We start from the raw sequence: 144,179 nt of genomic DNA on the forward strand, positions 1-144,179 counted from the left end.
CAATTTGTATAGAGATCAGGAATGTAAAAGGGTATGGGAGACCCTCCCATTCAGTCACGAGGTTTAGAGAAGACCCCCTTGCTTTCTAAACTCCTGTCGGAGTCTAAGTGTGGCTGGATCAACTCTTAGTCCCAGATTTGGCCAACGGTTTATGGCTAAAGAGATTATGACTATAATAGTATCTTGAGATTCATTCACAGTCAAATAAAGTTCACGACAGTGACTTATGTATAGATTTAAAAAGCAAAAACTTGTATTATACTTGCTATAGAACATTCAGGTTAGTACACACACAGATGCACAAAGACACTAAGAGATATAAATATAAGCAAGTCAAAGAGGTATACCTGTTAAAAATTCTCCTTGAGTTCAGTGAAAATATTCACGTCAAATGCTTCGGCATCTTTCTCAACGGGCAAAGGGTTGAGCCTCAAGGAGTGAAGAGTATCAGCCCAAGTCTTGTCAGCTTGCAACGTCCAATCTTCGCAAACAGAAAAGTTTGCGAGCTCTGAGAGGCGTCCCACTCAGAGGGAGATGCTGGTTGCAGCCCGCTGCAGTCCAGGAGAGCTCAAAGGGTCTCACTTAGTACCGCTGTTTATAGGTTTGGGAGATGATTGGCTTTAGTCATCAGCAAGTTACTGGGATTCCAGTTGCGCTGGTACCATTATGCATGAGTTATGATTCAGATAAGGAAGGCTCCAGGGCTGTCAGAGAATGTGTTAAGATTCAGATATGGGATGCTCCAAGGCAGTTAGGAGAGGACTGAGATATGTCTCAAGGTTGTCAGGAGAGAACTAATTATCTCTACTCCCGTCTCCCACCTCCGCCTCTGTTGACCTACCATGCTGGATAAAGTGAGTTTTGGGGAACAAAGACAGTTGGTTTTGCTTGGTTCCTAGGCTAACATAAAGGGCAGCACATCAGAGTCTGCCATAGAGGAACCAAGATAGAGTCTGAATTCTGTTACAGTTTGAGAGATTGATGCATCTAGGTGAGGATTAAAATCTTTTTTGATTGTGGAATGCACTTTTTTCCCCATGTTTAAGTTTTCACTTCTATTTCTTGCACAAGCATAAATGATAGATGAGTCTTATGAATTTTCAGGAGCACACACACCAACAACCAAAACATTCTCTATAAAAATGTATTGGGTCTGGCTGAGATGGAGTTAGTACTCCCTATAGCAGCCCTCATAGCACTGTGCTCTGCAGCTCTGTAGCTAGAAAGGTGTTGATAACACACCAGTGTTTTGGCTACTGCTGAGCAGTGCTGGCACAGCATCAAGGCTGTCTCTCCAACATTTTTGCCCTCCCCTCAATGGCAGGCTGGGGCAGGGCAAGATCTTGGGACGGGACATAACCAGGACAGCTGACCTAAACTAACCAAACAGATATTCCATACCATATGACGTCAGCTCAGATATAAAAGCTAAGTGAAGGGAGACAGAGAGGGGGGCATTTTTGTCTTCCGGAGCAAGCACTACGCGTACTGGAGCCCTGCTTCCCAGGAAGTGGCCAGACATCGCCTGCTGATGGGAAGTAGAGAGTAACATCATTTGTTTTTTCTTTGCTTTCGCGCGCAACCTTTGCTATCATTTTATTAAACTGCCCTTATCTTGACCCACGAGCCTTTCGTTATATTTTCTCTCTCCCCCGTCCAGCTGAGGAGGGGGAGTGATAGAGCGGCTTTGGTGGGCACCTGGCATCTAGCCAGGGTCAACCCATCACAAAAAATAACTTTCTAAAATAATATTTATTTGTGTGTGTGTGTGTACTCTGCTGTGGAAACAGTTCAGTAAATATCAGGATTCATTAATAAGTCATATCAAGGTCTGAAATAATGAAACAGCTCTTGTCTGGTATCCAGGCTTTTAAAAAGACAGGGCAAGCCAAGAAAGAAAAAAGAAAAAAAAAAAAAGGAGACTGAGCTTTGTGTTTGTAGTGTGAGACATCTGTATTTCTGTATTTTATCTCATGTACCACATGATGAAATGACTTTGGAAGCCAGGAGGCATACTAGCGTAAGCTTGATTCACCAAGCGAATACACATACCCTTTCAACTGGGATTAGGTGTTTTGCAAGTTACAGTCAGATTCTCATTTTTTTCAGTTCACTGTAAATGCTACACTCAAACCCCTCTTTTGTTGCTCATTTACATGGTTTAGCCTACCACCACATTCTTCTGAAAAGTACAGAAGGAAAAAAATGGGTGTGTAATGAAATCTTTCTGTTGCAAATGCAAAATGGAATATGTGCTTCTTTACATGCAACTAACATATGCTGCTGTAAATTATACATTTAAATAGCAGCTGGTTCTGTTTACTATTACATACCATCCCCAATAATGAGAATAGCATCCCACAAGTAGCCATTGACCAACTGCATCCATCTTTCATATTTTCCTTTTCCTAAACACAGAGTAAAACAAAAATAGTAAAAATGCAGTGTGTTAGAAGCATTCTGGTTGAGAGAAAACAATAATTCAGGCTTTAAAAGGATTATTGTGGTTCTCTGACCTTAATGCAGCTATGCAGATTGTCGCGTCCCAAAGTTGGAGCGACTCAGGTTCGTGGATTTCCTTTGTCAGAATTAAGGTGAAACAACACCAGAGGAGTTCAAACAACAACCAACATTTATTCAACCTAGCTAACTTTGTCCAAGTACACATGAATTTGTTAATATGAACCTTGCAACATGTCACTAAGCCGCTATTTGAGAAGAGGAGGGAAGTACAGGAAAATGAAATGAAATGGAAAAAGGAACATGAAATGTATCAGAAGGAGAGCCCTCCCGTTGAGTCACGAGGTTCAGAGCAGACCCCCTTGCTTTCTGGACTCCTTCTCAAAGAGGAGCTCAGGGGCGGCTAGGTCCACTCTTAGTCTCAGACTTGGTCAACGGTTTATGTTTCAAAGGATGATGTGTAGGGACTGTGGAAAAGAGAGAAGGAAAAGAGGGGGAGAGTGAGAGAAAGAAAGAAAGAAAGAGAGAAGAGAGGGGTTTCACCAGTCCTGGGTCCAGCGTTGGTCCAGCCAGCGTAGAGATCCAGTTCCGGAGGGCGCGCACTGAGGATTCGTTCTCTCCTCTTTTATAGTGTGTTAGTTGATGATCTCAACATGCACAGTTCCCACACCCGGGGTTCACTGGAATCGGTTAGTGAGCTTTGGGGAGGGTTGTTCATTGTGGAGTTGCCTCTCTTTTCCTGCTGGTGTGACCACTTAAGATAGAAGCACAGTCCCAACTTCCATGGGGCCTTCTTCCTCCAGGAAGGCATAAATTGTGTTCCTTCTCCTGGTCACTTAAGATAAGGAATTGGGGCTTTGGAGAAATGCATTCCCACCCTCCGTGGGGCCCTCTCCTCTGTCCACATTGTCCTGTTCACAAAACTCCAGCATTTTTACAGAGGTCGTTTTGTCCACCAAAGCTCTTTTAGCGGATGTTTGAGACATTGAATTTGTCAGACCATCACACAGATATACACATAAAGATCTGAGGATAAGGAAGGAAAAAAAAAAAGAGGAATGGAGTGGGCAGAAGACATGAGAAATCAGTAGCAGGAGAGAATTGTGGACACATATTTAGCTAACTGTCACAAGAACATTCCAGACGCCTTTAGAAGGCCTTGAACAGAATAAACAAGAAGACAAAAAAAGAAAGATGCCAATTAGAACACAGGTGCACATTCCACGATAAAGGGAACTTGGCACAAACAACTTCAATTCAGCAGTTTATCTTGACCAATTAGACTGAGACAAGTTTCGCATGTTTTAGTTAATATAACCAATTATGTCTTATGTTTATGAGCGTGTACAGTGTTGATATAAGCAATCATTAAGTGTAACTAGGTGCATGGACGGTGCGTGAATAATGTGTGTAACCAATAGTAAAATAGCTAAACGCATGTACGGATGTAACCAACGTATTAAAAATGATGTCTGATGCTCTAGTAAAGGGTATTCAACTATGATCATATTGATCTGTCATTGAGTCCATGATTATGCTCCCGCAGAGAATGGGTTATAGTCTCCACCATTTAGAGTGGAGAATTAGAGCATCATAGGAAGAATTAGGAGACCTTTTTAAGCATCATCCATATGTTAAATTTAAGATAAGATAATTAGATAACTAGATTGGGACTTAATGGTTATCTGGGACTGTGATTTATGTCTTTCCTATATTTTCCTTAAATTTATATTTTACATAAGTCTTTGAAATGGAATAGGTCTAGTATTTTATTACATATCTATATTCTTTTCATTATGTTTTATCATGACTATGTATTTGTAATTACCTTGTGGAAGCATGTAACCTTTTTTTTTGTGGTTTTATTCATGACTGTATCAGTTTTGCAAGGTCAGTGCCACGTGCAGAATAAAATCTAACAAACTAAGTAGTATCTCTGCCAGATCACATTCAAATAGCATCCCACTACACAGTATAAAAGTAATGTGAGCAGACATAAAGGCAACCTGGTTAGAAGGGGAAAATTACTGAACAGAAGAAAATGTCTGCTGAAATACTGACAGAGAAAATGCCTGCCAGCCTGGGAACTGTGAGCCTGGGAACTAGGCCTGTGAACCAGAAGCATCCTTAAGAGGCGCAGCTGGTGTAGCTGAGTACCTACAAACCAGATAAATCCTGAGATACCATTGAGAAGCACAAAACCAAGGAACTGTAACAGCAGCTTATTGACTGAAAAGGTGAAAAAGTCTGGAAAAAGGGGAAAACATCCTGAGAAAGTAAAAGTTGGTAACTGCCATTGGCTATTCTAACTGCAAGAACAGGAAAACAGCCTGGAAAAATAAAAATTGGTCTGAGAGAACAGAAAACATAATCATTTATTGACTGTTCCAAGTGAAAAATATAAATTAACAGCATCTATTGGCTGCTCGAAGTGGTGTCCTATCCCCTCTTATGTCTCTATGATATAAAAAGGACTTAATTTTTATCCAAAATGGAGCTTCTCTCTCTGAGAACTTCCTGTGCTGCATGTACTTTTCCCTTCCCTAAAAAGGTCTGCACAAACTTTCTATGAGATCTTGTAGGCTGGGGACACCTGGCTGAATCCAGACTCTGTGATGCAGATCATCTCTGAAGTGCAACTCTGTTATTGTCGTGGTTTAACCCCAGCCAGCAACTAAGCACCATGCAGCCGCTCACTCACTCCCCCCCATCCAGTGGGATGGGGGAGAAAATCGGAAAAAGAAGTAAAACTCCTGGGTTGAGATAAGAACGGTTTAATAGAACAGAAAAGAAGAAACTAATAATGATAATGATAACACTAATAAAATGACAACAGTAGTAATAAAAGGATTGGAATGTACAAATGATGCGCAGGGCAATTGCTCACCACCTGCTGACCAACACCCAGCTAGTCCCCAAGTGGCGATTCCCCACCCCCACTTCCCAGTTCCTATACTAGATGGGATGTCACATGGTATGGAATAAATACCCTGTTGGCCAGTTTGGGTCAGGTGCCCTGGCTGTGTCCTGTGCCAACTTCTTGTGCCCTTCCAGCTTTCTCGCTGGCTGGGCATGAGAATCTGAAAAATCCTTGACTTTAGAGTAAACACTGCTTAGCAACAACTGAAAACATCAGTGTTATCAACATTCTTTGCATACTGAACTCAAAACATAGCACTGCACCAGCTACTAGGAAGACAGTTAACTCTATCCCAGCTGAAACCAGGACAGTTATCTTATTGGTCCTCCTCTGGGCCCACTTCTGGGGTCCATTCAGTTTGTACTCCCACCTTTGGGATGATTTGGCCCCCTCTGGAATCTGTTTAATGCACTTGGTACTATATATATACACATATAAGTAATCCATCATAAGTATATCTGTTGTCATATTATTGATAACTTTGGTTCACTAGTGATAAATCTGCAGTAACCTGCAATATTATATATACACTATTGATTGCTGATAATAATTTGTAATAGATTGAGAAGGATATATATATATTAGCTTTATTAATCATAGGTATGCTTGCTAGTGGTGATTTTTTTGGTATTTGTAGTAATATGTAATAAAGCAGAGAAATTTAAGATAAAGCCTCCATGTCCTTTTATATTACAGAATCCTATGAACCCACAGTCACGATCTCTATACACCCGCAACCAGGTAACCCTTTAGGTCATGACAACAAGCCAGACAAGTCACCTTCAAAAAGGAATATATATGCAGTTACAAACAGCCATAGTACTACATTTCCTTCTGTATTCCTCACTGCAGCAAAGTGCCATGGACTGAGAATAAAATATACTATAAAAATACTCTCATTGTGGAAGATAATCTCTTTAACTAAGAAGCTAAGGGCATTACAAATGTGCACAGGAAGCTACTTTGATAGCAACTGAAAAATATAAGTATTTAAATCACCCTTTTACCCATAGAAAAGCATGAATAAATGAGATTCAAAATGGAGAAAACAACCTAGCTTTTATCAGTCTGAATGCTTATGGCTTGCCACTTGCACTGCCCTGCATAAAGGTCCATTGTCCTTAAAGAGATGGTAGGGAGATCAGGATTGATAGCGCAAAGAGCACAAAAACCTAATAATGCAGTTAGTTACAAGATTAAAAGAATTAAAGGAAGGATCATAAGCTACTTCAAATGCCATAGATTATATTTAAAATAATGTCTCTGTAGATATGGCAAGTTCTCTGCTCATATGTCTCCAGATTTTTGGGGGGCTTTTTGGTTTTTTTTTTAAACCGTACATTTTCCAGAACAAGCAGGGGACATGTGAAGAAAACCATGCTTCTTTGCACCTGGACCTAAGTTTTTAATCCTGAATATTTTTGAGGAATTATTAAATCTTTTTCATGAAACCAGTTAAAAAAATTATGGAAGACAGTTCGAAGTAAAATCACTTAAGTAAAAATAAGGGAAAATTTGGGGACACTATTTTAAACAGAGATAGAATTTCACTCATCTTTTCCTTAATTCTGTTTTGGAATCACAGGTACAGACTTAAAGCACTAGGTTTCAATCTTTCCTCAATCCTTCAGTTTGCTAAGCCCTGGAATATACTGAATGGGCAGAGCACTACAGTAACTTCAGAGCTGCAACAAAGCTTAGATCAAGAAAGAGCACAGTGTGATTCAGTTTCTCATTTTCTAGAAAGGAATGGGGGAGATTGAGCTTGATACATGTCAAAGTTGTTACTTATTCTGACAAAGAAACAAGAATCAATGTGATGTTGAGTGCTGAAGAGGCCCCACTGTATAATAAACTGCCACAAAATGAGAGGCAATATGCCCTGTACACTGACGGGTCCTGTCACATTGTGGGAAAGCATTGGAGGTGGAAGTCTGCTGTATGGAGTCCTATACAACAAGTCACAGAAACTGCGGAAGGACATAGTGACTCGAGCCAGTTTGCAGAGGTGAAAGCCATCCAGCTAGCATTAGATATTGCTGAACAAGTGTCCTGGGTTTGGCTGGGATAGAGTTAATTGTCTTCCTAGTAGCTGGTATAGTGCTATTTTTGGCCTCAGTATGAGAAGAATGTTGATAACACTGATGTTTTCAGTTGTTGCTAAGTAGTGTTTAGTCTAAAGTCAAGGATTTTTCAGCTTCTGATGGCCAGCCAGCAAGAAAGCTGGAGGGGCACAAGAAGTTGGGAGGGCACACAGCCAGGACAGCTGACCCAAACTGGCCAACGGAGTATTCCATACCATGTGACATCACATCTAGTATATAAACTGGGGGGAGTGGGGCTGGGGGGAATTGCTGCTCGGGAACTAACTGGATGTCGGTCAGCGAGTGGTGAGCAATCACACTGTGCATCACTTGTTTTGTACATTCCAATCCTTTTATTATTATTATTGTCATTTTATTATTGTTATTATTATCATTATTGGTTTCTTCCTTTCTGTTCTATTAAACTGTTCTTATCTCAACCTATGAGTTTTTGGGTTTTTTTCCCAATTTTCTCCCCCATCCCACTGGATGGGGGGGAGTGAGTGAGGGGCTGTGTGGTGCTTAGTTGCTGGCTGGAGTTCAACCATGACAGTCCTTTTTGGTGCCCAACGTGGGGCACAAAGGGTTGAGAGAACGACAAACCTGACCAGAGTGTGTTAAAACGAATTTGTTAAAAGCATTCGTTATATTGGTCTAATAGTCACTGGTCACTATGTTGATTTATGTGTTCCTAGAGTTGTTGCTCTCGTTTTTAAAGTTCTGTTATGTATCACCTCACTTGTTGTATGTAGTCCCTGTGCTGCTGCTTATCATCCATGGGAGGCGGATTAAGGTTTTTGCTTTGATGCATTGTGTAATACTGGCTTATGGTATGATAAAATTATCGGTCATGGGACTAATCCGATATTTGCACTCAGCATTGTCGTCACTTCTATCCTTTGGGAGCCATCTGTGGGAAACTATTAATAATTACACCCTTTAACTTTCCTCCTTGGAGAGCCAATCTATGGGCAAGACACCTAGCCTTGTTGAATCTCATACAATTGGTCTCGGTCCATCGATCCAGCCTGTCCAGATCCCTCTGTAGACCCTTCCTACCCTCAAGAAGATCAACACTCCCACCCAACTTGGTGTTGTCTGCAGGTACCAATTGTGGAGCAATTGAGTCTCGAAAGACTAGGAACTAAAGCTACTGAGGAAGGTGACAGTGATCTGAGGCTCTTCCAAGAGCAATGCTGAACCTGAAGTCCAAAGCATCAAAGCATCTGGGCAGTTTTCTCTCAGTAAATTTTGGCTCCTGATGGACATGTCCCCTGAAAGATTTTAGAATAGAACAGAACAGAACAAAACAGAACAGTTCAGTTAGAACAACAGCTCTTAAAAGGTCACAGCTGGGACAGCTGACCCCAACTGACCAAATGGATATTCCATACCATATGATATTGTGTTCAGCAATAAAAGCTGGGGGGAAGAAGGAGGAAGGGAGAACATTTGGAGTGATGGCATTTGTCTTCCCAAGTAACCGTTATGCATGATGAAGCCCTGCTTTCCTGGAAAAGGGTGAACACCTGCCTGACAATGGGAAGTAGTGAATGAATTTCTTATTTTGCTTTGCTCATGTGTTCAGCTTTGCTTTGCCTCTTAAACTGTCTTTATCTCAACACACAATTTTTCTCTTTTGCCCTTCTGATTATCTTCCCCATCCCACTGGTGGGGAGTGAGCAAGCAGCCTTGTGGGGCTTAGCTGCCTACTGGGGTTAACCCACCACAACTGCAAAAAGAGGTTTTATACATTACCCCCAAAACAGAATTGCAGAGGCATTAAATGCTCCAAAATTACTAGATACTCATTGAAACCTGTTGAAATAACAAAAAGGGTTTTCCTGAGACTGTAAGAAATTAAACTTCTGTGACTGTTGTGGTGGGTTGACCCTGGCTGGATGCCAGGTGCCCACCAAAGCCACTCTATCACTCCCCCTCCTCAGCTGGACAGTGGAGAGAAAATATAACAAAGGGCTTGTGGGTCGAGATAAGGACAGGGAGAGATCACTCACCAATTACCATCACAGGCAAAACAGACTCAACTTGGGGAAAATTAACTCAATTTATTACCAATCAACCAGAGTAGGGTAATGAGAAATAAAACCAAATCTCAGAACACCTTCCCTCCACCCCTCCTTTCTTCCCGGGCACAACTTCACTCCTGGATTCTCTACCAACCCCCCAGCAGCACAGGGGGATGGGGAATGGGGTTTACGGTCAGTTCATCACACATTATTTTCTGCCACTTCATCCTCCTCAGGGGCAGGACTCATCACACTCTTCCCCTGCTCCAGCGTGGGGTCCCTCCCATGGGAGACAGTCCTTCACGAACTTCTCCAACGTGGGTCCTTCCCACAGGCTGCAGTTCTTCACAAACTTCTCCAGCATGGGTCCTTTCAACGGCGTGCAGTCCTTCAGGAGCACACTGCTCCAGCGTGGGTCCCCCACGGGGTCACAAGTCCTGCCAGAAAACCTGCTCCATGGGCTCCTCTCCACGGATCCACAGGTCCTGCCAGGAGCCTGCTCCAGCGCGGGGTTCCCACGGGGTCACTGCCTTCTTCGGGAACCCACCTGCTCTGGCATGAGGTCCTCCACGGGCTGCAGGTGGATATCTGCTCCACCGTGGACCTCCCTGGACTGCAGGGGGACAGCCTGCCTCACCATGGTCTTTACCACGGGCTGCAGGGGAATCTTCGCTCTGGCGCCGGGAGCATCTCCTCCCCTCCTTCTTCCCTGACCTTGGTGTCTGCAGGGTTGTTTCTCTTACATGTTCTCACTCTCTCTCCGGCTGCCATTTCTGTCTGTCCCAATTTTTTCCTTCTTAAAAATGTTATCACAGAGGCGTTATCACTATCGCTGATTGGCTCAGCCTTGGCCAGCGGCAGGTCCATCTTAGAACCGGCTGGTATTGGCTCTGTCAGACACAGGGGAAGCTTCCAGCAGCTTCTTACAGAAGCCACCTCTGTAACTGCCCCCCGCTACCAAAACCTTGCCACACAAAGCCAATACAACTGTAAAGTAAATAATGCACAAAATGTGACTAATGTATGGATGAGTCCAGGACTGTTTTCAGCAAAAGGAAACCAATCACTGGATGCTCTTCGAATTTAACACCAGGGGCCCTGTCAGATATATCAGGTGGCTTGCCTTAAGCCATATAACCTGAAAGGAGATCAGAGAGCACTGGGTTCTTGGATGGGTACCTGAGGACACCTCCTGCTTGTAGCACTAAAAGAGTTATCAAGGATAAGCACCTATTACATGTTGCTCACTCTCTTCCAGCCTGTAGGAGAATGTCTGTGGTGATACTAGAAAAATACTAAGCTATAGTAACATCTAGAACTGTAGTGACAATTGAAACCAGTCCTAAATTTTCCACAGAGATGGACATTTAACTACCAGTCTAATTTTGGCAAGGACTTTAAATAAATGTATGTATTATCTTTGGGTGATGTACTGGTTATCTGAAATAGTTAATAATTTTGTAGAAAGAGCATACTTGAATAAGTAGGAAGAATGTACATTATTTAAGCATTAGGTCAGTGACTCAACAGTATAATGAATACTTGTGTTACACTAACAATTTCCATTCTAGGTACTGAAGAACAATTCAGATTAATAGAAGATTATTAAGAATATGAAAGTCTTGAAGACTGTCTATAGTACATAAGCATAATTCACTAGTTTAGGGCAGTGTAATGCTGTGTAAAGATGTAACTGAAAGGAAGTACATTCATGGAGAGCACAACTATTGATTTCTATAAATCGTTTTTAAAAGAGGCAATAATTTTGAAGTGTCCAGTCACAAACTGTCGTGGTTTCAGCCCAGCCGGTAACAAAGGACCACGCAGCTGCTCGCTCACTCCTCTGCCCCCCTCCGGTGGGATGGGGAGGAGACGGAGGAGAGAAAAGAAAAAGAAACTGGAACCTCGAGGGTTGAGATAAAGGCAGTTTACTGGGACAAACACAAAGAAATTACAACAACAACAACGGTACTAATGAAAAAGTATACAAAAAGAGTGATGCACAGTGCAACTGCTCACCACCCGGGACCCGACACTCCACCACTTCCCCCACCGAAAACAGAGAGCACCCCCCGGCCCACTCCTCATTTATATATTGAGCATGATGTCACATGGTATGAAATAGCTCCTTGGCTAGTTCAGGTCAGCTGCCCCGGCTATGCCCCCCCACCTCCCAGGTTCCTGTAAAAATTAACTCTATCCCAGCTGAACCCAGGACATTATCCACCCCTTATTCTATACCATCTATATCATGCCCAGATCTTACATTTTTCTAATCAACCACTACTACTTTCCTTGTCTTATATATAAGTATATGGACTCCACCCCCGACCTCGCACACACACACACATGGTGTTCCTTTAGCCTATGGGCTATCCCTCTAATGTGTCCATCGATTTTGGGGCTCCATCTGTTGTAACAGTTCTTCAGGATAAGAGAGAGATGGTATGAGATGTTGGGTTGTTGTACGCTGCCTCTGGAACTTGTGGCTAGTACCTTTGGTGCAACTCATGCCCTTGGTCTGCAGGTCGAGGATGTTGATCTTGAGGAAATTGGTGGGTGCCAGTTCAAGTTCTATCGCTGTTGTACTTGGCTCAGTTTCAAAAGTCCATCCTGTAGTCATTTGGATAATTCTCACAATAATACCCTTGATATGGCATATAGACACTATAGATACAATGACATGCATTGGCAGGTTATTTAGCAGTTAAATATCATACAGTCCAATTCACCGGCTATCCTCTCCCAAAATCAAATCTCCCTGAGGTACACATCGAACCTCCCCATCCTTCTGCATCACCCACCAGGTGTACCCAGGTCCTTGAGCAAAAACAACCCCTTGAATGGGTTTGCTTCTGCTTGAGGGAGGACTAACCCAGACTGTCTTTCCTAACATACTCCTCATGCGCACTACAGGGACTTTATCCCCTTCTACAGTATGTGGAACTCTTGGTTGGGCGGGGCCAGCCCGATTGGCGGATCCTTTAGTATTAACTAACCAGGTGGCTTTTGTTAAATGTGTATCCTAATGCTTGAAAGTTCCACCCCCCATCGCTCTCAATGTAGTTTTCAGCAGTCCATTGTATCGTTCAATTTTTCCGGAGGCCGGTGCGTGATAAGAGATGTGATACACCCACTCAATGCCATGTTCTTTGGCCCAGGTGTCTACGAGGTTGTTTCGGAAGTGAGTCCCGTTGTCCGACTCGATTCTTTCTGGGGTGCCGTGTTGCCATAAAATTTTCTCTTCAAGGCCCAGGATAGTGTTCTGGGCAGTGGCATGGGACACAGGGTATGTTTCCAGCCACCCAGTGGTTGCTTCCACCATTGTAAGCACATGGCACTTGCCTTGGCGTGTTCGTGGGAGTGTGATATAGTCAATCTGCCAGGCCTCTCACTGTTTATATTTCAGCCATCGCCCTCCATGCGACAGGGGTTTTTGCCGCTTCGCTTGCTTCACATTCATGGATGACCTGTGCGATAGTGTCCATGGTCAAGTCCACCCCTCGATCTCGAGCCCATCTATATGTTACATCTCTTCCCTGATGGCCTGAGGTATCGTGGGCCCACTGAGCCATAAACAGGTCACCCCTACGTTGCCAGTCCAGGTCCACCTTAGACACTTCAATCTTGGTGGATCATGTACAATCACTACTGACCCAAACAGTTAACCCTAAACTTTTCACCTGTCCTTTAATACAGTCAATTCCAGGCCAAGTTTTTTCTTCCATTATGTCGTGGTTTAACCCCAGCCAGCAACTAAGCACCATGCAGCCGCTCACTCACTCCCCCCCATCCAGTGGGATGAGGGAGAAAATTGGGAAAAAAAAGTAAAACTCCTGGGTTGAGATAAGAACGGTTTAATAGAACAGAAAAGAAGAAACTAATAATGATAATGATAACACTAATAAAATGACAACAGTAGTAATAAAAGGATTGGAATGTACAAATGATGCACAGGGCAATTGCTCACCACCCGCCGACCGACACCCAGCTAGTGCCCAAGCGGCGATTCCCTGACCCCCACTTCCCAGTTCCTATAATAGATGGGATGTAACATGGTATGGAATACCCTTTTGGCCACTTTGGGTCAGGTGCCCTGGTTGTGTCCTGTGTCAAGTTCTTGTACCCTGGGTGGGCATGAGAAGCTGGAAAATCCTTGACTATAGTCTAAACACTTCTGAGAAACAACTGAAAACATCAGTGTTATCAACATTCTTTGCATACTGAACTCAAAACATAGCACTGTACCAGCTACTAGGAAGACAGTTAACTCTATGCCAGCTGAAACCAGGACAGTATCCACCCCTTATTCTATACCATTGACGTCATGCTCAGTTCCCATACCCTTAGTTACATCCTGATCAATCATCACCACCTTTCCATCCCTTTGAGACATATGAACGATGATATATATATATATATATGTATATATACACACAGAGAGATATCATTCCTTTAGTTCATGAGTTATGTTCATAAAACATTTGTTGAGTTCGTTTAGTTTCTGACTCTGGGCTCCGTTTGTCATATCAGTCTGTCTGGTCAGGAGGAATGGTGCAAAGTCCTCTCAGTCGGTAGAGCAGAACTGGGCTTCAGTGCAGTGTGACGAGCAGATGGCATTGGACGCAGCAGTAGGATGGTGTGCACCGTTGGATTGTTGCATGCTGGAGTCAAGTCTGGTTCCATCACTATTGCGCTTTGCTCAGTTTTATCACAGTTCTTTCGTGTTCGATCCAAGTGATTCTTACTATAGTACTATGGAAATAGTATATAACAATTATAGTAATGATAACATACAGTGGCTGGGTTATATAGCAACTAATATCATACAGTTTAATTCTGGCTATTTTCACCTAAAATCAAATCCCCTTGAGGCACACATCGGACTTCTCCATCTTTTCGCATCACCCACCAAGTGCACCCAGGCCCTTGAGCAAAAGCAATCCCACGAATGAGTTTACCTTTGCCTGAGGCAGGAGTAACCCAGACTGTTTTCCCTAACATATTTTTCATGTGCACTACAGGGACTTTATCCCCTTCTACAGTATGTAAAAATTCTGATTGGGCAGGCCCACTCCGATTGGCAGATCCTCTGGTGTTGACTAACCAGGTGGCTTTTGCTAAGTGTGTATCCCAATGTTTGAAAGTTCCACCCCTATTGCTTTCAATGTAGTCTTTAACAGTCCATTGTATCGCTCAATTTTCCCAGAGGCTGGTGCATGCTAGGGGATATGATACACCCACTCAATGCCATGCTCTTTGGCCCAGGTGTCTATGAGGTTGTTTTGGAAATGAGTCCCGTTGTCTGACTCAATTCTTTCTGGGGTGCCATGTCGCCACAAGACCTGCTTCTCAGGGTCCAGGATAGTGTTCCGGGAGTGGCATGGGGTACAGAATATGTTTACAGCCATCCGGTGGTTGCTTCCACCATTGTCAGCACATAGCGCTTGCCTTGGACAGTTTGTGGGAGTGTGATATAGTCAATCTGCCAGGCTTCCCCAAATTTATATTTTAGCCATCACCCTCCATACCACAGGGGCTTCAACCGCTTGGCTTGCTTAATTGCAGCACATGTTTCACATTCATGGATAACCTGTGTGATAGTGTCCATGGTCAGGTCCACCCCTCGATCTCGAGCCCATCTATATGTTGCATCTCTTCCCTGATGGCCTGAAGTATCATGGGCTCAACGAGCCATAAATAGCTCACCCTTATGTTGCCAGTCCAGGTCCACCTGAGACACTTCAATCTTGGATGCCTGATTTGCCTGATGGTTGTTTCGATGTTCTTCAGTGGATCGACTCTTGGGTACATGAACATCTACATGTCGACTTTTACCACTAGCTTCTCTATCCGCACAGCAATATCTTGCCAGAGTGCGGCAGCCCAGATGGGTTTACCTCTGCGCTGCCAGTTGCTCTGCTTCCATTGCTGTAGCCACCCCCATAGGGCATTTGCCACCATCCATGAGTCAGTATAGAGATAGAGCACTGGCCACTTTTCTCTTTCAGCAATGTCTAACGCTAGCTGGATGGCTTTCAGCTCTGCAAACTGACTCGATTCACCTTCTCCTTCAGCAGTTTCTGCGACTAGTCATGTAGGACTCCATACAGCAGCCTTCCACCTTCAATGTTTTCCCACAATGCGACAGGACCCATCAGTGAACAGGGCATATTGCCTCTCATTTTCTGGCAGTTTATTATACAGCGAGGCCTCTTCAGCCCGTGTCACCTCCTCCTCTGGCGACATTCCAAAATGTTTGCCTTCTGGCCAGTCCGTGATCACTTCTAACATTCCTGGGCGACTGGGGTTTCCTATGCGAGCTCGCTGTATGATCAGTGCAATCTACTTACTCCACGTGGCGTCAGTCGCGTGATGTGTAGAGGAAAATTTCCCTTTGAACATCCAGCCCAGCACTGGCAGTCGAGGTGCTAAGAAGAGCTGTGTTTCAGTACCAACCACTTCTGAGGCGGCTCGAACTCCTTCATATGCTGCCAAGATCTCTTTTTCAGTTGGAGTATAGCGAGCCTCGGATCCTCGATATCCCCGACTCCAAAACCCCAGAGGTCGGCCTTGTGTCTCCCCAGGTGCTTTCTGCCAAAGGCTCCAGGTAGGGCCATTGTCCCCAGCTGCACTGTAGAGCATATTTTTAATATCTTGTCCTGTCTGGACTGGCCCAAGAGCTACTGCCTGAACAATCTCCTGCTTAATCTGTTCAAAGGCTTGTCATTGCTCAGGCCCCCATTTAAAATCGTTCTTCTTCCGAGTAACTTGGTAGAGAGGGCTTACAATTTGACTGAAATTTGGAATATGCATTCTCCAAAAACCCACACCACCTAAGAAAGCCTGTGTTTCATTTTTATTAGTCGATGAGGACATAGCTGCTATTTTGTTGATCACGTCAGCAGGGATCTGATGACGTCCATCTTGCCATTTTACTCCTAAGAACTGGATCTCCTGCGCAGGTCCCTTGACCTTACTTTCTTTTATGGCAAAACCAGCCTTCAAAAGGATTTGGATTATTTTCTTCCCTTTCTCAAAAACTTCTTCTGACGTGTTGCCCCATACGATGATGTCATCAATATATTGCAGGTGCTCTGGAGCTTCACCTTTTCCAGTGCAGCCTGGATCAGTCCATGGCAAATGGTGGGGCTGTGTTTCCACCCCTGGGGCAGTCGATTCCAGGTGTACTGGACGCCCCTCCAAATGAAAGCAAACTGAGGCCTGCACTGCGTTGCCAAAGGAATGGAGAAAAATGCATTAGCAATGTCAATTGTGGCATACCACTTAGCTGCCTTTGATTCCAGTTCATATTGAAGTTCTAGCATGTCTGGCCAAGCAGCGCTCAGTGGTGGCATGACTTCATTCAGCCCACGATAATCTACTGTTAGTCGCCATTCCCCATTGGATTTCCGCACTGGCCATATGGGACTATTAAAGGGTGAGTGAGTCTTGCTGATCACTCCTTGGCTCTCCAATTGGCAAATCAGCTTATGGATGGGGATCAGGGAGTCTCGGTTGGTGCGATATTGCCGCCGGTGCACTGTCGTGGTAGCAATTGGCACCTGTTGTTCTTCAACCTTCAGCAACCCCACAACCGAAGGGTCTTGGGAGAGACCCGGCAGGGTAGACAGCTGTTCAATCTCCTCCGTCTCCAATGCAGCTATACCAAAGGCCCAATGGTACCCTTTTGGGTCCTTGAAATACCCCCTCCTGAGATAATCTATACCAAGGATGCACGGGGCCTCTGGGCCAGTCGCAATGGGGTGTTTATGCCACTCATTCCCAGTTAGACTCATTTCAGCTTCCAATACAGTTAGCTCTTGGGATCCCCCTGTCACACCAGAGATACAGATGGGTTTTGCCCCTTTATAACTTGATGGCATTAGGGTACATTGTGCACCAGTGTCCACTAGAGCCTTGTACTCCTGTTGGTCTAACATGCCAGGCCATCGAATCCACACTGTCCAGAAGACTCGGTTGTCCCTCTCCTCCACCTGGCTGGAGGCAGGGCCCCTCTAATCCTGGTTAGAATATCCGTTACTCACTTTCTGCACACGTGAATCAGAAGTCCCTTCAAGGGGATCAGAAATGAGATCAGCCCATCTACTGCGTCTGGGGGACTGCTCACGGGAAACTGGAGCAGCAGTTTTCCATGAAGAATTCTCTTTTCTGGTTGCTTTTTCTCGCAACTCCTGTACCCGTGCATCCAAGACTGAAGTGGGTTTTCCATCCCACTTCCTCATGTCCTCTCCATGGTTACGCAGGTAAAACCACAGGTTAGCCCGTCGTGTGTACTTTCTTTCTCCTCTCTCTTGGGTAGAGGAACGCTTACTCCCAATAACTGCGATGTGGGCCTGTACAGGTGAGGAGGAGGACAGATCTACTTTGAATTGCTGGAACTCTCGGGACAACTCCTCTACAGCTGAGACACAGGCCCGTAGGGAGGAAGAGAGACTTCCCTCGTATTGCTGGAGTTGGACAGCCAATTCATCCACCGTTTGTCCATAGCCTTCTCTCCAGGACATCACTGCCAATGAGTTGGTGGTGCACTTCGTAGAAACTTCCACCACATGGGTTGTGTGCATTGGACCTCATCTGGATCTGTGGGTGACTGCGCATTTTCTGGATCATTATAAATCACCTCCAGCTGAGGACTTGTGTTTTTCTCCCAATCGCCTTGTCGATGCCCCCTTCCCTAGACAGAGATCCCAACTGCTTGGCTTCCTTACCCTCTAATTCCACACTACTAGCCCCACTATCCCAGCATCGGAGCAGCCAGGTAACAATGTGCTCACCTGGGTGGCGGCTAAAATCTTTTCGCATGTCACGCAACTCACTCATGGATAGGGATCAGGTAATTATTTCAGGTTCTACCTCTTCCTCCTGTTCTCGCGATGACCCTGGTTCATCTTCATCTCTCGCTAAGCGAACTGATTTATTTGTGTGTTTCTTTTTCTGTACAGGGGCGACTGATACTGGCACAGGTTGGTTCTCTGGTTTAGCTGTAGTGTCTGTCACCGGGGTAGGGGTAGTCATGGTACCTGTTGTCGTGGTAGGGGCAGCCACGGTGCTTGTTGTCGGGGTAGGGGCAGCCAAGGTGTCTGTTGTCAGGGTTTGGGTAGCCATGGTGCATGTTGTCCTGTTTTCCATCTTTTCCCCCTTTTCCCCCTGAGGGTGCTGCCTAGTATCAAGCAGTGTTTGGTAGATAATGGCTAGGGCCCAGCACAGTGCAGCGAGTTGTACGTCTTTGGAATAGCCACAGCATTTGTCTTTCAAATATTCTACCACTTCATGAGGGTTCTGTAGTTGTTCGGGAGTGAACTTCCAAGTCACTGGCGGTGAGAAGTTCTCTAGATACCTGCCCATATCCTCCCACATGCCGTGCCACCCATGAATATCCAGCTTTGGGGCAGATCTCTGGGTGGTCCTCTTAAAGAGCCTTTTTGTAGCCCTAAACAAGACCTGAAACATATTCAGGAGGCATAGCACTAACAGCACACTGGCTTGCGCATCCCAAGGATATTCAAAATTCTCAAAAGCTGTTGTAATTAGTCGGAAGGAGGAAAGGGAAGCGAACGGACGGGGGGAAGTATCCCCCCCTAACTTCCCCATGGATTGGGTGTAATTACCAATAAAATCCGACAGAAGGTGACCAAAGTATGGAAATGATATCACTGCCTCATACAGATACCAGCTTAACCTCATGACCAGTGATGTAATCATTTCACAAGTTGACATTGCCCACTACAGCAAAATGATAATCCCAATCACTCTCCCAGAGACGAGATGCAACTACAGGCAATCCATAGAGCATATAAGAGATTACAAAACGCTACCACGTAAACAAATGAAACAACATTGTGACTAACATCTATTTATCTAAAAAATGCATTTCACAAATTTGTTTCAACACGGTCTGCCCAGATCTGTCGTTACCTCAACCCTTTCTGCCCCACGTTGGGCACCAAAAAGGACTGTCGTGGTTTCAGCCCAGCCAGTAACAAAGGACCACGCAGCCGCTCGCTCACTCCTCCGCCCCCCTCCGGTGGGATGGGGAGTGTTGGAGCGGCGGAGGAATGCACATAAGTTGACCCAATATGAGTGATAGAAGTGATTCAACTTTATTTGCACGGATAGCTCATATTTATATAGTTTGCGATAATTATGCCTACTAGTCCTAATATGATTGGTACATTGCTAATGTTTATTCATTACTAAAACACACCCACTTGTGATTTTCAGCTATGCGTGTTCCGTAACTTTCTCATGGGAACTTCTTCAAAAGTTACTTATGAAGTTATGCCAAGGTCACACCGTCCCTGTCTTTCTCCTGATAACAGCGAGACCAGCTGTTGTTTTTCTCCCAATATCAGTAAAGCCAGCTATTTTCAGCCAAGGCCTAGTCTTGCTGCTCAAACTGACATTCTTTCACACAGAACTCTGCTCGCACAACTTTTCCACAGGCCCATGTCCTTTCTCATCAAGCCAATTCCCAACAATTCCCCCTTTTTCTTTTTGTGTAAGTAGAGCTTGGTGTGTCAGCCTTGAGACTCCTTTTATCATGCACCCATATGCAATCCTAACTATTACACAGATTAATATCAATATACCCAACCACCGTAAGGCTTCCTTAATCAATGACATTAGCCATGGTGTTATCCCGCCGAATATTGACTGTAACACTCCATCAAACCAACTAGTTTCTTGCTGGATCTTTTGTGTATGTTTTTTCAGCCAATTTATCTGTTTGTGTATAGATTGAGGTAAAATTTTAACACCTGCTGTATTGCCCTTTGCAAAGATCTATGAACACAATTAATTAAACACAGTAAAAACAACATTATACCTAATAAAATACATAAGAATAAAAGACTGTTCAGGTAATGCCAATGACACACAAAAAGAGATTTGATTAATAGCTTTAGCTAGTGACACCCAAACATTCTTACTGTCCCATGGCGTTAACCGATGTGGATCAATCACCGGTGTCACTGTCATGCTGCTTACTACAGTCAGTGTGTTCCATATCAATCTCAGCATAAGGTTTCAAATTTATGGGTAAATCAGGAACGTATCTGCCAGACATGGATGATGTGATTTTTTGTCCAATTGCTGTCAAGGCTTGCCGTCCCGGTGCACTTAGTTGTCTTGTAGAAGTTAAGCTATCGCTGCCCCTCAATAAATCCAGCAGCGGCTGTAAGTCTGTATTTGTAATACCACAACAAGGTCGAATCCACTGTAGGTCTCCGTTTAAATCTTTCTCCCTCTTTTTGTTTTTGAGCAATCCAGTCTTGCTTAATCCAATGTCTCTGCCTTTCTTCTGCAGCGGCTATTACAAGCGGCTCCGCAACTATCGCGGGTGCGGTTGGTTTCCCCGTCTCTTTTCCGCATTTCCTGTAACCATTCTAACATTGTCTCTTTTTGTTCTATTATTAGAGTAGCCAAGTCCTTGTTTGCATTATTTGAATCAGGGTGTATGCTAGGTATAATTTGTTCATGTTGAACGGTGGTATCTGGGGGCTGTTTTTTCATAGGCAGATTTTCACTCACTCCCTGATTCTCTAGGGTTTCCTTTAATCGTATGGTTAGGGAGGCTTGGGAACTGTCAGATGGCTGATTAATATCGGCAGTCCCAGGGAGTGGAGCAGAAGTCAAGGGCACAAGAGTAGGCGAACAAGCTCCAAAAAGTCTCTCTCGCTGCATTATGTTTTTCTCCCCGCTTTTCCCTTTCGCTTGCGGTTGGAGAGAGAGAGCAGCAAAAGCAGACGCAGACGCTTTACGATCTGCTTTAATTTCTTACAGAGTTGTCTTAATCAATTTCCATAAAGTTGCAAGACCTTTAACTTCTTTAGACCCGTCACTAATTTCATCCCATAGGGAGGTTCCGATAGCACTCCAGGTACTAAGCTCAAAATCTGTACCCACACTACTTGAAAGGTTTCTGTCCTTGCTTCATTAGTTTTTTAGCTGATTTATCATCGTCAGTTACCATATCCCATAATACGTCTCCTAATCTACGCCATTCACTCTCCTCAAATAATAAATCCGGATTTTTAAAGCATCCCTTAACACGACCTAAAGAAAATAATCCCAAAACTTGCTTAACGCAATTTACCCCCCGCTTTTCTAAAAAGCACTGTAATAATTTTAGGGCTACCTCTTGATCCATTGCCGGCCGGCTTCTCGATACTCCTGGGTGCTACCTTGATTAAGGCACCTCGGTTAAAAAGTCTTTGCAGCCTTTTTCCAGTAGCCCTCACTGACGGTGAACCCCTTTTGGATGGTCCAGGCACGAGAGTTAACACACCAACCAAGACGATCAGCGTTCGGTTAATCTTTTGCCCCCCGGTCACTGTTACTGGTGCTTCTCAGTGTCCGTCACTCCATTTCCCTTTTCTTCGATCCCCGTTCGGGCGCCATTTGTTGGAGCGGCGGAGGAATGCACATAAGTCGACCCAATATGAGTGATAGAAGTGATTCAACTTTATTTGCACGGATAGCTCATATTTATATAGTTTGCGATAATTATGCCTACTAGTCCTAATATGATTGGTACATTGCTAATGTTTATTCATTACTAAAACACACCCATTTGTGATTTGCAGCTATGCGTGTTCCGTAACTTTCTCATGAGAACTTCTTCAAAAGTTACTTATGAAGTTATGCCAAGGTCACACCGTCCCTGTCTTTCTCCTGATAACAGCGAGACCAGCTGTTGTTTTTCTCCCAATATCAGTAAAGCCAGCTATTTTCAGCCAAGGCCTAGTCTTGCTGCTCAAACTGACATTCTTTCACACAGAACTCTGCTCACACAACTTTTCCATAGACCCGTGTCCTTTCTCATCAAGCCAATTCCCAACAGGGGAGGAGACGGAGGAGAGAAAAGAAAAAGAAACTGGAACCTCGAGGGTTGAGATAAAGGCAGTTTACTGGGACAAACAGAAAGAAATTACAACAGCAACAACAACGGTACTAATGAAAGAATATACAAAACGAGTGATGCACAGTGCAACTGCTCACCACCCAGAACCCGATGCTCTGCCACTTCCCCCACCAAAAGCCAAGAGACCCCCCCAGCCCGCTCCCCTTTATATACTGAGCATGATGTCACATGGTATGGAATAGCTCCTTGGCTAGTTCAGGTCAGCTGCCCCGGCTATGCCCCCACCTCCCAGGTTCCTGTAAAAATTAACTCTATCCCAGCTGAACCCAGGACACAAACTGCCAAGACAAACTTTTAATAAATATTATTTAGGCTTACATTCAGATGTAAGATATTTTTAAGAAAAGTACATAACTAAAAGGGCAATTTAAAAGAGAATAACTGATATCATGGCATCCAGCATTTAAATTCCATCTGATTTCAGTTGTAGCAAAACAGTTCCTTACTTCACTGTCCTGGTTTCAGCTGGGATAGAGTTAACTGTCTTCCTAGTAGCTGGTACAGTGCTATGTTTTGAGTTCAGTATGCAAATAATGCTGATAACACTGATGTTTTCAGTTGTTGCTCAGTATTGTTTAGACTATAGTCAAGGATTTTTTCAGCTTCTCATGCCCACCCAGGGCATAAGAAGCTGGCACAGGACACAACCAGGGCACCTGACCCAAAGTGGCCAACGGGGTATTCCATACCATGTGACGTCCCATCTAGTATAGGAACTGGGAAGTGGGGGGGCAGGGAATCGCCGCTCGGGGACTAGCCGGGTTTCGGTCGGCGGGTGGTGAACTGTTGCCCTGCGCATCATTTGCACATTCCAATCCTTTTATTACTACTTTTGTCATTTTATTAGTGTTATCATTATCATTATTAGTTTCTTCTTTTCTGTTCTATTAAACCGTTCTTATCTCAACCCAGGAGTTTTACTTCTTTTCCCCGATTTTCTCCCCCATGCCACTGGGTGGGGGGGAGTGTGTGAGCAGCTGCGTGGTGCTTAGTTGCTGCCTGGGGTTAAACCACGACATTCACCTGTCTTATTAGTGCCTGTGTCTTCCACAACTCTATGATCTTCTCTTTTTTCAGCTCTCCCTACACAGTGCTCTCTCTTCCCCCTTCACTTCCTTTTTTATTTCTCTCCTCTTTTCCCTTTTCACTGGGAAACTTGAAGATTTGTTTATAACTTGCATTGCCAAGCTCTTCTCAATTCTTATTTCCCTTTTCTATGCTTTCCCATTTCCCCTTCCCCTGTACCCCAAACACAGGACCCCTAACTCTACTTAAAAGTAATTCATATTAAAAAAACTGCTACTAGAAATAGTCCTCTATGGCTCTTCATTTAGCTGAAATAGTATTTTGAAGACTGAAAATAGCTAAGTATGACTTGGAAAAATGAATTAACAGAACCCAGAAGTTGGATAAAGTAATTATCAGTTTTAAATGTTCAATCCCTATGCTTTTACACTGCGTTCTTCTTTCTCCCTTCAAGTCTGGTTTCCTAGAGTTATCTTCTCACTGGATTATAAGAATGTCTTCCCTGCTTCTTTTTTGACAGACTAAGGTAATTTAAATGCTGGCTTCTTTCTCATGATATAGGACCATGTACTTTGGTGGACCAAGAGAAAACTATTCTTTTTTATAAGGTTAATTCTTGCAGGTAGTGAGTAGTATTAGCTCACCATAGGGAGCAGGGGTGGGAGACAGAGGAGAGGACTGAATGGCAAAGAGTCTTGACACAGATTGTGTTCAGCTACTACCAAACTATAGCCTCTTATTTGAATAGAATAGAATAGTTCAGTTGGAAGGGACCTACAACAATCATCTAGTCCAACTGACTGACCACTTCAGGGCTGACCAAAACTTAAAGCATGTTATTAAGGGCATTCTCCAAATGCCTCTTAACATCTGACAGGCATGGGACATCGACCTCCTCTCTAGGAAGCCTGTTCCAGTGTTTGACCACCCTTTTGATTAAGAAATGTTTCCTAATGTCTATTCTGAACCTCCCCTGACGCAGCTTTGAACCATTCCCAGCCATCCTGTCACTAGATATTAAGGAAAAGAGATCAGCACCTCCCTCTCCACTTCCCCTCCTCAAGAAGCTGTAGAGAGCAATGAGGTCAGCCCTCACCCTCCTTTTCTCCAAGCTAGACAAACCCAGAGTCCTTAGCCACTCCTCATAGGACATGCCTTCCAGCCCTTTCACCAGCTTTGTTGCCTTCCTCTGGAAGAATTCAAGTACCTTAACATCCTTCTTAAATTGTGGGGCCCAGAACTGCACACAATACTCAAGGTGAGGCTGCACCAACACTAAATACAGCGGGATAATCACCTCTTTTGATCGGCTGGTTATACTGTGTTGAATGCATCCCAGAATGTTGTTTGCCTGCCCTCTTGGCTGCCGAGGCCCACTGCTGACTCTTATTGAGCCTACTGCCAACCAGCACCCCCAGATCCCTTTCTGCAGGGCTGCTCTCCAGCCACTCGTCTCCCAATCTATACTTGTGTCTGGCATTACCCTGTCCCAGGTGCAGAATCTGGAATTTGTTCTTCTTAAATTTCATGCCACTGATGATTGCCCAATGCTCCAATCTATCTAGATCCCTTTGCAAGGCATCTCATCCCTCAAGAGACACAACAGCTCCTCCCAGTTTGGTATCATCAGCAAACTTGCTAAGGGTGCATTCAACTCCTGCATCCAGATCATTGATAAATGTATTGAACAGAACTGGCCCTAGAATTGAGCCCTGAGGAACGCCGCTGGTGACTGGTCGCCAGCCAGATGTAGCCGAATTCATTACAACCCTTTGAGCCCTGCCATTCAGCCACTTCTTCACCCAGCGCACCATGTACCTGGTCATCTCACAGTTGGACAACTTGTCCAGAAGGATGCTGTGAGGGACAGCATCAAAAGCCTTAGTAAAATCCAGAAAAACTACATCCACCGCTGTTTAGGATTTCTTGGCTGGGCGAGGGCATGTGAGCAATCCAGCCTTTAGCTGGGAACGAAGCATAAGTTTACAAAGTGCTGGAGCAGACAAGGACGCTGTGCCCTTGTACGCTGGGAAAAAGGAAGATAAGAACAGCCTGACAAGCAACTCCTGGATGCCGAAGAATGAGATAACTAACTGCTGGACACCTCGTGAAGAAGCTTGCACAGCCAATAGAGGATAAGATAGTGTCACGTGAACCGGGGTATTGTACCAATTAGAGTATTGTATAAGGTGCGTGCGCAAGCACATAAGGTATATAACTGTGCTAAAAGTTGTAGTAAATGGACTTCACTTGATCACATTGGTCTGTGCATGATTTCCCCTGTGGATCCTCCGCAACACATATTCACATTGCAAAAAATTTTTTTGTACTGTTAATAAAAGTGTTTTTTATAATGTACATAATAGGTTAGCACAGTGGTACATGTATATAGTTTATAAATACATATATATACACATACTGGGCTGCATGTTCTAATATTTTTACTGATGGGGTAAGTGATCAAAAAAGTTTGGAGACCACTGCTCTACAAGATACTCATGAATAGCCTCCCTACTCATCCAAGCAAGCTATCTCAAGCAGACAGTGCCCAAACCATAGCACATCATTGAAGTATGTTTTGTGTAAATATTTGTATTTGGTCATCCCCTCATTGCTATTCTCATTGTGAAAGTCCCCAAATCCTTAATTTCACAGGTACTGCATTTTAGTATACTAACATCTCTGGCTGTTTCATGAAATTTAGCCCTGGGGTACCTCTCAATAACTTTCAGACAGATTTGCATGCAGTGCATCTACTAATTTAGTCAGTTTCTACAGGAACATGCTCCTCTGAATAGGATTTTAAACGTTGGTGAAAGCTACAAAGCAAATTCATTGTATGCAGATCCTTCCTGATACACTGTTTTTATTTAACCCTAGTCTCTCTGTTAGGAAGCACCACTTTAAATATATCTCATAAGACAGCTCCAGCACAGTTCCACACACTTCAAGATTTGTAATTTCAGTCCCTCTCACTATTCCCTTTATTTCTCATCCCAGCCTCGAGCTTCTGATCACAAACTTTCTTCCACCCAAATCCTTTCTTTTCCTAGGGAGCCATAATATATACCAAAGCCAAAAATTCTTCTCAAACATTTCTTATAACAATGCTCTTCCCAAGAAAACAGTCTCTTCAGGGAAGAAAGAAAGAAAAAAACAACCCCCCCTACAATAAAAAAAATATGAGCAAATAAATGTTTCCTCTTCACTGGTGTGTTTTAAATAGACCTGTCGTCTGTTGTTTACATACTCAGTTATTCACACTTCCCCATTGTGGCGGTGTGCTCCCCCCCACCCCACAACCTGACCTGTATTTCCCATAACCCTGCTCAAATGATAACCACCAGTGGTGATTGTAATGAATGCGTCTGGCTGCATCCAGCTCAAAGTGGATGCAGGGAAGACAGATAACAACACAATAGCCAAGGGCTAATTTGAACAATGTGCCCACCTAACCACAGTGCTGGTCAACGTCCGACTCAAGCCAAATTTGGAAGAAGCTAACACCTGTAGTCGGTATGCAAATATGACTATGAGTCAATCATCTTACTCCATAAATAGTGGACAGCCCAGGGCCCATTAAGCTATCCTGCTGAAACCAGGACAATGGCAGCTGGCTGCACACCAGGATCTCCCCGTGAGTAGGGATGCCTCTCAAGGTTACTCCTTGAGGTTGAGAGATTCCTTGCCACAACAGATTCTTGGTAAGTGATTAATAGCATGCTAAACTTTGAAATCTTAGCTAAGTGATATAAAGGATTGATTGCGCATATATAATCCTTTAGACATAAACCGTTGACCAAGTCTGGGACTAGGAGTGGATCCAGCTGCACCTAGACTCCTCTCTGAGAAGGAGTTTAGAAAGCAAGGGGGTCCATTCTGAACCTCGTGACTCAATGGAAGGGTCTCCCTGACAGTTTTGCCTGACCCTGTCCTCTATGCAGTAAATATTAAGTGAACCTTGCCATTGAATCTTCTTAAACCACTGTCACATTTATTATAAAACTTTGTTAAATTGCTGTTTTATATCAATAAACATATTTCTATTTTTCTCTTATGAGTGAAATATGTCACTCCATCCATGATACCCATGTATTGGGTTTGTGTGGCAAGATTTTGTGTAGGGATTGGCGCTCGGAAGATCTCGCGATGTACGGAAAGAGAAGGGTTAAGGGAGGCGGGATGACCGACAGACAGTATATAAGGGCGTGACGCAGTTGAATAAACGCCATTTGCAGCATCCTCATATTGGTGTCAGTGCTCTGTGGCCCAGGGTATGGTGGACCCTGTGCCGAGTCCCACGGGGTGATCAGACGAATGTCTACAAGTGGTGACCCTGACGTGATTGGACATCGGCGGATTACGCGGGGCGTAATCGAAGGCCTGGCCAGGCATGGAAGGAGTCCTGAAGGTGTTGGACTCGTGCTCTAGAGAGGTAAAAATCCCTATGGGACAAAAAGAAGCGAAAGCTTGCCTAGAGCGGCTCCTGAAAGAGGAAGCGATAGAGCGCCCGGGGGACATATTGTCTCCTGAGTGCTGGCCGAAATGCACCGCGGCTTTAGCGGAACGGGCTATGGCGACGCAGCATGGTCCGGAGTTAAAGACGTGGGGGCGGATTAGGGCGATTTTCAGGAAAGTGCGGGAGGAGGGCTTAACATGGAAGGAAGCAAAGAGATTGATGCACGCGCAGGCGGAGCGGGGCGTGCAGGCGGATGGGGAGGCGCGGACAGAAGGGCTGACGGAGGTAGCGGAGCAGACGCCTCTGGTGCTCCCAGTGCAGCCGTCGGCACCGGCCGAACCACCGGGATACCCTTGGGAGGAGTTTGAACGGGAGCGTGAACGGGCGAGAGAGGAGGAGCGGGAGAAAGATCGACAGTTAATTCAGGAGGCAGAGGAACCCGTGGCTGAGCAAAGGAGACGGGAGAAGGAGAGGCAGAGACTAGAGGAGGCGGAGAGGGCTGTGATGAAGGGCTCAGAAAAGGAGCAGGTAGAGGAGGGAGCGGTTCCCCTGTATGATCCGGAGGATTGGGTGCCGGGACGTGTTTTGCGAACCGCGCCACAAGCGCACCCTAAGATGGCGCCGACATCCGCCTTCTCCCCGGATGTCTCTCCGGAGGTCGGGAGAGGCGGAGCACGGCCAAAGGAAGGAGGAAGGAAAGTCAGGACACCCCCTCTTACGCGCGTAGCGGAAGAGGAAGAGAGTGGGCCGGACTCAATCGAGGGGTCGGCTCAACAGTTAGAGGAGGCGTGGCAACTGGTGGGCGGAAACCGCTGTCGTCCGCCGCACGCAGCGATAAAACAAAAGGCTATCTCCGGCTGTAAGGCGCAGTCGGCAGCAGCCAGTGAAAAGGCAACGCCTATGCCTTTAATACCTGCGCCCGACCCAGCTACAGATCCGCTGCAGATGTTGCAGCGAGTAGTAGAGGAGATGCAGGAGCAGGTGAAGCAACAGCGGCAGCTGCTACAAGCAGCTGGGGAACAGAAAGGAGTTCCCGATTCACCAAAGATCACGTTGCCAGACTGGAAAATTGTAGCAAAGGAATGTGTTATGGACGGCATACGTTTTGAAGGACCCCCTTTAGTTTGCCCAGTCCGAGCTGGTCCAGGTGGTGTAGGGGTGGAGTGGTCTCCGTTAGATAGCAAGCTTTTGCAACAAGTGAAGAAGACCGTGGATGATTACGGCTTAGGACATCCCATGACAGGCTCTCTTTTAGATGTGGTTTTTTCAGGTTCACTGACTCCCTGGGATTCGCGACAGTTTTGCAGTATGATTTTGACTCACACCTTTTTCTTGATTTAGAAAGAAGCTTGGACAAACAGATTACAAGCAGCACTAGTTGAGGCCCAACAAGAAAGACCCAGAAACAGGAAAGTGGGAAGGAGGGTGGCGCTTGGTGACACAGGGAAGAGGGTATGCTGCAGTACAATCATCAGAGCACCCAGACTCACGTGTGCGCTGGGTGCCGTCACGGTGGTTGAAACCAGACCTCAGTCAATAACGATTTGTTGTGAGTTATTTTGCAGGATGCCGTTCAGAAGATCATCTAAGTACCTGCACTGTGGTCGTTGTGACCCTTGGGTGCTTGTCAAGTATGACCGCTGTGGACAACAACTCTGGAGACGCACCAGCCGAACATCAAAATGGTGTGACCGATGTTTTGAACACCGCAGATCCACTTTACAGCAACCGCTGTGTGTACCCCATAAGCAGGGGACTATGATATGCTTTTAGACAAAGCCAATCAATTACAGGAGGCAGGTGACAGTGGCTTGACAATCTCCTCTCGTCGACCTGGCAATGGCTCCTGTCTTTGATTGACTGAAAAACGTTGACCCTATTTGGAATCCTTTTGGTGGTGGTTATTATGGTTTGTTGTGGGATACCAGCACTGACTGTTTGCGTGCGGAAACTCTTTATACAGAGTGCGGGTACCCACCAGTACACGAATTACCATGAGGTGGTGGGATCACTTATAGCTGTAACGCCAGTTTGTACCGTCGGTCATCCGCCATAGTGAGGGGGGACTTGTAGGGATTGGCGCTCGGAAGATCTCGCGATGTACGGAAAGAGAAGGGTTAAGGGAGGCGGGATGACCGACAGACAGTATATAAGGGCGTGACGCGGTTGAATAAACGCCATTTGCAGCATCCTCATATTGGTGTCAGTGCTCTGTGGCCCAGGGTATGGTGGACCCTGTGCCGAGTCCCACGGGGTGATCAGACGAATGTCTACAATTTTGGTCATGTGGGGGGTTACAGGGGTGGCTTCTGTGAGAAGCTGCTATAAGCTTCCCCTATGTCCGATAGAGCCAATGCCAGTCAGCTCCAAGACGGACCCACCGCTGGCCAAGGCTGAGCCAATCAGCTATTATTCCAGAAACAGTAAAACACCTATGGGCTGTCTTATTAGAGATGTGGACAAACTAAAGGAAAGATTAAGATCACCTCTAGTAAAAACAAAATGAATATCCCTGCACTTTAATGTAAATGCTCAATGCTTCTAGCTCAATACAGAATGACTCTCATGAAATTAGGCAGAACATTTGGTCTATGGAGCATAACCTTTCATTTCCACCTATTTAATTTTCAATATACATTGTGTACTCTACACATTTATGGTAAATATTCTTCCAGTGCAAACAACTCTAATGCAAGTGATGTAAAGGTGCCACGTATTAAAAATACTGGTTGTGATGGGAGACTATTTGTTTACCTGCAAACTCAGCTTAGGTTAGGAAACTCAGAAAAATTAAATATACACTTACTATTTGATATAAAAGGGGTTTTTTAAATTAATTTATTTCACTGAAATAAGCTTTTCAATGAGACTTAAGGGGAATAGGCACAAAACTCAAAGTAAAGGTGCTTAGCCTACACTTGTAAATCCCAAGCAGCAGGCTGTAAACGGTATTGACAAGCCAGAGTTCATAGAATAAACCAGGAGATAATCCAGAATTTCCAGCTCCCAATCTTGTGTTGGTACAATTACATTATATGACTCACAAGATGAAGAAAATAAGTCAAAACTCCCATTTATTTGGTGGGCTACTTTGATTCCAGTTCACTTGTGTGTTTCTTTATACCTCAAGAAGCCAAATCCCTGTGGATCCATAATTGGCATTTCCTACTAACATCTTGGAAAGTTTTAGTATGTTGAAGGTTTCCTCTTTAATAATAGCAGAAGTCAGGCTAACTGTCATGGTAGTATGATGCCTTTGATCAAATGGGTTGACTAGAGTTTCAGGTGAGCTGAAGAAATCAGATTTCAAATTTTAGCTAATGACTTTGAAAGCAAAGATGCAAAGATGCAATAAAAAAATGTTATTTTTATTATGCTAAGTAGAAATGGGTCAAAATGCAAGAAACTAATCCTGTCTAGCTTCCACAGAATTACATATTATTTCATGTGCCAGTTGTTGCCATCTCAACTTGTGAAGGGTTTCGTCATCATTGCCAAAAACATTTGTGACCAATCAATGAACCCCTACAATGGAAGAAGGCTCAGAGAAGATAGGCAAGGATGATGTGTTCATGAAGCTCAGAAAAGAATGTAGGAAGTGATGACAGCTATCATAAAGGAAGCTGAACTTATCTCAAAACCAAGAGGAGGTTGGCCTATATTGTAGATAAACAGCTGTATCAGCTGAATGGGTCAACTGGTTATGTGAATGGCCTTCCCTAATGCGGCGGAGGATCAATAATGGGACATCACACACAGACCAATGTGATCAAGTGAAGCCAATTTATTACAACTTTCAGCACAGTTATATACCCTATGCGCTTATGCACGCGCCTTATACAATGCTCTGATTGGTACAATATCTCGTTTCATGCAGCGCTATCTTATCCTTTATTGGCTGCTCAAGCTTCTTCACGAGGCATCTTGCGGTTGCTTATCTCGTTCTTCGGCATCCAGGAGTTGTTTGTCAGGCTCTTCTTATCTTCCTTTTTCCCAGCATACAAGGACACCTTGTATGCACTTGGTATGCTTATGCTTCGTTCCAGCTAAAGGCTGGATTGCTCACATGTCCTCGCTCAGCCAAGAAATCCTCAACACCCTAAAATAATCAATAGAAAGTATCTTCCTTAGCCAGCCAGACCAACATGGGGGAAGTATAAATGTGGCTCAGCCCAACATAGAGTATAAAAATCAAACAACCAGCAAAATTAACTTTGAGGAAAGTAATGGGCTTGAGCTGGCTTCAACCCATGTATTCCTTCCTGGTGACTGGGGGCACCCAGCATCGTGACAGTGAGCATATAGAGACCGATAATGGGAATCATGTTTGCGTTGTGATTGAACTGTAAATTGCAATTGCTACATTGTGCTTGTGTTGTGATTTCAGTATATTGCTGTATCACTTTTCTAAATCAAAATCCCATTACTTCAAATAAGTACATTTGGTATTAAAATATTAAACCCTCCTCATGTGGAATATCGAAAAGAACCTGGTCAGAGAGTATTGGACTCTGACAACATTCCCATAAATATTTATTTTGGCTCATGCATGGTGATTTTTACTATGTATAGGGGGAAGCTGCAAGATGGTACATGGCCAATTATTTACAAATTTGATTAGGTGAATTGTTACTCTTGTGAGTAACTGAACTGACTTTGACAGTGCTACTTGATTATAAGTAAAGAGTTCACAGCCTCATTCATAGTTTAACATTCACTAAATATGAAGGACAATCCAATAAACCTTACTCTTGTAATTTTATATTCAACATCATGATGCACCTAAAATATGTTTGCAACAATACCTGATATTGTTACTGAAATCCAGAATAAAACTCCTTAACAGCAATGAGAAGTTAAGAAGCAGGCACTTTGTTTATTGCAGCGCTGGGGACACGGGGGGGTCGCTCCTCCAAAGGTGTGTCCAACTTAGTATCAAAATCCATCAGTTTTTATAGACGTTTTTCTGTCAGGTCATTGTTACATAAGCTCTTTACATAAAAATGCATACTATGCTCACTCTTAAATTTAACTTTTATAATGATTAGTCCTTTGATTATATAACCTTATCAATATTCTTATTTAAAAACAATCATTGGTCAATTTCACTTAGCTCTACTGGTTGGAATCTTTGATACTCAGATCGAGATGGGAAGGGTAAGGGGGTTTCCAAGCAGCATAACTGGTGTCCATGACGGTTTCCTTAGTTTCTTGAAACAAAACATAGAGAAACCAGTAACTTCCTGGTGAGGTTTCTATGGTTAGCTATTTCAAACTTTAACAATATTAAGGTTCCTACAGTCACACATAACACAGTTCCTGAAGTTTCTATGGCTACATTTCAAACTTAACAATCCTATACATTATGCTTCACAATTTTACTTCTTAATCAAACCTAACTCTTCTATGTGATTAAATTTTGATTTCTTTATTAGAATATTTGCAACATTTCCCCCCTCTGAAAGTTTTGAAAATAATTTCAATACTTTCATCTTTTCTGTTTGAGGCTATTTATTAATATTTTTTTTTAGTAGTCTCACTTGAACAGAGATTGTGTCACAGTTTAAGAGAGCTAAAAGTGACACAGATTATGACAATGATGATAACTATCAGAATTATATTTTATAAAAGCTCAGTCAACCATCCAGTCAAAAAAAATCCAAAGTTTTGAAAAATTTTGTTTATCTAAAAACTTTCCATGTTTGATCTTAATTCTCTACTGTTTTGAGTTACATGTTTTATTCTTTCTATGTGATGATTTAGATCACCTGTCACATTTGGTATGTGGATATAACATAAATCATTTAAAAGTCTAATGTACCTATATACTCCATGGGTTTTGGGTTTTTTTAAATAGTAATAAGTTTAAAATTAATCGAATTTACAATGCCATTTTATTAATAGCTTGTATTTATACACTGAGTTTATTTAACCCATTTTTAAATAACATTACCTAATGTTTCTACTAGGAATGAAAGATTGTAAAGAGTCATCTTATTTTAAAGAGTTGTTAACTGTGGTAAAAATACAGATTTTGATACCCATCCTATTTTAGTTCTAGTACATGGCAATTGCCAGGTATCATCTTCTTGTTTTACCCAAGTCCACCATCAAGGCCACGAGGGAGAATTCTTCCAGAGAGGTTATAGAGTTATTAAGTCTAAAGTCCATTATTTGCTTTTCTACTTCATGAAAAGGTAAGTGGATCATGCACCATCACTACTCACCCAAACAGTTAACACTAAACTTTTCACCTGTCCTTTAATACAGTCAATTCCAGGCCAAATTTTTTCTTCCATTATGTCGTGGTTTAACCACAGCCAGCAACTAAGCACCACGCAGCCGCTCACTCACTCCCACCCCCGACCCAGTGGCATGGGGGAGAAAATCGGGAAAAAAAAGTAAAACTCCTGGGTTGAGATAAGAATGGTTTAATAGAACAGAAAAGAAGAAACTAATAATGATAATGATAACACTGATAAAATTACAACAGTAGTAATAAAAGGATTGGAATGTACAAATGATGCGCAGGGCAATTGTTCACCACCCGCCGACCGAAACCCGGCTAGTCCCTAAGTGGTGATTCCCTGCCCCCCCACTTCCCAGTTCCTATACTAGATGGGACGTCACATGGTATGGAATACCCTTTTGGCCACTTTGGGTCAGGTGCCCTGGTTGTGTCCTGTGTCAAGTTCTTGTGCCCTGGCTGGGAATGAGAAGCTGGAAAATCCTTGACTATAGTCTAAACAATACTGAGAAACAACTGAAAACATCAGTGTTATCAACATTCTTCACATGCTGAACTCAAAACATAGCACTGTACCAGCTACTAGGAAGACAGTTAACTCTATGCCAGCTGAAACCAGGACAGTATCCACCCCTTATTCTATACCATTGACGTCATGCTCAGTTCCCATACCCTTAGTTACATCCTGATCAATCATCACCACCTTTCCATCCCTTTGAGACATATGAACGATGATATATATATATATATATGTATATATACACACAGAGAGATATCATTCCTTTAGTTCATGAGTTATGTTCATAAAACATTTGTTGAGTTCGTTTAGTTTCTGACTCTGGGCTCCGTTTGTCATATCAGTCTGTCTGGTCAGGAGGGATGGTGCAAAGTCCTCTCAGTCGGTAGAGCAGAATTGGGCTTCAGTGCGGTGTGACGAGCAGATGGCATTGGACGCAGCAGGAGGATGGTGTGCACCGTTGGATTGTTGCATGCTGGAGTCAAGTCTGGTTCCATCACTATTGCGCTTTGCTCAGTTTTATCACAGTTCTTTCGTGTTCGATCCAAGTGATTCTTACTATAGTACTATGGAAATAGTATATAACAATTATAGTAATGATAACATCCAGTAGCTGGGTTATATAGCAACTAATATCATACAGTTTAATTCTGGCTATTTTCACCTAAAATCAAATCCCCTTGAGGCACACATCGGACTTCTCCATCTTTTCACATCACCCACCAAGTGCACCCAGGCCCTTGAGCAAAAGCAATCCCACGAATGGGTTTACCTTTGCCTGAGGAAGGAGTAACCCAGACTGTTTTCCCTAACATATTTTTCATGTGCACTACAGGGACTTTATCCCCTTCTACAGTATGTAAAAATTCTGATTGGGCAGGCCCACTCCGATTGGCAGATCCTCTGGTGTTGACTAACCAGGTGGCTTTTGCTAAATGTGTATCCCAATGTTTGAAAGTTCCACCCCCTATTGCTTTCAATGTAGTCTTTAACAGTCCATTGTACTGTTCGATTTTCCCAGAGGCTGGTGCTTGATAGGGGATATGATACACCCACTCAATGCCATGCTCTTTGGCCCAGGTGTCTATGAGGTTGTTTTGGAAATGAGTCCCGTTGTCTGACTCAGTTCTTACTGGGGTGCCATGTCACCACAAGACCTGCTTCTCAAGGCCCAGGATAGTGTTCCGGGCAGTGGCATGGGGTACAGAATATGTTTCCAGCCATCTGGTGGTTGTTTCCACCATTGTCAGCACATAGCGCTTGCCTTGGCCAGTTTGTGGGAGTGTGATATATTCAATCTGCCAGGATTCCCCAAATTTATATTGCAGCCATCGCCCTCCATACCACAGGGGCTTTAACCGCTTGACTTGCTTAATTGCAGCACATGTTTCACATTCATGGATAACCTGCACAATAGTGTCCATGGTCAGGTCCACCCCTTGATCTCGAGCCCATCTATATGTTGCATCTCTTCCCTGATGACCTGAAGTATCATGGGCCCACCGAGCCATAAACAGCTCACCCTTATGTTGCCAGTCCAGGTCCACCTGAGACACTTCAGTCTTGGCAGCCTGATCCACCTGTTCTTTGTTTCGATGTTCTTCAGTGGCCCGACCCTTGCGTACGTGAGCATCGGACTTCGTCTGGATCTTTGGGTAATTGTGGGTTGTCTGGGTCATGATGAATCGTCTCTAGCACAGCTAATTCCCTCAGATATTGGACACCTTTTTCCATGGTGGTCCACTTGCTTGATTGACATATAACATCTTCCTTAAAGGGGTACCTTTCCTTCACACTTGACAGGAGTCGCCTCCAGAGGCTGATGGCTTGTGTCCCTCTTCCAATTGCCTTGTCAATGCCACCTTCCCTGGCAAGTGATCCTAGCTGCTTGGCTTCCCTAACTTCCAATTCCAATCTATTAGCCCCATTGTCCCAGCATCGGAGGAGCCAGGTGATAATATGCTCACCTATACGGCGGCCAAAATCTTTTCGCATATCCCGCAGCTCACTCAAGGATAGGGACCGGGTTATTAACTCTGGTTCTGCCTCTTCCTCCTGTTCCCGTGATGACCCTGGTTCACCTTCATCCTTTGCTAAGCGAACTCATTTTTTTGTATATTTCATTTTCTGTACGGGGGCAATTGATACTGGTGCAGGTTGGTCCGCTGGTTCTGTTGCAGTATCGCTCGCCGGGTTTTGGATAACTGCAGTGTCTGTTACTGAGGTTTGGGTAGCAGCAGTGCTCATCGGTGGGGCTGGAGGGACCGCAGTGCCCGTTGCTAAGGTTTGGTTAGCTGCTGTGCTCATTGCCGGGGCTGGAGGGGCTGCAGCACCCATTGCCAAGGTTTGGGTGGCCGTGGTGCTCATCGTTTTGTTGATAGGTCTAGAGACTTTCTCTTCCCCTTGAGGGTACTGAGTGGTGTCGAACAGGGCTCGATAGGCATGGGCCAGGCCCCAGCACGTTGCAGTGATTTGTATCTCTCTGGAGCTGCCAGGGTGACAGCATACCTTTTCCAAATATTTTACTAGTTCTTCTGGATCCTGCAGTTGTTCAGGGGTGAATTTCCAAAACATTGGAGGTGCCCACTTTTCTAGGTACTTGCCCATACTACCCCACACACCCTGCCACTCATAATTATCCAGCCTTGGGGCACATCTCTGGGTGATCTTCTTAAATAGCTGTTTAACCTTAAACGAGAGCTGAACCACATTCAGAAGTATGCTAATTCCCAGCAGTAGGGCTAGGACCGTGCTACTCCCAACACTCCAGGGGTATTAAAATTTTCCAAAATTCTCAAACACCATTGTAACTGGACTGAAGGAGAAAGGAGAGGGGAAGAAAGGTACCCCACCCATAGACTGGTTTTCCATGGAGGAAAGGTAAATGGTATAATTATTAATAGTTTCCCACAGATGGCTCCCGCAGTATAAAGGTGGCAATGCTAAGTGCAAATACGGGATTAATCCCACAGACGATGACTTTATCATACCATAAACCAGTGTTATACCATACATCAAAGCGAAAACCTTAATCCACCTCCCATGGATGATAAGCAGTGGAAGAGGAACTACATACAGCAAGCAAGGTGATACATAACAGCGCTTTAAAAACCAGAGCAACATCTCTAAGAACACAAAAATCAACATAATGAACGCTTAGAACAAATCTGTTTTAACAAGCTCTGGTCAGGTTTGTTGTTATCTCAACCCTTCGAGCCCCACGTTGTGCGCCAAAATGGACTGTCGTGGTTTAACACCAGCCAGCAACTAAGCACCACGCAGCCACTCACTCACTCTCCCCCATCCAGTGGGATGGGGGAGAAAATCGGAAAAAGAAGTAAAACTCCTGGGTTGAGATAAGAACGGTTTAATAGAACAGAAAAGAAGAAACTAATAATGATAATGAGAACACTAATAAAATGACAACAGTAGTAATAAAAGGATTGGAATGTACAAATGATGCGCAGGGCAATTGCTCACCACCCGCTGACCGACACCCAGCTAGTCCCCAAGCGGCGATTCCCCGCCCCCCCACTTCCCAGTTCCTATACTAGATGGGATGTCACATGGTATGGAATACCCCGTTGGCCAGTTTGGGTCAGGTGCCCTGGTTGTGTCCTGTGCCAACTTCTTGTGCCCCTCTAGCTTTCTCGCTGGCTTGGCATGAGAAGCTGAAAAATCCTTGACTATAGTCTAAACAATACTGAGCAACAACTGAAAACATCGGTGTTATTAACATTCTTCACATGCTGAACTCAAAACATAGCACTGTACCGGCTACTCGGAAGACGTTGGAGCGGCGGAGGAATGCACAATTGACCCAATATGAGTGATAGAAGTGATTCAACTTTATTTGCACGGATAGCTCATATTTATACAGTTTGCGATAATTATGCCTACTAGTCCTAATATGATTGGTACATTGCTAATGTTTATTCATTACTAAAACACACCCACTTGTGGTTGGCAGCTACGCGTGTTCCATGACTTTCTCATGGGAACTTCTTCAATAGTTACTTATGAAGTTATGCCAAGGTCACACCGTCCCTGTCTTTCTCCTGATAACAGCGAGACCAGCTGTTGTTTTTCTCCCAATATCAGTAAAGCCAGCTATTTTCAGCCAAGGCCTAGTCTTGTTGCTCAAACTGACATTCTTTCACACAGAACTCTGCTCGCACAACTTTTCCACAGGCCCATGTCCTTTCTCATCAAGCCACTTCCCAACAATTCCCCCTTTTTCTTTTTGTGCGAGTAGAGCTTGGTGTGTCAGCCTTGAGACTCCTTTTATCATGCACCCATAAGCAATTTTAACTATTACACAGATTAATATCAATATACCCAACCATCGTAAGGCTTCCTTAATCAATGACATTAGCCGTGGTGTTATCCCGCCAAATATTGACTCTAACACCCCATCAAACCAACTAGTTTCTTGCTGGATCTTTGTGTATGTTTCTTCAGCCAATTTATCTGTTTCTGTATAGATTGAGGTAAAATTTTAACACCTGCTGTATTGCCCTTTGCAAATATCAGTGAACACAATTAATTAAGCATAGTAAAAACAACATTATACCTAATAAAATACATAAGCACACAAAAAGAGGTTTGATTAATAGCTTTAGCTAGTGACACCCAAACATTCTTACTGTCCCATGGCGTTAACCGATGTGGATCAATCACCGGTGTCACTGTCATGCTGCTTACTACAGTCAGTGTGTTCCATATCAATCTCAGCATAAGGTTTCAAATTTATGGGTAAATCAGGAACATATCTGCCAGACATGGAGGATGTGATTTTTTGTCCAATTGCTGTCAAGGCTTGCCGTCCCGGTGCACTTAGTTGTCTTGTAGAAGTTAAGCTATCACTGCCCCTCAATAAATCCAGCAGCGGCTGTAAGTCTGTATTTGTAATACCACAACAAGGTCGAATCCACTGTAGGTCTCTGTTTAAATCTTTCTCCCTCTTTTTGTTTTTCAGCAATCCAGGCTTGCTTAATAACTTGGGATGCCATTTTCCTTAATAAGCTAAACAAGGTAAAACTATTACAATAGCTAAAATCACAGTAACTACAATAATGCCCATAATTCTTTGAGCCAACCTGTTACCCCTAATGACCCAGACCATGAGGACTATGAGGAAAATGAACCATCCATACATTCTTGTGCCATCTTGCTCCACGAACTCAGCCCAGCAATCGGTAGGTGCCAGCTTTCCGTGGGCGTCCCCACAGAGGCAACGATGGCCTCACCGTACACCAGCCCGATGCTCTTCGGAAAATCCTGGTATTTATACATTTGCAGAGGAACGGGTTTTAGCACATGTGGCCAGCGGGTGCCAAAAGTCCGCCTCGGTTGCAATCTATGACGCATGAGCTCACCGGCCAGGCGCGCTGCACGAGTCATAGCCATCTTGTCTATTGGTTCATGGGCTTTATGATGCGGTTGCGATGCACAGAGAATCTTGACCTGTTATGTTAGCCAAGGTGACCTATACATTAGTTTTCGGCTGAGGTGGTATTCATATTGTCACATCATCTATGATGCTCCAGATGATGATGGTCGTACAAATCAAACAGGAGTCCGTCGTGGGCCTGTATCTGTGGAAACACAATCAACCTCGTTCCCAGGTTATTAATGGAAATAGATCTTACCCCTGATTTTGGCTTTAACTAACTTTTACATTTACCCCACACTGTCTTCTCGTAATCACGCTATGTTTAATCAAATTATGCTTAACACACTTTTTACCTAAAGCAAGTTCTATATACAATAAGGCACGCTGTTCTAAAAACCTCTCTGAAGGACTCGGTGTCCGCTAGTAATACTCTATTAGTTAGAATCTGTCGGATCAGTGGCTACAGCACCCGCCGGTGCCGTGCCACTTGCCATTGGGACAATTCTGGGTCCAGCATCAGTGCGAAGCCATGGCTTGACCCATTAGCCGGGATCTCCCAGTAAGTTTTACTTCTGCTGACCCGCACCATTTCCCGGATTCTGGGTCCTTATACATTACCATGATTCCTGTACTTTGTTGCGTCCTTTCTGCCTGTAAAAGAACATGATGCACTACCATTGGTGGGTCTTTGTGATCACCTGTCAATCTAAGATAATTTAGCACAAATAAGGCTTTGGCCAATCGTTCCTCTGGGAGTAAGCCCTGGGTTCCCCCCTTTTTGTTTTTGCAGCATGTTCTTTTAGGGTTTAGTTGGCCCATTCGACAATAGCCTGTCCTGTGGGAAGATGTGGAATACCCGTACCATGGTGAATTCCCCACAAATTACAAAATCGAGCAAATCGTGTAGAACCATAGGCTGGGCCGTTGTCCGTCTTAATTTCTTTAGGCACACCCAGTACTGCAAAAGAAGCGTGAAGATGTCATTCAATATGTAAGGCCTTTTCTCCAGTTCGTGCCGTGGCCCACATGGCAGCAGGATAGGTATCAATACACACATGTACAGAACGCTTTGCACCAAACCACGTGACATGGGTGACATCCATTTGCCACAACTGCAATGGCAAAAGACCTCGTGGGTTAACCCCACAGCCCAAGCCCAGCCCTTCCTTTTGACAATCGGGGCATGCTTTAACGATACCTTGGGCATCAGTAAGTGGTAAGTCAAATTGCTTTGTTAACATCCTAGCGGGTTGGTGCAAGAACGCATGTGATTGCCGTGCTTTCTTGAAAACGATTCCCTGGAGGAGGCTCCCGTGGCGCTGCAACCAATTGGTCAGCTCTGTCATTTCCCGTTTCTCATCTGCACAGTGTTCTCATACCCAATAGTTCTACCAGAGGGGTCATATTGCCATTAGTGATACCGCAAAGATTCCGCACCCACTGGATATCTCCCACAAGCTTCTGGACATCATGTAACGTTGACATTTCTCATGTTATTTGAACCTTCTGAGGTTTAACATTGCTCGCATCTATGTGCCACCCCAAATACTTCCAAGGTGCTGCCTTTTGCACCTTTTCAGGAGTGATTATTACTCCGCGATGGCTTAAGATGTCCTGCAATTGAGCTAAAATCTCATCCTGTGGCAAGTTACTGAGGTAACTGCTTTCTTACAGGCTCTGATGCCCAGGCCACATACACCTGACACATCGTGGGGGAATTGCGCATTCATTGCGGTAACACGACCCAATGGTATCTCTAATAGGGTTCTGCCTTGTTAATCGATGGTACCGAAAAGGCGAACCGTTCAGCGCCATCTGGGTGCAATCTTTTAGATTTATAATTAACAAATCCCATTCTTCTGGAAGCATAACTGGAGACGGCAAACCTGGCTGCAGGGCTCCCATACTGTCCATCACTGCATTCACAGCTCTGAGATCATGTAACAGTCTCTATGTCCCACTTTTCTTGGGAATCGTAAATATTGATGTATTCCATGGACTAGTAGAAGGAAAAACTTGTCCCGCTCTCTGTTGGTCTTCAACTAAACCTTGTATTTTTAGTAACCTTTCAGAATTATAGCAGCTACTGATCAATCCAAACAGGGTCATCTGTTTTCCACCTAATTTTCAGAATTGGCTACCCCTCAGTGACCGCTCCTAAAAAGGATGCGTCACTAACATTGCCTTCATTTGGCTCAATAAATCACAGCCTACGAGGCCAAACAATTCCTTTGGGGTAGTCATGACATATGGACACGTCGTAATGTGTTCACCATCGGGGAACACAAATGTAATCGGTAGCTGACTTACTAAGGTGGCTTGTGTGCCCCCTATCCCAGCAATACCAAAATTTGGATTGATCGATGGCCATGATGGAGGCCAAATGCATCGTAAAATAATCGTAACATCAGCTCCTGTATTGATTGTCATCGGTTTCTTGACGACAACTCCATTGGGCCCTTCCAATTGCACTACCTTTTCTGGTTTACCTCTTGTTGTGACCATGGCAAAGTATACCTGTGGTTTCCCTGTGGAGCCGAATCCACCATCTCCACGTTGTACTTCACCTGGGTTCGGAACACACGACCTGAATGGAACTAATTGTGCTATTCTGGTACCTTTAGGAATAGAAACAGGAGGGATTACAACATGAATCATAATTTTCACAGTCCCACAATAATCTGCATCAATAAGCCCTGGGAGCACCAGAATTCCTTCTAGAGCTGTTGAAGATTGCCCCATTAAAAATGCACTAAGTCCAAACCCCAATGGTCCCTTTATGTTGACTGCGGTTTCCACATCCACTCCGGAGCTTCCTGCGGTGGCGGATCTGGTGGTTTTGAGGCTACTTGAGGGCTGGCAGCTCAAGCCCCTTGCATTTGTGTCGCCGCGTGAGGGGCCTTCGCGGTCGGTGTAAAGTTTCCCTTCTTCCTGTATTCTTGGTGGTATGGTTATCTTTCTTACACTTGTTGCAGCACTTACTGTTAGCAGTACCTGTACATTTGCTCCTAATGTGTCCACGTTTGCCACAGTTAAAACACTTGACCAAGGGGTGTCTTACTGGCCTTGTACTTCTTTGTAGCTCCTTGGAGAGCTGTGGCAGCATAGGCTACTTTCTGTGAGTCCACTGATCGATCCGTGTATTCTATCATATCAACGACGTCTGCATTTTTGGCAAATTACACAATGCTTTGCGTGTCTTTTCAGTAGCATTTTCAAAAGCGAGTATTTTGAACATGTTTTCTTTCATGCCCTCGTTCATGTCAGGGTGGTCATAGATTGCCCTATGCAGTCTATTAATAAACTGTGCAAAAGCTTCGTTATACTCCTGTTTCACCTGGGTAAAAGCATGGCTGCGCATATTGTTTGGTGTGGTAAGAAAAGCTTGATACGCCAAGATCTGTGATAGATGATGAACCTCAGTGACACATTGTAACTGAGCGTTCCCTGATGCAAAGTTTCCAGTACCCATCGGCATCTGCGTGGTTACTCCCCATAGGGGATCTGTTTGTTGTCGCGATGTTGCTTGTTCCCTATCACAGAGCTTCTCCCACTGCCGGAAAAACACTAACATTTGGGCGGGTGTCAAAACCAACTGTGCTAGCTGTTTAATATCTTGAGGTATCAGCGTATCAGCAGAAAAAATGAATTGCAGTATTTGGTGAGTTAACGCAGATTTGATTCCGTACTGACTCATAGCATTCCTTAATCTCTCAATGACCTCCCAGTAAAATGCCTCCCATTTTTTCTGTCCATTTGATGCAATAACTGGGAATGCTTGGAGCATAGTCCCTTCTATAATGGCCTCTTTTATTACACCCCTCCAATGTCTCTGCCTTTCTTCTGCAGCGACTATTACAAGCGGCTATTACAGGCGGCTCCGCATCTATCACGGGTGCGGTTGGTTTCCCCGTCTCTTTTCTGCATTTCCTTTAACAATTCTAACATTGTCTCTTTTTGTTCTATTATTAGAGTAGCCAAGTCCTTGTTTGCATTATTTGAATCAGGGTATATACTAGGTATAATTTGTTCATGCTGAATGGTGCTATCTGAGGGCTGGTTTTTCGTAGGCAGATTTTTACTCACTCCCTATTCTGTAGCATTTCCTTTAATCGTATGGTTAGGGAGGCTTAGGAACTGTCAGATGGCTGATTAATATCGATAGTCCCAGGGAGTGGAGCAGAAGTCAAGGGCACAAGAGCAGGCGAACAAGCTCCAAAAAGTATCTCTCGCTGCATTATGTTTTCTCCCCGCTTTTCCCTTTCGCTTCCGGTTGGAGAGAGAGAGCAGCAAAAGCAGACGCAGACGCTTTACGATCTGCTTTCATTTTTTACAGAGTTGTCTTAATCAATTTCCATAGAGTTGCAAGACCTTTAACTTCTTTAGACCCGTCACTAATTTCATCCCATAGGGAGGTTCCGATAGCTTCCCAGGTACTAAGCTCAAAAGCTGTACCCACACTCATTAAAAGGTTTCTGTCCTTGCTCCATTTTAGAAGCCGCTTTAAATCCAAAACTTGCTTAACGCAATTTACCCCCCGCTTTTCTAAAAAGCACTGTAATAATTTTAGGGCTACCTCTTGATCCATTGCTGGCCGGCTTCTTGATGGTCCTTGATTAAGGCACCTCTATTAAAAAGTCTTTGCAGCCTTTTTCCAGTAGTCCTCACTGACGGCGAACCCCTTTTGGATGGTCCAGACACGAGAGTTAACACACCAACCAAGACGATCAGCGTTTGGTTAATCTTTTGCCCCCCGGTCGCTGCTACCGGTGCTTCTCAGTGTCCGCCGCTCCTATTCCCCTTTTTTCGGTCCCTGTTCGGGCGCCATTTGTGAGCGGCGGAGGAATGCACATAATTCAACTCAATATGAGTAATAGAAGTGATCCAACTTTATTTGCACGGACTGCTCATATTTATACTGCTTGCGATAATTATGCCTACTAGTCCTATTATGATTGGTACATTGCTAATGTTTATTCATTACTAAAACACACCTACTTGTGGTTCGCAGTTATGCATGTTCCATAACTTTCTCATGGGAACTTCTTCAAAAGTTGCTTATGAAACTATGCCAAGGTCACACCGTCCCTGTCTTTGTCCTGATATCAGCAAGACCAGCTGTTGTTTTTCTCCTGATATCAGCAAGGCCAGCAGTTTTCGGCCAAGGCCTAGTCTTGCTGCCCACGCTGACATTCCTTCACACACAACTCTGCTCGCACAACTTTTCCATAGACCCATGTCCTTTCTCATCAAGTCAATTCCCAACATGCCAGCATATTTTCAATCTTTTGTTCCAAGTAACGCGTCCGCTCCTTCCCTCGTCTCAATTCCACATTCAGACAATCTATTTCTCCTTGCTTTTTAGCATTATCCTTTTTCAACCTATTTCCCCCTGCCTTTGAGCAAAATCACTGTTCTGATTTTGTGCTTGAATCAAGCAGGCGCCCAGGAGGGCACACATAATGCCTTTGACTTTGCCGTCTCAACTCCTTCCATGGCATAGTTCAATTCTCTCCACGACCACTGCAGGGCTGGATCACTTTTCCTTTGCACACTCTATCTCTGGGGGAAAAGGGCTACAGCCATGCTTCCATAATAATTCCTCTATTAACACCATCCTGCTGACTATGCCAATTTAAAAAGTTATGGATGCATGCACAACCAAATCCAACAGGTGTTAAAGCTCAGATTTATTCTTCAGTAAAAAGTTAGAACTCCCATAAAATTCTATAAAACCAGAAGCTCAATGATGTAAAGACAATTAATACTACACAGCCGAATTAAGAATCCCCAAGATTTAAAAATGATGGCTCCAAAATGCACATATCACTCATCTAAAAGATGAGGGCTCTCTCCCTCGAGGAGTTACCTCGGGCAGTGCCCTGACCCAAGAGGGAGTCCTCGACTGCAGATCCACTGCTCCAAGAAGCACTGATTCCATAATGTCCTCCAGCAGGACCCCGTTTATACCCCTGTTGAATCTGAGTAGTAGTTATTTAATCACTATTGGCCAAGAAGGTCACCTCAGTGTACCTGGCACATCTTGATTGGCCAGTTCAAATTTCAACCTACAGTCTCTAAGGTTTAGGTTTCTTTTCCTCTTCTCCCTGCCTGGACAAGATTCGTATCCTGCTTGGGGGGGGGAAGTGTACTGTCACACCCTGTCCAGTCAGAACTTTTACGTATTGTAGAAAGGGATAAAGTCCCTGTAGTGCACATAAAAAATATGTTAGGGAAGACAGTCTGGGTTACACCTGCCTCAGGCAAAGGCAAACCCATTTCATTCATTATGACCCAGACAACCCACAATTGCCCAAAAATTCAGACGAAGTCCCATGCACATGTGTATTGGGTCTGGCTGAGATGGAGTTAATACTCCCCATAGCAGCCCTCATAGCACTGTGCTCTCCATCAGTAGCTAGAAAGGTGTTGATGGCACACCAGTGTTTTGGCTACTGCTGAGCAGTGCTGGCACAGCATCAAGGCTGTCTGTCCAAAATTTTTGCCCTCCCCTCAATGGCAGGCTGGGGCAGGGCAAGATCTTGGGAGGGGACATAACCAGGACAGCTGACCTAAACTAACCAAACAGATATTCCATACCATATGACGTCAGCTCAGATATAAAAGCTAAGTGAAGGGAGACAGAGAGGGGGGCATTTTTGTCTTCCGGAGCAAGCACTACGCGTACTGGAGCCCTGCTTCCCAGGAAGCGGCCAGACATCGCCTGCTGATGGGAAGTAGAGAATAACATCATTTGTTTTTTCTTTGCTTTCTCGCGCGACCTTTGCTATCACTTTATTAAACTGTCCTTATCTTGACCCACGAGCCTTTTGTTATATTTTGTCTCCCCCATCCAGCTGAGAAGGGGGAGTGATAGAGCGGCTTTGGTGGGCATCTGGCATCGAACCAGGGTCAACCCACCACAACATGCCCCATGTGGCGGAACTTTCTACGGAGCGCACCATAGTCCTATGCCAACTCACTGGCCATAATGACCTGGAAAGACAAAGAGGCACCCGTGGTGGATGAAATGGCTCACCAAACCCAGCAATACAAAGAAAACATCTCCTCCTCCTCCCTTTTGTCTGTGGAGAAGCTGTCCGAGGATTTCCATCAATTCAGAGAGGATATGTACTACTCCCCACCTGTAAGGACCAACGTCACAACTATTAGGATTGAACATTCCTCTGCCCAAGAGAGACAATATAGAAGGTACACACCGCGAGGTGCCCTGTGGATTTACGTATGTGATCACAGAGAGGACATGAGGAAATGGGATGGACAACCTACTGTCCTGGTTTCAGCTGGGATAGAGTTAACTGTCTTCCTAGTAGCTGGTACAGTGCTATGTTTTGAGTTCAGTATGAGAAGAATGTTGATCACACTGATGTTTTCAGTTGTTGCTCAGTAGTGTTTACTCTAAAGTCAAGGATTTTTCGGCTTCTCATGCCCAGCCAGCGAGAAAGCTGGAGGGGCACAAGAAGTTGGCACAGGACACAACCAGGGCACCTGACCCAAATTGGCCAACAGGGTATTCCATACCATGGGACGTCCCATCTAGTATAGGAACTGGGAAGTGGGGGGGCAGGAAATCGCCTCTCAGGGACTAGCTGGGTGTTGGTCAGCGGGTGGTGAGCAATTGTCCTGCGCATCATTTGTACATTCCAATCCTTTTATTACTACTGTTGTCATTTTATTAGTGTTATCATTATCATTATTAGTTTCTTCTTTTCTGTTCTATTAAACCGTTCTTATCTCAACCCATGAGTTTTACTTCTTTTTCCTGATTTTCTCCCCCATCCCACTGGATGGGGGGGAGTGAGTGAGCGGCTGTGTGGTGCTTAGTTGCTGGCTGGGCTTAAACCACGACAGTCCCCTGAGGATAACTGGTCTCACTATTAAAGACTGAGGCAAAGAAGGCATTAAGTACCTCAGCCTTTTCCTCATCTCTGGTGGCAATGTTCCCCTCTGCATCCAACAGAGGACAGATAGTCTCCTTTGCTCTTTTTTTGTTGTTAACATATTTGTAAAAACATTTTTTGTTGTCTCTTACGACAGTGGCCAGATTGAGTTCTAGCTGAGCTTTTGACTTTCTAATTTTCTCTCTGCATGACTTAACAAGATCCCTGTTCTCCTCCTGAATTACCTGCCCTTTCTTCCACAGATTGTAAACTATCCTTTTTTTCCTGAGTCCCATCAAAAGCTCCCTGTTCAGCCAGGCCACTTGTCTTCCCTGATGGTTCGTCTTGTGGTGCATGGGAGTAGCATGCTCCTGAGCCTTTAAGATCTCCTTCTTGAGCAATGTCCAGCCTTCCTGGACCCTTTTGCACTTCAGGACTGTCTCCCAAGGGACTCTCTCAACCAGTGTCCTGAACAGGCCAAAGTTTGCCCTCTGGAAGTCCATAGTGGTGGTTTTGCTGACCCCCTTCCTTAACTCACCAAGAATCAAGAATTCTATCATTTCATGGACACTAAGCCCGAGATGGCCTCCGACCACCACATCTCCGACCAGTCCTTCCCTGTTTGTAAACAGTAGGTCTAGTGAGGCTCCTCCCCTGGTAGGCTCACCTACCAGCTGTGTCAGGAAGTTATCTTTCACACACTCCAGGAACCTCCTAGACTGTTTGCTCTCTGCTGTGTTGTATTTCCAGCAGACGTCCAGAAAGTTGAAGTCCCCCACGAGGACAAGGGCGCACAATTCTGAGACTACTGCCAGGCACTTGTAGAATGGTTCATCTGTCTCTTCAACCTGGTTGGGTGGTTTATAACAGACTCCCAGCATGATATCTGCCTTGTTGGCCTTCCCACACATCCTTACCCATAAGCACTTGACCTTATCGTTACAATCGTGGAGCTCTGTACAATCAAAACACTCCTTAACATAGAGAGCCACCCCACCACCTCTTCTACATTGCCTATCCCTTCTGAAGAGTTTATAGCCATCCATCGCAGCACTCCAGTCACAGGAGTCATCCCAGCATGTTTCTGTGATGGTGACTAAGTCCTATCTATCCTGCTGCACAATGCCTTCCTGCTCCTCCTGTTTATTGCCCTTACTGTATGCATTGGTATAGACGCATTTGAGCTGGGCTATCAATTTGTTGTGGTTTAACCCCAGGCAGCAACTAAGTACCACGCAGACGCTCACTCACTCCCCCCCATCCAGTGGGATGGGGGAGAAAATCGGGAACAAAGAAGTAAAACTCCTGGGTTGAGATAAGAACGGTTTAACAGAACAGAAAAGAAGAAACTAATAATGATAATGATAACACTAATAAAATGACAACAGTAGTAAAAAAGGATTGGAATGTACAAATGATGCGAAGGGCAATTGCTCACCACCTGCCGACCGACACCCGGCTGGTCCCCGAGCAGTGATTCCCCGCCCCCCACTTCCCAGTTCCTATACTAGATGGGATGTCACATGGTATGGAATACCGCGATGGCCAGTTTGGGTCAGGTGCCCTGGTTGTGTCCTGTGCCAAATTCTTGCACCCCTCCAGCTTTCTCGATGGCTGGGCATGAGAAGCTGAAAAATCCTTGACTATAGTGTAAACACTACTGAGCAGCAACTGAAAACATCAGTGTTATCAACATTCTTCACATGCTGAACTCAAAACATAGCACTGTACCAGCTACTAGGAAGACAGTTAACTCTATGCCAGCTGAAACCAGGACAGTATCCACCCCTTATTCTATACCATTGATGTCATGCTCAGGTCCCATACCTTTAGTTACATCCTGATTAATCATCACCACCTTTCAATCCCTTTGAGACATATGTACAATGATATATATATATATGTATACACACACAGAGATATCATTCCTTTAGTTCATGATTTATGTTCATAAAACATTTGTTGAGTTCATTTAGTTTCTGACTCTGGGCACCATCTGTCATACCAGTCTGTCTGGGCAGGAGGAATGGTGCAAAGTCCTCTCAGTCGGTAGAGCAGAATTGGGCTTCAGTGCAGTGTGACTGTCCTGGTTTCAGCTGGGATAGAGCTAACTGTCTTCCAAGTAGCTGATACAGTGCTATGTTTTGAGTTCAGCATGCAAAGAATGTTGATAACACTGATGTTTTCAGTTGATGTTCAGTATTGTTTAGACTATAGTCAAGGATTTTTCAGCTTCTCATGGCCAGCCAGGGCACAAGAAGTTGGCACAGGACACAGCCAAGGCACCTGACCCAAACTGGCCAATGGTATATTCCATACCATGTGACGTCCCATCTAGTTTAGGAACTGGGAAGTGGGGGGGGGGGGGCAGGGAATCGCTGCTCGGGGACTGGCGGTGTGTCGGTCGGCGGGTGGTGAGCTATTGTCCTGTGCATCATTTGTACATTCCAATCCTTTTATTACTACTGTTGTCATTTTATTAGTGTTATCATTATCATTATAGTTTCTTCTTTTCTGTTCTATTAAACCGTTCTTATCTCAACCCAGAAGTTTTACTTTTTTCTTCCCAATTTCCTCCCCCATCCCACTGGTTGGGGGAAGTGAGTGAGCGTCTGCGTGGTACTTAGTTGCTGGCTGGGGTTAAACCATGACAGTGACGAGCAGATGACATTGGACGCAGCAGGAGGATGGTGTGCACCATTGGATTGTTGCATGCTGGAGTCAGTTCTGGTTCCATCAGTACTGCGCTTACTCAGTTTTATCACAGTTCTTTCTTGCTTGATCCACGTGATTCTTACTATCGTACTATGGATATAGCATATAACAATTATTGTAATGATAACATACAGTGGCTGGGTTATATAGCAACTAATATCATACAGTTTAATTCTGGCTATTTTCACCTAAAATCAAATCCCCTTGAGGCACACATCGGACTTCTCCATCTTTTCGCATCACCCACCAAGTGCACCCAGGCCCTTGAGCAAAAGCAATCCCACAAATGGGTTTACTTTTGCCTGAGGAAGGAGTAACCCAGACTGTTTTCCCTAACATATTTTTCATGTGCACTACAGGGACTTTATCCCCTTCTACAGTATGTAAAAATTCTGATTGGGCAGGCCCACTCCGATTGGCAGATCCTCTGGTGTTGACTAACCAGGTGGCTTTTGCTAAGTGTGTATCCCAATGTTTGAAAGTTCCACCCCTCATTGCTTTCAATGTAGTCTTTAACAGTCCATTGTATTGCTCGATTTTCACAGAGGCTGGTGCATGCTAGGGGATATGATACACCCACTCGATACCATGCTCTTTGACCCAGGTGTCTATGAGGTTGTTTCGGAAATGAGACAGTGGTGTGAGCATGTTGAAAAAGGAGAACCTGGGGATTCTTTACAGATGGTAGAATTAAAAGCCGTGATTTGGGCACTGCAGCATTGGGCTGGGTAGCTGCTGAATATTGTATCTGATTCTCTTTATGTAGTTGGGGTGGTACAAAGGATGGAAAGAGCAATGGTAAAGGAGGTCACAAACAAAAGATTGGGCATGTTTTTCTTATTACTACGCTGCTTGAACTCTCGGAGTGTAGAGTATTTTATAACGCATATAAGAAGTCATCAAAACCTATCAGGTTTGTCAGAGGGAAATGAAAGAGCTGACCAATTGGTTGCAGCGGCATGGGATCCTCCTCCAGGGAATTTTTTTCAACAAGCATGGCAATCACATGCGTTCTTGCACCAACCCGCTAGGATGTTAGCAAAGCGATTTGACTTACCACTTACTGATGCCCAAGGTATCGTTAAAGCATGCCCCGATTGTCAAAAGGAAGGGCTGGGCTTGGGCTGTGGGGTTAACCCACGAGGTCTTTTGCCATTGCAGTTGTGGCAAATGGATGTCACCCATGTCATGTGGTTTGGTGCAAAGCGTTCTGTGCATGTGTGTATTGATACCTATCCTGCTGCCATGTGGGCCACGGCACGAATTGGAGAAAAGGCCTTACATATTGAATGACATCTTCACGCTTCTTTTGGAGTGCTGGGTGTGCCTAAAGAAATTAAGACGGACAACGGCCCAGCCTATGGTTCTACACGATTTGCTTGATTTTGTAATTTGTGGGGAATTCACCATGGTACAGGTATTCCACATCTTCCCACAGGACAGGCTATTGTCGAATGGGAAACCAGACCCTAAAGAACATGCTGCAAAAACAAAAGGGGGGAACCCAGGGCTTACTCCCAGAGGAACGATTGGCCAAAGCCTTATTTGAGCTAAATTATCTTAGACTGACAGGTGATCACAAAGACCCACCAATGGTAGTGCATCATGCTCTTTTACAGGCAGAAAGGACGCAACAAAGTACAGGAATCATGGTAATGTATAAGGACCCAAAGTCCGGGCAATGGTGCGTATCAGCAGAAGTAAAACTTACTGGGAGAGGGTATATGTGTCTGCTTACAGATCGAGGCCTTCGCTGGATCCCAGCTAAGTGGGTCAAGCCATGGCTTTGCACTGATGCTGGACCCGGAATCGTCCCAACCACTCCAGCGGGTGCTGGAGCCACTGATCCGACAGATTCTGACTAATAGAGTATTACACTTTAGAGGACTAGCGGATATTGAGTCCTTCAGAGAGGGGTTTTTTGGTTAGGGCATTATAAGGATTTATCGCTTGTAGAAGACTTAGAACAGCGTGCCTTATTGTATATAGAACTTGCATTAGCTAAAAAGTGTGTTAAGCATAATTTGATTAAACATAGCGTGATTACGGGAAGACAGTGTAGGGTAACGTAAAAGTTAGCTAAAGCTAAAATTAGGGGTAAGGTCTATTTCCATTAATAACTTGGGAACGAGGTTATGATTGTGTTTCCACAGATACAGGCCCACAATGGACTCCCGCTCAATTTGTACAACCATCATCATCTGAAACATCTTAGATGATACAGCAATATGAATACCACCTCAGCCAAAAAACTAAAGTGTAGGTCACCTTGGCTAACATAACAGGTCAAGATTCTCTGTGCATTGCAACTGTATCGTAAAGCGCATGAACCAATAGACAAGATGGCTATGACTTGTGCAGTGCGCCTGGCCAGCGAGCTCATGCGTCATAGGTTGCAACTGAGGCGGACTTTTCGCACCCGCTGGCCACGTGTGCTAAAACCCATTCCTCTGCCAATGTATAAATACCGGGATTTTCCGAAGAGCATCGGGCTGGTGTACGGTGAGGCCGTCGTTGCCTCCGTGGGGACGCCCACGGAAAGCTGGCACCTACCAATTGCTGGGCTGAGTTTGCGGAGCAAGATGGCACAAGAATGTATGCATGGTTCATCTTCCTCATAGTCCTCATGGTTCGGGTCATTAGGGGTAACGGGTTGGCTTAAAGAATTATGGGCATTGTTGTAGGTATTGTAATTTTAGCTATTGTAATAATTTTACCTTGTTTAGCTTGTTAAGAAACAATGGCATCCCAAGCCATTAAGCAAGCCTGGATTGCTCAAAAAAACAAAAAGGGGGAATTGTTGAGGAATTCTTGGCTGGGCGAGGGCATGTGAGCAATCCAGCCGTTAGGCTGGGAACGAAGCATCAGTTTACAAAGTGCTGAAGCGGACAAGGACGCTGTGTCCTTGTATGCTGGGAAAAAGGAACATAAGAAGAGCCTGACAAACAACTCCTGGATGCTGAAGAATGAGATAAGTAACTGCTGGACACCTCGTGAAGAAGCTTTCACAGCCAATAGAGAATAAGATAGTGTCACATGAAACGGGGTATTGTACCAATTAGAGTATTGTATAAGGCATGTGCACAAGAGCATAAGGTATATAACTGTGCTAAAAGTTGTAGTAAATGGGCTTCACTTGATCATATTGGTCTGTGTGTGATGTCCCCTGTGGATCCTCCGCAAGACAGCTGTCCAGGTCTCTGGCTGCAGGGAGTGCCTGAGCCTGTCAGTGGTACCAGAGGGCAGCAGAGACAACGCCTGTGTGCACTGTGACCAGGTGGATGATCTGCTCAGCCTGGTGGCAGAGCTGAAGGAGGAAGTGGAAAGGTTGAGGAGTATCAGGGAGTGTGAGAGGGAGATAGATTGGTGGGCCCACACCATACCATCCCTGAGGCAGAGGCAGCAGATGGAGGCTCCACGAGAAGCGGAGGACCCCCTGTCCTCTTGCCACCAGACAGGAGGGGACCTAAGAGATAGACGGGAATGGATACAGGTTCCTGCTCAATGAGGCAGTGTCCTGGGTTCAGCTGGGATAGAGTTAATTTTTACAGGAACCTGGGAGGTGGGGGCATAGCCGGGGCAGCTGACCTGAACTAGCCAAGGAGCTATTCCATACCATGTGCCATCATGCTCAGTATATAAATGGGGAGCAGGCCGGGGGGTGGTCTCTGTTTTCGGTGGGGGAAGTGGCGGAGCGTCGGGTCCCGGGTGGTGAGCAGTTGCACTGTGCATCACTCTTTTTGTATACTCTTTCATTAGTACCGTTGTTGTTGTTGTAATCTCTTTGTGTTTGTCCCAGTAAACTGCCTTTATCTCAACCCTCGAGGTTCCAGTTTCTTTTTCTTTTCTCTCCTCCGTCTCCTCCCCATCCCACCGGAGGGGGGCGGAGGAGTGAGCGAGCGGCTGCGTGGTCCTTTGTTACAGGCCGGGCTGAAACCACGACAGGCAGGAGAATCACCTCCTGGTCTCCCTCACCTTCCCAGTTGCCACTACGCAACAGGTATGGGGCTCTGGAACTTGAGGACCAGGCCAGTGAAGATCAGGGTGTAGATGAAGCCCTATCTAGGGAGGTGCCCAGGCCCAGTCGGACAGCCCCACGCATTCTCACATCCTCTGAAAAAAGAAAAAGGAGGGTAATTGCCGTAGGTGACTCCCTTCTGAGGGGCACAGAGGGCCCAATATGCAGACCTGACCCATCCTACAGGGAAGTCTACTGCCTCCCTGGGGCCCGGGTAAAAGACGCTACTAGGAAACTCCCTGGTCTGGTTTGGTCCTCTGATTATTACCCATTGCTGGTTGTGCAGGTTGGCAGTGATGAGATTGCAGAGAGAAATCCAAAAGCAATCAAAAGAGACTTCAGGGCACTGGGGCGATTAGTGGAAGCATTGGGAGCACAGGTAGTGTTTTCCTCAATCCCTTCAGTGGCAGGGAAATACACTGACAGGAACAGGAAAACACACCTGGTTAATACGTGGCTCAGAGGCTGGTGCCATCGGTGGAATTTTGGGGTTTTTGATCATGGGGAGGTTTACAGGGCACCGGGCTTGCTGGCAACAGATGGAGTCCAGCTATCTTAAAGGGGTAAAAGGATCCTCACTTGTGAATTGGCGGGGCTCATAAAGAAGACTTTAAACTAGGTTTGAGGGGGTAAGGGATAAATCTAGGTGCAACAGAGATGAGCCTGGTGGCAGCATGCCAAAGTTGGGGATGGAATCGTGTCCTGGTTTCAGCTGGGATTAACTGTCTTCCTGTTGGGAATTGGCTTGATGAAAAAGGACATGGGTCTATGGAAAAGTTGTGCAAGCAGAGTTCTGTGTGAAAGAATGTCAGTTTGAGCAACAAGACTAGGCCTTGGCTGAAAATAGCTGGCTTTACTGATATCAGGAGAAAAACAACAGCTGGTCTCGCTGTTATCAGGAGAAAGACAGGGACGGTGCGACCTTGGCATAACTTCATAAGTAACTTTTGAAGAAGTTCCCATGAGAAAGTTACGGAACACGCATAGCTGCAAACCACAAGTGGGTGTGTTTTAGTAATGAATAAACATTAGCAATGTACCAATCATATTAGGACTAGTAGGCATAATTATCGCAAACTATAAATATGAGCTATCCATGCAAATAAAATTGAATCACTTCTATCACTCATATTGGGTCGACTTATGTGCATTCCTCCGCCGCTCCAACAAATGGCGCCCGAACGGGGACTAAAGAAAGGGGAATTGCAGCGACGGACACTGAGAAGAGCCGATAGCAGCGACCGGGGGGCAAAAGATTAACCGAACGCTGATCGTCTTGGTTGGTGTGTTAACTCTCGTGCCTGGACCGTCCAAAAGGGGTTCGCCGTCAGTGAGGGCTACTGGAAAAAGGCTGCAAAGACTTTTTAACCGAGGTGCCTTAATCAAGGTAGCACCAAGGAGTATCAAGAAGCTGGCCGGCAATGGATCAAGAGGTAGGCCTAAAATTATTACAGTGCTTTTTAGAAAAGCGGGGGGTAAATTGCGTTAAGCAAGTTTCGGGATTAGTTGCTTTAGGTCGTGTTAAGGGATGCTTTAAGAATCCGGATTTATTATTTGAGGAGAGTGAATGGCGTAGATTAGGGGACATATTATGGGATATGGTAACTGATGATGATACAATCAGCTAAAAAACTAATGAAGCAAGGACAGAAACCTTTCAAGTAGTGTGGGTACAGCTTTTGAGCTTAGTACCTGGGAAGCTATCGGAACCTCCCTATGGGATGAAATTAGTGATGGGTCTAAAGAAGTTAAAGGTCTTGCAACTCTATGGAAATTGATTAAGACAACTCTGTAAAAAATGAAAGCAGATCGTAAAGCGTCTGCGTCTGCTTTTGCTGCTCTCTCTCTCCAACCGGAAGCGAAAGGGAAAAGCGGGGAGAAAACATAATGCAGCGAGAGATACTTTTTGGAGCTTGTTCACCTGCTCTTGTGCCCTTGACTTCTGCTCCACTCCCTGGGACTGCCGATATTAATCAGCCATCTGACAGTTCCTAAGCCTCCCTAACCATACGATTAAAGGAAACGCTACAGAATAGGGAGTGAGTAAAAATCTGCCTACGAAAAACCAGCCCTCAGATAGCACCATTCAGCATGAACAAATTATACCTAGTATATACCCTGATTCAAATAATGCAAACAAGGACTTGGCTACTCTAATAATAGAACAAAAAGAGACAATGTTAGAATTGTTAAAGGAAATGCAGAAAAGAGACGGGGAAACCAACCGCACCCGTGATAGATGCGGAGCCGCCTGTAATAGCCGCTTGTAATAGTCGCTGCAGAAGAAAGGCAGAGACATTGGAGGGGTGTAATAAAAGAGGCCATTATAGAAGGGACTATGCTCCAAGCATTCCCAGTTATTGCATCAAATGGACAGAAAAAATGGGAGGCATTTTACTGGGAGGTCATTGAGAGATTAAGGAATGCTATGAGTCAGTACGGAATCAAATCTGCGTTAACTCACCAAATACTGCAATTCATTTTTTCTGCTGATACGCTGATACCTCAAGATATTAAACAGCTAGCACAGTTGGTTTTGACACCCGCCCAAATGTTAGTGTTTTTCCGGCAGTGGGAGAAGCTCTGTGATAGGGAACAAGCAACATCGCGACAACAAACAGATCCCCTATGGGGAGTAACCACGCAGATGCCGATGGGTACTGGAAACTTTGCATCAGGGAACGCTCAGTTACAATGTGTCACTGAGGTTCATCATCTATCACAGATCTTGGCGTATCAAGCTTTTCTTACCACACCAAACAATATGCGCAGCCATGCTTTTACCCAGGTGAAACAGGAGTATAACGAAGCTTTTGCACAGTTTATTAATAGACTGCATAGGGCAATCTATGACCACCCTGACATGAACGAGGGCATGAAAGAAAACATGTTCAAAATACTCGCTTTTGAAAATGCTACTGAAAAGACACGCAAAGCATTGTGTAATTTGCCAAAAATGCAGACGTCGTTGATATGATAGAATACACGGATCGATCAGTGGACTCACAGAAAGTAGCCTATGCTGCCACAGCTCTCCAAGGAGCTACAAAGAAGTACAAGGCCAGTAAGACACCCCTTGGTCAAGTGTTTTAACTGTGGCAAACGTGGACACATTAGGAGCAAATGTACAGGTACTGCTAACAGTAAGTGCTGCAACAAGTGTAAGAAAGATAACCATACCACCAAGAATACAGGAAGAAGGGAAACTTTACACCGACCGCGAAGGCCCCTCACGCGGCGACACAAATGCAAGGGGCTTGAGCTGCCAGCCCTCAAGTAGCCTCAAAACCACCAGATCCGCCACCGCAGGAAGCTCCGGAGTGGATGTGGAAACCGCAGTCAACATAAAGGGACCATTGGGGTTTGGACTTAGTGCATTTTTAATGGGGCAATCTTCAACAGCTCTAGAAGGAATTCTGGTGCTCCCAGGGCTTATTGATGCAGATTATTGTGGGACTGTGAAAATTATGATTCATGTTGTAATCCCTCCTGTTTCTATTCCTAAAGGTACCAGAATAGCACAATTAGTTCCATTCAGGTCGTGTATTCCGAACCCAGGTGAAGTACAACGTGGAGATGGTGGATTCGGCTCCACAGGGAAACCACAGGTATACTTTGCCATGGTCACAACAAGAGGTAAACCAGAAAAGGTAGTGCAATTGGAAGGGCCTGACAGAGCTATTGTCAAGAAACCAATGACAATCAATACAGGAGCTGATGTTACGATTATTTCACGATGCATTTGGCCTCCATCATGGCCATTGATCAATCCAAATTTTGGTATTGCTGGGATAGGGGGCACACAAGCCACCTTAGTAAGTCAGCTACCGATTACATTTGTGTTCCCCGATGGTGAACACATTACGACGTGTCCATATGTCATGACTACCCCAAAGGAATTGTTTGGCCTCGTAGGCTGTGATTTATTGAGCCACATGAAGGCAATGTTAGTGACCCATCCTTTTTAGGAGCGGTCACTGAGGGGCAGCCAATTCTGAAAATTAGGTGGAAAACAGATGACCCTGTTTGGATTGATCAGTAGCTGCTAAATTCTGAAAGGCTGCTAAAAATACAAGGGTTAGTTGAGGACCAATTGAGAGCGGGACAAGTTTTTCCTTCTACTAGTCCATGGAATACATCAATATTTACCATTCCCAAGAAAAGTGGGACATGGAGACTGTTACATGATCTCAGAGCTGTGAATGCGGTGATGGACAGTATGGGAGCCCTGCAGCCAGGTTTGCCGTCTCCAGTTATGCTTCCAGAAGAATGGAATTTGTTAATTATAGATCTAAAGGATTGTTTTTTCACCATTCCCTTGCACCCAGATGACGCTGAACAGTTCGTCTTTTCGGTACCATCGATTAACAAGGCAGAGCCCTATAAGAGATACCATTGGGTCATGTTACCGCTATGAACGCGCAGTTCCCCCATGATGTGTCAGGTGTATGTGGCCTGGGCATCAGAGCCTGTAAGAAAGCAGTTTCCTTAGTAACTTGCCACAGGATGAGATTTTAGCTCAATTGCAGGACATCTTAAGCCATCGCGGAGTAATAATCACTCCTGAAAAGGTGCAAAAGGCAGCACCTTGGAAGTATTTGGGGTGGCACATAGATGCGAGCAATGTTAAACCTCAGAAGGTTCAAATAACATGAGAAATGTCAACGTTACATGATGTCCAGAAGCTTGTGGGAGATATCCAGTGGGTGTGGAATCTTTGCGGTATCACTAATGACGATATGGCCCCTCTGGTAGAACTCTTGGTTATGAGCGCACTGTGCAGATGAGAAACGGGAAATGACAGAGCTGACCACTGGGTTGCAGCGGCATGGGAGCCTCCTCCAGGGAACAGTTTGCAACAAAGCACGGCAATCACGTGCGTTCTTGCACCAACCCGCTAGGATGTTAACAAAGCAATTTGACTTACCACTTACTGATGCCCAAGGTATCGTTAAAGCATGCCCCGATTGTCAAAAGGAAGGGCTGGGCTTGGGCTGTGGCGTTAACCCACGAGGTCTCTTGCCATTGCAGTTGTGGCAAATGGATGTCACCCATGTCACGTGGTTTGGTGCAAAGCGTTCTGTACATGTGTGTATTGATACCTATCCTGCTGCCATGTGGGCCACGGCACGAACTGGATAAAAGGCCTTACATATTGAATGACATCTTCACGCTTCTTTTGCAGTACTGGGTGTGCCTAAAGAAACTAAGATGGACAACGGCCCAGCCTATGGTTCTACACGATTTGCTCGATTTTGTAATTTGTGGGGAATTCACCATGGTACGGGTATTCCACATCTTCCCACAGGACAGGCTATTGTCAAATGGGCCAACCAAACCCTAAAGAACATGCTGCAAAAACAAAAGGGGGGAACCCAGGGCTTACTCCCAGAGGAACGATTGGCCAAAGCCTTATTTGAGCTAAATTATCTTAGATTGACAGGTGATCACAAAGACCCACCAATTGTAGTGCATCATGTTATTTTACAGGCAGAAAGGACGCAACAAAGTACAGGAATCATGGTAATGTATAAGGACCCAGAATCCGGGAAATGGTGCGGGTCAGCAGAAGTAAAACTTACTGGGAGATCCCGGCTAAGTGGGTCAAGCCATGGCTTCGTACTGATGCTGGACCCAGAATTGTCCCAATGGCAAGTGGCACGGCACCGGCGGGTGCTGAAGCCACTGATCCAACAGATTCTAACTAATAGAGTATTACTAGCGGACACCGAGTCCTTCAGAGAGGTTTTTAGAACAGCGTGCCTTATTGTATATAGAACTTGCTTTAGGTAAAAAGTGTGTTAAGCATAATTTGATTAAACATAGCGTGATTACGGGAAGACAGTGTGGGGTAAATGTAAAAGTTAGTTAAAGCCAAAATCAGGGGTAAGATCTATTTCCATTAATAACCTGGGAACGAGGTTGATTGTGTTTCCACAGATACAGGCCCACGATGGACTCCTGTTCGATTTGCACGACCATCATCATCTGGAGCATCATAGATGATGTGGCAATATGAATACTACCTCAGCCGAAAACTAACATATAGGTCACCTTGGCCAACATAACAGGTCAAGATTCTCTGTGCATTGCAACTGTATCGTAAAGCCCACGAACCAATAGACAAGATGGCTATGACTCGTGCAGCGCGCCTGGCCGGTGAGCTCATGCGTCATAGATTGCAACCGAGGCGGACTTTTGGCACCCGCTGGCCACGTGTGCTAAAACCCGTTCCTCTGCAAATGTATAAATACCGGGATTTTCCGAAGAGCATCGGGCTGGTGTACAGTGAGGCCATCGTTGCCTCTGTGGGGACGCCCACGGAAAGCTGGCACCTACCGATTGCTGGGCTGAGTTCGTGGAGCAAGATGGCACAAGAATGTATGGATGGTTCATTTTCCTCATAGTCCTCATGGTCTGGGTCATTAGGGGTAACGGGTTGGCTCAAAGAATTATGGGCATTATTGTAGTTACTGTGATTTTAGCTATTGTAATAGTTTTACCTTGTTTAGCTTATTAAGGAAAATGGCATCCCAAGTTATTAAGCAAGCCTGGATTGCTGAAAAACAAAAAGAGGGAGAAAGATTTAAACAGAGACCTACAGTGGATTCGACCTTGTTGTGGTATTACAAATACAGACTTACAGCCGCTGCTGGATTTATTGAGGGGCAGTGATAGCTTAACTTCTACAAGACAACTAAGTGCACCGGGACTACAAGCCTTGACAGCAATTGGACAAAAAATCACATCCTCCATGTCTGGCAGATACGTTCCTGATTTACCCATATATTTGAAACCTTATGCTGAGATTGATATGGAACACACTGACTGTAGTAAGCAGCATGACAGTGACACCGGTGATTGATCCACATCGGTTAACGCCATGGGATAGTAAGAATGTTTGGGTGTCACTAGCTAAAGCTATTAATCAAATCTCTTTTTGTGTGTCATTGGCATTACCTGAACAGTCTTTTATTCTTATGTATTTTAGTAGGTATAATGTTGTTTTTACTGTGTTTAATTAATTGTGTTCATAGATCTTTGCAAAGGGCAATACAGCAAGTGTTAAAATTTTACAAATAGAGCAGCTATTGATTTTCTGTTGTTGGCACAAGAACACGGGTGTGAAGATGTTGATGGGATGTGTTGCTTTAATGTAAGTGATCATACACAAAAGATCCGGCAAGAAACTAGTTGGCTTGATGGGGTGTTACAGTCAATATTCGGTGGGATAACACCATGGCTAATGTCATGGATTAAAGAAGCCTTACGTTGGTTAGGTATATTGATATTAATCTGTGTAATAGTCAGAATTGCGTATGGGTGCATGATGAGAGGAGTCTCAAAGCTGACCCACCAAGCTCTACTCGCACAAAAAGAAAAAGGGGGAATTGTTGGGAATTGCTTGATGAGAAAGGACATGTGTCTATGGAAAAGTTGTGCGAGCAGAGTTGTGTGTAAAGGAATGTCAGCCTGGGCAGCATGATTAGGTCTTGGCCGAAAATAGCTGGTCTTGCTGATATCAGGAGAAAAATAAAGACAGTGTGACCTTGGCATAGTTTCATAATCAACTTTTGAAGAAGTTCCCATGAGAAAGTTACGGAACACGCATAGCTGCAAACCACAAGTGGGTGTGTTTTAGTAATGAATAAACATTAGCAATGTACCAATCATATTAGGACTAGTAGGCATAATTATCGCAAACTGTATAAATATGAGCTATCCATGCAAATAAAGTTGAATCACTTCTATCACTCATATTGAGTCGACTTATGTGCATTCCTCCGCCGCTCGCACTGTCACAAGCAAAAAAGCCCCCCAGCATCACCCAAATCCTGAAGTTAATCATGGATATTGATCCTGAGGATTGGGATGGGAACATTTGTGGAGACTGATGGAAACAGCTCTGAAGAGGTAGAGGAATTTCAAGAAAGGGACATGTGACCCCTTATTAAAACAGAAAGGCACACAGGTCTGCACAGTGGGAGCCCCCGAACTAGTATTCACACAACCCCTTGGTCAGGACCCGAACTCAGTGAGTAACAAGGTAAGTTTTCACGTAAGCTGGGTGAAACCAAAACTGAGCATTTGTGGAGAGTTTCTTTAACAGGGGAAGATCGGATACTGTTGAGTGATGATGATGCGAGAAGTTACTGGGGACCGGGAGTGTTTTTGAGTGATGGACCGGTGGATGATTGGTCGATAACGTCCCGAGTAGCTTACTGGGCTGGGAGTGTGCACCCAAGGGAGAGGAGAACCTATTACTATCCAGATAAAGGGACTGTCGGAGTTAAGGGAGAGAGTGCAAAAAGCCGCCTGTGTTCAGGCCATGTAAGATAGAGGGCAGCAAGGGATACTGATGACTGCACTGGTGGATGCCCACCACTTCAGACCCCTTATTGGAGGTCTGCTGGATGCTTTAAAGATACATGTTCAGTCCCTCAGACAAAGAATCCAAGGGGCCATTGAACGCAATCAGCAGAACCCCCAGAGGCCACCAGCGCGCATGTGATGACTTGGGTGGAAGTACAGCACAGCATAGTGGTTCACAGGCGCGAGATGGGATGGGCGTAGCCGAGTGGTGGCATGGAGGGCAGCAGGAAGGTCCAGGCAGCCAGTTGTAAACCCTGCCCTGAGCGGTCTCGAACTCGTGGGTGGTCGGGTCAGAACTATGGTCCCAGAAGGGACGATCTCTGGCGGAAAGCACTGGCACTGAGGGCACCGCAGTGGTGCTGCACGGGCAGTCCACTGATGACATCCGGAAGTGGAATTGCTGGAGGGGAAAGCTAGAGACCAAAGGGAAGCGTCAGCAACCCTGCACCCTCAGGAAGAGAAACTGGACCCTTTCGCGGCACTGCGAGAGGAACTGGAAGGGCTAAAAACTAGGAGCTGTGGTTTGGGGTCAGGCCGCCCAATCCACATGGTGAATACTTGCCAATGGTCTGCTGATAAAGAGCCTTATATACACATTCCTGCGGGTCCAAGATGGTTAACTTTGGAATTCTTAATTGATACAGGAGCTCAAATTAGTGTTTTAAACGAACGACAAGCTAGTGAGCTGGGAATTAGGCCATCAAGGAAGGCTATAACCATTAGAGGAGTAACAGGGGTAACAGAAAAATGTCCCATAGCTCGAACGCAACTCTGGCAACCTGGGGAAAAGTGAATGACAGCTGTGGAAGTGGGTCTGAGCCCCTATGAGGGAAATATACTGGGATTTGATGTGCTGGTGGGCAAACAATGGTACCTACCCAATAGCAGGGTGTGGAGCTTCAGGGGCAGGGAGGCAGATGCTATTCATGTGAGAACCTTGCAGGTTGCTCCTGCACTACCCCAATCTAAAGTAACCCATGTCTCTCAATACCCACTTCCAGCCACAGCCAAATGGGGCATTTTGGAAGTAATTAATGATCTGGAGAAAAGAGAGATCATCAGTCGCACACCTTCCCCTTATAATTCTCCTGTTTGGCCAGTCTGTAAATCAGATGGAAGGTGGCAACTAAAACTTGATTATAAAAGATTGAACAATAATACCCCACCATTAACTTCTGCCGTCCCAAGTATTACCTCAGTGGTAACAGCAATACAGGCTGCAGCCCACTCATGGATGGCTGCTTTAGATTTCAAGGATATGTTTTTTGTGGTTCCCCTAAGGGAAGAGGACAAACCCCAGTTTGCCTTCACTTGGGAGGGGACCCAATACACGTTTAATTGACTTCCCCAGGGATACAAGCACTCCCCCGCTATTGCTCACAATGCTTTAGCCAAGTTCCTTGATGCTGTGGAAGTATCATCAGGTGTCCACATATGTCAATACATAGATGATATCCTAGTTGGTGGGGACAACCAGGAACAGGTAGGGCAAGTGGCTGAGGCCATCTGGAATCCATTAGTCAAGAATGGGCTAGACATTCCATCTTCTAAATGCCAAGGTCCTGGACAAGAAATTAAATTCCTGGGGGCATGCTGGATGGCTGGAGCAGTTGCAGTACCTGACAATACTCTATCAGCTCTTGAAAAGGGACAGACTCCAGGCAATAAAATGGAATTACAACAGCTGTTAGGTACTTTGGGCTACTGGAGAAAACATATACCAGGGTTTTCAGTGATTGCCCGCCCTCTTTATGACTTGCTCCAAAAGAACAGGAAATGGGATTGTACTTTGCAACATACGGAAGCCCTTAACACTCTGAAAGGTGAGCTTAAGGCTTATCAGAGACTACGTCCATTGCACCCACGAGATCCATTAAGGGCAGAATGGGGATTCGCTGAACATGCCTCATATTGTGGCGTGTTTCAAAAGGGGCCACAGGGACCAGCTAGACCGTTATAATTCTCTTCCACTGCATTTAAAGAGACTGAGTGAGGATATTCAGATTGGGGAAAGGGGATCCTTTCCCTCACTAGAGCAGTTAAAGAGGCTGAAAAGCTGTGTACCTCACAGGATGTTATAGTACAGGGTCCTTTCCCTCTCTTAAATTCAATCCTCAATGGGTCACCTCCTCCGGAGGGAGTAGCCCAAAAGGCCACAGTAAGGAAATGGTATGCATACCTAGAAAGGATAAGCCAATTGCTCCAATTAAAGGAGGGTCCAGTTAAGGTTTTCAAACTACAGCAACCTGTAAACCCCAATCCAACCTTGTTGGATCAACCGTATAAACCTTCTCCCACTGAGGAGGCACATGAATTTGTGGCAGGCTCAGATGTGCAGGGAGTGGGGTTCACTGATGTAGCTGCACGTTGAGTGGGATCAAAATGGTAATATAAAGCAGTAGCATTGGAAATTGGTACTGGGAAGAAAGTTGAAGAAGAGGGTGAAGGTAGTGCACAAGTAGGAGAACTACGGGCTTTATTACTGGACATAGAGAATGGTGCTACCATCGTCTATACTGACTCTTATGCAACCTTTAAGGGCGCTACAGAGTGGATATGTCAGTGGGAATCTAGTAAGTGGGAAGTAGGTCATGCGAAAGTGTGGAGGACAGAGGACTGGCAACGTCTCCTGGCAATAGGGAGATCCCGACCTTTAAAGGTAGGATGGGTGAAGGGACATGCTCGAGATGGAACCCCAGCTGCGAAATGGAATCAGCAGGTGGACCACCTGGCCCAAATCAGGATGGTCACCAGTGAGAAGGAAGATTGGGATAGACTAGGAGAATGGTTGCATATTAAGCAAGGCCACTCAGGGAAAGCAGATCTCTATTATGAATGCTGATTTTGGGGTTGGCCAGTGTCTATGAACCTGTGAAGCAATCCTCACAGCTTGCCTGCAATGACGAATAAGGCTTAAGTCTAATCACCCAAACCAAGCTCCAGCCCAGCATATCAGACAAAGCAAGGCTCTTTGGAGTATGTGGCAGGTTGATTACATTGGTCCTCTGAGACCATCTCATGGGAGTGGACTCACCACATCAGTGCCCGGTGGATAATCCCAGAGTTCTAACCCTGTGACCTGGTTTTAAGACCGAGACCTATTTTTTGCTTTCTTACAGGACCATGAAGAAACGAGCTATTCCAGTGCTTCTACTGGTAGTGATAATGGTGAAGATCTGGATGAGAATGTCGTGGCAAAAATGATGGTCATCAATATCGTGAGCCCTTGAGTTCACATGGGAGCAATGTAACAATTATAGTTGGAGGTTCAGATTCTGTAGGGTAGGAGGTTATACTCATGTTGTTTATAGTTGGTCACCAGATGCGACTATACCCTCCAACTAGCCCATGAGATCACGAGGTAGAGTTGGAACAGTACTACATCATGCCCTGAAATTCCATAGGGGCGACTATGTATGGTACCCAAGAAAACACCGACAGAGCACTCCAGAACTGAGTTTACAACTATCAACCTTAGCCAACGTTACATCTGATAATTTGGGGATTCTTGAACAATCAGTTATAACACACCTGTAAAATGACTATCAAAAATTTGGGAAAGAGAAGGGTGCATGTGAAGTTTGAATCTGTTGAGGGACAACTGCTGTGTTCACTCCAAATGTGTCAATGTAGCTTTAAGATTAAATCAACAAAAGAAAATGGCAAGAGACCTATAGGCAATTGCTTCTGCACCAGGGACCAACTGACTGGGCAAAAGGTTTTCATATGTTTGGATTTTCTTTCACGGGGTGGGTGACCAACCTTCTCTAATCTTTAATAATGCTTGTAGTTATGATTACTGTAATCTGTATTGCAATAAGTTGTATCAAATGCTTGGTAGTGAAGCCTATGCTAACACTTCAGTATACTGCTTTAAAACCTGTTCGTGCACTGGATATTCCTGTGTCAGATATTCCACTTTAATTCTAGACCAGAATGAAATGATGGCCCACAATGAGCGTCAAATTCATCAGACTGCGCTCCCTTTTTAACTTTGGAGGCAAGAGATGACTGTATCACCACTCCAAGGAAACCAGTCGAATCGTGACTGTGGTCATGGAAAGGATTGTGTGGCAGTACACTCCCCCCAGCAGGAAACAAAACTTCTCCAGGCAGGGAGAAGAGGAAAAAAACCTAAACCCTAGAGGCTGCAGGTTGAAAATTGAACTGACCAGTCGAGACGTGTCAGGTACACTGAGGTGACCTTCTTGGCCAATAAGGATTAAAATGACCACAGATCAGATTCGACAAGGGTATAAATGGGGTCTTGCCAGAGGACATGTTAGAATCAGTCTTCCTTGGAGCACTGGGTCTGCAGCTGGGGACTCCCCCTTGGGTTGGGGCACCGCCCGAGGTAACTCCTTGAGAGAGAGCGCCCTCATCTTTTAGGTGAGTGATATGTGCATTTTGAGTCATCACTTTTAAATCTTAAGGATTCTTAAGTTGGCTGTGTAGTATTAATTCTCTTTATATCATTGGGCTTGTGGTTTATAAAATGTTACAGGAGTTCTAACTAACTTTTTACCAAAGAATAAATCTGAACTTTAACACCTGTCGGATTTGGTTGTGCGTGCATCCATAACAGCCATATCAATGGTATTACAGTAAAAATCACCCAAATCACTGAAGGATGGACTTTGATGGAACTGAACCAAGTGCAGCAGTGATGGAACTTGAAGTAGCTTCAGCAACTGGCGCCTAGCAACTTCCTCAAGATTGACATCTTCAACCGGCAGACTGTGGGCATGGGCCGCACCAAATACACCAGCTGTGAGCTCTGGAGGCAGCATGCAAGAATCCAGCACCACACACCATCTCTCCCATCCTGAATGACTGTTATGACAGATGGAGCCCCAAAGTCATAGATTAAATGAACTCAGTGGACATGTTACAGGGATTGCCCATAGACTCAGGGAATGATAAGTGTGTATATATATATATATATATATATAAAACAAAGACAGGGAAAGTGGTGGTGATTAATTGGAAAGTGTAGGATCTGGGCATAACATAGATGGTATAGAATAAGGGGTGGATAATGTTCTGGGTTTGACTGGGATAGTGTTATTTTTCACAGGAACCTGGGTGGGTGCACAGCCAGGACAGCTCACCCGAACAAGCCAAGGGGATATTCGATACCATATGATGTCATGCTCAGTATATAACTGGGGGAGCAGGCTGGGGGGAGGAGGGATTGTGGCTTGGGAACGGGCTGAGAGTTGGGTTCCAGGTGGTGAGCAATTGCATTGTGCATTACTCGCTTCATACTTTCTTTTATTATTTTTATTGTTATTATTACTTCTTCTCTCCTTGGGTTGTCCTGTTAAACTGTCCTTATCTTAACCCATGAGGTTTTAACTTTTTTTTCCCATTCTCCTCCCCATCCCACTGGAGGTGGGGAGGAGTGAGTGAGCAGCTGTGTAGTGCTTAGTTTCCAGCTGGGCTTAAACCACAACAGTCTCCCCCGGGGTCAGAAGTCCTGCTAGAAAACTTGCTCTAAAATGGGCTCCTCTCTCTCCACGGGTCCACAGGTCTTGCCAGGAGCTTGCTCCACCACGGGCTCTCCACAGGGTCACAGCCTCCTTCAGGTGCATCCACCTGCTCTGGCATGAGGTCCTCCACGGACTGCAGGTGGATAGCTGCTCCACCGTGGACCACCATGGGCTGCAGGGGGACAGCCTGCCTCACCATGGTCTTCGCCACGGGCTGCAGGGGAATCTCTGCTCTGACATCTAAAGCACCTCCTCCCCTTCCTTCTTCACTGACCTTGGTGTCTGCAGAGTTATTTCTCTCACATATTCTCACTCCTCCCTCTGGCTGCTGTTGTTGCCCAGGTTTTTTTCCCCTTCTTAAATATGTTATCAGAGAGGCGCTACCACTGTTGCTGATTGGTTCAGCTTTGGCCAGCGGTGGGTCTGTCTTGGAGCCTGCTGGTATTGGCTCTATCAGATATAGGGGAAGCTTCTGGCGTCTTCTCACAGAAGCCACCCCTGTAGCCCCCCTGCTTCTAAAACCTTGCCACTCAAACCCAATACACTAACCTTCATATTTATAAAGAAAAGATTGAAAGCAGGAACTCTGTTCTTGAACTGAAAGGCAAATGGAAAGATTACAGAATGTATTATTTTCTTAAAGTCTTTCGATTTTTTAATTGCTTTCTGTTATTTACTCTTGCTTGCTAGGCGCAGAGGCCTGGTAGCACCTATATCGATATTTTAAGTACGGCCTTCATCATACAAAGACCTATGTATGAATGATTATTTATGTAATTAATCAGGCTTGTAGCCTGAACACATAGCAGAAGAGTGTCTTCCTGGTCATTGCTAGTATAATTATCTCTTTTTTTCTCCTCTGTTTTGACTCTCTTAAAGAGAGTACTCAAATCACATGAAAATTTATTTTAACAAATGTCCTAGTTTTGACCCAGCCTAGTTATCTCTGGGTACAGGTAATCCACTTATTCATCTGTATATATAGAGGACTTTAACAGGACTTCACTTGTCCATTATTCCTGAGGCCAATTGAATGTGCTGAGTATTGCTAAATTCAGTACCTCAGAAAAAAGCCTCAGAGGCTCTCATCAGGATTAAGAACTGTATATACCATGATACTGATCTCTGTTTAAATTTTTAAACATCTTCATAAACCCTTATACCTGCTGGATATGGAAAACAATCTGTATTGCCAGTCATCTCAAGTAAAGACAATAGAGTGATTTTGGTACTGCTGAACTCCCAAATCTGCCTGTCACCACAACTACTTCATCTACTTCTCCTTTGTATCAGTTCTGCCTTCTTAGGTTCTCTTTCCTCTCCTACAGTCATAGAATCATAGAATGGTTTGGGTTGGAAGGGACCTTTAAAGGTTACCTAGTCCAACCCCCCTGCAATGAGCAGGGACATCTACAACTAGATCAGCCATCTTGTCAGCCTGCTTCCTCCTTCTGCAGCCTCTCCTTGTCTCATTGGCCTCCTCTACAGGTTATGAATGTTTTTATTTTATTGACAAACTCCTCATCTCACCCACACATACTGTGTTTTAAAGGCTTGATGTGGCCTGTAGTAAATTAAGATGAATTTGCCTTCTCTTCTTCCCCTACCTTCAGCCTTTGTTTCTGCTCTGTCCTTTAACAAAAGGTAATTAAAAATTTTTGTGCATACATTCACTGAGTGCAATGCTGAGTGGCTCAGCATTGACTGTCATACCACTACCTGGAAAAATGACACTCTTTGATATCCAAATTAAAATAGTCATAATATTTTAAAAGTAGTTGAAGAGTTTCTGACATATTTTAATTTAAGCGGCAATAATTTATCTATTTTCATTATTATAGAATCATAGAATGGGTTGGGTTGGAAGGGACCTTTAAAGGTCATCTAGTCCAATCCCCCTACAGTGAGCAGGAATATCTACAACTAGATCAGGTTGCTCAGAGCTCTGTCCAACCTCATCTTGAATGTTTCCAGGGATGGGGCATCTACCACCTCTCTGGGTAACCTGTTCCAGTGCTTCACCACCCTCATAGTAAAAAATTTCTTCCTTATATATAGTCTGAATCTAATCTTTCAGTTTAAAACCATTCCCCCTTGTCCTATCGCTACAGGCCCTACTAAAAAGTCTGTCCCCCTCTTTCTTATAAGCCCCATTTAAGTATTGAAAGGCCTCAATAAGGTCTCCCCAGAGCCTTCTCTTCTCCAGGGTAAACAACCCCAACTCTCTCAGCCTGTCCTCATAGGAGAGGTGTTCCATCACTTCGATCATTTTTGTGGCCCTCCTCTGGACCCACTCCAACAGGTCTGTGTCTTTCTTGTACTGAGGACTCCAGAGCTGGATCCAGTACTCCAGATGGGGTCTCACCAGAGCGGAGTAGAGGGGCAGAATCACCTCCCTCTCCCTGTTGGCCACACTTCTTTTGATGCAGCCCAGGATACAGTTGGCTTTCTGGGCTGCGAGTGCACATTGCAGAGTCATGTCCAGCTTTTCATCCACCAGTACCCCCAAGTCCTCCATGGGGCTGCTCTCAATCCCTTCATCCCCCAGGCTCTATTGATGTTGGGGGTTGCCCCAACCCAGGTGCAGGACCTTACACTTGGCCTTGTTGAACCTCATGAGATTCACATGGGCCCACTTCTTGAGCTTGTCCAGGTGCCTCTGAATGGCATCCCATTCCTCAGGCATGTCAACTGCGCCACTCAGCTTGGTGTCATTTGCAAATTTGCTGAGGGTGCACTCGATCCCACTATGTTGTTGATGAAGATATATAAATAGCACTGGTCCCAGTATGGACCCCTGAGGGACACCACTCATCCCTGATGTCCATCTGGACGTTGAGCCATTGAGCACTACTCTCTGGATGCGACCATCCAACCAATTCCTCATCCACTGAATAGTGCATCCATCAAATCCATATCTCTCCAGTTTAGAGAGAAGGATGTTGTGGGGGACTGTGTCAAAGGCTTTGCAGAAATCTAGATAGATGACATCTGTAGCTCTTCCCTTGTCCGCTGATGTAGTCATTCCATCATAGAATGCCACTATGGTGGTCAGGCAAGTGGTGGGGTTTGCAGCAGAGCCCCATCCCCATTTCTCCTCTCCAGCAAGATAAATGAGGTGGAGTACTAGCAGGTTTTCTCTTTGTACCTTTCCTCTCTGGTATAGCCAAGGGGTGCAGAAAGGAGCTTTCTTACCACTCACTCTATTTGAGCTGGTTGTCTCCTTCTGCTCTGTCTTTTCAGCGTGTGCTGGTGGATAATTTTATGGGGAGTCTGAAATGATCACATCTTTCTGGTACAAGGATTTGCTGTGCTCTACTCTTGGCACTTGGCTTGCTAACCTTGGAGGCATGGAGATAAACTCTTTAACATGTAAATGCCATCATGAACTTCAGAAAGTTAGTTGTCAAGGTAGCTGTCACTTCTGATTTTGAGAAACACAACTAACACTTTGAGCTCGGTCATGCCATCTGAGATATGAAAGGCAATGGACCAGCTGGGTGGTTTGAAGAGGAGCTCATGTTACAGCTAAGTCAATAAGTTAAAACATTGCCTGAAGAGGGACAGTGAGACATGTATGCCATAACTAAAATGGGTGAAGGTTGTAATCAGCTAGAAATGGATTAATAAACAAGTTTTCTTGCTGTCTCTCTTTTACCCCAAAAGAAGCCAGATGTCTTAGCTCTGATATATACAAACTTCTCCAAAGAGAATCAGCCTATTTGGAAATCAAAACCAAACAGAAAATCTCAATTCAAAGGGGATTTCAAGTTAATTTCTGATTGAGACTTCCTTGCCTACATAGAGGATTTTCAGAAATAGATAGCAAGGTTATTTTTTTAAAGCTAGATTGTCTTTTGATTTATTAAGATTTTTTTTTATAATATGTGTCACCACAAACCTCCTGCTGAAAAGATTCCATATTGGTTCTTATAAGTCTCTTAAGCCCTTGTTCTCAAGGATCTGTTATTTCAGTACATCATCCTGTGAAATTCAGTACTGTGCTATTTCACATCTTAATGGGAGTCTGGAAGAAAAAAAACCCTAAATGTATGAAAACAATATTTTTTCCTGGTTAAAATTGCTCAATGACAACTATGGTACTGCTAATGGTAGGAAATAAACATACAATTAACACAAAATCTTAAATAATGAATCCTGCTGCTTTGTGTCACAGAGTTTCAGCACTGATAAAAATAAGATTTAAAATAAGATAAAAATAAGATTCTTTTTATGCTGCAGGAGAGAAGACAGAGTCACTCAGAGTAGTTCTTTTAATTTTATTTTATCTGATTAATTTATCTCACCACTTTTCTTTTTTTCCTCTCTTTTAATAATAATGTTGTTTTATCAATAAGAGAGTGAAACCTTCTGCCAGTGTATTGGGTTTACATGGCAAGATTTTGGTAGCAGGCAGAGCTACAGGGGTGGCTTCTGTGAGAAGATGCTAGAAGCTTTCCCCATGTCTGATAGAGCCATTGCCAGCTGGCTCCTGCTGCTGGCCAAAGCTGAACCAATCAGCAACAGTGGTAGTGCCTCTGTGATAACATATTTAAGAAGGGGAAAAAAACCTGGGCAACAACAGCAGCCAGAGGGAGGAGTGAGAATATGTGAGAGAAACAACTCTGCAGACACCAAGGTCAGTGAAGAAGGAAGGGGAGGAGGTGTTCCACACGCTGCAGCAGAGATTCCCCTGCAGCCCATGGTGAAGACCATGGTGAAGCAGGTTTTCCCTCTGCAGCCCATGGAGGACCCCACAGTGGAGAAGCTATCCACCTGCAGCCCATGGAGGACCCCATGCCAGAGCAGGTAGATGCACCTGAAGGAGGCTGTGACCCTGTGGAGAGCCTGCGCTGGAGCAGGCTCCTGGCAGGACCTGTGACCCTGCTGGGGACCCACGCTGGAGCAGTGTGCTCCTGAAGGGCTGCACCCTGTGGAATGGACCCACATTGGAGAAGTTCATAGAGGACTGTCTCCCATGGGTGGGACCCCACACTGGAGCAGGGGAAGAGACTGAGGAGGAAGGAGTAGCAAAGACAAAGTGTGATGAACTGACCATAACACCCATTCCCCATCCCCCTGTGCCACTTGGGGCGAGGAGGTAGAGAATTGGGGAGTAAAGTTGAGCCCAGGAAGAAGGGAGGGGTGGGGGGAAGGTGTTTTAATATTTGGTTTTATTTCTCATTACCCTACTCTGATTTGATTGGTAATACATTTCATTAATTTTCCCAAGTCGAGTCTGTTTTGCCCGTGACGGTAATTGCGGAGTGATCTCCCTGTCCTTATCATGACCCACGAGCCCTTCATTATATTTTCTCTCTCCTTTCCATTTGAGGAAGGGGAGTGATAGAGCAGCTTGGTGGGCACCTGGCATCCAGCCAAGGTCAACCCACCAGTCTTTTTTGGTGCCCTCATTAGCTGCTATAGCCCAGAAGATGTACAGTGGGACAGGGAACTGATCAGGTAATGTTTTACTCCATTTTTGCACCAGTATAACTCAAGTGAAAGAAGCAAAAGTTGCATCAACATCAAATTAGTGCACAAGGATGAAATTATGCTGTAAGACACTAAAGAGGATTTGGAGACCAGATACTAATTTATTCCAGAAAACCAAATTGTGGATCTTGTCATGGGGTGCAATCTGAAGCACTTACCTGACATATCTCACTACTTTTCCCAGTGAGGACACGACTCCTAGAGCTCACTCTCACATTCCCCCTGTAGCACTCCCAATTACATGGCTTCCAGTTCCCCAGGCCCTGGCCCCACACCTTGAGCATGTATGTCCTGGCACATACCCAATTGCTGCATTGTGCTCTCTCACATGGAAGGAATCAGAGGAAAGCTTCTTCCTCAGATATGTGTGTAGTTGCTCTGCAAAAATGTCTTGTCAGAGTTATCTTGTTAGATAATGCTGATATTTTAAAATTAATGGCATGCAGGAGAGTTAGTTTTAGCTAATTTCCTAGTGTGAAGAAGTTCAGACATAGCTGAGACTTCACGTTTTGACAATATATGAATGTAACTCCTATATTTTTCTTGTAGAAAAATGATTTAAGTCTGAGCTTAGTGCTGCAAAAATAAAAAGGAGGGAAGGGGAATCGAAAAATACCTCCACTGACCTTGCGCAAACCTCTTTTTAGTTTATAACATTTTCAGACCTCTCATTTTTTATTTTGGCAGAGTGGGTGGGAGGGGGAAAAGAGAAAGAGAGGCTAACAGCAATCTTACAGAACACACAAAATGGTCCCCAAGTCAACCCTATAAATTGGCTACCCTTCAGATTTTATATGTTGCAGTTCTTACATAAGACATATATATAGCGAACGGCGAAGCAAGACTCATGTCTTTCAGTGGAACCTATTGCTGTGAATTCTTACACGTTGGTGGAAGCCTGCTGTACTTCTGGAGAACTTTGTGGTGGTCCAAGTATCCCTGTTAACAGATCACAGTGCAAGATCAGGTCCTAAACCTGTTTAAAAGTTCTCGCTAACTTTATTAGTAGAGACAAGCACATCTGTGAAGAAGAATTTGTCTGTTATTTCCATCTCATGAAATTCTTTAATGGATTAAGCAGACTGTAAATATTCCCTTTTGAAACTGAACTTAAAAATGACTGTCGTGGTTTAACCCCAGCCAGCAACTAAGCACCACACAGCCGCTCACTCACACTCACTCCCCCCCATCCCACTGGATGGGGGAGAAAATTGGGAAAAAAGAAGTAAAACTCCTGGGTTGAGATAAGAACGGTTTAATAGAACAGAAAAGAAGAAACTAATAATGATAATGATAACACTAATAAAATGACAACAGTAGTAATAAAAGGATTGGAATGTACAAATGATGCACAGGGCAATTGCTCACCACCCGCCAACCGACACCCAGCTAGTCCCGGAGCGGTGATTCCCCGCCCCCACTTCCCAGTTCCTATACTAGATGGGACGTCACATGGTATGGAATACCCTGTTGGCCAGTTTGGGTCAGGTGCCCTGGCTGTGTCCTGTGCCAACTTCTTGTGCCCCTCCAGCTTTCTCGCTGGCTGGGCATGAGAAGCTGAAAAATCCTTGACTATAGTCTAAACACTACTGAGCAACAACTGAAAACATCAGTGTGATCAACATTCTTCGCATACTGAACTCAAAACATAGCACTGTACCAGCTACTAGGAAGACAGTTAACTCTATCCCAGCTGAAACCAGGACAATGACATACTGGGAGAAATAATAATTTGGGGTATTTAAATGACTTAAAAAACAATTACACTTTAAATAAAGGCAGTAAACTTACAATATTTGTACATATTAAACAGCAGTAGCTGATTGGTATTTAAAACACATAGTAGGTGTACTGTGGCCTGATAATCAGTTCTGAGTTCAATAATTATTTTGCTGTTCATATTAATGCAGAGCAATGAGTAAATCCACATAGTACTTCCATTTATTGTAGATTTATATTATCCAAGTGATATTCCAAAGACCTTGCCTTATGAAAGTAGTTATGATCTCAGATGTCCTCATCACTTTAAGAGTAATCTTGAGCCTTGTTGAAAAATTTGGTTGCATAAATCTGAGGCATATAATAGTGTGAGATGTGGATTGGTTGTAGGTTTCTACAGCAAAGAACATTACTTGTTTCAGACCACCCTGCCAACCTGTGTACCCTCTAACTGGCATTAGCCTTCTGTTTTGTGCTCTTATTTATAAACTCATATTATGAGACCACAAGCTGCATCAACAAATTTTGAGTACCTGATAAATTCATCAATGGGCATTAGCATACTTAATTTTATATACTTCCAGAATTCTATTACTGTAGATTACAACTCTATCAGGCAACCATATGGTAATTAAAACATCCTTTTCTTAATTAACATTAGTTTATTGGAGGCAAATTAAATATTAGTGTGTTGAACTGTGAAAAATAGGTAATTTCATATTCTGAAATTGCAGAGTTCGACTTATTTTATGAGTACTGATGGGGGTTTATGTTTTAATTTCAATTTTTTAGCTGACCAATGCCCAGTTAGTTCCCAAGCAGTGATACTCTCAGGCCAACTCCCCCCAGTTTATATACTAGGCATGATGCCACATGGTATGGAATACCATGTTGGCCAGTTTGGGACAGCTGTCCTGGCTGTGTCCCCTCCCAAATTCTTCTGCCATTCCAGCCTTCTTGCTTCTGGACATGAGAAGCTGAAAAATCCTTGACTTAGAATAAAATGTCACAAAGCGTGCTGGAAAGACGAGGAAGGGGTCGTGGTGAGTTCGGAATTCCTACAGGCTAAATTATGGTGAAGTGACACCAAATGATCAGTTAAACATTTTATTTATGGCAGAAGCAGCCTGAACTTGTGAATCAGCTCATGGATGGGAGCCAGGGAGTCTCGGTTTCTGCGATATTGCCGCTGCCAGTGCACTGTCCTGGTAGCAATCGGCAACTGCTGTTCTTCGACTCGCAGCAAGCCCAAAATGAAGGCATCTTCTGGGAGGCCAGGCAGGGTAGATAGCTGTTTGATCTTCTCTGCATTTACAGTGGCTACACCAAAAGCCCATCGGTACCCCTTTGGGTCCTTGAAGTACCCTCTCTTGAGGTAGTCTATGCCAAGGATACAAGGGGCCTCTGGGCCGGTCACAATGGGGTGCTTTTCCCACTTGTCCCCTGTTAAGGCCACCATAGCCTCCAATATAGTCAATTCTTGGCATCCCCCGTCACTCCAGAGATCCAGATGGGTTCTGTGCCCCTGTATCCTGATGGCATCAGTGTACACTGTGCACCAGTATCTACCAAAGCCTTATACTTCTGTGGGTCTGATGTGCCAGGCCATCGAATCCACAGAGTCCAGTATATCCGGTCATCCCTTTTCTCCTCCTGGCTGAAGGCAGGGACGCTCTATTGCTGTTCCTCATCAGAGTATTCACTGTCTGACCCCTGCGGTGCCAGACCAGAAGTCCCTTCACCAGAATCAAGGGAGGTAGTTTCAGTTCTTCTATGCCTGGAGGATCACTGATTGCTTTCTTGCATCTCTACAGCAACTACGCTGACAGCCTTCTTCTTGGGTGACCCCTTCTTAACAGCTGTCTTCCCTCTCAGTTCACGTACACGGGCTTCCAGCTTAAAGGTGGGTTCACCATCCCACTTCCTCATGTCCTCCCCTTGGTCACACAGGAAGAACAGAGTGTACCATGCGGCATATGCCTCGGGCTCCCTTTCCCTCTGACTGGGGCAGGAGAGGACTGATTTCTTGGAGCGTCCCTAACAGCCAAGGCACTGTCCTGTAGGGATGAGGAGACACAGATTTTCTTCAAAGTTTTGGAGCCAAGACGACACTTTCTCCACAGTTGGTGTTTCCATATCTGGGCAACACATTGCTGCCAAGCTGTTAGAATATGACGCTGGGGCACCTTGAATCACCTTTCTCCACATGGCCCATGTGCACAGGACATCCTCTGGATCTTTGGAGACCTCCTCATCATCTAGATCACTGTAGATGACTTCCACCACTGCTAACTCTCTCAGGTACTGGATGCCTTCATCTGCGGTAGTCCACTTTTCTGATGAATTGACAAGATCTTCCTTGAATGGATATCTTGCCCTCACACTTGAGAGGAGCCAGCTCCAGGACTGCAAATTGCTGCCTCTTTTCCAATTCCTCTTTCAATTCTCCGGTTTCTAGCGAGGGATCCCAGCTGTTGGGCTTCCTTGCCTTCCAGTTGCTGACTGTCGGCCCCGTTATCACAGCATCGGAGCAGCCAGGCAGCAATCCACTCACCTGGCTCATGGCTGTAGTCTTTCCGCATGTCTCGAAGTTCTGAGGTCAGGGACTCGGTAGTTTCCGCTTCCTGTTTAAGTTCCCTCACTCTTTCCTCCAATTTCTTTATCGAAGGACCAGCTTCTAGATCAAACCTTTCCTCTTCTTCTTCTTCCCTTACTAATTGATGATATGCACCCGCTGATCTCCTTGTCCACTCTTCCTTTTTCATTACTGGGGCAATTACTGTAGTTGTTGTTGTTGTTTGTGTCCCTATCTCGAGCATCGTGTCCTTAGATGCAGTCTGGGTCCCTGCCTCAACTGTGGTCCTCTGAGAGTGTTGAACTAGGGCTTGGCAGGCATAGGTCAGGCCCCAGTACAGTGCGAGAAGCTGCTGGTTTTCATTGGGATAGGGAAGGCACCCTTCTATCAGGTGGCGCGTCAGTTTGCCAGGGTTACTTGCCTGTTCGGGTGTAAAGTCCCAGATTATGGGAGATGATAACTGTCCTAGGAATCTGCCGAAATCCTTCCATATACCCTGCCACCCAGGGACCGGTCGCTTGAGGGCACATTTCAGTATTGCCTCACCTGAAACTTGTCTTCTCTGATACCAGGATGAGACCAGATTCCACAACACCCATAATATACCACCAGTATTAATTATTAGTATTGAACAGCTCACATAAGGGTGAACAAGGACCTCGGGAGCCTGCATAATGAAACCATTCACATCAATGCCTGGTAGGGAGAGGGAGATGTGTTCCCTCATCTCCTCCACAAGATAGCTCCCACAACACAGCAAAGCCATCACTGCCAGGACAAAGCACATAGACTTTATTTCTATTAGAATGTTCCTGAGTTCCTTCATTCTCCCCACAAGATAGCTCCTGCAGCACAACAAAGCCATCAGTGCCAGGGCAAAGCACACAGCCATTATTTGCATTACCATGTTCCCAAACTCAGCAGGATAGAGATAAGCAAGCAGCCAAGAAGCTCCATGACCTGCACAGGAGCTTGCCACTTAATAACTAGCTATAACACGCTTAATGCAAAACTGCCGTTGTTGAGACCGACGTTGGGCGCCAAAAAGGACTGTGGTGGGTTGACCCTGGCTGGGCGCCAGGTGCCCACCAAATCCGCTCTATCACTCCCCCTTCTCAGCTGGAGAGGGGAGAGAAAATATAACAAAAGGCTCGTGGGTCAAGATAAGGACAGTTTAATAAAGTGAAAGCAAAGGTCACATGCGACAGCAAAGAAAAACAAATGATGTTATTCTCTACTTCCCATCAGCAGGCGATGTCTGGCCACTTCCTGAGAAGCAGGGCTTCAGTACGCGTAGTGGTTGCTCCAGAAGACAAAAATGCCCCCCCTTCCGTCTCCCTTTACTTAGCTTTTATATCTGAGCTGACGTCATATAGTATGGAATATCTTTTTGGTTAGTTTAGGTCAGCTGTCCTGGTTATGTCCCCTCCCAAGATCTTGCCCTGCCCCAGCCTGCCACTGAGGGGAGGGCAAAAATGTTGGAGAGACAGCCTTGATGCTGTGCCAGCACTGCTCAGCAGTAGTCAAAACACTGGTGTGTTATCAACACCTTTCTAGCTACTGATGCAGAGCACAGCATTATGAGGGCTGCTATGGGGAGAATTAACTCCATCTCAGCCAGACACAATACAACTTGGAAGTTGTAACAGTAGGTGGCAAGGCTTCTTACAACAACTAGCATGAAACTACTTCAGTAAACTGTATAACGCGTGGTAACCATATATATATCAATTCAGGGAAGAAAATAAGGAGACCCCTGCTGTTGGGTCACGAGGTTCAGAGCGGACCCCCTTGCTTTCTAGACTCCTTCTCAGAGAAGAGCCTAGGGGCGGCTATATCCACTCCTAGTCCCAGACTTGGTCAACAGTTTTATTTCTAAAGGGTTGAGGTGTAGGGATTATGGAAAGGGAAAAAGAAAGGGAGAACAAGACAGGAGAAAAAGAAAACAGAAAGATTTCACTGGTCTTGGGTACAGCATTAGCCCAGCCAGTCTAGAGGTCCAGTTCTGGAGGGTGTGCACATGTAGGGCTTCAGTTTGTGTCCTTTTATCATCTCCTTGCCCCTCCTTCAGGCAGGCACTCAAACTCATTAGGCTCGTTAGGTGTCATGTGGGGTTTGTGCTTTCAGAACCTTTGGGAAATAGATCAGTGGGCTTGGGGTTTTTTTGGGGAGTAACTTCCCCTTCCTTGCAGGAATGACCATTGTTTGATCTCTGGCCATACATGGTGAGCTACCCTGTTCAGCATATTAGAACACGGAGCTGCACATCCTCCAGCAAGCCCTCTGTGCCCTGTTGCTAACCATCTTCTCACCTTCAGTCCTCATGCAGGGTTCGTTGTTATGCAGAACTTGCCCCACCACAATGTTTGAGACATTAACTCTTTCAGTCTCTCACAAAACACTACTTAGCAACAACTGAAAACATCAGTGTTATCAACATTCTTCTCATACTGAATCCAAGACATAACACTATACCAGCTAGTAGAAAGAAAATTAACTCTATCCCAGCTGAAATCAGGACACGCTATGTAATTAAAAATATTTTCATATAGTTAATCCAAAGTGCCTTTTGTAGAACACTATATTCTTCATGTGTTGTCAATCTCAGATGTTGTATTGGGTTTGTGTGGCAAGGTTTTGGTAGTGGGGGGGCTACAGGGGTGGCTTCTGTGAGAAGTTGCTAGGAGCTTCGCCTATGTCCGATAGAGCCAGTGCCAGCTGGCTCCAAGACAGACCCACTGCTGGCCAAGGCTGAGCCAATCAGCGATGGTGGTAGCACCTCTGTGATAACGTATTTAAGAAGGGGAAAAAATACTGGGCAACAACAGCAGCCGTAGAGAGGGGTAATAATATGTGACAGCAACAACCCTGCAGACACCAAGGTCAGTAAAGAAGGAGGGGGAAGAGGTGCTCCAGGTGCTAGAGCAGAGATTCCCCTGCAGCCCGTGGGGAAGACCATGGTGAGGCAGGCTGTCCCCCTGCAGCTCATGGAGGACCCCACATCGGAGCAGGTGGATGCACCTGCAGAATGCTGTGACCCCGTGGGAAGCCTGCACTGGAGCAGGCTCCTGGCAGGACCCTGTGACCCTGCTGGAGACAGGACCCCATGCTGGAGCAGGTTTTCTGGCAGGACTTGTGACCCTTTGGGGGACCCATGCTGGAGCAGTCTGTTCCTGAAGAACTGCACCCCGTGGAAAGGACCCACACTGGAGCAGTTTGTGAAGAACTGCAGACCGTGGGAAGGACTCACATTGGAGATGTTCATGGAGCACTGTCTCCCATGGAAGGGTCCCCATGCTGGAGCAGGGGAAGAGATTGAGGAGTGCTCCACCTGAGGAGGAAGGAACAGCAGAGACAACGTGTGATGAACTGACCGCAACCCCCATTCCCCATCCCCCTGTGCTGCTCGGTAGGAGGAGGTAGAGAAATCTGGAGTAAAGTTAAGCCCAGTGTTGTGGTTTAATCCCAGCCGCCAACAAAGCACCATGAAGCCTCTTGCTCACTCCTCCCCCTGAAGTGTGATGGAGAGGAGAAAATATAAAGAAAAGCTCATGGGTCGACACAAGGACAGGGAGGGATCACTCACCAGTTATGGTCACAGGCAAAAACCAGACTCAACTTGGGCAAAAACCACAAAATCAGTTTAATTTTTTATCAATCAAACCAGAGTAGGCTAATGAGAAATAAAACCAAACCTTAAAGCACCTTCCCCTCACTCATCCCTCCTTCCCAGGCTCGGCTCCACTCCTGATTTTCTCTACGTCCTTCTCCCAGTGGTGCAGGGGGACAGGGAATGGGGGCATCAGTCAGTTCATCACACACTGTTGCCGCCCTTCCTTCCTCTTCAGGGGGAGGACTCCTCACACTCTTCCCCTGCTCCAGTGTGGGGTTCCTCCCATGGGAGACAGTCCTGCATGAACTTCTCCAACGTGGGTCCTTCCCACGGGCTACAGTTCTTCACCAACTGCTCCAGCATGGGTCCTTTCTGTGGCTGCAGTCCTTCAGGCACAAGCTGCTCCAGCGTGGGCTTTCCCATGGGGTCATGGCCTTCTTCAGGGCCATCCACCTGCTGCGGCATGGAGTTCTCCATGGGCTGCAAGTGGGCATCTGCTCCACTGTTAACCTCTATGGGCTGCAGGGGGACAGCCTGCTGTCTCACCACAGGTTGCAGGGGAATCACCTCCTCCGGCACACCTCCTCCCCCTCCTTCTTCACTGACCTTGGCATATCTGCATAGGTGTTTCTCCCACATTCCAATCTCTTCCGCTGCTGCAGGTTCCCCTTCTTAGATATGTTATTGCGGAGGTGCTACCACCATCGCTGATTAGCTTGATCTTGGCTAGAGGCAGGTCCAACTTGGAGCTGGGGAAGCTTCTAGCAGCTTCTCACAGGAGCCACCCCTGTAGCCCCTCCCCCACTACCAAAACTCCACCACACAAACCCAAAACACCCAGGAAGAAGGGAGGGGTGGGGGGAAGGTGTTTTTCAGATTTGGTTTTATTTCTCATTATCCTACTCTGGTTGATTGGTAATAAATTAAACTAACTTTCCCAAGTTGAGTCTGTTTTGTCTGTGATGGTAATTGCTGAGTGATGTCCCTGTCCTCGTGCTGACCCACAAGTCTTTCATTATATTTTCTCTCCCATGTCCAGTTGAGGAGGGGGAGTGATAGAGCAGCTTTGGTAGGCACCCTGCATCCAGCCAGGGTCAGCCCACCACAGATGTTTAAAATGACAAGAATGGGGATTTTATCCTAAGTCTATACTTCCATTTCTACATCCTATTGATTTATGGAGCTTCACTTACTGCTTCTTCAGGTTTGTTATTGAAGACAATAATAAACATCAAAATAAAATTGACTGTGGCTGGTAGCAAGTGATAGGCTTTTCAAATATTGGAGTCTTTCCTTAGGATGCACATAATGTCTTACCGGAGGATAAATTTCTTATTTGACTTTCTGTTTCCCATTTGCACTGCATGGTAGACTTATGAAGTGGCTTGAATGACTTTCACTGAGAAAGTAGTACAAAGACAGTAACAAACTTGTGTGGAGATAGATACTTCTGAATATTTGGTTTGATTGTCCATATGTGCAATCACTTATTTGGAGCAGCAATAAAGCATGCTCATTAAGTGCGAGCTCTAGGAGATGATGGCTTGGGGGACGCCAAAATACCTCCTGGGGTTTTGGTGTGAAGGAAAATAAGATGAATCTATTACTGTGTTTTGTGCTGAGGGACTGGGAAAGGGCTTTAGACCCACTTCCTCTGTCACTGTCACAGTAGATGTCAGAGCTGATCGCTCTCACTCCTGTTCCCCTCCTTGCATGTACCTGCAGGCCTGAGATCTCAAGAGTGACACCTGTGGTGAGAAAAGTTCCACTCACCTTTCTGCAAGTTAAACCCTGAGCACTGTTAAACTTTCCTTGTTGTGTTCAACTAAATTTATTTGAGCTGTTGCTGGGATATATGTGCATTTTTAGAAATTGAGTCAAAACAGACTATGCTTTTCTACTTTTAAATTAGGTATACAATCTTAATTTTTTACTAATGCCTTTTAGCTTCACTCCTACTAGCCAGCTTGCTTTGTTTGTTTTCTGTCCTTTAGTAACCTCAGACTTTATGTTGACATCTTGAAAAACTTTTGTTTTGTGGCACTAGTTATCAAATAGTCTGTTCAATCAGAGAGGCTCTTTTCAGAGCATTCTGAATAATCCCAAAGCTTGGGAAGGAAGAACAATTCAAACCATTCAATTGAAAAGCTTTTTAATGTTGAGCTTTCAGTGTCTCTGTACAATAACAGAACATTCTAAAAAGATGTGGATTATTTTAGAGGTGAAGGTCTGCATCTTCAAAAGAGCCATCAATAGAATTAGGTGCTGAATGCCTTTGAAGCTACATTCAAATTAACAACCAAAGGTGGATGCAGAGTTCCCTTTTGGGAGAAATGCAATCAGTTGTCACAATCTGTTGAATTATGACAAAAGAAGACAGTTATGCTTGTGAGGCAATTTGAAAATAGATTGCCAAAAATGATAGACCGCTGTGTATTTCTAGTTGCTTCTCAACATCTTCAGATGTGGGTGTGAAATACAGAAGCCAATGATCCAAAGCATATTTTCTAATGTATGATGTCCTAAGCTTTCCCACTTTTAAAATTAGGAAAATTCAGATTTAAATTTCATTATTTAGGACATTCTGTACAGAAGAAAAATATAATCAGACATATAAAGGAAAATAAAAAAAAAAATCTGTATTTTATTCAGGGGAAAAAAAGTTAAGTGGACATATTTCTTTGGTGATGGAAGTTTGAGAAATACATTTTAATGAAAACAGCATTAAAACACAGAACAGACTATCAAATTTATGAATAATGTAGATATTCACTCCCCAGATCTCAGCTAGCTGAGTACATGAGGAGGGAAAGACTTCCTGGATGTTATGAATATATCCAGAATATTTTGCTGCTAAATTGCTAAGTCTAGATTAGCTCACAGGTGTGACAGCAAGTTCATAACATCACAGGGAGATCAGAATTAGCAGGGCACTGAGGGGAGAGTGAATTGATAGCTAAGAGAAACTAGAGGGTTAGTGCCTGGATAAGTAAGAATGACATACAGATACTCAAAACATAAGATGCTGTTTTGGTGTGGAGAGATTTTAGTATAGCAGTCATTTAGTATCCCTGCCTTCTCACTTTTTCAGTATCATGAGAGAGTTTTCTGTGTAATTTACATATTATTCTGGAGGTATATTCTGGGTGGTCATGCTAATTTCTTCTGAGTCAAAAATAAGTTTGTGTTAAAAGGCTGTATGGCCAAAAACTGAAGCAGATTTTTTTCTAGACAAACAGTTCTAGTGAATTCAGTTACATGTCAGGGAATCTTGCTTTAAGTGATTATTTAAAATGTGTTGAATATTCCTCATTGTTACTTGCCATTTGTGTGAAATATTGATTCTGATTTTATATCTCACCAAAATAGAGAATGGCGAGCTTAGGTGCAACTTGTACAAGAAAGCTTTTCCACTTGCCATTGTAATTCTCCAAAAGCTGTAAGTTAAATACAGTAACAGCTAACTAATTAAAAGACTAAAACAAGAGAAAAAAATAATTAAAAAGATTATGTAGTCTGTAAAACCTATATACAGATTACATAGATATTGTACATTTCCCTACAAGGAAGCACTTCAATTCCTCTGCCAAATGCTATTGTGCCTTCTCATGAAGTCCTTGAATAAAATGGACCTTGAAGTCAGTTAGGACATATCCTAAGTGGAAGCTGCCAGGAGAAAACAATTTGCACAGGCTAACAGTCTGACCTAGCATCTTCCCTATATTCACAGTAACAAACAGGACCTCTTATATTGCAAATGTTATTTAAACTCTGACTTTGATATGCAAACTAACATGTTTTGATCTGAGCATTCCAAATGCAAAATGTTTCACATTCAGAATACCACACATATGTGCCTTTTTCTGTAGTCATAACTAAAGGTTGTTAAAACATTAATTGAATTGTACCAGTCTATAAATAGTTATGTCATCTGTGACGGGTACTTTATTCAAATGATGAATAAAATTAAGTCAGCTTACTAGTAACATTTAAAAAAAATTTTTTTAGCTGTTTCAGAATGCTATTTAGAGCATAGCATATCAGAAAGCTATGAAGCTGCACCCTGTATTTGTGGCACCCTTCCTGCAAGAGTGAGACAAGTCCTCTGTTGGAGCGGCGGAGGAATGCACATAAGTCGACCCAATATGAGTGATAGAAGTGATTCAACTTTATTTGCACGGATAGCTCATATTTATACAGTTTGCGATAATTATGCCTACTAGTCCTAATATGATTGGTACATTGCTAATGTTTATTCATTACTAAAACACACCCACTTGTGGTTGGCAGCTACGCGTGTTCAGTAACTTTCTCATGAGAACTTCTTCAAAAGTTACTTGTGAAGTTATGCCAAGGTCACACCGTCCCTGTCTTTCTCCTGATAACAGCGAGACCAGCTGTTGTTTTTCTCCCAATATCAGTAAAGCCAGCTATTTTCGGCCAAGGCCTAGTCTTGCTGCTCAAACTGACATTCTTTCACACAGAACTCTGCTCGCACAACTTTTCCACAGGCCCATGTCCTTTTTCAGCAAGCCACTTCCCAACAGTCCTCCTTCTGTCTTGTTTTGTGTTTTTATTGAGTCACACTGGAGATGAGGTGACATATCAGAGTGTGGTGGGTTGACCCTGGCTGGACGCCAGGTGCCCACCAAAGCTGTTCTATCACTCCCCCCTCCTCAGCTGGACAGGGGAGAGAAAATATAACAAAAGGCTCGTGGGTCAAGATAAGGACAGGAGAGATCACTCAACTAATTACCATCAGGGGCAAAACAGACTCAGCTTGGGGAAAATTAACTCAGTTTATTACCAATCAACCAGAGTAGGGTAATGAGAAATAAAACCAAATCTCAAAACACCACAGAGAGCCAAAGAAGTCAGCTTGAGACATCATTTTCATTTCACTGAGTGACTTTCTACAAAGCACTGTGATGCCGACTACAGTATACAGCAGTTCATATTAGAAGCATATAATATTGCTGGACTGCAAGTAACTTGTGGTTACAGCAATTACAAATAGGTTATATGAAATAAGGGCATTGTATTATTTATACCTGTGCATTGCCTATTGCAGTGTAAAAGTAGCAGCACAGACATCCCTATAATAAATGCTTTGTTTCTCAGAGATATTCAAACAAGAGATTCATTATTAGACATGCAGGTTTGCACTGCGCTTTTTGAAGGTACACAAATGCTTTGCCATAGCATTTTAATACAACTGAGGTGAATAAGGTTGTACATATGTAACAGTAGGTACAACTTGTGTCAAGTGCCTTGTTTACTCTTGGAAAGCTAAAATGAATGCCTTGGATGCAAAGACAGGTCTTGTGATTTGATGGAGCACTGTAAAGGATTCTCTGATCTCTGGGTTTCAGTGATTTGATATTTTCACATATTATGTTTCTCCCATCTGGCCTCTATGGTGTTAAAACATAATCTCCATTCACTACTACATATTCCTGGAGTCTGCTTGCACCAAAGCATGAGTCAGGTCAGAGCTCAAAACCTTACCTTGTCATCTCTCTCTGTCCAAAATGGCACTGCAGACCTGGCATTCAAAGAGAAGTTGCATAGCAAAATCTGGGACAGATATCAACAAAGTAACCTGCAAGAATCTGCTTATTGCTGAGAGTTTTTTCCCATTTGCAAGCTCAACTAGGGTAAAGTTGCACCCTCATTCTGTTACCCACCAGGCAGTATAGAACTTAAAATGCTACAGAAACTTTTTTAATTGCTCCAACAATCATTTGACAACTCTGTGAAGTGGGGACCAAATCCAGGTGAATTTCTATTACCTTGGGGTATATGAGATTTGCAATGCCAAAGAGGGGAAAAATTCAGAAGAAGCCTATATAGCAGTGATGAGGATATTTCAGCTAGTCTCACTTATTAGAAAGACAGTCACATCATTTGTGGACTTGGGGAAGACTCATCTTCCCTGCTGTTCTAGATGAGTTGCTGGATTTGTTAAACATGTGGAAAGGAGGAAAATGAGGGCTCATGATCTTAACTTGCAATATAAATGAGTCTTGAATACCCTTAAAGCACTGGTTGAGACTACAAGGGGACTTTTACAGACTTTCCATAGTATAAAGTGAGCTGGCTTCAGAGAAAGGCCAGCATCTAGCAACAGTTCCAGCTCCCTGCAGTCACAGCTTACATTTCCTTTTACAAAGGAAAGAATTGCAATAACATGCTCCTTTCCAGGCATCAACAGGTAAATCTGAAAGCTGAGTTCAAATCTGCATGCAGGCCAAAAACCCCTCTCTGTGGGGAAATCTGGATTAGACAGCCCCAGATATATATAGGATAGGACCTGACAAAAATGTATTGATCAGTACTGATGCCTAGGTACAGGTACCACACAGAGATCTACCACAAAATTGTATTACAGTGAAGTTACTTCAGGATTCAGTTTAAATGATGTGGAAATCAAATTCTAAGTTACATTACTAGTTTACATTGCCCTTCAGTTCACACAGTTGTAAGTAATAAAATGCCTGTCACCCCAAATGTTAACCCATTTCTATTACATGCTAAGAAAATCTGGTAAAGTTATAGATTGTCAGATAGCTATGAAGCTTGGAAGGTGGTATACATGCATAGTGAATAAACTGATGCTACTTTGGTCATAAGATGGATTTACTGCCTGTCTTTCTTGAAAATGTATGCATTTCAAACAATTATTTAAGAGTGAGTTGGACTTAGAAGACAAAATACTTACTGAGTGGGGGTGAATCAGGAACATAAGGACTTTTTGTCTCTCTCTGATGGGCCATTTATCTAGAGTAAGTCATGGTGCTGTTTTTTTAATTTCAAAATTATTGCTAGTAAACACTACCAAACACTCCAAATCCTCCTACCTTAAAGTTAATTCTTTTTTATATTCTCTGGCACATATTTTCAGTCAAGTGAATTAATTTACATTAAGTAATACAACTTATGTATTTTCAAATATATGAATATGATAGGGTCTTGGGTGACACATATTACAGTGTTCTCAGACAGGAATAACAAAAGATAAAAAGCAATTCCTGGAGCAGGGTGTTCCTGCCTGCTCATACATAAATATGGAGAATAGGATATCACCTTCTTCATTATATTTGCTGTAACTCTTCCTTCCTCCCTCCCTCCTTTGCAAATTACTGTTAAACACAAATTTTGACACTGAATTAAACCATTTAGTTCAATATCCTGCTTTGTAGCTCCACTCAGGTGAGTAAAATATGCGAAAAAAACCCTCTTTGCAGAAGTTACAGTTAACATAGTCATCCTCCTTTGGAAAAAAGCTTTTCCTTGTAGGTCTTTATGAGTGTCCAGATCTGTTTTAGGATTCTTCCACTCTGTTTGGAGACAAATCATCTGTTTATACAGGACTCCCTGCTGGATCAGAGCTCTGCAGAAGGGCTGCATCTCTAAGTTTTCAGAAAGGGTGTTGGGAAGTTAAATGACTCAATTCTTCCACAGAAGTGAGAACTAGACTATAATAGTTATTACCAATGGTTAATTCATGGACCAATGGTATGTAGCAGACTGCTTGTGTGGGACATTCTGTACTGGCTAGCACTTTTAACCTCAAATAAGATGAAATTCAATTTTAATACTTACTAACTGTATTTTTCTTTAGTATCTGAAGCATGGGTTGCTACTTATTCTGTCTGCTAAAACCTCCAAATTCAGTGAGGATCCCTGTATTTGGAGACAGTAAAAAACCTGTTGTCCATCAATTACTTTTTATATAGAATTTTTTAGTAATAGTATTTCTAATTCTCATGCAAAACAACAACAACAAATGATTGTAACTCTATATGGATTCTTAAATCTCTGAACCATAAAAGTAGTAATAAAATTTTAGTTGACCTTAGTTTAATACTTTGATATGACATACCTGTTGCCAGTTAGTCAATTGATGGTATATTTAATGCAATAACTAGACTATTTAACTTATGCAAAACTCTGAACTTGCTTCTAATTATCAATACTGGGTCAGTAAAATATTTCTATATTGATCTTTCTTCCTAATTTCATGAGTAACTCTTGGCATAGCTTTATGCTGAACCTCAGCTGTTTTAGGAGACTATGAATTTCCAAATACAAGTTACTGTCAATGGAAACCTGACTAGTACTTATATTTAACTTTCATGGGTTCCAAAAGAAGTAAAATCAAACTGTTAAACCTCATCACAATACTGTCTAAATCCAGAAAGTTGGCTCTTATGATAACAGTATACATTTTATGGTACCAAGACCTTATTGCAGCTTTTAGTAGTTGAAAATTACAGCAATCGCATGTTATAATATTATAGCTATTAAATAAGCCCATTACAGCATAGGAAAAATCAGAATAATTTGTTCAGCTCTTCTTATTCAATAGCATCTGCCTTTTCCCTGGAAGAATACAATTTCTGCCCTTGGTACATCTCGGTTTCAGGTAAGCCCACCAAACTCTACTGATAGGTTCCACCTTTTGAGTGATTCTTCCCATGAAAAGAGATCTTATAGCTGTTTAATGGATCCTGGCATGAGTTAACTAATTTTATATCAGGACATCAGAAATGTAGAATTCACTCTCCAGCTCAGGAACAGCTAGGTGCATTTGACTAATAACAGAACAATGTACTTTAGGCTTTTATGTTTTAAGACTAATGAATGGTGAATATAATATATGCATACAGATTTATTATATTTCCTGATATATTTTGCTGCTGTAATAAATCAAAATATTTATTTTCAACACTACGAAGTATTGCATTTTTATCAAGATGTCTAATGCACTTGACATTGTTGATATGGTTTGATAAATTGTCTATGATCTGGTTAAGTAGAAGTCATCTCTATTGCTCTCTGCTAAGAGACTGCAGTGAATCCACAGAAATATTTTAGCACTAGTTTTATTTATTGTGAGATATGACTGCATCTCATATTGGCAGAAATTAATTTTGTATGTGTGTATATGATTATCCAGAAGTTGAAATAAGAAATCATAACAAACGTCTGTATAACCTAACTAAATAGTTGATTTAATGTCACATATACATTTGATAAAAAAATTATGGACATATTGCTGTTAAAGAATTTTCAAACGTGGGTTTCTCTAGGTTTGCTTTATTAACAACTCAGGGTTGGGCCACCACCGCAGCGAATGGCAACCTTCCAAAAATTTCCCAATCTTATATACCTTTTTACCACCCACTGTCCCAGTCCAAAGTCTTTGTAATTTTCCAGTTGATCTTGATTCCCATGTCGTCATCATTCATCAATTTATCTCATCAGTTCTCATGTCCCAGTTCTTCTGAAGTTAGTGGTCATAGGCAGAAGGTCTTGGGTCACCATGATCACTTATCTTCTTATGCATCAAAGATTACCTTTGAATTTCTGAAAATCACTCAGGTTATTCTATTAATTTATCTTGTTCTAAAGTTAATCACTTACTCCCATGTCTTAGGTCCTAAGATGTATGATCCTTCTTCTATTGATTCAGCTTGACTGGGATTCAAGCCAGCCATGGAAGGGGAGACACATAGGCTTAATAAGCAGCTTATGCATATTGTTTTATAAGCACCTGCATTCATATCTAAAACAATTTCTAATCATTAGTTATATGTCTAATATGAATAGTCTTAAAAACAATAAGGCTTAAGGCCTAGTTCCTGAATAGTCTTAGAAACAATAAGGCTTAAGGCCCAGTTCCTTTTACAATTGCAAAGATATTAATATTTATCTATGTATGCTTTTTCTGTATCAAGCACCATCAAAATATGCATTTTCAAAAGCATCCACTAATTTTCTTTACCGTTATGATAGTGAGGAGTAATGAACCGCTTTGTGGGAAAGCATCCAGATATGGTGATGCTTTTAAAAACATACCTTTGCTATGGTGCAAACTTAACTAAAGCATTAAGACACAATATGAAAACAAGTACAAATTTCTAGTTCTGAATTATTCCCACAATTTAAAATTCATATTGATATGATTAACTTTCAGTTGCTGTGAGAGACCGAATTGTTATTTCGAGCCATTTGTCTCAAAGATTGTTTGTTGTGAGAGACTGAACTGTGAACTATTTATCTCAAGCCATTTGTCTCCAGGATGGCCTGTCTAAGCAGGACACTCCTCTGTCCATAAGGACGATTGCCAGGCCACTGAGGCATCCAGGGAGGAGACAGGCTGGAGCCAACAAAGCATGCAGGAATGTGGAGACTACCATTCTCATGGAAACTGTAGTCTTTGACACAAGATACTGGTTTCAGGTGTTGATCAGGTGAAGGTCGTGTGATAGATGAAGCCTGCAGCGCATGAACAGTACATGAACAGTATGTATGTGCATGCATCATCAGACTATGCCCTATAAAAAACCATGGAGACAAGCCGTGGTGTGCACCCATCACCGAAGAATTGAAGACTGAGGACCAATGGGATGCCGCTGAATCCATGGTGGTGACTATCCTTGCAACTCTATCCCGACTGCTTGCTTGATTTCTGCCTTTTCTTCCATTCTATCCTATCACTATTATTTTCTACTTTTGATACTTTTGATAATAAAAGCTCTTTTGGGTATACGGCATTTGACCTCATTTGTGTTTGTTTTAATCTCGCTCTTGGGATCATATCGAAACCTTCCCCGACATTGGATAGGGACAGTGGCTTGCGCTAATATGGTCTGTCTTCAAATTTGTTGTTGCTATCACGGTGATGACAGGTACTAGACTAATCTGTAGGCCAAGCCAATTTTTGAGCCTATTTTGAAGGGAGAATAGAAAAGAGAACTGAATCAGCAGTAATGATGACTCTCCTCTCCCTCCTTCTTCATACTCCTGCATGTAAGGGGGTGGATGCTGGCTAATGAAGTAAAAAAGCTTTTTCCCTTTGTGAACCTTTACTTCAGGTTATTTGTTCCTCCACTCCTACTGGGAAAAAAATGTACAGTCTAAATGTAGCAAACATATGGCATTTTCAAAAAACTGAAAGCAGCTCTATTTTACATGTGGTTCCAGAGGAGCTGAAAAGTCCTGTATTTCCCTAGAGCTCACATCACAAACATTCTAGTTCAACTTTGTTTTACTTCTTCAAGGGAAATCCTTTCTGAGTCATCTGTTTACAAACATCATGAAATGATTAACGTCTCTGAAACTGATAGCATATTTCCATACATTCTGTATGGCATGTCTAAATATTTTGATGGTTTTAATATTTTGTACCAGCCATGGAAACTGGTTTGCTGCTAGGTGACTGTAAAAGTGAGATTTGGTAAAAAATGATTAAAAATCTTATACTAACACTATGATTGAAACAATAGACAAAAGTATAGCCAAGCAATTAACTAGTAGAGGTAGTTACTCCTAAGTTTTGCAGTTCTTTGCTCTTATGACTAGATGTTCCTGTACACTAGATGAGAACAATGTTGAAACTGACCACATGTGACTGAAACTGCGTTAAGCTTCAAGATCAAAGAACAAGGACAAGAATAAAGACTTCAAGGACAGCCAACAAGAACTTCAAATGGGTCGGTGGTGGCAGAAGCAGCCCTTCGACTCAAATGGATCCTTCATTGCGCATGATCGGATGTAGGCAGTACTAAGATAATCAGTTGCAATTATTTTTATGTATATGTATACTACTCTGATTAGCATGCAATCAGTTATTCTATATAACTTGTTAGTGCTAAAGCTGTGGTATGCGCGCTAGGTGGAACTATCCCCCATGCATCCAGCGCTGCAATAAAGAATGCCTGCTTTCTAAAACTCCAAAACAAGTCTTAGAGAGTTTCTTCGACCGGCTTTTCGGTATCAAAACCACAGGTTACTGTGGCTAATTTGTGTGAACACTTTCCACCAACCCTATGTGGAACTGGCTTTTACAGGAATATGTATGGACAATATACAAACTTATGCTGAAACAAAAAAAAAATTATGTATGTCCCCTTATTTTGAAGGTTAAAACTTGGAAAAATTTCTCACAAGGTTTGGCATTTATTAAAGCCAGATAATGCATTTAATCTGGAATATAAAATCATTTATACTTGGTAAAGAGAAACTCCTCAATGTTCATTTGTTCTCTATAATAGAAGGCAGAAGACTGTGGTGGTTTGACCCTGGCAGGATGTCAGGTGCTCACCAAAGCCACTCTCACTCCCCTTCCTCAGCTGGATGGGGGAGAGAAAACATAACAAAAGGCTCATGGGTTGAGATAAGGACAAGGAGATTACTCGGCAGTTACCGTCACAGGCAAAATAGACTTAACTTGGGGGGAAAAAAAAATATTAATTTATTGCCAGTCAAATCAGAGTAGGGTAATGAGAAATAGAACCAAATCTTGAAAACACCTCCCCCCCACCCCTCCCTTCTTCCCAGACTTAACTTTACTCCCAAGTTCTCTACCTCCTCCCCCCAGCGGCACAGGGGGACGGGGAATGGAGGTTGCAGTTAGTTCATCACACGTTGTCTCTGCTGTTCCTTCCTCCTCAGGGGCAGGACTCTTCACACTCCTCCCCTGCTCCAGCGTGGGGTCCCTCCCACGGAAGACAGTCCTCCACAAACTGCTCCAATGTGGGTCCTTCCAATGGGCTACAGTTCTTCACAAACTGCTCCAGTGTGGGGTCCCTTCCATGGTGTGCAGTCCTTCAGGAACAGACTGCTCCAGCATGGGTCCCCCATAGGGTCACAAGTCCTGCCAGAAAACCTGCTCCAACGTGGGCTCCTCTCTTTCCACAGGTCCACAGGTCCTGCCAGGAGCCTGCTCCAGCATGGGCTCTCCACAGGGTCACAGCCTTCTTCGGGTACCTGCTCTGGTGTGGGGTCCCCCACAAGCTGCAGGTGGATATATGGTCCACTGTGGACCTCCATGGGCTGCAGGGGGACAGCCTGCCTCACCATGGTCTTCCCCACGGGCTGCAGGGGAATCTTTGCTCTGGTATCTGGAGCATCTCCTCCCACTCCTTCTTTACTGACCTTGGTGTCTGCATAGTTGTTTCTCTCACATATTCTCACTCCTCTCTCTGGCTGCAGTTTGTTTTTCAGTTTTGTTTCCCTTTCTTAAATATGTTATCCCAAAGGTGCTACCACTGTTGCTGATTGGCTTGGCCTTGGCCAGCGGCAGTTCCATCTTGGAGCTGGCTAGCATTGGCTCTATCAGACACAGGGGAAGCTTCTAGCATCTCCTCACAGAAGCCACTCCTGTAGCCCCCCCACTACCAAAACCTTGCCATGCAAACCTGACGCAAAGGCTTACAGGCATTCTGGATAGGAGACAAGGTCAATATTCACTCACCTTCTTTTACAAAGATATATTTCTGTTTTCTGTATTCATCTGCTTTAACTACAGGTCTCCTTTGCATTTCTAGACCTTCCAGACTCCTTATCAAGTAAGATATGGCTTATAAATGACCTTTATCGAGAGGAACAAAACAGCTGTCTGCCAAGCTACTCCATCTTGAATGCTGGTGGGATCAGTCTGTGAGAGTTATGTTATGAGGTGCATGAGGATGGCGAAATAGTACATTTACATAGAGGAGGCAAATTAAAGTTACACCATAAACCTCAGTTCTGTCATTTTCCAGCTTCTAAGCATTTGACTTGGCAACACTGTTCTCCTTAACAGTTTTGTGTGTCACTTCCTGTTTCTTTTTTAAAAAGAAAACTGAAAAAAATGCTAGAAATGTAATGAAAATTTTATGAGCTGGATGATTTATCTGTAGATGTTTTCCAGCTGAGCTGCTACCATAACTGAAATCAGTGATAGGTTATTCTCTACTGCTGAAGAAGCAAGCACTTTACTCACAGATTTCAGCTGGAGGGATCTGGGACTCCTCAATGTCTGAGTTTGCTCCCCACATCCTGCTGTCATTTTCTTCCTACTCCAGCATGTTGTTCCACTTGCTTTGGTGAGTCTGATGTCCTCCTCATATGCAATTTCTTCTTGAAAAAAACCAACCCAAACATTCTGTAACGGTCAGATTCTTGCCTGGTTTTCTTTCTGTTTCTCCTACCACTGCATTTGCCTACTTCTGTGCATCCTCTTCAATTCTGTCTCTACCCAGTCTCATCCCTTCCCTACTCTTGTCCTCATCCTGGTTCTTTTTGCAGCCTTCTGGCATTTCCAATGCCTTGTTCCTCCTTGCACTGCTTATCTCGGTTCCTCTTTCCCACTCTTCTGCTACCCTTCCTGCCCTTGGGGACAGCCCTGGGGCAAGCCACCCTGCTTTTTTTCCCATGTCAGCTCCCAGCAAGGGCAATCTCCAGGATTCCATCTCCAGGATACAGTGTCAGTGCTCTTCTTGGCCAGGCTCTGGTATTTCAACAGAAAAGGGATCCCAGCTTCTCTTTAGCAATGCTTTGTGGTGTAGTTTTCCCTGAATAAAAAAAATCATCCCACAGTAGATAACTATATTTCAGCAGAAGTTTGTTTGGTTCCCCCCCCCCCGATTATATGCAGTTTAAAGAAGTCTTCTAACAGGAAATCTTGGGCAGCTTTGCTAAGGAAAGGCAGTACCTGGAGGACCTGTATTGTGGGTAGACTGGTGGTACACAAGTTATCTGGACACTTTGTTTTGCTCCAATGATACTGAGCAACTACAGGTTTGTATCTGTTTAAGTGAGGCTTGTAGTGCCTTTTGTATCCATGCAGCAATGTAAAGCTGCAGAGTACTGATGGATCTTAGCTGTACGTTCATCTAGATATTGATATATATTATTATGTATCTGTTAAAATAATGTCTGTATTAATGATAACTGACCAATGAGTAAGTTCAGGATGTTTTTACTGGTTATGGATGCTTTATAAGAGCAGTTGGTTTTCCATGGGCTCATGTGCAGCTTGAGTAACACAGCAGAAAGCAAACTATGGCAAAAGAGCATCTCAGTGAAAACTTTCAAGCTGCCAGACTTTACTGGATGTAACGTAACGTAAGCTGCAAGACTTCACTGGCCAAATTTTACTGGACATAACAAAATTGTACTGAATATCTCAGGCAAATGAGTATATCTCAGTGGTTGGACCATATCAAGTTTCCTGTTGTAAATAAGACTTGGTTTCAGTGGGGCTGCTCCTATATGTTTAAAGCAGAAACAAAGTCTGATCTTTACTGTCAGGATTGTTTGTTTAGTGCCAGTTCTCAAACAGAACATGGTGGGGATGGGTAGGAAATCCAACTGACACTCAGAAGCCTTTGGAATAAATGAGAGTGATTCTGAGGATACGTATATATGTCCATAAAGATAATTCTTAAACTATGAAAATACTTAACAGCTTTGTTACAGATGCACAACTAACCAAATCTAACAGGTGTTAAAACTCAGATTTATTCTTCAGCAAAAGTTAGTTAGAAGTCCGGTAACATTTTGTAAAACCACAGGCTCAATGATGTAAAGAGAATTAATACTACACAGCCGATTTAAAAATCCCCAAAATTTAAAGTGATAGCTCAAAATGCGCATATAACTCCCCTAAAACCTGAGGGCTCTCTCCCTTGAGGAGTTACCTCGGGCGGTACCCTGACCCGAGGGGGAGTCCCCGACTGCAGACCCGCTGCTCCGAGGACTGCCGACATGTCCTCTGGCGGGACCCCGTTTATACCCCTGTCGAATCTGACCTGTGGTCATTTAATTCTATTGGCTAGGAGGGTCACCTTGGTGTATGTTATAAGTTACGACGAAAATTTGTACACCAGCCCGTGGATAATACAATCAAGGTTTATTGAAGCAAGCAATCAAGCAGGCAAAACAGCACTGGGCGGCCAGGGAGTCTCCGCTCCACCAACGGCGTGCACCTGATACGGTAACGTGTTTCACAGTTAAACAGTTAAGTGTTACATATACATGAGATTCCCCAATACGTCTATACATATTCATGACCTATTCCCGCTTCGTATTAAAATTAGTTCCAAGAGGTATTACAATTAGTTCCAAGGGGTATTACAATTAGTTCCGAGGGGACACTCCCTCAAGTTTATCTGTCCAAGCCACAGAATCGGCCTTGGCCGGTTTCTGGGACCAGTTCCTTATTTTCTCAGAAAACTGCTCTTGAGGAGTTATATGATAAGGTAATCAAGACAGACACATCCTGCTTACTTAGCTCAATATCTAGTTTCTACAATTGTTGCTGTGCTTATTGTCTAATAAGTTAGTGTGGTTAAAAGCAGCTTAATTACTAAGTTGTAGAGATCAATATATTCTAACAACCAACAGGTTTGATTAACAAATTGGTTATGCAAAGTTTATTACAGTGTACCTGGTGCATCTCAATTGGCCAGTTCAAATTTCAACCTGCAGCCTCCAGGGTTTCCTTCCCCATCTCCATTCCTGGAGAAGTTTTCCTGCTGGCGGGATGGGGGGGGGGGGGGAATGTACTGCCACAGCTTTTATCAAGAGTATGAATCATTAGAGCATGTGTGAACTGGCACAGGCAGGATGCAGGAACAACCACAAAACCACAGCTGAAATGCAAAGAGTAAATTTATGTTCATTACCTCGCCAACCGGGGAATCCCCGAAGCAGCACCTGGGCAGAGGCACACAAGCGGGGACCCAGGCACTGTGGAGCTTGGTCCATGCTAGAGGATCACCAAACCTGCTGTTTTTGCCTGTATATCAGGGATTCACACAGGGGTAGTTTACCACTGTGCTTTGATCTTTCCCACAGCAGGGCAGGAATCTCAAGCATGTTCAATAGGGTGCCTCTAAGTCTGTCACGGGCCTATGTTATCTAAACACAGATGTTCTACTTGTCAAACACACAAGACTAAACAATGATTAGTATGATATATGTAGTTTTCTACACCCCAGCTGCAAGTCACTTGAGCGTGTTTACAATCCTCCTCGCCATCATTTTCCCACAGAGCACATATACTAATGATGTTTTCTATAGTACTTTTAATCTTTAATTAACATAACTTCATTCAGAATCAAATAAAAAAAACATTAAATGAATCATCATAACTCCACTGACATATTTATGTCCTAAACTAAATTTTGTCTTTTTTCCCTCCTCCCTAAATTTCTAGTCTCACTTCCCATCCAAATGCTGCATATAGCAACTTGCAATAATAGCAGCCTTAATGCTGAGGGGACAAAAATACAAGTACAATATCTAAAACAAATGACAATTTTGCATAACCCAGGGCAGTGCTTATTGTAATTATCAGATCATTTCTTTGCTGCTTGATGAAAAGAGAGTGCATTTGTGTAAATGCTCAGTCACGTCCCAATTTCTCAGGACGATGATTCAGGTTTGCTGATTCCCAGGTCAGGGTTAAGGTCGAACGACACCAGGGATCCTTTAACTCACAAAACCCAACTTTTATTCACTCACAAGAATCTGCATGCTCACCACAAAAATTGGTATACTCACAACAAAAATTGGCATGAAACTATGTCAGTAAGTAAACTGTGCAACGTGCTAACCATGCATCACCAAACATATACTACAGGCCTTGCTTATCTGGGGGTCAGTTCAGGGAAGAAAATAAGGAGAGCCCTCCCATTGAGTCACAAGGTTCAGAGCAGACCCCCTTGCTTTCTAGACTCCTTCTCAGAGAGGAGCCCAGGGACAGCTGGATCCACTCCTAGTCCCAGACTTGGTCAACGGTTTATGTCTAAAGGGATGAGGTGTAGGGATTATGGAAAAGGGAAAGAGAGAGAGAGAAGAGAAAGATTTCACCAGTCCTGGGTCCAGCGTTGGTTCAGTCAGCCAAGAGGTCCAGTCAGCCGAGGGGTCTGGTTCCAGTGGGCTTGTGCGTGTGGGGCTTCAGTTTGTGTCCTTTTATTATCCTTGCCCCCTCCTTTGGGCGGGCATTAGGCTAATTAGGTGTCATGAGTGGTTTGTGAGCCTTTGGGCTTGGGGGTCATTTGGGGAGTAACTTCCCCTTCCCTGCATGGTGAGCTGTTATGCTCAACATATCAGAACAGCATGGTGAGTTGCCCTGTTCAGCATATCAGAACAGCACATCAGAACAGGGAGCTGTGCACCCTCCAGCATGCCCTCCCCCTCCTGTTGCTGATCTGTGCTGATCAGCTGCTTTTCACCTGTGGTTCCTTGCTAGGCAGAGTTCCTTGTTATGCAGAGTTAGTTGTTAAGCAGAACTTGCCCCACCACAATGTTGGAGACATTGACTCTTTCAGTCTCTCACCCCACCCCACCCTGTGGCTCAAACATTGTCTATATAATATTCTCCATAGTCTTCTCCCAGGCTGGTGATGTAGTTGTAAAGAAAGGGGAGAGAGAGAAAAGGAGAGAGATAACATATAAAACTTCACTGAATGGACAGAAGAGGGGGAGAAGAGAGAAGAGAGGGAAGGGATGGCACAGGTAATCATACAGTGAACAATTTCAAAGCCAAGCATTAAGAACAAAAAAATCCACATAATGTGTCCAATGCTAACAAGTCATTTTCCCCACCCTATGAGTCCCAAGGACGTTAGGAGAGAGGTCAGCAACGATCCTCCATTAAGTCACTTGGAAAAATTCTCCAGTCTTGTCTGTAACTTCTCTCATCTTCTTTTGTGCTTCCTCTAAGGAGGTAGTTCCACTGTATATGGTGAGACAGCATTCTCCGTGGGTGAGATTTAACATCACAAGATTCAAGGTTTCCTCCTCAGGGAAGATAAATCTTTGAATTGTCAGAGAGAGGTTTGGGGTTTTTTTTAGAGCTGTGAAAGGTCCCCAGGAAGCATTGTTCCAGGAGCATTTCGGTTTACCAGCTTTTTTTTGCTTTTTTTTTTTTCACAACATTGATGATATATAGATTAATGAGGCCGAATTGAATTCCTTTGTACAAACACCTCAATTTGTGTCATTCCAGAGGTGCATAAAACCTTGAATCAAATTCCAAGCTAAATCTGGAGAATCTTTTCCCTGTCCTCCAGTGGAAAGGATGACGATGAGGGAGAAGGCTCCCCAAAGCATCTTTCCCTATAATAACAGACAGAAATTACAAAAAACCATAAACTCATAGCACAAATAACAATTAATATAGTCAGGACTAACATGCGTCCCTTGCTGTCTTTCTCCTTGGTTCTACAAAGTGCAAATATAAAGCATACATAGATTAAAACGAGGGTATTCGTCACGTGTGGATTCAGTGGTCTTTTCCATGTGCACTGGTTGCTATTCACACATACAGATACTTCCCCTACAGTAGGTAAATCCACCAGAACAGGTTGTCCAGAATAGTTGAACGAGTATATTGGATCTTTCTTATCTCCCCTTCCTGGAAGTAGGGAGGGGGGCTTTGGGCAAAATGCAGTCAGTCTAGTGTTGGGAATTGGATTGATGAAAAAGGACATGGGTCTATAGAAAAGTTGTGCGAGCAGAGTTCTGTGTGAAAGAATGTCAGCCTGGGCAGCAAGATTAGGCCTTGGCCGAAAATAGCTGGCTTTGCTGATATCAGGAGAAAAACAGCAGCTGGTCTTGCCGTTATCAGGAGAAAAATAAAGACAGTGTGACCTTGGCATAACTTCATAAGTAACTTTTGAAGAAGTTCCGATGAGAAAGTTACGGAACACGCATAGCTGCAAACTACAAGTGGGTGTGTTTTAGTAATGAATAAACATTAGCAATGTACCAATCATATTAGGACTAGTAGGCATAATTATCACAAACTGTATAAATATGAGCTATCCGTGCAAATAAAGTTGAATCACTTCTATCACTCATATTGGGTCGACTTATGTGCATTCCTCCGCCACTCCAACAGTCTAGGACATCCATTCACCCCCCAGTGGCTATTTACTTTTGTGACCGCGTCTGGCACTTGTTGCGTCCATCCCGGTTTGTGGGGTTTTAGGGTTTGGTTTAGAAGTCCATTAGTACGCTCCATTTGGCTTAGTCCCGAAATTATTTCGACCCCTACCAACATATATTGTTTTCCCTCTGAAAGTCAAAAAGGACCGATGCAGTCTATTTGCCAAGTATCCCACAACCCTCTATTACCCCTTAAGTGTAGGGGTTGATCCTTAAGAGGGTTGTGCTCTCCTAATCGAGCGTGGCATAAACCACATGCTGAAATAATGGTGTTGCACAATTCCCTGGTTATGAACCATCCCCTACTTACTGCCTCTTTAAATAAATCTTTACTCCCTGAGTGATCTCGCTTTACATGCAACCACTCTAATAAGTGCTGCCATTTCTCTGCTTTGCCTTCTACAGCTAATTTTGCTAAGTGAGTCATAGAATCCACCCGATTATTCAAAAGGTGAGCTGGATGATTTCCTGCTTGGTGCGCAGCCACCCATCCTACTAGAAAGGTTTTCTGTTTAGTGATGCTTAAGATTTCCTCCCATTTTTCTCGTTGCCACACTGGTATCCGATTGACCTCCCATTGATTTTGTTCCCAAAATGGGAGCCATTCAGTACATCCCTTGAAGACAGCATATGAATCTGTATAAACAAACACTGACTCTTCGATCTCGGCTTCCTTGGTAAATACACTCCACACAGTGATCAACTCCCCTACTTGAGCACTTCCTTCCCCTTCTGATACCGAAAAGCCGGTTGAAGAAACTCTCTAAGACTTGTTTTGGAATTTTAGAAAGCAGGCATTCTTTATTGCAGCGCTGGATGCACAGGGGATAGTTCCACCTAGTGTGCATACCACAGTTTTAGCACTAACAGGTTATATAGAATAACTGATTGCATACTAATCAGAGTAGTATACATATACATAAAAATAATTGCAACTGATTATCTTAGTACTGCCTACATCCGATCATGCGCAATGAAGGATCCATTTGAGTTGAAGGGCTGCTTTTGCGACCACTGACCCATTTGAAGTTCTTGTTGGCTGTCCTTGAAGTCTTTATTCTTGTCCTTGTTCTTTGATCTTGAAGCTTAACGCAGTTTCAGTCACATGTGGTCAGTTTCAACATTGTTCTCATCTAGTGTACAGGAACATCTAGTCATAAGAGCAAAGAACTGCAAAACTTATGAATGATTACTAGTTAATCACTTGACTACACCTTTGTAATTATCTCCCCAGCTACCCTTTTTCTATTGTTTCAACCATAATGTTAATATATGATCATTTATCAAATCTCACTTATACAGTTATCTAGCAGCAAACCAGTTTCCATGGCTGGTACAAAATATTAAAACCATAAAAGATTGAACAAACCACATGAAATGTATGGACATATGCTATCACTTCCATCACAATCCTGTCCCCTGAATCAATGTGTAGGGCTACTGCTCGATATCTCCACACCTTTCCTTCGCTCCTAGAAGATGTGTCAGAGAACCATACATTTTTAAGGTGGGGCTCGAATGGAGGAGCAGGCTTTACGCATGAGAGGAGGGGCTCTGTGTCTGGGTGGTCAGAGAGCGGATCTTGCATTTGGAGTATTTGAGGTGGTCCCTCCTCTATCTGGCGTGTGTGACAATAATGATCTAACTGCGCATACCACTACCTCACTGTTTCTCGCTGTGCGACTCCCATAGGAGGGGAGGGTTCCAGCCAATACCGGTTTCAAGACCTTAAAGGGTCCTCTCAAGATGATTGATTGCGGTCGTACGATTCTTTCAGCTTCCTGAAAAGCTAGGCTAACTACAAAGAGGCCTTTTTCCCCCAACTGAATACAATTTTATGCATCTTTGAAATGGTGCGAGTAAAATCCTATAGGCCAAGTCGGGCCTTCTGGTCCACATTGCCACATATGTATGGACAGTCCATGAATTGCAAAACTCCACTCAATGTGGAGTGGTTCTGTCAGGTGTATTGGCCCTAAGGCCTAATATACCCCAGCCTCAAAGATTAACAGGTTCAGAGCTTCCTCATGAATGGGGGTCCAGTCCCAAGCAGCTCTTTTGTGTGTTAAGTCATAGAGGAGGTGGGCTATAATAGAGAAATCGGGAATATGTGTTCTCCAGAATACTAGCAAACCTAGGGCATGTTGTAGTTCCCTCTTATTTCCAGGCATTTTAACTTGTTCGAGGGTACTTAAGGTTTTGGGGTGTTATGGATGCATGCACAATGAAATCCAACAGGTGTTAAAGCTCAGATTTATTCTTCAGTGGAAAAGTTAGTTAGAACTCCGATAACATTTTATAAACCACAGGCTCAATGATGTAAGGGGAATTCGTACTACAGAGCCGACTTAAGAATCCTTAAAAGTGATGACTCAAAATGCACATATCGGTCACCTAAAAAATGAGGGCACTCTCCCTTGAGGAGTTACCTCGGGCGGTGCCCCAACCCAAGGGGGAGTCCCCAGCTGCAGACCCAGTGCTCCAAGGAAGACTGATTCTAACATGTCCTCCGGCAAGACCCCGTTTATACGCTTGTCGAATCTGATCTGTGGTCATTTATTCCCTATTGGCCAAGAAGGTCACCTCTGTGTACCTGGCACGTCTCGACTGGCCAGTTCAAATTTCAACCTGCAGCATCTAGGGTTTAGGGTTTTTTTCCTCTTCTCCCTGCCTGGAGAAGTTTTGTTTCCTGCTGGGGGGAGCGTACTGCCACAATGGCTTATACCAGCTGTAGCAGTCATGACATATAGTGGCAGGGTTATTTAGCAATTAACATCATACAATCTAATTCACTGGCTATTCTCACACAAAATCAAATGCCCTTGAGGTACACATCGAACTTCCCCATCCCTATGCATTACCCACCAAGAGCACCCAGGTCCTTGAGCAAAAGCAATCCAGCAGATGGGTTTGTTTCCACCATTGTAAGTACATGGTACTTGCCTTGGACCGTTTGTGGGAGTGTGATATAGCCAATCTGCCAGGCCTCCCTGTTATAGACGCTCGTGACAAATTGGAGGAGCCAATTTATAGTGAATAAAAAAAAGTCAAATTTATTAGCAACTGATAAGAGAGCAAAACAGCGTTGGGCGGCCGGGGAGGCAGTGCTCCACCACAAGCTCGCAACTTGTTGTTATAGTTGCATTCCTTATATACAGTTCATGCACCTCTTTCTTGCAAGTCTCCGCCTTGTTCTGCTTCTTCTTTCTTCATTCATGCAAGTCTGTCACTAAGCAGATTCTGTCTATCTTCTCAAGGACGAGTGTTTTTTGATGTAGAATGTCTTTTGATGTGAAAAAGTACAGTCTTGGCAGAGTCCATCCCCTTATCTGGTAGATTATAGCTGTTGTTCTTTTCCCTCTTTAGCTAGTAAGTTATAGCCGTTGTCCTCTTCCCGTGACCTTTACGCACCAATTAAGCAAGTTTTGTTATTTACACAAGGCATCTGCTAACTCTCAATATGTCTCTTCCCCCTTCCCGATTTCATGAACAAAGTTAACTTGTTCATTACACTCCCCATATTTGTATTTCAGCCATCACCCTCCATACCACAGGGGCTTTAACCGCTTGGCTTTCTTAATTGCAGCATGTGATTCACATTCATGGATAACCTGCATGATAGTGTCCATGGTCAAGTCTACCTCTTGATCATGAGCCCATCTATATGTTGCATCTCTTCCTTGAGGGCCTGATGTAGCATTCGCTACATATCAAGGTGCCGCGATTAGATCACTGGTCGACCCGGACCAGGGAAAGAGACAGCTAACACACACGGTGTGAGTACCAACTTCCGCCTTTTATTGCGCAGTTAATTCCTTTTATACTAACAAGGGCAGGCGGGGTTACAGGTGTGTCATAGGGCTGCGACTAACCCTCCATCTTTCCGTAACATCGCGAGGTCTTCCGGACGCGGAACCCTACAGCCTGAGATGTCATGGGCCCACTGTCATGACCCAGACTGGACAGACCAAGGGAGTCGTGTTTAATTCAAAATTCCCTCAGGGTAAATTAAGGTGAAATAACACCAAACGATCAGTTAAAGATTTTATTCATGACAGAAGCAAACTGAACTGGGGAGGCATGGTAGTAGGTTATAGGGAACCGCGCCCGGAAGACCTCGCGATGTCACGGAAAGACGGAGGGTTAATCGCAGCCCTATGACGCAGCTGTAATCCCGCCTACCCTTGTTAGTATAAAAGGAATTGACTGCGCAATAAAAGGCAGAAGTTGGCGCTCACACCGTGTGTGTTCTCTGTCTCTTTCCCTGGTCCGGGCCGACCAGTGATCTAATCGCGGCACCTTGATATGTAGCGAACGCTACAGTAGGTGGCAGTGTTTCTCACAACAGGAATTGGCATGAGACTACTTCTGTAAACCGTGTAACCCAGGGTAACCATATACATCAATTCAGGGAAGAAGGAGAGCCCTCCCGTTGAGTCACGAGGTTCAGAGCAGACCTCCTTGCTTTCCAGTCTCCTCCTCAGAGACGGGCCCAGGGGTGGCTGGATCCACTCTTAGTCTCAGACTTGGTCACAGTTTATGTCTTGAAATGGATGAGGTGTAGGGATTGTGGAAAAGGAAAGAGAGAAGAAGACAGAGAGAGAAAAAGGAAGAGAGAAAGATTTCACCAGTCCTGGGTCCAGCGTTGGTTCAGTAAGCCAAGGAGTCCAGTCAGCCAACAGGTTCAGTTCAGGTGGGCTTGGGCAACCAGGGCTTTAGTTTGTGTCCTTTTATCTTCCTTGCCCCTCCTTTGGGCAGGCACCTGAACTCCTCAGGCTAATGAGCAGTTTGTGAGCCTTTGGGCTTGGGGGTTGTTTGTGGAGTAACTTCTCCTTCCCCGAAGACATGGCCATTGTTTGATCTTTGTATCAGAACAGCTTATCAGAACAGGGAGCTGCACACCCTCCAGCATGCCCTCCCCCTCCTATTGCTGATGTCTGAGCTGATGGGTTTTTCACCTTGGTTCCTTGCTGTGCAGGGTTTGTCTTTAAGCAGAACTTGCCCCACCACAATGTTTGAGACATTAACTCTTTCAGTCTCTCACACTCACCAAGCCATAAATAGTTCACCCTTATGTTGCCAGTCCAGATCCATCTGAGCCACTCCAATCTTGGCAGCCTAATCCACCTGCTGGTTGTTTTGATGTTCTTCAGTGGTGTGAGGGACTGAAAGAGTTAACATCTCAAACATTGTGGTGGGGCAAGTTCTGCTTAAGGACTAACAAGGAACTCTGCCTAGCAAGGAACTACAGGTGAAAAGCAGCTGATCAGCACAGATCAGCAACAGGAGGGGGAGGGCATGCTGGAGGGTGTACAGCTCCCTGTTCTGTTGTGCTGTTCCGATGTGCTAAGCAGGACAGCTAACCATGCAGAGAAGGGGAAGTTACTCCCCAAATGACCCCTAAGACCAAAGGCTCACAAACCGCTCATGACACCTGAATAATTAGTCTAATAATTTTGAGTGCATGCCCGAAGGAGGAGCAAGGATAATAAAACGACAAAAACTGAAGCCCCACATGCACAAGCCCACTGGAACCAGACCCCTCGGCTGACTGGACCTCTTGGCTGACGGATCCAATGCTGGACCCAGGATTGGTGAAATCTTTCTCTTGTTCCTCTCTTTCATTTAACTTTTCCATAATCCCTACACCTCATCCCTGTTGGGACTTGGCTTGATGAAGAAGGACATGGGTCTATAGAAAAGTTGTGCGAGCAGAGTTCTGTGTGAAAGAATGTCAGCCTGGGCAGCAAGATTAGGCCTTGGCCGAAAATAGCTGGCTTTGCTGATATCAGGAGAAAAACAGCAGCTGGTCTTGCCGTTATCAGGAGAAAAATAAAGACAGTGTGACCTTGGCATAACTTCATAAGTAACGTTTGAAGAAGTTCCGATGAGAAAGTTACGGAACACGCATAGCTGCAAACTACAAGTGGGTGTGTTTTAGTAATGAATAAACATTAGCAATGCACCAATCATATTAGGACTAGTAGGCATAATTATCGCAAACTGTATAAATATGAGCTATCCGTGCAAATAAAGTTGAATCACTTCTATCACTCATATTGGGTCGACCTATGTGCATTCCTCCGCCGTTCCAACAAATGGCGCCCGAACAGGGACCGAAGAAAGGGGAAATGGAGCGACGGACACTGAGAAGCACTGGTAGCAGCGACTGGAGGGCAAAAGATTAACCGAACGCTGATCGTCTTGGTTGGTGTGTTAACTCTCGTGCCTGGACCGTCCAAAAGGGGTTCGCCGTCAGTGAGGGCTACTGGAAAAAGGCTGCAAAGACTTTTTAAATGAGGTGCCTTAATCAAGGTAGCACCCAGGAGTATCAAGAAGCCGGACGGCAATGGATCAAGAGGTAGCCCTAAAATTATTACAGTGCTTTATAGAAAAGCGGGGGATAAATTGCGTTAAGCAACTTTCAGGATTAGTTGCTTTAGGTCGTGTTAAGGGATGCTTTAAGAATCTGGATTTATTATTTGAGGAGAGTGAATGGCGTAGATTAGGAGATGTATTATGGGATATGGTAATTGACGATGATAAATCAGCTAAAAAACTAATGAAGCAAGGACAGAAACCTTTCAATTAGTGTGGGTACAGATTTTGAGCTTAGTACCTGGAATGCTATCGGAACCTCCCTATGGGATGAAATTAGTGACGGGTCTAAAGAAGTTAAAGGTCTTGCAACTTTATGGAAATTGATTAAGACAACTCTGCAAGAAATGAAAGCAGATCGTAAAGCGTCTGCGTCTGCTTTTGCTGCTCTCTCTCTCCAACCGCAAGCGAAAGGGAAAAGCGGGGAGAAAAACATAATGCAGCGAGAGAGACTTTTTGCAGCTTGTTCGCCTGCTCTTGTGCCCTTGACTTCTGCTCCACTCCCTGGGACTGCCGATATTAATCAACCATCTGACAGTTCCCAAGCCTCCCTAACCGTACGATTAAAGGAAACCCTACAGAATCAGGGAGTGAGTAAAAATCTGCCTACGAAAAAACAGCCCTCAGATACCACCGTTCAACATGAACAAATTATACCTAGCATGCACCCTGATTCAAATAATGCAAACAAGGACTTGGCTACTCTAATAATAGAACAAAAAGACACAATGTTAGAATTGTTAAAGGAAACGCAAAAAAGAGACGGGGAAACCAACCGCACCCGCGATAGATGCGGAGCCGCCTCTAATAGCTGCTTGTAATAGCCGCTGCAGAAGAAAGGCAGAGACATTGGAGGGGAGTAATAAAAGAGGCCATTATAGAAGGCACTATGCTCCAAGCATTCCCAGTTATTGCATCAAATGGACAGAAAAAATGGGAGGCATTTGACTGGAAGGTCATTGAGAGATTAAGGAATGCTGTGAGTCAGTACGGAATCAAATCTGCATTAACTCACCAAATACTGCAATTCATTTTTTCTGCTGATACGCTGATACCTCAAGATATTAAACAGCTAGCACAGTTGGTTTTGACACCCGCCCAAATGTTAGTGTTTTTCTGGCAGTGGGAGACATTCTGTGATAGGGAACAAGCAACTTCACGACAACAAACAGATCCCCTATGGGGAGTAACCATGCAGATGCCGATGGGTACTGGACCCTTCGCATCAGGGAATGCTCAGTTACAATGTATCACTGAGGTTCATCATCTATCACAGATCTTGGCGTATCAAGCTTTTCTTACCATACCAAACAATATGTACAGCCATGCTTTTACCCAGGTGAAACAGGAGAATACAATTTATGACCACCCTGACATGAACAAGGGCATGAAAGAAAATATGTTCAAAATATTCACTTTTGAAAATGCTACTGAAAGGACACGCAAAGCATTGTGTAATTTGCTGAAAAATGCAGACATTATTGATATGATAGAATACATGGATCGATCAGTGGACTCACAGAAAGTAGCCTATGCTGCCACAGCTCTCCAAGGAGCTACAAAGAAACACAAGGCCAGTAAGACACCCTTGGTCAAGTGTTCTAACTGTGGCAAACGTGGACACATTAGGAGCAAATGTACAGGTACTGCTAACAGTAAGTGCTGCAACAAGTGTAAGAAAGATAACCATACCACCGAGAATACAGGAAGAAGGGAAACTTTACACCGACCGCGGAGACCCCTCGCGCGACGACACGAATGCAAGGGGCTTGAGCTGCCAGCCCTCAGGCAGCATCGCAACCACCAGATCCGCCACCGCAGGAAGCTCCGGAGTGGATGTGGAAACCGCAGTCAACATAAAGGGACCATTGGGGTTTGGACTTAGTGCATTTTTAATGGGGCGAACTTCAACAGCTCTAGAAGGAATTCTGGTGCTCCCAGGGCTTATTGATGCAGATTATTGTGGGACTGTGAAAATTATGATTCATGTTGTAATCCCTCCTGTTTCTATTCCTAAAGGTACCAGAATAGCACAATTAGATCCATTCAGGTCGTGTGTTCCGAACCCAGGTGAAGTACAACGTGGAGATGGTGGATTCGGCTCCACAGGGAAACCACAGGTATACTTTGCCATGGACACAACAAGAGGTAAACCAGAAAAGGTAGTGCAATTGGAAGGGCCTGATGGAGTTGTGGTCAAGAAACCGATGACAATCAATACAGGAGCTGATGTTACGATTACTTCATGATGCATTTGGCCTCCATCATGGCCATCGATCAATCCAAATTTTGGTATTGCTGGGATAGGGGGCACACAAGCCACCTTAGTAAGTCAGCTACCGATTACATTTGTGTTCCCCGATGGTGAACACATTACGACGTGTCCGTATGTCATGACTACCCCAACTGAATTGTTTGGCCTCGTAGGCTGTGATTTATTGAGCCAAATGAAGGCAATGTTAGTGACGCATCCTTTTTAGGACCGGTCACTGAGGGGCAGCCAATCCTGAAAATTAGCTGGAAAACAGATGACCCTGTTTAGATTGATCAGTAGCTGCTAAATTCTGAAAGGCTGCTAAAAATACAAGGGTTAGTTGAGGACCAATTGAGAGCGGGACAAGTTTTTCCTTTTACTAGTCCATGGAATACATCAATATTTACCATTCCCAAGAAAAGTGGGAAGTGGAGACTGTTACATGATCTCAGAGCTGTGAATAGAGTATGGGAGCCCTGCAGCCAGGTTTGCCGTCTCCAGTTATGCTTCCAGAAGAATGGAATTTGTTAATTATAAATCTAAAAGATTGCACCCAGATGACGCTGAACGGTTCGCCTTTTTGGTACCATCAATTAACAAGGCAGAACCCTGTAAGAGATACCATTGGGTCGTGTTACCGCAAGGAATGCGCAATTCCCCCACGATGTGTCAGGTGTATGTGGCCTGGGCATCAGAGCCTGTAAGAAAGCAGTTTCCTCAGTAACTTGCCACAGGATGAGATTTTAACTCAATTGCAGGACATCTTAAGCCATCGCGGAGTAATAATCACTCCTGAAAAGGTGCAAAAGGCAGCACCTTGGAAGTATTTGGGGTGGCACATAGATGCTAGCAATGTTAAACCTCAGAAGGTTCAAATAACATGAGAAATGTCAACGTTACATGATGTCCAGAAGCTTGTGGGAGATATCCAGTGGGTGTGGAATCTTTGCGGTATCACTAATGGCAATATGACCCCTCTGGTAGAACTCTTGGGTATGAGAACACTGTGCAGATGAGAAACGGGAAATGACAGAGCTGACCAATTGGTTGCAGCGCCACGGGAGCCTCCTCCAGGGAATCGTTTTCAACAAAACACGGCAATCATATGCGTTCTTGCACCAACCCGCTACGATGTTAGCAAAGCAATTTGACTTACCACTTACTGATGCCCAAGGTATCGTTAAAGCATGCCCCGATTGTCAAAAGGAAGGGCTGGGCTTGGGCTGTGGGGTTAACCCACGAGGACTTTTGCCATTGCAGTTGTGGCAAATGGATGTCACCCATGTCACGTGGTTTGGTGCAAAGCGTTCTGTGCGTGTGTGTATTGATACCTATCCTGCTGCCATGTGGGCCACGGCACGAACTGGATAAAAGGCCTTACATATTGAATGACATCTTCACGCTTCTTTTGCAGTGCTGGGTGTGCCTAAAGAAATTAAGATGGACAACGGCCCAGCCTATGGTTCTACACGATTTGCTCGATTTTGTAATTTGTGGGGAATTCACCATGGTACAGGTATTCCACATCTTCCCACAGGACAGGCTATTGTCGAATGGGCCAACCAAACCCTAAAAGAACATGCTGCAAAAACAAAAAGGGGGAACCCAGGCCTTACTCCCAGAGGAACAATTGGCCAAAGCCTTATTTGTGCTAAATTATCTTAGATTGACAGGTGATCACAAAGACCCACCGATGGTAGTGCATCATGTTCTTTTACAGGTAGAAAGGACGCAAAAAAGTACGGGAATCATGGTAATGTATAAGGACCCAGAATCCAGGAAATGGTGCGGATCAGCAGAAGTAAAACTTACTGGGAGATCCCGGCTAAGTGGGTCAAGCCATGGCTTCGCACTGATGCTGGACCCGGAATTGTCCCAATGGCAAGAGGCATGGCACCAGCAGGTGCTGAAGCCACTGATCTGACAGATTCTAACTAATAGAGTATTACTAGCAGACACTGAGTCCTTCAGAGAGGTTTTTAGAACAGCGTGCCTTATTGTATATAGAACTTGCTTTAGGTAAAAAGTGTGTTAAGCATAATTTGATTAAACATAGCGTGATTACGGGAAGACAGTGTGGGGTAAATGTAAAAGTTAGTTAAAGCCAAAATTAGGGGTAAGGTCTATTTCCATTAATAACCTGGGAACGAGGTTGATTGTGTTTCCACAGATACAGGCCCACGACGGACTCCTGTTCGATTTGCACGACCATCATCATCTGGAGCATCATAGATGATGTGGCAATATGAATACTACCTCAGCGGAAAACTAATGTATAGGTCACCTTGGCTAACATAACAGGTCAAGATTCTCTGTGCATCGCAACTGTATCGTAAAGCCCACGAACCAATAGACAAGATGGCTATGACTCGTGCAGCGCGCCTGGCCAGCGAGCGCATGCATCATAGATTGCAACCGAGGCGGACTTTTGGCACCCGCTGGCCACGTGTGCTAAAACCCGTTCCTCTGCAAATGTATAAATACCGGGATTTTCCGAAGAGCATCGGGCTGGTGTACGGTGAGGCCATCGTTGCCTCTGTGGGGACGCCCACGGAAAGCTGGCACCTACCGATTGCTGGGCTGAGTTCGTGCAGCAAGATGGCACAAGAACGTATGGATGGTTCATTTTCCTCATAGTCCTCATGGTCTGGGTCATTAGGGGTAACAGGTTGGCTCAAAGAATTATGGGCATTATTGTAGTTACTGTGATTGTAGCTATTGTAATAGTTTTACCTTGTTCAGCTTATTAAGGAAAATGGCATCCCAAGTTATTAAGGAAGCCTGGATTGCTCAAAAACAAAAAGTGGGAGAAAGATTTAAACGGAGATCTACAGTGGATTCGACCTTATTGTGGTATTACAAATACAGACTTACAGCCGCTGCTGGATTTATTGAGGGGCAGCGATAGCTTAACTTCTACAAGACAACTAAGTGCACCGGGACGGCAAGCCTTGACAGCAATTGGACAAAAAATCACATCCTCCATGTCTGGCAGATACGTTCCTGATTTACCCATAAATTTGAAACCTTATGCTGAGATTGATATGGAACACACTGACTGTAGTAAGCAGCATGACAGTGACACCGGTGATTGATCCACATCGGTTAACGCCATGGGACAGTAAGAATGTTTGGGTGTCACTAGCTAAAGCTATTAATCAAATCTCTTTTTGTGTGCTTATGTATTTTATTAGGTATAATGTTGTTTTTACTGTGTTTAATTAATTGTGTTCATAGATCTTTGCAAAGGGCAATACAGCAGGTGTTAAAATTTTACCTCAATCTATACACAAACAAATAGATTGGCTGAAGAAACATACACAAAGATCCAGCAAGAAACTAGTTGGTTTGATGGGGTGTTAGAGTCAATATTTGGCGGGATAACACCATGGCTAATGTCATTGATTAAGGAAGCCTTACGGTGGTTAGGTATGTTGATATTAATCTGTTTAATAGTTAGAATTGCGTATGGGTACATGATGAGAGGAGTCTCAAGGCTGACACACACAGCTCTACTCGCACAAAAAGAAAAAGGGGGAATTGTTGGGAATTGGCTTGATGAAGAAGGACATGGGTCTATAGAAAAGTTGTGCGAGCAGAGTTCTGTGTGAAAGAATGTCAGCCTGGGCAGCAAGATTAGGCCTTGGCCGAAAATAGCTGGCTTTGCTGATATCAGGAGAAAAACAGCAGCTGGTCTTGCCGTTATCAGGAGAAAAATAAAGACAGTGTGACCTTGGCATAACTTCATAAGTAACGTTTGAAGAAGTTCCCATGAGAAAGTTACGGAACACGCATAGCTGCAAACTACAAGTGGGTGTGTTTTAGTAATGAATAAACATTAGCAATGTACCAATCATATTAGGACTAGTAGGCATAATTATCGCAAACTGTATAAATATGAGCTGTCCGTGCAAATAAAGTTGAATCACTTCTATCACTCATATTGGGTCGACTTATGTGCATTCCTCCGCTGTTCCAACACATCCCTTTACACATAAACTGTTGACTAATTCTGGGACTAGGAATGGATCCAGCTGCCTCTAGTGTGGCAGTACACTCCCCCCAGCAGGAAACAAAACGTCTCCAGGCAGGGAGAAGAGGAAAAAAACCCAAACCCTAGAGGCCAAAGGTTGAAAGTTGAACAGACCTATCGAGATGTGCCAGGTACACCGAGGTGACCTTCTTGGCCGATAGGGATTAAATGACCACAGATCAGATTCGACAAGGGTATAATCGGGGTCCCACCGGAGGACATGTTGGGATCAGTCCTCCTCGGAGCAGCGGGTGTGCAGTCAGAGAGTCCCCCTTGGGTCGGGGCACCGCCCGAGTTAACTCCTCAAGGGAGAGCGCCCTCATCCTTTAGGTGAGTGATATGCGCATTTTTAGTCATCACTTTTGAATCTTAAAGATTCTTAAGTCGGCTCTGTAGTACTAATTCCCCTTACATCATTGAGCCTGTGGTTTACTAATGTTATCGGAGTTCTAACTAACTAACTTTTTACTGAAGAATGAATCTGACTTTTAACACCTGTTGGATTTGATTGTGCATGCATCCGTAACATTTTAAATTGGCATAGTCGGCAGGATGGTGTTAATAGAGGAATTATGATGGAGGCACGGCTGTAGCCCTTCTCCCTCACATCTGGAATGGGCAAAGGAGAAGTGGTCTCACCCAGCAGCAGTCATGGACAGAATAAACCTATGCTGCAGAAGTAGTCAATACGGCAAAGGCAAAGGCAGTGTGTGTGACCTAGGCACCTGCTTGATTCAAGAGCAAAATCAAAAGAATGATTCTGCTAAAAGGCGAGGGGAAATAGATCGTCTGAAGGTGGAATTGGACGAAAGGGATGTGTGGCCCCTTATTAAAACAGAAAGGCACACGGGTCTGCACGGTCAGAGCCCCCGAACCACTATTCACACAACCCCTTGGTTGGGACCCAAACTCACGAGTTACAAGCTAAGATTTCACGCAAGCCAGGTGAAACCAAAACCAAGTATTTGTGGAGAGTTTCTTTAACAGGGTGGATCGGATTCTGTTGAGTGATGATGAAGCGAGAAGTTACTGGGGACCAGGAGTGTTTCTGAGTGATGGACCGGCAGGTGATCAGTCGATAACATCCCAAGCAGCTTACAGGGCTGGGGGCGTGGACCCCAAGGACAGAGGAGAACCTATTACTATCTGGGTAAAGGGGCTGTCGGGGTTAACGGACAGTGTTATAAGTTATGACGGAAATTTGTACACCAGCCCGTGTATAATCCAATCAAGGTTTATTGAAGCAAGCAATCAAGCAGGCAAAACAGCGCTGGGCGGCCGGGAAGTCTCCGCTCCACCAACGGCACACACCTGATGCAGTAACGTGTCTCATAGTTAAACAGTTAAGTGTTACATATGTATGGGATTTCCCGGTACACCTATACATATTCATGACCTATTCCCGCTTCGCATTAAAATTAATTCCAAGAGGTATTACAATTAGTTCCAAGAGGTATTACAATTAATTCCAAGAGATATTACAATTAGTTCCAAGAGGACACTCCCTCAAGTTTATCTATCCAAGCCACAGAATTGGCCTTGGCCGGTTTCTGGGACCAGTTCCTTATTTTCTCAGAAAACTGCTCTTGAGGAGTTATATGATAAGGTAATCAAGACTGGCACATCCTGCTTACTTAGCTCAATATCTAGTTTTTGCACCAGTTACTGTGGTTATTACGGTTAAAAGTAGCTTAATTACTAAGTTTGTAGAGATCAATATATTTTACAATCAACAGGTTTGATTAACAAATTGGTCATGCAAAGTTTATTACAGAGGGAGTGCAAAAAGCCACCTGTGTTCAGGCCATGTATGATAGAGGGCAGCAAGGGATACCGATGACTGCACCGGTGGACCCCCACCACCTCAGACCCTTTATTAGAGGTCTGCCTGATGCTTTAAAGATACATGTCCAGTCCCTCAGAGAAAGAATCCAGGGGGCCATTGAATGCAATCAGCAGAACCCCCAGAGGCCACCTGCACGCATGTGATGACTTGGGCGGAAGTACAGCACAGCATAGTAGTTCACAGGCATGAGATGGGATGGGCGTAGCCGAGTGGTGGCACGGAAGGCAGCAGGAAGGTCTGGCCAGCCAGTTGTAAACCCTGCCCCAAGCGGTCTCGAACTCGCGGGTGGTCGGGTAGGAACTACGGTCCCGGAAGGAATGCTCTCTGGCGGAAAGCACTGGCACTGAGGGCACCCTGAGCCATGCTGCACGGGCAGTCCACTGATGACATCCGGAAGTGGAATTGCAGGAGGGGAAAGCTAGAGACCAAAGGGAAGCGTCAGCAACCCTGCACCCTCAGGAAGAGAAACTGTACCCTTTCACGGCACTGCGAGAGGAACTGGAAGGGCTAAAAAACTAGGAGCTGTGGTTTGGGGACAGGCCACCCAATCCACATGGTGAATACTTGCCAATGGTCTGCTGATAAAGAGCCTTATATACGTTCCCCCACTATTGCCCATGATGCTCTAGCCAAGTTCCTTGATGCTGTGGAAGTACCATAAGGTATTCGCATGTATCAATACATAGATGATATCCTAGTCGGTGGGGATAACAAGGAACAGGTAGGGCAAGTGGCTGAGGCCATGTGGAATCCGTTAGTCAAGAATGGGCTAGACATTCCATCTTCTAAATGCCAAGGTCCTGGACAAGAAATTAAATTCCTGGGGGCATGGTGGATAGCTGGAGCAGTTGCGGTACCTGACAATACTCTATCAGCTATTGAAAAGGGACAGACTCCAGGCAATAAAATGGAATTACAACAGCTGTTAGGTACTTTGGGCTACTGGAGAAAACATATACCAGGGTTTTCAGTGATTGCCCGCCCTCTTTATGACTTGCTCCAAAAGAACAGGAAATGGGATTGTACTTTGCAACATACGGAAGCCCTTAACACTCTGAAAGGTGAGCTTAAGGCTTATCAGAGACTACGTCCATTGCACCCACGAGATCCATTAAGGGCAGAATGGGGATTCGCTGAACATGCCTCATATTGTGGCGTGTTTCAAAAGGGGCCACAGGGACCAGCTAGACCGTTATAATTCTCTTCCACTGCATTTAAAGAGACTGAGTGAGGATATTCAGATTGGGGAAAGGGGATCCTTTCCCTCACTAGAGCAGTTAAAGAGGCTGAAAAGCTGTGTACCTCACAGGATGTTATAGTACAGGGTCCTTTCCCTCTCTTAAATTCAATCCTCAATGGGTCACCTCCTCCGGAGGGAGTAACCCAAAAGGCCACAGTAAGGAAATGGTATGCATACCTAGAAAGGATAAGCCAATTGCTCCAATTAAAGGAGGGTCCAGTTAAGGTTTTCAAACTACAGCAACCTGTAAACCCCAATCCAACCTTGTTGGGTCAACCGTATAAACCTTCTCCCACTGAGGAGGCACGTGAATTTGTGGCAGGCTCAGATGTGCAGGGAGTGTGGTTCACTGATGTAGCTGCCCATCGAGTGGGATCAAAATGGCAATATAAAGCAGTAGCATTGGAAATTGGTACTGGGAAGAAAGTTGAAGAAGAGGGTGAAGGTAGTGCACAAGTAGGAGAACTACGGGCTTTATTACTGGACATAGAGAATGGTGCTACCATCGTCTATACTGACTCTTATGCAACCTTTAAGGGCGCTACAGAGTGGATATGTCAGTGGGAATCTAGTAAGTGGGAAGTAGGTCATGCGAAAGTGTGGAGGACAGAGGACTGGCAACGTCTCCTGGCAATAGGGAGATCCCGACCTTTAAAGGTAGGATGGGTGAAGGGACATGCTCGAGATGGAACCCCAGCTGCGAAATGGAATCAGCAGGTGGACCACCTGGCCCAAATCAGGATGGTCACCAGTGAGAAGGAAGATTGGGATAGACTAGGAGAATGGTTGCATATCAAGCGAGACTACTCGGGGAAAGCAGATCTCTATTATGAATGGCGATCTTGGGGTTAGCCAGTGTCTACAAAAACCTGTGAAGCAATCCTCACAGCTTGCCTGCAATGATGAATAAGGCTTAAGTCTAATCACCCAAACCAAGCTCCAGCCCAGCATATCAGACAAAGCAAGGCTCTTTGGAGTATGTGGCAAGTTGATTGCATTGGTCCTCTGAGACCATCTCATGGGAAGAAATATATTTTGGCAGGAGTGGAGATAGTATCAGGATTGTCTATGGCAAGGGCTGTTGGCACAGCTACTGGAGACCAGACAGTCCAGGTTTTGGGAGAATGGTTTGTTATTCTACCTATTCCTGAATGCATTCAAAGTGATAATGGGTCACATTTCACAGCCCCAGTAGTACAAGAATGGGTGCCAGGGGAAGGCATCAAATGGGTGTTTCACACCCCATATTACCCCCAAGCTAATGGAATAGTTGAGCGAATCAATGGCTTAATCAAAAAACATGCTGATGTCTCACACCATAACTGGGAAACACGATTACCACAGGCAGTTTTTACTGTTAATAACTGATGGGGAAATTATGGAAGTCCAAAAAATTTGAGCATTTTGTCCCACGGGACCATTAACGGGTGATGACTCTATACCAGATGATCAGAGACACCAGTTCCCACTGGGGACACACGTGGGCCAACCTGTCATGGTGAAACTGCCCTCCATTGATATTGTTCCTATGACTTTAGCAAAACCCAGAGGCTTGTATGCCTGGGAAGCCTTAGACGGGTGCAGAAAGACTCACTGCATCAGTGCCCAGTGGATAATCCCAGACTTCTAACCCTGTGACACGGTTTTAAGACCAAGGCATAGTTTGTGCTTTCTTACAGGACAATGAAGAAACGAGCCATTCCAGTGCTTCTACTGGCAGTGATGATGATGGCAGGTGTGGATGGTGAAGATCTGTATGAGAATGTCGTGGCAAAAATGATGGATATCAATATCGTGAGCCCTTGAGTTCACATGGGAGCAATGTAACAATTATAGTTGGAGGTTCAGATTCTGTAGGGTAGGAGGTTATACTCATGTTGTTTATAGTTGGTCACCAGATGTGACTATACCCTCCAACTAGCCCATGAGATGATGGGGTGGAGTTGGAACGGTACCAAACCATGCCCTGAAATTCCATAGGGGCAACTATGTATGGTACCCAAGAAAACACCGACAGAGCACTCCAGAACTGAGTTTACAACTATCAACCTTAGCCAACGTTACATCTGATAATTTGGGGATTCTTGAACAATCAGTTATAACACACCTGTAAAATGACTATCAAAAATTTGGGAAAGAGAAGGGTGCATGTGAAGTTTGAATCTGTTGAGGGACAACTGCTGTGTTCACTCCAAATGTGTCAATGTAGCTTTAAGATTAAATCAACAAAAGAAAATGGCAAGAGACCTATAGGCAATTGCTTCTGCACCAGGGACCAACTGACTGGGCAAAAGGTTTTCATATGTTTGGATTTTCTTTCACGGGGTGGGTGACCAGCCTTCTCTAATCTTTAATAATGCTTGTAGTTATGATTACTGTAATCTGTATTGCAATAAGTTGTATCAAATGCGCGGTAGTGAAGCCTGTATTAATGGTTAAGTATACTCCCTTAAAACCTGTTCATGAGCTGAATATTCCTGTGTCTGGTATTACCAGAGTGAAATGATGGCCCACAATGAGCGTCAAATTCCCTTTTTAACTTTGGAGGCAAGAGATGACTGTATCACCACTCCAAGGAAACAATTCGAATCATGACTGTGGTCATGGGGTGGACTTTGTGGCAGTACCCCCCCCCCCCCCCCCCCCCCCCCAGCAGGAAACGAAACTTCTCCAGGCAGGAAGAAGAGGGAAAAAAACCCTAATCCCTAGAGGCCACAGGTTGAACTTTGAACTGGCCAATCGATACATGCCAGGTACACTGAGGTAACCTTCTTGGCCAATAGGGATTAAATGACCACAGATCAGATTCGACAAGGGTATAAATCGGCTCTTGCTGGAGGACATGGTGGAATCAGTCCTCCTCGGAGCAGCGGGTTTGCAGTCGGGGACTCTGTCGGGTCCCAAATTTGGAGCAACTCAGGTTCGTGGATTTCCTTTGTCAGAATTAAGGTGAAACTATACCAGGGGAGTTCAAACAATAATCAACAGTTATTCAACCTACCTAACTTTGCCCAAGTACAAGTGAACTTATCTATATGAACCTTTCAACATGTCATTAAGCCACTGTTTGAAAAGAGAAGGCATGTGTAGAAAAAGAAATGGAAAAAGGAACATGAAATGTATCAGGAGAGCCCTCCCGTTGAGTCACGAGGTTCAGAGCAGACCCCCTTGCTTTCTGGACTCCTTCTCAAAGAGGAGCTCAGGGGCGGCTAGATCCACTCCTAGTCTCAGACTTGGTCAACGGTTTATGTTTAAAAGGATGAGGTGTAGCGATTGTGGAAAAGAGAGAAGGAAAAGAGGGAGAGAGAGAATGAGAGAAAGAAAGAAAGAAAGAAAGAGAGAAGAGAAGGGTTTCACCAGTCCTGGGTCCAGCACTGGTCCAGCCAGCGTAGAGATCCAGTTCTGGAGGGTGTGCACTGAGGTCTCGTTCTCTCTTCTTTTATAGTGTGTTAGTTGATGATCTCAACATGTGCAGTCCCATTCCCGGGGTTCTCTGGAATTGGTCAGTAAGCTTTGGGGGGGGGGGGGGGGTGTGTGTTCATTGCAGAGTTGTCTCTCTTTTTCTGCTGGCATGACCGCTTAAAATAGAAGCACAGTCCCATCCTCTGTGGGGCCTCCTCCTCCAGGCGCATATGCTGTGCTCCTCCTGGTCACTTAAGATAAGGACTTGCGGCTTTGGAGAAGCGCGGTCCCACCCTCCGGGGGGCCCTCTCCTCTGGCCACATTGTCCTGTTCACAAAACTCCAGCATTTTTACAGAGGCCGTTTTCTTCGCCAAAGTTCTTCAACGAATGTTTGAGACATTGACTATAATTTGTCAGACCGTCACAGCTTGTACGGAGTTGGTATAACCAATTATATCTTATGTTTATACGTGTGTACAGAGTTGATATAACTAATCATATTTTATGCTTGTGTGCGTGTACAGTGACTTTGCAGAATATGTGACTATAAATATGTGTGTGTTTGAGCAATAAAGGGTCATCTGCTTTCAACTTTACAGGCATCCGTCTACTTCAATGTCCTCAACACACAAATTGTCTTTTTACAATTTCCAGTTTATTTTTAGATTCAAAGCATTGTGTACAAGTCACACAAGGAGAATTTAACTCAGCTCTACTTTTATAATCATCCATCTCTGATTTCCTATGGCATGGATTAGCTAGAAACTTATTTTCAAATACTGTACTCAAGACTGAGTGAAGTTTAGGGAAAAGTTAAAAAACTTACCTTCAATAACTCTGAAGGCTTTCTTGCAGCTTGGTAGAGGCCATTTTGAAGAATTTGATTTTTGAAAACTTTCTTTTAACTTCAAATATTCCATAGGGAAAAAAAGATTTGGTAGAGTTGTTTAATTCTACAATAATCAATGGAAAAGAATGTATACATCAATGATGTAAATACAGCAATAATTTGCATACATCTATACTACAAAATAAAAATGCCTTATCTACTATGTAATCCTTTTTCTGATTATAGCATCTCTTAAAGGGTTTTAAAATCACATAAAACCAAACATTTCCAGATATAGCAAGAACAAGTCTTAAACACACTGTTTTGATTCTATTCCTCTGAACTAAAGCATTTAGGAAAGATGATGTTAAATTCTAGCAAAATGAAGTACATAAAAAATCAGGCTACTTAATTTACAAACCTATGATGACATCTATGAATGAAAATGACATTTATCAAACTGACTGTTGTATTAATTCTCAGTTCATGTTGTTTCTTGTTTTAACATCATCATTCAGTAACAGCCAGTAATGCAAGGAAAGGGGAAAAGTCTAAAAAAATTTTTGGAGATTTTTTTAATGCTGTGGATTAACAGGAATTAAGAACACATTTGTAGAATGATTAATGATACATTGCAAGAGTTGACATAACTTATTAATCTCAAGAAATCATTAGCTCTTCAGGATATAATTGGGGGAATATCTACGTGGACTGCAACTCAAAACTGTCAAAATTAACCTAACGATAGCAATACAACAATTGGAAACAGCTTAAAAATAACTGTATTTTCCTACCACAGAAAAGAAGTGATCTGCTGATAACAGAGTTGCCAAGCTAGTAGTTAACAGGGAAAACTTCACACACACACACCCCCCAATTTTGGCCCTTCAAACCATCATGGCTCCAGATAAATATTAATAATAGCAGCTGCTACCACAATTCCTTCTATACCTTAAAAGAAAGAAAAGGCCCTTCACAGATCTTTGAAAAGGCTTATGTATTATTATTTTTCCTGGTTCATTGCAATTTTACATACTTTTTCAATAATCAATATTTTATGAAAGGGACAAATCTTTTTCTCTGGCAAATTTGAGAAAGCTAAGCTTTTTGTGAGCAGGCTCCAGAAAGAAGGAAAAAATCCAAATGCCCTTTGGTTGCAGTAGCTCTTTCTATTTAAGAGGAAGGTGATAGCAGATTTGAAGTAAAAAATATGCTGGTTTTATTATAAAAATTATCCTGTATTTCACCATGTCAGAACGCAGGTGGAATGAGGCTATACAACATATGCAGAGTACAAAAGTCCCCAAATCCTTCTATCTCATTATGTGAGAACAGTGCTACTGCACCTATAAACCTCTGTCAGTGAAGGTAAAGAGGCCATTTTTTCTCCTAAATGTAAAAGGAACAAGCTGTGTATTTTTCACTAGCGGTTTTTAATTTTTATATGAGAGCTTTATATGCTACTGAACATATTTGGATTAAGTACTATTCAGATTCAGAGAAATAGCCTCTGATGAGACTCTGCTTGCAGCTCACAGGATCAACTGAAGAGAATATTTTAGTTTCTTTCTAGAGGCCATAAAAATTGACTCAGTTCTTTCAACATTATCATCCAAATTTAAACACTGAAACCTCTGGTGAGGCATCAAATTCTTGTTTTTCAGAAAAGGTGGTAGTGACAACTCTTACTGGCTTATAGAAGGTTGCTTGGTTAGGCTTTTAATGAAAGAACCTTTCAGGCTGGCCAGACCACCTATCTTTCTGTATGTGACCCTTTCCCTGCTACATGCCTGGACCTCTTGTGCACAAACAGTACACTGAATCTGTGTTCCTCTGAAGTGGTGGATTTATTGTACGTGAGTGTCAGATCTGGCCCTTCTTGGAAACACTTAACATAAATGAAACTTTATATGAATGGAAGTGTGCAAGCCAATCCCTGGCTCATTCTTTCACCTGATATGAGAGGCATTTAAAAGACAGAATTACTTGAACTGCGTTGCTCTTCAAAACCTGGGCACTCTATCATCTGACCAGCTATGAGTTTATCCTGATGGGGGAAGGGCTTTTAAGAAAGCCTTTAAGAAAGATGGGAATGTATGGCGGACGCCACCAGAGCAACCTTTCTGGACTGGAACTTGCTCTCAAGGGAACCAGTGGAAAAGGCTCACTTGAAGGGGGCAACAGGCCAGAGGAAGTATCCTTGTGTGTCATATCTAGCTTCCTAGCTCTGGGTTAAACACTTTTTCTTCATAATTGGTGGATAATTGAGCTGTTAGACTTCACCTTTTTTTGACGTGTTACATTCAGCCTTCTGTTGCAGTTATGTTCAGTTTGCAAAACTGTACAAGCTAAAAAGTAAACTTCTGAATATATCCTTAAATGTTTTTTTTTGAGATATCCTTATAAAATAAAATGCAGTTATACAAAAGGAAAGCTGCAGAAAGTATCCAGAATAAATTAGTGAGGGAAATAAGACATCCAGGCTGTAGGATTAGAGAAATATGTAAAGAATGCTAGCAATTCTGCTTCGCTGGCTGCAGAAACCTATAACAGCAGTGACTTTAGCATAACTTTTAAAAGGCTTAATAAATGTCCTCAGTTAAAAAAAAAATATTTACTACCCTTTACATTGGTCTGGCACCATCCATCTTTCCTAATGCGTTGATTTTTTTTAATTTCTCTAGGGATATGATATCATCATCAATATTTCTTGGTTGATTTAAAAGCTGCTCAACATGTTATGCACTGGGAAATTACAAAATATTTTTCTTAATATATGTATAATAAAACAAAGTGAATTTAATGTATCTATTTTCAAATATATTGCTAAGTCAAGCATATATTGCTATATATTGAATAGCAATATAGAAATAGCTGCTGTAAGGCCATATGTTTTTCTCTCATCTGACATTGTTTATACTAAACACATCTGATATACTGTTATGACTCTATTTACAGTAGACTCTCTGTTTACATATTTATGACACTGTATCCACACTTTAGCCACACAAATCCATTTCCTCAATAAAACTGCATGCCTTTTCAATATTTTCACGGAATGGGTTAGGTTGGAAGGGACCTCTTGAGATCAACTAGTCCAACCCCCTTTCTCAAGCAGGGTCAGCTACAGCAGCCCAGGACCATGTCCAGTCACATTTTGAATATCTCCACAGATGGAGACTCCCCAACCTCTCTGGGCAACCTGTTCCAGTCCTCTGTCACCCTCACAGTGAAAAAGTGTTTTCTTGTGTTCAGATAAAATTTCATGTGTTTCAGTTTGTGCCCATTGCCTCTTGTCCTGTGAGTGGGAACCACTGAGAAGAGTCTGGCTCCCTCTTCTTCATTTCCTCCCATCAGGTATTTGTACACATTGTACATTAAGTACTCAAAGGCTACAAATAATCCTGGCAATCTTTCACTTAAATGACAGTACTTTAAAGGTGTTGAAAAGGTTTGCAAATACATTTTAGCAAGCATCCATATTCTCTCTTTGTGCTCTCCCAGTAATATTTTACTGCAGCAAATCTGTTAAATAGCTTTTCCTTGTTTAAATAGCCCTACAAGAACTAAAAGCAATTCTCTATTGGTGAAACACACTTCATCTGTACATCAAATCCAAAGGAGCATCAAACATTAAGCAAATGAAATGAGAACAGCTTGAAGCCTCTATACACTAGCCAAGCAAGGTGCTGAGAGTGTTCAGCCTTCAGCTTTCCATCCATTTTCTCTGCTGCAGTGCTGACATAGTTAGTCCCTATCCCTGGCCACCAGCAACTCCCCATTGAACCATCCTGGGGCAACTAGTTTGTCTGAAAAATGCCTCCTTCCCACCCAAATGAGTTCTTATTTAGCCCAGTCAGTACCTCAAACTGGTCTGCCATCAAAATATATAAAGTTGTATCTGTGCATTGGAAGAGTCTGCGCACAACCAGAAATAGAAGCTGGACAGCTCTGCTGATCAATGTGAAATCATACTTTAATCTGCATCCCCAAACTGTCATCATCACTGCACTCTCCCAGTTTAAACAGGATGGCTGCATGATCTCTGCAGCATGCAAGAATAAACAAACATTCCTGCATGGCTGTCATTTTCATTATTTTGTGATCTATGTGAAGTTTTAAGTGCAGTAAAGGGTCTAGCTCCAGATATCATAGTGGAATTTTATCCATGGTGCTTGAATTTTCCTTTTTAAGCTCCAGGCATAAAAGACTGACTCATGCTGCTCCAGGTATTCCATCTACAGCACTACTTACCCTCTCTTATCCCTGTACCCTTTCTGACATCAAACACTACTTACCCACCATGTTTTCCTACTGCTAAAAGTCAGGAACACTAGAGATTAGGGTGTAAGAGGCCAGGAAGGAAGAATTTTAAAATATTAGTCAGGAGAATTCTATAGTTCTGCCAGCCTTTATTTTCACTTGTACATAAATTAAAGTAAAAAAAAAAACAAGACAAGAGCATATTTTTTTGTCATTAAGTTAGCAATTTTTAAAATGCTTTTCTGGCGAGATATTTTGAGAAAAATGTTTATAATGTTTAGAGTTTGTGATTATTTAGCAAGAGGAAACCAAAGAAATGCAAAATATCAGAACCTCACTTAAAAAATAAAAAAGTGTTAAAATATGCATGCAGAATAGTTTCTTGCCATTTAAGAAAGCCTGCATTGAATAGTCTTAGGAAGAGTTAAAGGCAAAGAAAACCTCACAATGGATAACATGACCAAATTTTGCTCTGCATGGATTTTGGATGTACCCTATTGCATATTATTATTACTTTGGACAAGAGACTATTTTTATGGCTATATTTGGCTAGCAGGTTTTACTATCCTTTCAACTATATATTTATTCAAACCAGAAACACAGGAAGGAAAAGCTACAAAGATTTTTCTGTATTGTAAAAACTTTCATTTTTTATACCTGTTTGGAAAAAGACTCTGGCAATTATAGTTTGACACAGCGGACATGGAGTGCTGGCTGGATTGTCTTTGGCAATCATCCTTGAGCAAGGTTCACAAAAGATGTGGTGGCATGGATAGCACATGTAAGGATTGAAATAAACATCCAGGTACACTGCACAGAGATAGCTTTCTTTATCTCCTCTGAGTTCATGCTCATAATCTGTATGCAGGTTATCATTTGCAGTCTGCAAGAAGAAAATGAAAACATCTCTTCACAGCTCAGCTCATAACTATTTTGGATAAAACAATTGGCAGGAAGGTGACTTTAAATAATACTTAAGAAGTCAGTACATACTGGTTATAACATTAATTTTTAATACAGGTTACTTTTAATGAGATGATGAAACATAAGACAGGAATGTCACAACAAGCATTCTGTGGGAAAGGAGAACAAAAATCATATGAGACAGTAAAAGAAGGAAATAACAAAACCAAAAAGGCTGACTAAAACTGTACTATGGTCAGATTTCTTCTTTTAAAATGAATTTTAACAATTTATTTGTAACTTTATTACCAAAATAACTGGTTACTTTCCCAAGACAGACAAAACAAAACAAAAAATCCCGAAAAATAACCTGTGGATTGCTCTGCCTTTGAAAGATAATTTGTGAAGGGCATGTTTCAGCAAGAATAATGATGCACAGTTTGAAACAAACCACAGCTTTATTACTACAATGCAGAATCTTAAACTTAATGTAGAAAGTCTAGGAACCCCTAACATTTTTGGCAAGTACTTGTTTTTGCCAGCATGCATGCTCTGAATTTCCATGCATTGATATATTTGTAGGGAGATATAGTTGGACTTCCCATATGGTGTATATGCCATATGAGCATAAGAACTTGTATATATTGCCAGTTTCCTGCTTTGCTCTTATAAGATGACTAAACCTTTCCATGTAATCTGAAGATTTTATACTAATAGCATGCAGGGGTTTTGACTTAAGGAAAAAAAATATTTTTTTCATCTCTATGGGAGCCACACAAGAGAGACTGACTTTGCTCTAGCTCCTCTATCCATACTCTCTGTTTCACAGCTAACAGAACCCAACATAGCCCAATATCCAAGAGCCCCACTGTATACGGAGGGGTTAAAAGATGGAATTTAGGTCCATGGATGAACAGTGGGGGAGAAGTAGATAGCTGAGAAAAATGCAGTCAGTACAGAAAACAGATGGTTTTTTGCCCGTTGCTTGGAATGCTGACCACAGAGATAAGAAAGCTGAGCGATACTGGGGGAGGATGGGCAGCGGGCTGTTGCACAGTACAGCTGTGAGCATGGTCGGTGCGTGACTGCTGGATTATGACAATATGCCACATGTACAAAGCCCATGAACCAATAGACAGGATGGATATGGCTCGTGCAGCATGCCTGGCCAGCGAGCACATGCGTCATAGGCTCCCTATGTTGCAACCGAGGCGTGTTTTGGCACCCGCTGGCCACGTGTGCCGAAACCCGTTCCTCCGCAAATGTATAAATACTGGGATTTCCCGAAGAGCATCGGGCTGGTGTATGGCAAGGCCACCGTTGCCTGTGTGGGAACGCCCATGTAAAGCTGGCACCTACCGATTGCTGGGCTGAGCTTGCGGCGCAAGATGGCACAAGAATGTATGGATGGTCCATCTTCCTCACGGTCCTCGGGTCGGTATGTTAATTTGCTTTACAAGGTACCCTTAGCATAACGCATGTCTGTAGTTAATAAATGCTTGCTTTTTCCCTTATAGTCAGCGTGTGTGTGTTCGCCTTCTTGGGAATCCTCAAAACCACCCTAAAACACCCACCAAGAAAGACAGAGGAGGGTATCAGACACTGCTGAGTGTCAAATCTCTTCTCTCATGCCCCTTGTTCTAAACTCCCAGCCTTAGCATCACACTTTCCAGAATGCCAGGTGCCAAGAGGGTTTATAAATTCTGGCCTGCTGTGACACCAACACATGGAGACAGCTTGGGTTTAGCACTGTGTCCAAGCGTAAGCTCTTGTGCAACCCTGAGCATCAACACCTGTGTGGCTCTTACCTCAGCACTTATTACTTCAGCTTGATTTTCTCCATGCCAGATTTGAGATGAGTGCAGAAAACTTCAGTGTGTACTGAAATGTACTGCAGAGGCAACTAGGCCTTACTGACATGCAGCTAGTATAGGTCTGGCTGTGACTAGCTTCTATAGAAGCTAATCCCAGACAGTAATAGCTGGCACTATTACTTCTAGCTCCATGCTGTAGGAAAGAGTGTTAGAACAGCACTGGATTACAACTAATCAGTAATACTGTTTAACCCAGACTGTCTCTACACTTACAGCACAGACAACCCACACCAGAAAAGAATGGCAAAAAGTAATTGAGAGTTGACTACAGCTAGGTAATTTTAGAATGAAGGAAGCCTCATAACATGGTTTCTTTGACAAAAATTGGAAAATAATTTGTCACAGAAAGTGAGGAAAGTAGTCTGAACTTAATATGTGACAGAGATGACTTCAGCAGAAATTAGGAAACACTAATACATTGTGACAATACCCCCCCCCCCCCAACTCAGCCATGTAAGGACAAAATCATAATTAAAAGCTAGCATGAAACCAAAAGATGGGGGTGCGGAAGCAAGCTTTTGCTGACTGGTTTTGGTAAGCACTGATCAGAAAGGAAATATATAATGTGTATAGAGGAGCTGCCTGTCTCATCAGCTGCAGGTTAAACATCTTGCATGACCCAATTAAGCAAATGAGGGAGCTAGAGGCAAAATGGCTGAGTACTCATGGGTAATGGTTGGTTCTGAGGTAGGTTTGTATTCAGGGTAAGATGAACAGACAGAAGAATCTCAGTCAATTGCAATTAGAAAGCAGATTAAAATTATTCTAATGTGCAAACTAGACTCTAGTTAAGATTCATTTGCTTAGTGGATCAGAGGAAGAGCTGTCTTTTCTACAGCTTTGTGCCCCTTCTCAAAAGACCTATCTATGCACACTGCATCATTTAGTACTGCAAAGCTAAAATCAGAGCAACTTCCTTATACAAGAAGCTAATGCAAAATAATTTAAACAGACATTTTTTGTTTGCAATTAAGCAGTACCTAAATGTTCCAACTAGAGCCAGAATTTCAGTGTTTGAGAGCTTTACAAGCATAAAAAAGAATGTCATTCTTGTAGAATTATAGTACAGACAAAATTGTAGACATCAAGGACAGTGATGGGCATAAAAGATTGCCAAATACTAATAGGAAAACCTTGAAAGCAAAACAATACTATTACTCCTAAAAAATGAAAGAAAGGAAAGAGCCCTCAAAAGTTTCAATCTTCCCAAGTCACTTTGGAACTGCTAATACTGACTGTATCACCTGACTATAATCACCGATATTTCACTGGGTGGATGGCAGAAGGATGTTAACAGAAAAAAAAAGAGAGGAACAAAGGATCAACTTCTGCTTGAAAAGCCTATAAAGAATGTTAACTAACATAAGGAGTCTAACACAGTTTGGCTGGACTACATGAAAGTATTTGATTAAGTCTCACATTCAGAGAGAACACATGCACCAATGAATAACATGATATTTAATGTAAGATTTACCTGTAAGCAGGTGAAAGACCTAGGACCAGTGGATGCAGACACTAACAAGAAAAGATTCTATATGTATGCTCCCAGTAAAAGGAGGTTCAAAGTAAATCTGAGAGTATGATCAGAACAGTGATAAAACTAAATAAAGCACACATAACATTTGCCCCAAGATGCCAAACTATGAAAAAACCCTTCATTTTAAACTGACCAATTTAGAATGCTTTGTAAGCTCAAAAATGTCCACAGTTAAAGGGAATGATGGCTGAGAAAAAAATCAGTTCTATACTTCAAAAGATTATCTTGCAAAGATAACTGCCTGAAATAAAACTTGGAAAAAAAATACATAAAACTGTACTTCATAGAAACATTAACCCAGCAAAGATTAATGATCAAAGGTAGAATTTTTTTTAAAAGGCCTTGAATTTAAGTAAACATTAGAGACTGTTTTCCATATATTTCACTTTTTAAACAGAAGAATTAAAGCCTAAAGATACCTGTGTATGCTTTGTTAATGCAAACACAACTCCAAGTTAATCAGTAGTTGACTTATTATTAGTGCATAATAATTGTGCCAATAAATTGCCCTGAAATGATAGCAGAAGAATATAAATGCCTCATAGAGCTACATTCTCTAACTCTTCTACTAACCAAGAGTTGAAACAGAAGAATACCATGGACTCTTCTTTCCCATCTAAACGAAATTAGTGTGAAAGCAGAATCATGGATAAGCCATCCAGCATGGGCATGCCATTTTCAGGGGAGTGCTTTGCAGTGTTGTGGTACTAAGAATGAGAAATAACCTGTATATTCTGGGATGGGATGTGCTAAGCAACATAGTGCTGTGCAGTATGGAGGACTAGAGGAACACTTCGCAGAGTGAGGTGCTGGCCTGAGTAGTAATGCGCACTGTGAAATGGCTGAGCATTTAATAGCACAAGATGGTGCAGAAAATTGTGTAAGAGTGATAGAGAGCCCTGGGGAAGCAAGATGGATGCATTATTAGTGTGTGGCCCACCAAATACATCTAAAAGTTGCCTTAAAACGAGAAACGTTCTTGATCCTTGCCATAAAACTGTGGAGATCCCATTCCAGACTGCACTTGTAATATAGAAGTGATTACATGCTCCACTGGACAATGATAATCTTTTTCAATAATTCTTTACTAGAAGATACTGACATATGTGGTGATCAGAATACATATTCTGTTAGATGTTACATAGGCTAGTTAGGAGGGGAAACATCTCTTTCTGTCCTTGCACGCTTAATGTAAAGGTGGATAAAATCGTAGTGTCTTTGCAGAGGCAACTCTTTCACTGTTTCCTTACATGAACAGTACCTCAAAAAGGGAGCATTAGTGTGGGAGGCTCAAGAATACATAAAGCCACATTTTCACCCTTACAAACTGTAGCATTCGCTACATATCTAGGTGCCACGATCAGATCACTGGTCAGCCCGGACCAGGGGAAGAGACAGATAACACACACAGTGTGAGTGCCAACTTCCGCCTTTTATTGCGCAGTTGATTCCTTTTATATTAACAAGGGTAGGTGGGGTTATGGATACGTCATAGGGCTGCGACTAACCCTCCGTCTTTCCGTAACATCGCGAGATCTTCCGGGCGCCGAACCCTACACAAACCAGGAGGAAGATCTGATTTGCTGCACATTTGCATACCTCACATTTTGAAAGAAAGCAGTATGCATATTCTCCTTTGTTGTCTTGGAAACTGCCTCCTGGTAGTCTGTTTAATGCTATTTGTAAGCTGGACATAAATAAATCTACAATGATTTGCAGCTCTAAAATAGACTTTGAGCCTTCAGTTATACTATATAATCAGAACCATACATCCCAGGTCAGAAAAAGTTTGAAAGAATGAAAATAGATCCTATTTTGTACAGAAATGGACCAAGAAGAAATAAATACTTCTTCATTGCTGCTGGGGAAAAAAAAATCAGTGGTTTTAGCCTGATTTCCTACAGAAATGCAGCTTATGAGAGTGCCATGTCTATCCATCTGTCAGGTGGTCCCACAACAGCTTTTGAACCCATTAGTCAATTATAAGCAAATCTGACAGGAGTGTTGAGACCTCAGGTATACTGGCTTCCTGAAAATTTAATAAAAATTAACAGCTAGATTGAATAGAGAGACTGAAATGAGTGCCATCACTATGGGAAAGTCGGCAGGTGCTTTGTTGCTTTGAACAGAATTTAACTAGCCTAATTTCTGCAGACTAAATTAATGACGTTTTATGGAGTTTCAAAGGAAACTCAGAAAACAAACTCAAGTCCAATTGTAAAATGTAGGAAAAACCCTATCAAAAATATTTACTAGCTAAACTAGCAGAAGTTCTTCCAAATCAGGCCACAAGGTCCATTGGGGTTTGTATGCCTTTGAGCACTCTGTTTTGGTTGACTGGTATAATGAATGCAAAAGGGCATCTTTTCAGGCTTCTGGCAAACTGTGAGAAACTGAAAACTATTTATCTCAAGCCATTTGTCTCAAAGATTGTTTGCTGTGAGAGACTGAACTGTGAACTTTTTATCTCAAGCCATTTGTCTCAAGGATTGCTTGTTTAAACAGGACATTCCTCTGGCCACTGAATGCAATAAGGACGACTACCAGGCCACTGAGGTATCCAGGGGAGGAGAGCGGCTGGAGCTCGAAGCATGCAGGAATGCGGAGACTACCACTGTGTCCCGATCCAAAGACAGGGAAGGTTTCGATATGATCCCAAGAGCAAGATTAAGACACAAACAAGGTCAAATGCCGTATACCCAAAACAGCCTTTATTATCAAAAGTAGAAAGTAGCAGCGATAAGATAGAATGGAAGAAAAGGCAGAAATCAAGCAAGCAGTAGGGATAGAGTTGCAAGGATAGTCACCACCATGGATCCAGTGGCGTCCCGTTGGTCCTCAGTCCGCAATTCTTCGGTGGTGGGTGCACACCACGGCTTGTCTCCATGGTTTTTTATAGGGCATATTTCGATGAGGTATGCACATACTGACGTGCGGAAAACAGACTCCACGATCAGTAAGATTGTAAAATAGGTATGTTCATTCAGCGCTGGGCAGCATGGGTGGTAGTCCCACCAAAGTCTTGCGCGCCTGATTTGGCAGTTCACTTTAAATTTATACAGTCAAGTGTTACATATACATAGAGTTTCGCAATACGCTTATACATAGGCATTACCTATCCCTGCTTCATATTAAAATTAGCTCTAGGAAGTCATTTCCATAGTCTCCTCTCAACTGCGCTTGCACAGTGCCTCCTTATGGTGGTCGTCTGGTGGTCGTGAAGATGAAGGCTGTATGTCTTCTTCACGGTGAACTCTTAACCTTCTGTCCCTGAGCAGACTCAGTTGTTCCTTGGCATTTGTCCAAATGCCAAGGCCGGTCTTGGCTAGTTCTTGGAGTCGACTGCTGTTTCGACTACCTCCTGTCCCAGTCAGCCTCAATAATGTAAACGTTAAACATCACTTCTCATCCCCTTGAGCCATGTCTACCTCTATTGAAACTTCTTTAACTTCATTATAAGCTAGATAGTTATTAAACAATTCCTATCTACATTCATAAATCTACTATATCTACTAAGGTTCCTTTGGTTCCCCATCTCAATACATACTGTTCATGAACTCTTCATGCGCTGCAGGTTTCGTCTATCACATGACCTTTACATGACCAAATCTTATCTCAAAGACTACAGTTTCCATGAGAATGGTAGCCTCCACATCCTTACATGCTTGTCCGCCTCAGACTGTTTCCTTTCCTGAATGCCTGTCCTGGTTTCAGCTGGGATAGAGTTAACTGTCTTCCTAGTAGCTGGTACAGTGCTATGTTTTGAGTTCAGCATGTGAAGAATGTTGATAACACTGATGTTTTCAGTTGTTGCTCAGTAGTGTTTAGACTATAGTCAAGGATTTTTCAGCTTCTCATGCCCAGCCAGGGCACAAGAAGTTGGCACAGGACACAACCAAGGCACCTGACCCAAACTGGCCAACGGTGTATTCCATACCATGTGACGTCCCATCTAGTTTAGGAACTGGGAAGTGGGGGGCAGGGAATCGCCGCTCGGGGACTAGCTGGGTGTCGGTCAGCGGGTGGTGAGCAATTGCCCCGCGCATCATTTGTACATTCCAATCCTTTTATTACTACTGTTGTCATTTTATTAGTGTTAGCATTATCATTATTAGTTTCTTCTCTTCTGTTCTATTAAACCGTATTTATCTCAACCCAGGAGTTTTACTTCTTTTTTCCCGATTTTCTCCCCCATCCCACTGGATGGGGGGGAGTGAGTGAGCGGCTGCGTGGTGCTTAGTTGCTGGCTGGGCTTAAACCACGACAATGCCTCAGTGGCCTAGTAATTGTCCTTATGGACGGAGGAATGTCCTGCTTAGACAGGCCCTCTCAGAGACAAAGGGCTCGAGATAAACAGTACACAATTCTTGAGATGAATGGCTTGAGAAGTCTCTCACACCTAACAATCTTTGAGACAAACAGCTCAAGATAACAATTCAGTCTCTCACACATTGTCATGGAAACTGTAGTCCTTGAGATAACGTACTGGTTTCTGGTGTTGATCACACGAAGGTCGAAGGTCGTATGTGCATGCATTCGAATGTGCCCTATAAAAAACATGGAGACAAGCCATGGTGTACACCCACCAGTGACGAATTGAAGACTGTGGACCAACGGGACACTGCTGGATCCATGGTGGTGACTATCCTTGAAACTCTATCCCGACTGCTTGCTTGATTTCTGCCTTTTCTTCCATTCTATCCTAGCGCTGCTATGTTCTACTGTCGGGGGATGCAACAAGTCTATGGAATTCCTGACAGTTCGAGAACAGCGCGACCTTGAGCAGCTTGTAGTATATCCTTGAGAAGTCTGGAAAGATCCGAGAAGACCAGTACGAAAACAAGATAGTGATAAGAAGAACTGTCCTGACAAACTCACCAATCATGAATTGTTAGTTACTAACTAAGCCAATCATATACTAACACATACTCTGAAGAAGGGGATAAAAAGGTGTGTTAGAACAATAAAGTAGCCATTTTGCGTGATCTATTACTCGTCGTGTCCGTCTCTACCGCGACAAATGGTGACCCTGATGCGCCTGAGCGAACAGATCATCTAACGGTGATAAATCCAGCACTAGAGAGAAGTATACCAGCGGCGACGAGAGCTGTGAAAGAGTATATCGGCAGCGAGAAAAGCTGCGGAGACGGAGCCCAGTGAAGCTGAGAGCAGTGGAATCTGCCTGGTCCGAACCTGAGCCTAGACACCTAAAAAGTTGAGCCACCGGGGACTAAACTGTTAGAATGGGGCAGAAATTAACAAAAGAAAAGGAGACGATTTTGTCTACCTGTAAAGCCCTATTAAAAAGAAAAGGGGTTAAAACCCCAGAACAAAGCCTGAAACGGATTTTAATACGGTATAAGGTGCAAGGCTTTACAGCCACAACAGTTACTGCATTGTAGGGATTGGCGCTCGGAAGATCTCGCGATGTACGGAAAGAGAAGGGTTAAGGGAGGCGGGATGACCGACAGACAGTATATAAGGGCGTGACGCAGTTGAATAAACGCCATTTGCAGCATCCTCATATTGGTGTCAGTGCTCTGTGGCCCAGGGTATGGTGGACCCTGTGCCGAGTCCCACGGGGTGATCAGACGAATGTCTACAAGTGGTGACCCCGACGTGATTGGACATCGGCGGATTACGCGGGGCGTAATCGAAGGCCTGGCCAGGCATGGAAGGAGTCCTGAAGGTGTTGGACTCGTGCTCTAGAGAGGTAAAAATCCCTATGGGACAAAAAGAAGCGAAAGCTTGCCTAGAGCGGCTCCTGAAAGAGGAAGCGATAGAGCGCCCGGGGGACATATTGTCTCCTGAGTGCTGGCCGAAATGCACCGCGGCTTTAGCGGAACGGGCTATGGCGACGCAGCATGGTCCGGAGTTAAAGACGTGGGGGCGGATTAGGGCGATTTTCAGGAAAGTGCGAGAGGAGGGCTTAACATGGAAGGAAGCAAAGAGATTGATGCACGCGCAGGCGGAGCGGGGCGTGCAGGCGGATGGGGGGGCGCGGACAGAAGGGCTGATGGAGGTAGCGGAGCAGACGCCTCTGGTGCTCCCAGTGCAGCCGTCGGCACCGGCCGAACCACCGGGATACCCTTGGGAGGAGTTTGAACGGGAGCGTGAACGGGCGAGAGAGGGGGAGCGGGAGAAAGATCGACAGTTAATTCAGGAGGCAGAGGAACCCGTGGCTGAGCAAAGGAGACGGGAGAAGGAGAGGCAGAGACTAGAGGAGGCGGAGAGGGCTGTGATGAAGGGATCAGAAAAGGAGCAGGTAGAGGAGGGAGCGGTTCCCCTGTATGATCCGGAGGATTGGGTGCCGGGACGTGTTTTGCGAACCGCGCCACAAGCTCACCCTAAGATGGCGCCGACATCCGCCTTCTCCCCGGATGTCTCTCCGGAGGTCGGGAGAGGCGGAGCACGGCCAAAGGAAGGAGGAAGGAAAGTCGGGACACCCCCTCTTACGCGCGTAGCGGAAGAGGAAGAGAGTGGTCCGGACTCAATCGAGGGGTCGGCTCAACGGTTAGAGGAGGCGTGGCAACTGGTGGGCGGACACCGCTGTCGTCCGCCGCACGCAGCGGTAAAACAAAAGGCTATCTCCGGCTGTGAGGCGCAGTCGGCAGCAGCCAGTGAAACAGCAACGCCTATGTCTTTAATACCTGTGCCCGGCCCAGCTACAGATCCGCTGCAGATGTTGCAGCGAGTAGTAGAGGAGATACAGGAGCAGGTGAAGCAACAGCGGCAGCTGCTACAAGCAGCTGGGGAACAGAAAGGAGTTCCCGATTCACCAAAGATCACGTTGCCAGACTGGAAAATTGTAGCAAAGGAATGTGTTATGGACGGCATACGTTTTGAAGGACCCCCTTTAGTTTGCCCAGTCCGAGCTGGTCCAGGTGGTGTGGGGGTGGAGTGGTCTCCGTTAGATAGCAAGCTTTTACAACAAGTGAAGAAGGCCGTGGATGAATACGGCTTAGGACATCCCATGACAGGCTCTCTTTTAGATGTGGTTTTTTCCGGTTCACTGACTCCCTGGGATTCGCGACAGTTTTGCAGTATGATTTTGACTCCCACTTTTTTTTTGATTTGGAAAGAAGCTTGGACAAATAAGTTGCAGGCGGCACTAGTTGAGGCCCAACAAGAAAGGCCCAACCCATTACCTCATTCGTCAGTACAGCGTCTGCGAGGGTCAGACCCTGGTCAGCTGACGCCGCAGCAACAGGCGGGACAACTTACACCTAGGGAATTAACAACGTCGACGCGGGCGGCGCGTGCAGCCTTGACAGCTGTTGCACCCCTGATGACTCCAAAGGAGCCATGGACGAAAATCAAGCAAGGGGTAGCGGAGGAATTTCCAAAATTTTGCGACCGGTTACAGGGAGCCATAGAGCAGGCGCATCTCCCTGATTCAGCTAAAGGACCAGTATTGTTGGAGTGTGTTAGACAGCAGGCGAATGAAACTACAAAAGCGATCTTACGAACTGTGCCTCTGGGGGCATCCCTTGGAGTGATGGTAGAGGCAGTATTGAAAAAGCAGCGGGAGGTTCCTGATTCAGTGGTACAGTCAGTTGTGGCTGCAGTAAGGGCTCCGGAGCTAAAAGGTAGCCCCGGACAGGTGGTTTGCTACCGTTGTGGTCGCAAAGGGCATAAGAGAGATCAATGCAAAGCAGAGAAGCGTGAGTCAGGAGGTCCTCCGGGGCCTTGTTGGAAATGCGGACTAACAGGACATCTGGCAAAGACCTGCCAAGCGGGAAACGGCTTTCGGGGGAGACAGCGGGGCATGCCTCCCCCCACCTCACAAGAGCCCCGCAACGCATCCTCCGCAACGGCGATGGAACAGTCACGGAACCCCAAGTGGCCTTGGTGTTAGATTGCTGGGACAGGCCGCATGTACAGGTCTGTATACGGATAGTGGCCGACAACATCACACCGCGTGAGCTGTGGTGTTCTGCACTCATGGATACAGGTGCTGATGTCTCATGTCTTCCTCATGGTATGTGGCCGGATTCTTGGCCTACTGTACAAAGCCGCTTGGAAGGACTGGGTGGTAACTCTCTGTCAGAACATTCACTGCTGGCTTGTTGGGTTTCTGCCCAGGACTCCGACGGGTCAGTCTTGGTTGCTAATGTCAGACCGCATAAGGCACAGGTGTCTGAGCCTTTACTTGGCCGTGACGTGTTGCAACAATGGGGTGTCCGCTTGTCAAATTTTTGAGTGGGGCCACTGTCTACCTGATGCGCCGCGAGCTTGCGGTATGTATGAAGTGGAAAACCACTGATCCGGTTTGGGTAGAACAGTGGCCCCTCACGCAAGAAAAATTACTAGCGGCGACTGAAATAGTAAATAGAGAACTCGAAAAGGGACACCTTGTTGAGAGCACTAGTCCATGGAATACACCCATTTTTGTTGTCCCAAAGAAGGACAAGAACAAATGGCGGCTACTACAGGACTTGCGGGCCGTCAATGCGGTATTGGAAGACATGGGGCCTTTACAACCCGGCCTACCTATTCCCTCTGCTCTGCCAGATGGCTGGCCAATTTTGATCATGGACATTAAAGATTGTTTTTTCTCTATCCCGTTAGCAGAGGAAGACCAAGAAAAGTTTGCCTTTACACTCCCAGCGACCAACCTAGCTGAACCAGCAAAGCGGTATCAGTGGACAGTTTTGCCGCAAGGCATGAAAAATTCACCAACCTTGTGTCAAAGGGCAGTGGCCCTTGCCCTGCAGCCGGTAAGACAAAACAATTCTCAGTTGGTCATCTATCACTACATGGATGATATTTTGGTGGCAGCGCCTTCGGAGGAGTCCCTCCGTTCTGGTGAGCAACAAATTTTACAGGCTCTGCAAGCGGAAGGCCTGGAAGTGCAGGAGGCTAAGACGCAAAAAGGGCCAGCCTGTAAGTATTTAGGGCTCAGCATTGGCCCTCATGCAGTCCGAGCACAACAGCAGATCTTGGAGCCAGTCGTTAATACTTTACATGACTTACAGAAATTAGTTGGAGCTTTGCAGTGGTTAAATGGTGTCTTGCCCATTCCTCCCGATTGGATGAGTCCTCTATATGAGCTCTTGAAAGGACACCACCCGTGGGAGAAAAGGACTTTGACTCAGGAAGCAAAGAACTCATTGAATAGAATTGCAGAACTCATGAGTGTAGAAAGCTTGCACAGATGGCAGCCAAAAGAACCATTGCAACTGTATTTGAGCCTGACAAAGAAGGGTGCTATTGGACTGGTAGGCCAAGGTGAACCCTCGAAGCCTAGGGCTCTATGGTGGATTACATCCACCCAGATAAAAACGGCTTTTCAAGCCTATTCAAAGGCACTGGCATTGTTGATTTTGCGGGGCCGCGAAGTAACCCGTAGGGTGTTTGGGAAAGAGCCAGACAGAATCTGGCTGCCGGTACGTGCGGAAACATGGCAAAGGAACCTGAGCCAACAGGACGAACTGGCTTTGGCCTTTGAGGGTTTTCTGGGACACCTAGCGTATGGGCCCACTCTTGAGGCAAAGACCTTTTTGCCGTTACTGTGTCTGAAGCCAGTCCTACGCATCAGTGAACAACCGGTGCAAGGTCCTACTCTGTTTACAGATGCGTCTTCACAGACGCAGCGAGCAGTAGTTGTATGGCAAGAAGGCACTGATTGGAAAAGAATGGTATACCAGGATGAATCGTGCTCAGTGCAGAAACTCGAAGCCCATGGGATTCGCATGGCTCTTTCCTTGTTTCCTGAACAGCCCTCGAACATCGTAACAGATTCGATATATGTGGCGAAACTGATACACACTATGGCAGAATCTGGCTGGCCTATTTCGGACGTAGCCGTCATGTTGGAAGCAGCGCTTACGCGACGTTCTGCGCCCGTCTCAATTATTCATGTGACAGCGCACACGAATCATTCAGGGTTCTATTATGATGGAAATCGTCGCGCTGACCTAGCTGCTCGTCAGGTGAACACTCTACAGCAGGCCCGGCAGTTACACCATGACTTACACATTGGGGCAAAGGCACTGTCACGGCACTGTGACATTCCCTTACACCAGGCACGGGACGTTGTGGCTACTTGTCCTCACTGTCAGCATGCTCCTTTGTGGCTCGCGGGAGTGAATCCGCGGGGGCTAGAGCCCTCGGAGTTATGGCAAACTGATTTCACCATGTATGCACCCTTTCAGCCATCCCCTCACATTGCGGTCACCATCGACACCTGCAGTGGCGTTCTCGTTGCGACTCTTCACAGAAAGGTTACGGCCCGTGCAGCGCAACAACATTGGCTGACTGCCATGGCGTGGTTAGGTTGCCCACGCACTATCAAAACAGATAATGGGTCCTGTTTTACCGCAGCTTCTACCCAACAGTGGGCAGATCGTTGGGGAATCCGACTGCTTCACGGTATTCCCTATAACAGTCAGGGACAGGCCATTGTAGAACGCGCACATCGCACATTGAAAGCCAAGCTTGATGTTCTTAGGGAGGGGGAGCAGGTACCCCAAGAGACAGACCCTCTTGACCACGAAAATCATCAGCAACAAAATCCCAAATGCCGACGTTCTGCTCGTGAGACCCCTGTGCACCGTAATGCACGGTTGTTGGCTTTAGCACTATTTGCACTCAATCAGTTTGCCCATGGTACAGAGTCACAGAGTCCAATGCAGAAGCATTGGCAACAGGCGATAAGGGGAGTAGGGCCACCAGTATTGGTCCGTGACCCAGAAACAGGAAAGTGGGAAGGAGGGTGGCGCTTGGTGACACAGGGAAGAGGGTATGCTGCAGTACAGTCATCAGAGCACCCAGACTCACGTGTGCGCTGGGTGCCGTCACGGTGGTTGAAACCAGACCTCAGTCAATAACGATTTGTTGTGAGTTATTTTGCAGGATGCCGTTCAGAAGATCATCTGAGTACCTGCACTGTGGTCGTTGTGACCCTTGGGTGCTTACCAAGTATGACCGCTGTGGACAACAACTCTGGAGACGCACCAGCCGAACATCAAAATGGTGTGACCGATGTTTTGAACACCGCAGATCCACTTTACAGCAACCGCTGTGTGTACCCCATAAGCGGGGGACTATGATATGCTTTTAGACAAAGCCAATCAATTACAGGAGGCAGGTGACAGTGGCTTGACAATCTCCTCTTGTCGACCTGGCAATGGCTCCTGTCTTTGATTGACTGAAAAACGTTGACCCTATTTGGAATCCTTTTGGTGGTGGTTATTATGGTTTGTTGTGGGATACCAGCACTGACTGTTTGCGTGCGGAAACTCTTTATACAGAGTGCGGGTACCCACCGGTACACGAATTACCATGAGGTGGTGGGATCACTTATAGCTGTAACGCCAGTTTGTACCGTCGGTCATCCGCCATAGTGAGGGGGGACTTGTAGGGATTGGCGCTCGGAAGATCTCGCGATGTACGGAAAGAGAAGGGTTAAGGGAGGCGGGATGACCGACAGACAGTATATAAGGGCGTGACGCAGTTGAATAAACGCCATTTGCAGCATCCTCATATTGGTGTCAGTGCTCTGTGGCCCAGGGTATGGTGGACCCTGTGCCGAGTCCCACGGGGTGATCAGACGAATGTCTACATGCATTCAGTGTGGATGCATGGCAAGCAGTGGGCTGGAAAATGTTTGATGAGATCTCTAAAGGACAGAAAGAGCTCTGTAAGTTGGCGATCGTATGGCGTCTATTACGTGAGACCCTGAAGGAATGGAAAGCAGAATGTGATGCGAAAGATCAGCAAAAGAAAGATGAGAAATCAGAAAATGTTATCAATGAAACAGTTTCTGCTCAAGTAACAGCTGCGGCCGATGCTGCAATATCAGCAGTTCCGGGCAGAAAACCCCTCATGAGCAAAATCAGATCATACCCTTATTCACCTCCTCCTCCTACGCCATTAATTACTTTACCGGGCGATGAGGGGCCCTTCTCACCTACTGGTGCGGCGGCAGAAGGGGTGACTCCATCAGCCCCCCCCGAAGAGAAAAATGTGGCGATTAACACTGAGCCGGAAAGCCAGGGCCGTAACGAAGGCCAGGGCCGTACCGAAAGTAAGGGCCGAAAGGATGGTGAGACTCAAACCGATTGTGAGGGCCGCACGGAAAATGAGAGCAAAAATGAAGCTGAGGCAGAAAAATCTCTAATTGACGCTATGCGATCCCTGCAGCTCGCAGATAAAACCATACCAAAAGAACCCCTGCCATGGACTCTCCCTCCGTCCACAGTAACTGTGGTCCCGAGATCCCCTGATCAATTTTGGGAGGGAGTTAGAAGATATGCTGCCGACTCCGGCAACTGGGATCTAGTAGAACGCCTCAGCCCGTGCTCTCTAACACCTGCATTTCTAAAGCCTCTAGATAACGCAGCAGAGGCTCCTGGTACATTTCCTGTTTTCAAAGCTACCGCAGGCACAAACCGGCACGATGAGCACAATCCCATAGGCTGGAGAGTAGTGCAGGATTTGCAGACTAAAGTACAAAAATTTGGAATCAATTCTCCTGAGGTAATGCAACTTATTCGTATAATTAGCACAGATCTGCTGTGTCCATATGATATTATGCATCTAGCACAAGTGCTGTTTCAGCCCGTACAATTGCAAGTATTTCAATCCACCTGGAGGCAGATGGCACGCGCGGCGGCGCTGCATAATTCACGACTGCCACAGGGTGACCCGAGATTAGGCCTTGGAGAGGATGCTTTGCTTGGTGAAGGGCAGTATAGTAACCCTCAGCTACAGGCTACATGGCCTCCGCTGGCTCTCGAACAAGCACGAAATATAGGCCTTATGGCAATAAAGCGAATCATGGATATGGCAGCTCCGAAGCAAAAATACATCACTATCCGCCAAGCCCCCACAGAACCCTTTTTACAATTTGTAGAAAAAATATCTGCTGCCCTGGAAAAATGGGTAGAAGATGAGGTCTTAAGACAAATGCTATGCAAACAGTTGGTAAAAGATAATGCTAATGAGGACTGTCAAAAGATCATACAGGCTCTGCCAGGAGATCCTTCTGTCCCTGACATGGTAGCTGCATGTTCTAAAGTTGGGACACTGGCACACACAGTGACCACCATAGCCAATGCTATGAGAAATTCTGGAAAGTGCTCTGGGTGTGGCAGTGAAGGGCACATCATGGTAACTTCTCCACACAAAACATCACCGGGTAAACAACCGGTGCACCACTCACCGGAGATTACTTGCAAGAAATGTGGGAAATTAGGACACTTTGCAAAACAGTGTCATTCCAAATTTCATGCTAATGGACAGCCGCTACAGGAAAACCACAAAATGAGTGTGAGAGGGCGCGCAAGGAGAACAAATCCCCTCCCGACAGCCGGCCAATTCCTCTCTGCGAACAATTGTCAGCTGCAACAGCTGGCTTAGCAGGGTTGGATGTATCCACCGCTGACACAGTAACTCTAGCCACGAAAGACATCATTAAGGTCCCTCTTAATGCAAGGGGTCCTATAGGACGGGGACTGAGTGCATTGCTACCGGGAAGATCAGGTAGCACGTTGAATGGAATAATCGTGCATATGGGAGTTATTGATGCTGCTTTAACAGGTCAAATTTGTGCGATGATTTCGACCCCCTACCCACCAGTACCAATCCTTAAAGGTACTCGCATTGCTCAACTTGTTCCTTTTTCGAGTTCTATTTCAAAAGCAGAACAGCGACTGCGATGCGCTGGAGGCTTCAGCTCCATGGGACCCCCTCAGGTCTGCTGGTCTCAGACTGTCTCATCATCCTGACCACATATGACGTGCACACGGTCGAATCACGGAAGATCTCCGACTACAGTAAGGCTTGCAGGGCTCCTGGACACCGGAGCTGATGTGACTATTATTGCCGATTATCTGTGGCCATCTACCTGGCCAACAGAGGAGGCTGGTATGGGAGTAGTGGGGCTGGGAGGATCCACAC

The 144,179-nt window shown here is 44.3% G+C and overlaps 1 protein-coding gene and 2 long non-coding RNA genes across 4 annotated transcripts; all 3 read left to right on the forward strand.

Moving 5' to 3' along the window:
- The first annotated feature begins 55,846 nt into the window (after positions 1-55,846).
- LOC126035478 (endogenous retrovirus group K member 9 Gag polyprotein-like) lies at positions 55,847-110,105 on the forward strand. Of its 2 annotated transcripts, none has more exons than XM_049794113.1 (2): positions 55,847-56,148; positions 108,076-110,105. In XM_049794113.1, the coding sequence occupies exon 2, from the start codon at positions 108,982-108,984 to the stop codon at positions 109,975-109,977; it is 996 nt and encodes a 331-aa protein (XP_049650070.1). In that variant the 5' UTR covers positions 55,847-56,148; positions 108,076-108,981; the 3' UTR covers positions 109,978-110,105. The 2 variants fall into 2 exon arrangements, with proteins under 2 accessions (XP_049650070.1, XP_049650071.1); XM_049794114.1 differs by lacking the exon at positions 55,847-56,148 and adding an exon at positions 56,450-56,462 and having other exon boundaries at positions 108,390-110,105.
- On the forward strand, positions 107,043-114,287 carry LOC126035514 (uncharacterized). The gene is made up of 2 exons (XR_007504954.1): positions 107,043-108,075; positions 110,112-114,287. It is a non-coding gene; the product is annotated as an uncharacterized LOC126035514 (long non-coding RNA).
- Positions 114,288-135,663: 21,376 nt separating this feature from the next.
- On the forward strand, positions 135,664-141,761 carry LOC126035523 (uncharacterized). Its single transcript, XR_007504966.1, has 2 exons — positions 135,664-135,987; positions 141,132-141,761. It is a non-coding gene; the product is annotated as an uncharacterized LOC126035523 (long non-coding RNA).
- Positions 141,762-144,179: the final 2,418 nt, after the last annotated feature.

Source organism: Accipiter gentilis, chromosome W, assembly GCF_929443795.1.
Source record: "Accipiter gentilis chromosome W, bAccGen1.1, whole genome shotgun sequence".
Lineage (NCBI taxonomy): Eukaryota > Metazoa > Chordata > Aves > Accipitriformes > Accipitridae > Astur > Astur gentilis.

Coding starts and splice junctions, on each gene's coding strand:
- LOC126035478 (XM_049794113.1), top strand. CDS start 108,982: ATGCTCCAAGCATTCCCAGTTATTGCATCAAATGGACAGAAAAAATGG.